The 124,802-nt window shown below is 44.2% G+C and overlaps 1 protein-coding gene across 4 annotated transcripts; it reads right to left on the bottom strand.

Moving 5' to 3' along the window:
* Positions 1–6,707: 6,707 nt before the first annotated feature.
* On the bottom strand, positions 6,708–88,748 carry ppp1r12a (protein phosphatase 1, regulatory subunit 12A). 4 transcript variants are annotated; one of them, XM_056276065.1, is made up of 26 exons: positions 88,369–88,748; positions 60,262–60,392; positions 53,696–53,814; positions 33,286–33,445; positions 32,445–32,589; positions 32,252–32,326; positions 31,880–31,971; positions 31,532–31,689; positions 31,183–31,304; positions 26,322–26,546; positions 25,861–25,952; positions 25,397–25,507; positions 24,661–24,813; positions 23,113–23,277; positions 22,852–23,016; positions 21,882–21,972; positions 21,079–21,264; positions 20,741–20,906; positions 19,471–19,592; positions 19,237–19,302; positions 14,860–14,876; positions 14,533–14,668; positions 13,616–13,720; positions 13,439–13,486; positions 11,738–11,788; positions 6,708–8,619 (listed from the first exon to the last, which is right to left on the bottom strand). In XM_056276065.1, the coding sequence occupies exons 1-26, from the start codon at positions 88,603–88,605 to the stop codon at positions 8,533–8,535; spliced, it is 3,225 nt and encodes a 1,074-aa protein (XP_056132040.1). In that variant the 5' UTR covers positions 88,606–88,748; the 3' UTR covers positions 6,708–8,532. The 4 variants fall into 4 exon arrangements, with proteins under 4 accessions (XP_056132040.1, XP_056132041.1, XP_056132042.1 ...); XM_056276066.1 differs by having other exon boundaries at positions 14,533–14,653; XM_056276064.1 differs by lacking the exon at positions 6,708–8,619 and adding an exon at positions 10,548–10,685 and having other exon boundaries at positions 14,533–14,653.
* Positions 88,749–124,802: the final 36,054 nt, after the last annotated feature.

Genomic DNA, 124,802 nt, shown 5'->3' with positions numbered 1-124,802 from the left:
AGGGAGGGGTTGAGGAGTTTGATGGTTAATTTGATCTCGGCGTCTCATTGCGCATGTTGCAGAAATGTATGGATGAATCACACAAGAACTGCCGGTGGGGCGTTTTATTTATTTATTTGCTTGTTTCATCCTTACCGTTTCCATTTTGCCGTGATTCTACTCAAGATCACTGTAAGTAAAAAATCAGTGGCACAAATGAGACGCAGTTTCCACCCTCCGAACCCCGGTCCGTTTTTCATGGCGTGTCCCTGTTTTAACGCCGTTCGAGAGTGGCCGGCGTTTATTTGCCCCTTCACGTGAGCGGAAGGAAGTGCGGCGCAGCGAATCACACAGCGCTCCGCCCCGCTCCGCACCTCACCGCTCTGTGCGCTGACGCAGAGCCCCACTGCAGTAGAGCCCCGCTGTAGTAGAGCCTCGCTGCAGTAGAGCCCCGCTGCAGTAGAGCCTCGCTGAGGCAGAGCCCCACTGCAGTAGAGCCTCGCTGCAGTAGAGCCTCACTGCAGTAGAGCCCCGCTGCAGTAGAGCCTCGCTGTAGTAACTCCGCTCGGCTCCGCATCTCACCGCTCTGTGCGCTCCCGCGAGAGAACATGGCCCTTCTTCCCCGCCTCTGAAGGCCCATCACGCCACCAGTGCCCAGCATGACTTCGGCCCAGCCCAGGGACTCGACCCGCTACAGGTGCTCACTGTCAGAACTCTAATCTCATGCCAGGACGAAGGCGCTTATAACGTAGATGTGCTGTAGGGTCCTGCTTTACATCCGGCTCTCTACTACCGGCTTTGCATGAGTCTCGTCCGCTTCCACGGTTGAGCTGACATTTAGGGATTTTCTCCCAATTTTAGTACCCCCCCTCCCCCCAAACATGACACTGGATTTACTTAAAGGAATACTGCTTATCCCCAGAACTGCTCACACCAGGCAGGACGAGGAGGGGGTATTTGTCATAAAGGCGTAAATATTTGACAAAGGATGTCATTTATTTGGGGGGGGGGTGTTCCCTAGGCAGGTGCTCTCGGCTTCAGGTCTCTATCTCTGCACGTGCAACCCCTGCCAGATATATCATGACAAAACCCGAGGGGGGGGGGGTCGAGGCTTCGGGAGTTAGGCCCCTCTTGCCAAATACAAATCCTGATCTGCAGACTCGGGTCGAACTCCCGCATATTTAGTATATTTCAGTCTGCTCTTGAGAAGAAGAAGGAGAAGAAGAAAGAGAGAGAGAGAGAGAGAGAGAGAGAGAGAGAGAGAGAGAGAGAGAGAGAGAGAGAGAGAGAGAGAGAGAGAGAGAGAGAGAGAGAGAGAGAGATGAGGGGGGCAACAGGGGTTGTCGCCGAGCGTTTCCTTCCATGCCAACAAAAACGCTGCTGCTCTCCGCTAAACCCCACTTAGCATTCCAGCGTTTGCAAAAGGGAGCCACGGGAGTGTGGGCGCTCGCGCTCGCGTTTTGAGTATTTCATTAAAATCCGAAGGCTTGTCGGGGGCATTTTCAAGCCCTGTTCTGGAAGCTTCGGGATAACTTGGGGGAAATGGCGGGATCATTATTTTGCAACGCGGAAGGTATTTGCGGCGGTGCAGCCGAGACTGTAGGATCATTTCCGGTAGCGTGAGCGCGTCCGCGTTGTGCAGGACACGGCCGACCGGAAACCTCTGAGGTCACGTTTCCATTTAATGCACAAGGCGGCTTCAGCCATGAGCTCCACGGCGGTGGATCCGGTGCTTATGAGCCGACCCAGAGCCCGATCCATGAAAACTGTTTATATGAAGTGTAAGCAAGTACTTAAGACATGGCAGCGGCTCTCCCCGGACATGCCAGATGTTTAGTCAGGAGACAGGCCGCTGTGATTTACCATACTCTGCCCCGCTAGTAATGATACCTGCAGTGGCTGATTACCAAGGCTTGAGCCAGGACGAGGTCTCGGCCTCGGCCTCGGTAGTCTTACATAGTAATACCAGATCCTGGCGATAAAGACACATCCTATTTTATGTCTTAACTTCTTTGGTGAGAGCACACAGAAACAACAGGCCTCAAACAGGGAACCAGGAACACTGTCGCCCCCCCCCCCCAGCCCACAGTGGTGCAACACGAAGATAAAACACATGTCCAAAAAATACAAGAGCACATGTATCCACACTACAGAAAAAATCACTGTCCAGGAGAACTAACGCCAGCCAGGATGACTGTCGGAACTGCCGGTCTGCATGGGCTAGCAGTTAGCTTAGCCTGCCCTGCTTCTGCGTCCTGTCAGACCGCCCTCGGTGTTTCCTCTTCGGGCGCAGCTCCGGGCAGGGCCGTGGTCCTTGGGGCCACCGGACACAGCAGACCAAGCTCTCCCAGCCGATCCAACACCAGCTCTCCCAGCCAGACACCTTCGACACACCTCCTCACACTCCACATGACGACACTAAAACACAGTCAACGCCAGGCGAGACCGCCACCAGACCGCCCTCAGGGTTATCGGAACTGCGGGTCTGCATGGGCTAGCAGTTAGTTTAGCCTGCCACGCTTCCACGTCCTGTCAGACCGCCCTCGGTGTTCCCTCTTTGTCTGCGGCTCCGGGCAGGGCTGTGGTCCCTGGGCCCACCGGACACAGCAGACCAAGCTGTCCCAGCCATCAAACAAACGAAGACAATGTGTGAGTTGTGTTAAAATGTGTGAGACTGAAAAAGTCTGCCAGATGTGACGTATAGACAGTGGTGAGAAGGGGAGGTAACCCCAAGGTCCCACTACTTCCTGCTCCACTCTCAGATGGTTAACATGTTCAGCTGTGTGGAGATGACCGGTACAACCTGTCTTCTGCGGTAGCCATTGAGCGCTCACTACACTACTCTAGTGCCTTGCTCAAAGGCCTCCTTGACAGGTTGTTGCTGTGAAAGTGGGAAGTTTTTTTTTCTTCTTCAAATTAACCCATGTAGGTTTTTTTTCTCAAATGGTTGTGGATTGAGACTGGTAGGCGTCTCGTGAAAAGCCCCGCCCTCCCCTCCATCTCTAACTCCCAGCAGGCCACAGAACGCGAGATAACAGACCTGTGGTCAGCAACAGGAAAGATGTTGGGGAGGAGGAATGACAATGGAGTTCAGGGTGACACATTTCCTCCAAAGTTCATGTTGAAGTAGGTCAGTAAGTGAATTCCAAACCAGTGACAATGCGTAACACAGACGGTAACCTTTAGAACCAGTAGGATCTGGTTTCACCCAGAGGAGACCCAGCAGGGTGTCCAGGGCTCCGCTTTGTTCCATGGGTCCATTTCTCTTTCCGACCGGTTTGTTGCGCCATTATGTGGCCTCCAACTGCCACCGACCTCCCCATCCCCACCCTCCACCCCCGCGCCCCGTGCCATTTGCAGGATGCCATCTGTTGACGATGGCGTGATGGCGGAGCGAGCGACGGAGTGGGTCAGCTCTACATTCGGCGCTCTCTCTCTCTCTCTCTCTCTGTGTATAGCTGAGTCAGCCGCTATAACCCTTTGTGTCTGCACAACGGCCACTGTGCTGCCTCTCCGTCACTGTACCACAAACATACACATCCAAATGTGAGGTCGGCCTGCAGGGACTGGAGCCCCGGCTCAGCCAAGATCTCAACTGTGAGGTCTGTATTCAGCAACGACCCCCACCCCACCCCCACCCCCTCTCCGTCAGCCTCTCATGCACCTGCCGCTTTAATCACGATGCTTTAATTGAGTGTGTTGTGTTTCTTTGTCCGAGCTGACAAGTCGGCCGGTGTGCAGGCAAGGCTGAGTTGTCAGACCGTCAGGATGCCTGTTTGTAATTGGAGTGGCCTGTGGGTGAAATGGAGGGACACTGTACAGACAGCAGACTGCTCACCTAGTGTGACTAATTCTTAGTGTGTGTGTGTGAGTGAGTGAGTGAGTGAATTGGGGGGGTTTGTAATTGGGGAAGGTTTGGTTGGGGCTGTGTGCTCTTCTGTCCCAGCACAGAACAGCTAAAACTGCTGGTAAGTACGGCGAGAGGAAGAGGAGATTAGGCCACGGGAGTGGAAAATGAGAGGAGAGGATCAGTGTGTGTGTGTGTGTGTGTGTGTGTGTGTGTGTGTGTGTGTGTGTGTGTGACAGGAGTAGCGGGGACCTAATTCCTTCAGTATGGATGATTTCCAACCTAGAAAAGAGCAGCACATCATCTCCATGGTGGAGCAGCTGTCAGGAATCAGAGAGACAAGCTAGCAATCATGGGCTTGACTTTTTTCTCTTTTTCTCCCCCCCTTCCCTTCCCTTCCCTCCCCTCCGCCCCGAGCTCCTGCTGAAACTTGTCAAGGGGAATATTTCCAGTTTCGGTGAAGCCATAAAGTTGAGGTTCGAGGCTTAAAATAGAATCAAAGGGAAGCCTGTAGATGGATTATGTGTTTACAACGTGTTCCCGTCGGCGAGCAGGACTAAGAGGGGGACCAAACACTTGCCGCCCGTTAAGTGACCTGTTCAGATGGGAGACCCGGAAACGCATCCATCAATGCATAAACACACGATTCGCACGCGGGTATGGTCATCCTGACACCCTTCGCCCCCATCCACCATCTTGTAGCGAATTGGGGGGGGGGCAACCACAGGAGCCGCCGCAACCGGGACGCGAACCCGTATCTCCCGCACCGGGGGAGACATCGCTAACCGCTGGACTTAAGGGTCCAACCCGTTACATTGTCCCGCTTACTTCGGGAATCGCCGCTGCCAGGACGCGAACCTGGGTCTCCCACACCGCAAACGACTACGTTAACCAGTGCACTGAAGGGTCCAACCCGTTAGCGAAGGGCCAACGTGTCTACTTATCCATGCACGTAACACTATTCTAACGACCACGGATGACTGGACTCGCTAGCCCTTGGCTGACGGGTCGGACCCTTTAGTGGACTGGTTAACGTAGTCGCCCGTGGTGCGGGAGACCCGGGTTCGTCCCGGCTGCGGCGGTTCCCGGCTGCCCCCCCTGAATTCGCTACACTGGTGTCAGAAGTGGGACGGTGAGACCGTGAGGCCACCGGAAGTGCGTGCGCCCAGAGGCGTGATGGGGCTGATGGGGCAGTGTAACGACCACTGATGACTAGACTCTCTAGCCCTTCGCTAACAGATCGGGCCCTTTAGTGGACTGGTTAACGTAGTCGCCCGTGGTGCGGGAGAATCGGGTTCGCGTCCCTGCTGCGGCGGCTCCCGACTGCCCCCCTGATTCCGCAGCATTATCGTCCAAGTTAAAAAAAAAAAACAGCCAGTAGATCCGCGGTTTGTACGGGTGCCGAGATGACATGGCCCGCTATGCCTTTGAGTTTGGTGAACGACACAAAGGCAGCAGCATTAATGAAAACCATGTGTTACCATGGTGCTCTGTGGTCCGTCTTTAAGACCATCAAGAACAAGACCACTTTGCGGTCCAAGCGGTCTTGTTCTTGTTATCGTCGGTCAAGCTCCTGATGAGGACGGCGTGCTCGTGCTTGGCCGAGGAGGCCCGTGCGTGTCAACACGAAGACGCTAACAAACCAGACGCGGGGCCGCTGATCGCGCGCTCGTGGAAAAGGCGAATGGCGACGCGTTAAGTCCGTTCCCATGACTACCATCAATTACGGCACGATACCGCCGCTCGCGTCCGACCCTCAAAAACTCTGCCACGGACCACAGGCAGCGTTACACGTGGTTCCGTGACCTGCCCACCGCCCCAGAGTAGCCCGACTTTCAACAGATCCCTGTGAAACCAAGCTAGAAGAAGTTAACCGGTCAGATTTCCATACGTGGAAAACTCAATTTTTTTTTGTTTTGGGGGGGGGCGGTTGTTCTCGGGGCAAATCTACACTGCGTTTGTGATATTTCTTACTTGTGTGCAAATATCCTCCTGTGTTGTGTCCCACAGCATTTACTCAATAGCCATTGCTCTCTGGAAAGGTGATTAAACCCTGAGGTGAATCACCGGCGGCAGAAAAGTGGAGATCATTCGTGGTGATTTCTGGTCTGGGGACTGGGGAGGAAAAGGTAATTGAGAAAAACTTCACTGCTTGGCTTCCAGTATGAAAAGTTTACATCTAAATTTTCGTTTCAAACAACTTTGAGACGGCAAATTGACAAAGAATGACGTAAAAACAACCAATGTAAAACGTAAAAACTACATCTAGTTTGTGTGTGAGCTTGTTGTAACAGCTATGTGATCCACACTAGGGCTAAATTTAGCATATTAATGTCAAGTGTGTAGTAAAGCTCTGTGTGAAACGTTAGTCACACAACAGTTACCACAGTTTAACATTGAGCGGCCACTGAAGACTACTAAAACTACTGTGCAACGATCTCCTGTCAAGTCGAGTGGCAGTAGGCACGGCCTTGCGCCATCTAGTGGCCGAATGCTGCATAGACACACAGAAATGGCTGTCATTCCAGTCTGTAATAGAATGGCAACATGCAAAAGATGGCAGCCTCCTAAAAAGGCAAATAAAAAGCTTTTCCTGGTCCACCACCGAGAACAATTCACACAAATACATTAAATCAGTTTCCTCTTAAAGTCAAACTTGCAAGAGAAAGTGTATATTTGAAGGTACAGCAGAACAGGTACTAAAATTATTAGGGACTAGAAAATTGTCATTAACACCTGATCTATTCTCAAAACAGATCTTAATGTGTCAAACACCCTTATAATTTGCATGTTAGTGCAAAGTGTAAACGCCAATATTCCTGCGTCTGATGAAAGACTCCAGCTTATTCCGACTTCACAAAGGAAACCAAGCGCAGGAACTTTACAATGTACAAGTTTATTTTTAATGAGCTCTTCAGTGGTTGGTAGTCACAGCACAGCTTGCATGTATGAAGCCACACACCTATTTTACAAGACAACGGAAAAAAGTAAAAAGAAAAAAAAAACATTAAAAAAAAACTGAATCAAAGAATAGATGGTCAACAGTCCATCTGCAGCGACTTTATTTTCTTCTTCTAAAATATATTTAAAAGGCCACTGAAATGCATAAAATGTGTTTTCAGATGCATGGACTATTTGATGGTGGCAAGTTGTTTTAACCTGACATCGAGATTCCTCACATGGCATTGACAGTGCATGTAGACATTGTTAAAAAAAATAAAATAATTTTTTTTTCAAAAAATGGACTCTTGTTAGCGATACCTAAGTTTTTTTTTTTTTTTAGTGACAACACCTTGGCTATAATACTACCGCTTAAAAGGAAAAAAAATGAACAGCACTCTTCCAAAGATACTGGATACAATGTGTGAAATGTAGTGAAGCAATTATATTATTTAATCTCACAATTATGTGAACACTTTTTTAAACTGGAAAAAAAAGAAGCACTGAACACTGCCAGCCAGCCCTTTAAGGGGGAGGCCCTACTTGTAATCCAATGTCTTTAGACTATTAAAGAAAATAATTAAAAACACAACTTTTGTCCTCTGGAATTTGTATAATTTTAATAGTAACAGACAGGAACCATAAACGCATGCCATGTGCTGGTCTCAAAACAATACATACAGGTATATACAGCATCACTCAGTACCTGCTAAAATGAAGTGAGAAATACAGAGTATAAACCGACTACACTACAAACTAAAAAGAAAAAAAAAACGGGAGGAGGAAGGTGAGCGATGGAAGCGGTGGGAAGAGTGAAAATCCTACTTGTGATGGACTCATTAAAGCATTTTTTTTTTAAAAATAAAAAGAAGAAATGCATATTGCACATACAGTGAAAGCTTAAATTCCACCAGGTCCACCTCGTTTCTGTAAAGCGAGAATTCCTTTTTTTCCCTCTTGGAGGAACACGCAGAGAGGAACATTAAGAAGAGGAGGCTCCGTGGGGGGTCGGTGGTTGTGGTGGATTGGGTGTGGGAGGGTAATATTGAATCAGTGGCAATCGTTTGGTCACCGGGGGGGGGGGGGGCAACAAAGACTTCTTTTGCTAAAAGGGGCAGAGCCTTCACATGGGGCAGAACTGGCACTTAAAAGGGGAGGGGGGCTTAAGGGGGGAAACTGCACAGCACACAACACTTACACCGGAAAAAGGAGCAAGAACAACAAAAAAAAAACAAAAAAATTGCGTCAGCTAAGAGATTGTGGCACAAATAAAATCTGGTGTTGGATAACTTCAGTGACAGCCAAGAGAGAGAGAGAGGGAGAGAGCGAGAGAGAGCATGAGAGAGAGGACGAGAGAGAGAGAGATTGATGCAAGTGTTTCTTTTGTTATGTACAACTAAGGCTTATTGGTTAAATAGTTTTCAGGTTTCCCCGCCCACAAAGCTTTTAACATGCTGTTCACAACCCGTTCACTCCATTCACTCTGTAAACTCAAGTGGTTCTGGTTCTATCTGGTCAGCAGCCACAGACCCGAGTGGATTATCATCTAAGAGGAGGCAGAAAGGAATGGATGGATGAGCGGACGCTGCAGTGGTGGAGGAGGAGCAAAGGGGATATTAAGAGTTGGGGTGGTGGGGGTCTCATCTCTGATGTCTGTTGCAATTAATATCTAAATGTGCAATTCCATTAGTCACTGCCATGGGGGAGTTGGGGTGGGGTGGTGCAGAAGACGGGCAGTGGGGGTGGGGGGGTGGTTGGGGCATGTTCTACTTGGAGAGCTTGCTAATGACTCGAATGAGGGCTCCATTCTCATCCTTTAGTCTCTGGTTGTCTGCTTTCAAGTCTGGTAGTGTCTGAAAGAGAGAACAAAAGAGAGCGGAGAGAGAGGGAGAGAGGGTTTAGAGGAGTCTCGACAGGTACACAGTGTTGCTCACCAGTCAGTCCAGCTCTACAAACTGTTAATTGCAGCTCGTGTCAGCAACCCCGGGCCAGTCAACAGCCTTTTTTTATGTTGTTGCCATTGTTCGAGGTGAGGAGAAATGAAGCGGTCACACCACAGGACAAAGTTCCTGGTGAACAGCCATGCAGAACCGGACTGGCTGCTCACTGGCAGCTGGCAAACAAACTGCCTGGATACACAGCAGAGCAAACGAACCACTCCTTTGTTTGTCCCGTACAGGTTAAGAGGTCGATCCCATCATAATATCCACAGTGATACTCCATCACATTGTTCAACACAATGAAGGCACTGCAAAAAAAAAAAAAAAAACGAAACAAAAAAAAACAACAAAAAAAGCGTTTTTTTATCTTTACGGATGAGTATCTCCACAAGCCTTTTGGATATTGTGGATCAGATGACCCAAAATAAATGAAATTGCATGTAATAATAATAATAATAATAATAATAGCAGTGGACTTGAAGTTCACCTGTTCACTACTTCAATTTCCTGTAATGGTTCTGTAAGTTAGCTGCGAAATAATTTTAAATAATTTTCAAAAGTTCAATCAGGCAGTAAAATCCTTCACGAAAATTATTATGGATATTTCTGTGTGAGGAATGTGAATCGTGTTTTACAAAGTACACTGGATCAGTCAGCATTTCCTTCTTTGCGCTGTGGTTTAAAGCCGGCACATGCAACCAAAAAAGTACACCAGCCAAATTGTTTTCAGGGGTCCACCACTTGAACGTGGCGCCAAGAAACAATTCCGGAAATTGAGCAAAGTCACGGTCAAATTAAACGGTCTCATACTGACTACAAGTCAGTCAGCCTGTTAATTTACCAAACTGTGGAACGGACGCGGCAAAGCGTGTGGCATGGAGTGCAGAGACTGTGCACGTTTTTCCTTCCAACTAATCCCTCCACGAGGTGATTTCACCGACTGATCGGCAACATCAACTGGTGTGATGAGTGGCTGGAAGGAAAACCTGGATACTCCCGGCACTCCCACTGACACGTGGCCGCGTTTGATTGGCCCCGGCCCAACAGAAGGTAGTATTTTTACTGTGTGGTGAACACAGCTCTTGTTACACCTGTATTCATGCTACGCATGTCACCACACGCAGTCGCCTCAGGACTCTGATTTCACAGATGACGTCAACAAACTTTGTCGATTAAGAACGCTTCATCTTCATACACGTGGGCCACAAGCTGACAAAGGAAAAAGAAAGCCACAACATGCAAATAAGCCAGAACAAGCCAAATTAAACCACTGCACTCCCTGATGGAGGCATCCAAACCAGGATCTATACAAAAAAAGGGGCACTTTCCTTCTCAGTGCTTGTGTATGTGAGTTTGTTCACGAAATCACACCCGCAGCCATTACACTTACGAGTCAACCGTATTGTTAATATTATATTTGGGAGGGACTTCACTGCAGTAATGCCCCAATATCTGCCAACCTAAAAGGATACTTACCAGATACCTTCTCCACAGAACATGTTCATACTACTCCTTGTGGGAGTGTAATCGTGTTGGGATATTTTGCTTCTAAAGCATTTGATATGCACTGTAAAAGGAAAGCGCCCTGCTCAGTAAAACAAAAAACAAGAACACCCTCCCCAATCTAAAAAACCAAGACGCCTGGGGAGGCAGAGGGGTTGGAGAAGGGAGAGTCAGACACCACGATGGGTGGGCGGCTGGGCACCTGCCTGTCTATGGGTGCGGGGCGGTGCGCAAATGGAGCATGAGAAGGGTGGGTTTAGGGGTGGGTGAGGAGGAAGTAGAGGAGTAGAAGGAGAAGATGGACGGACTGACGGACGGACGGGTGGGCAGACGTGGCTTTAGAGGTCAACAGCGGGCAGCTGGCTGCAGGCGGACTCGGAGAGCTTTGCCACCACGCGGGCCAGGGCCCGGTTCTCTGCCTGCAGCCGCTCCTTAACCTGCCGGAGAGCCTGAACCTGCTTTACCTGTGGGAGGTTCTGCAGGGGAGGAAAACAACCACAACGGGGGGGGGGGGGGGGAGTGGTGGAGAGGGAGAGATAGTGGCAGAATAGAAGAGGGGCAGAACAGGAAAGGGGGGGCAGGGGTTAAAGTATTCAAGACAGAGAAAGTTAGGAAAGAGGGGAGGAATTAGGGAAAGACAGAACAATGAAAATTAACAGAGAAAGGGACTGAGAGAAGAGGGAAAAAAGGAAAACAGAAAAGGAAAGACTGTTAGAAAATGGGGGACAGCGTTTGGAAACTGTAGGAATGATGAGCGCTTTCTGGTCGGGCTATGTGTGAGCCCAGCAGAGCAGAATAGAGCGGGACACAGATAAGATCAGCCGGCTGCCGCGACCTGGAAATAAATCCACTGCATTATTACGGTGCTGGGAACAAAGCTCGCTGACTAGACCTTCATGGACCCGGGTATCCCACCCCCTCTTCTTTCCTCAACCCATTTCCCAGAAAAGGAACCTTTAATTGGACATCTCTTTGGAAGAGCTTATGTATTATGTCAACAGTTGAGTGACTTGAAATGTGTCCAGCACAATTTAAGGGACACGTTCAAAAATAACCAAGTGGATTGGGGGGGGGGGGGGGGGTCACTGTCTAAAATAATGAGTGGCAATGAGGTCGACTGGATTTTTAAACTTGTAGCAGGACTAATGGATAAAAGGGAAGCTCTGAGCACTCAAACAAACTTATCACCATTTATGAACCCATATTTGAACTCAAAAGACAAGCTGTTTGCAAGCATTACGTGTGCGACTTAATCAGGCATGGCGTGCAATTATGACTCGTCTATGTTTGGGCGCCATTACAACAATGATGACTCAACATCCATTTTACATGGAACCGATTAACCAAACCAACCCATTGCATTTTGATGGGCACACTTTAAGTACTATAAGGTCGCAGACAGACAGGTGTCAGGATCGAGCTTTACTTTTCTTCCCTAAAGCCAAAAGTACCGACCAGATAGTAGCGGAACCCCGCTGTCTGAACAGACACTTATGTGTTATCAATCAAACATAAAGAGAGATACTACCTTGAGTTCCTCCTCCATCTCAGAGATCTTCCTTTCTAGAGCTCTTCTTTCCTGTGACAGGAAGGGGGGGGGGGACAATAATTAACTCTGAATTTACAGAAGACGTACAGGCAAGAGGAGCATCACACAAACACAGGCTCAAAACACAGGGCGTATTAGACAGGTGATGTGAGAGAGAGGGTGAAGGTGTAGCCATAACACACACGTGAGCACACGTGAGATGGTGAGGTGTCTGTAAGCCGCAACCTGACGAGTTTGCCTGTCAAAAGTGTGCCATACAAAACTACTATTAACCAGAGAGGTAGGCTTATATAGCCATCCATTATCCAAACCGCTTATCCTGCTGTCAGGGTCACAGGGATGCTGGAGCCTATCCACAGGGCCATCACACACACACACACACACACACACACACACACACACACACACACACACACACACACACACACACACACACACACACACACACACACACACACACAAACCTAGGGACAATTTAGTTCATCCAATTTACCTGACCTACATGTCTTTGGCTTGTGGGGGGAAACCAGAGCCCCCGGAGGAAACCCATGCAGACACGGGGAGAACATGCAAACTCCACACAGAGGATGACCCGGGACGACCCCCAAGGTTGGACTACCTCTGGGCTCGAACCCAGGACCTTCTTGCTGTGAGGCGACCGCGCTAACCACTGTGCCACCATGACGCCCTGGCCTATATATTCAGATTTAAATAATCAATGGTGTTTTCTTAAACAAAATCTAAAAGATGCTAAACGCCAGGCAAGATCTTAATGGTGGAAAAGATGATGGGTTCGATGAAAAGTTAATGAAATTACTCATAGACAGCGAGCTTGGGCTGGACAAAGAAACTTGTTTGGGGGGGGGGGACCATGCTGGAAACAGTATGAAAAAGGCCATGAGGACAAGTGGTAGATGGATTATGGTCAGAAATCTGGCTGTTAGCGCACCAATTTCAAGCAATAACCAAGGATCAAGCTTAAAGATCCATGGGTGGCTATGAAGTTAGTTACCACGAGTAAAAATGATAGGCACGGATTTTCCTCAACACCATCATGACTGTCGGAGTAACGGGTGATAGAAAGCACAGTGAAATGGTAACAAGAACACATGCAGAGGTATGTTAAACACCCGCTCACCATACCACTTCTAGTCTATTGACTCACACACAACCCGAAAATGAAAAAACGAAACAAAACAAAAACAGAATAGTCTTGAGAAGTTGTGACCACACGCTGCCTCAAAAAGGTTCAAAACCAGGTGAGAGAGAAGGTGCCAGTGTTCTGGTGATGGGCAGTGCCTCCGGACACCAGCAACATGGGCATGTGTGACATGGCAGCCAGCAGCAGAGAAGGCAGACTAGTAAAAAGACTCAGATTAGGATCATACCACTGCCCAGCTGATATTGGGGCCTGCTCGTTACCTTTAGACATAAACCCATTGGTAACATGTTACCACACCGTTTTAACAAAACTACTTCAATGTTACAAAAAATAAAAAATAAAAAAAAAATTTAGAGAAAAAAAAAAACAAACTTTTGAGCTTCTTAATATTTCAGTTTAAGACATCTATGCTTAGAAAATAGTACAACAACAAAAAATCCCTTCACCAGTGATCAGATACACAGAATAATGAAAGTGGGTGGAATAGAAGTGGTGTATTAAAGTCGCTCTGCCATTACCCTTTTCTCCATTTCAAGCTGTGATCGGTCAGCGTAACGTTCCTGCCTCTGTAAACAGTGGACACAAGGTCGAGGGTTAGTGGACATAAATGGGGGGAAACATCCTGCACATCCGCACCACGTCATCGTCTTCAAAAGCCGACTCAAGTCAATCGACCGACTGAGCTGGTCATGTACCTGTGTGGCCTTCTCTAGCTGTAGCTTCAAGTCCGCCAGCTCCAGGTCCGTGTCACGTAGCTGGGCCTTCAGCTTCTCGTTCTCAGCTAAGATCTGCTCGTAGAGCTGAGGGGACAGGAAAACATGACCAAAGGTCAGTGGCAGATGTACAACTGTGTATATAAGCACAGCTGCAGAACCGTCCAAGAGGGAAAACTTGCACAGAATAATCTGCTGAGCGAGAGCTGGTAGCTCACATTAGTTCTCATCAGGTGGTGTGTCACTTTGATTCTCATTACCACAGGCTCCAAATTGTTTTTTTGGAAGGGGTAGTACACCCGCAATCAAGCCTGCCCTCTTCATCTTGGTAAATGATTATTTTGTAGGGAAACTATGAAGCCTGCGTTAATATTAGCAAAGTGTCTTTACTCATTAAAAACATCCTTCACTAAATTAAAGTTGTGTTGCCAATTATAAGTTCATTTTCATGCCAGGTTATAGCAGGTTATACCCATTTTCTTCCCTTTGATATCGCAAACAGGTTTCTATACTTAAATGACCCCTCTTCCGAGCCTCCCGGTCGCTGCTCCACCCCCTCTGCCAATCCGGGGAGGGCTGCAGACTACCACATGCCTCCTCCAATACATGTGGAGTTGCCAGCCACTTCTTTTCACCTGACAGTGAGGAGTTTCACCAGGGGGACGTAGCACGTGGGAGGATCGCGCTATTCCCCCGTTCCCCCTCACCTCTGAACAGGTGCCCCGACTGACCAGAGGAGGCGCTAGTGCAGCGACCAGGGCTCATACCCACATCCGGCTTCCCACCTGCAGACACAGCCAATTGTGTCTGTAGGGACGCCAGACCAAGCCGGAGGCAACACAGGGATTCGAACCGGGATCCCAGTCAAAGCAGACTTTTCGTGAAGACAACAGACGTACCTTCTTATAGTCAGTGGTGTCATCTCTTTCCAGCCTGCTAGAATATGGCCTCCGACCTTCACCATAGCCACGGCTACCCAGGGTGTCATTGCGATCGGAGAATGAAGTGCTGCTCTCATTCCTAAAATATGAATGACTACGTTCGGTCAAGCACTGGTAAAGCACTGGCAACGGCAGAACACGTCCTTCATTAATGCAGCTGAAATCAGCCAGTTTACAGAGTGATAGTGTAGTTACAGCATGTTGACAGTAACGTTTCAATTGCCATTACAACAAATCTATAAAGCAACAGTGATGCTCAATGAGAGGTGAATAAGTAATACATACCTAGACAGTCTGTCGCTCTAGAAGAAAACAAAAACAATACAAGTAAACATCTTCAGATGTGGTCAAATCAAATACTTTACATTCAACGCAGCATACACAAGCTTTCCTAGTGTTTACGGGCACGGCACTAGACTCATGAGATATCGCTGACTGTTGTTAACTAAGAAACGTTTGACTGATGCCGTGATGTACTTCAGTTTAACGCTCCAGAGTAGAACAACAACACAAACACAGGAATGAAATGAATTGGGCAGTTCAGTTACAGCAGCTGTTTTGGCCTCAACAGGCTGTAATAATAATAATAATAATAATAATAATAATAACGATGATAATAATGATGCCATTTCAGGTTACCTGAGCCAGAGCTGTCTCTCGGCATCCCAGCACCTGACCTTCCTATGAGGCTGCTCTCCGGCCTAAACACACACATTCCTGAACAGCTGTCAAGCCTACCACCGGCCTCGGGGCCGAGCCTCACCCCACCCCTCTTGCCTTGACAGGGGCTTCTCAAGAGTGGGGCTGGACATCAGATAAGCTGGCATGGGGGAGGTGGGCTAGGAGGCGCTCAGGCCTCCAGCTATTTTAAAATTGCACTCAGCTTCCTGAAGCAGATGGAGAGCAATTATAGAAGACAGTCCTTATGACGTAGGTCAAGGTGTTATGCAGGCCCTTTGGCCACTTATTAGTGAAGTGCAACTCTGAATAACCGCTAAGGTTGAAAACATCTGATGAGCAACATAAAAAAACAACTGAAATGCGATTCATCTACACTGCTGTTCAAGAATTTTCCATTAAAAAAAAAATCTAAGTCTGTATCAAACGAGAGGATTACTAGACTAGTTTAACTAAGTGACTACTGTGCTGAGGACGGCTGCTTTTAATTAATAGTAGCAGGCGAGACGGAAAGGGACCGAATTCCTATCCAGGCAGAGATAACGGGCCATTTCCTATTTAGTGCTCCGCCCGTATCCGACTGTATCCCTCACAACTGAGAGCCCTGCACAGTGTCTGATGTGCAGCCAGGTGGGTGACCCCAACTACTGTCTGCTTTCCACGCAGCGCTGCACAGGACGCAGGCCGGACACTCCCACTCAAACAGGAAGTCACACAGCCAAAAAGAATTCCACAACGCTGGCCTCTCTGTGGCCTGGCTGCTGTCACTTCCACCCTCCCACAGGGACCTGGTGTACATTAAACTACATCTGACAGCTTATGTATGCCTTTCCTTTTCAGTTCCTGGACTGGAATGTTTTCAGTGTTAATCCGCATGACTAGTTTCATTAAGACATGCTGGCTGTTATGAAAAATGGGGACGGATTAGACAAAAATTTCTTTGAGCGTTTAACTGCACTTACCCAAGTTTAGCAAATTACCTCAAATACTCTTTTATTCATTTATTGTTTGTTTGTTGATTTCCTCCCCAATCATACCCGGCCAATTACCCCACTCTTCTGAGCTGTCCCGGTCGTTGCTCCACCCCCTCTGCTGATCCGGGGAGGGCTGCAGACTACCACATGCCTCCTCTGATAAATGTGGAGTCGCCAGCTGCTTCTTTTCACCTGACAGTGAGGAGTTGCGCCAGGGGGACGTAGCGCGTGGGAGGATCATGCCATTCCCCCCTGTTCCCCAACCCCCTGAACAGGCGCCCCGACTAACCAGAGGAGGCGCTAGTGCAGCGACCAGGACACTGCACCAGATCCGGTTTCCCACCAGCAGACATGGCCAATTGTGTCTGTAGGGACGCCTGACCAAGCCAGAGGCAACACGGGAATTTGAGCGGGATCCATGTGTTGGTAGACAACGGAATAGACCGCCATGCCACCCGGACGCCCCTACCTCAACTACTCTTGATTTCAGGTTGTACAAAGATAAGAATATTGAATGCTCTGCCCCCCCCCCCCCAAAAAAAGTGCCTGAGAGAGCATATTATCAGTTCATAGAAAGGTAATACCCCACAAGACTGCTAGATGGAAGCTTTACAGGGAGTAAAACAAAAAGTCTGAGCCATTCTGACCAACGGAAAAGCCTCCATCATACTGTCACAACATATACATCTTACTCAGGCCACAAATCCATCTTCACCAAGCACAGACATGTCCTCACACAGCTCAGCCCAATGGGGAAAATGATCTTGAACACACTGATTGACTAAATGAAGAACTTCAATTAAAATGTTTCTTAAAAATAAAGGGAATCAAGCAATGCCAATTCCCTGCAAATTTTTTTTTTTAATCCTGATATTTGAGGAACGTTGTCCAAGTGCTTCCGAGTCTGACTGAAACGGTAATTGTGGATGTTTCGATAGTGAACAAAGGATTGTATTCTTTCGAAGACGGTTTCTTTTGTAAGTATTGGTACTATACTGACCATTACAGCTACACAGCTCCCACAAGGTTGGGGAAAAAATGGTCACTATGCGCAGACAAGTTATTCCAGACCCACACTGTCCAGTTTAAAGGAATGGATCAGCACTACTGTCTTCCAAAGGAACAATTCATGTTAAATGATCTCAAACACAGGATAGAGCACGAGTGGCACAGAGGGTTCAGATGTGTTTTTCTGCCCTCCTCACTAATCACAAAACCGTCTTTAACTTGGAAGGGGATGAGCTTGTTTGGCCCTGACTCATGTACGCCTTGACACCAGTGATCCAGATTTCCTTTCTAACCTGACATGTTTTGAAATATATATATATATATATATATATATATATATATATATATATATATATATATATATATATATATATATATATATATATACACTACCGTTCAAAAGTTTGGGATCACCCAAACAATTTCGTGTTTTCCATGAAAAGTCACACTTATTCACCACCATATGTTGTGAAATGAATAGAAAATAGAGTCAAGACATTGACAAGGTTAGAAATAATGATTTGTATTTGAAATAAGATTTTTTTTACATCAAACTTTGCTTTCGTCAAAGAATCCTCCATTTGCAGCAATTACAGCATTGCAGACCTTTGGCATTCTAGCTGTTAATTTGTTGAGGTAATCTGGAGAAATTGCACCCCACGCTTCCAGAAGCAGCTCCCACAAGTTGGATTGGTTGGATGGGCACTTCTTTGAGCAGATTGAGTTTCTAGAGTACCACATTTGTGGGGTCAATTAAACGCTCAAAATGGCCAGAAAAAGAGAACTTTCATCTGAAACTCGACAGTCTATTCTTGTTCTTAGAAATGAAGGCTATTCCATGCGAGAAATTGCTAAGAAATTGAAGATTTCCTACACCGGTGTGTACTACTCCCTTCAGAGGACAGCACAAACAGGCTCTAACAGGTACTATTTAATGAAGATGCCAGTTGGGGACCTGTGAGGCGTCTGTTTCTCAAACTAGAGACTCTAATGTACTTATCTTCTTGCTCAGTTGTGCAACGCGGCCTCCCACTTCTTTTTCTACTCTGGTTAGAGCCTGTTTGTGCTGTCCTCTGAAGGGAGTAGTACACACCGGTGTAGGAAATCTTCAATTTCTTAGCAATTTCTCGCATGGAATAGCCTTCATTTCTAAGAACAAGAATAGACTGTCGAGTTTCAGATGAAAGTTCTCTTTTTCTGGCCATTTTGAGCGTTTAATTGACCCCACAAATGTGATGCTCCACAAACTCAATCTGCTCAAAGAAGTGCCCATCCAACCAATCCAACTTGTGGGAGCTGCTTCTGGAAGCGTGGGGTGCAATTTCTCCAGATTACCTCAACAAATTAACAGCTAGAATGCCAAAGGTCTGCAATGCTGTAATTGCTGCAAATGGAGGATTCTTTGACGAAAGCAAAGTTTGATGTAAAAAAAATCTTATTTCAAATACAAATCATTATTTCTAACCTTGTCAATGTCTTGACTCTATTTTCTATTCATTTCACAACATATGGTGGTGAATAAGTGTGACTTTTCATGGAAAACACAAAATTGTTTGGGTGATCCCAAACTTTTGAACGGTAGTGTATATATAAAAACTCGACTGATCTGCGGCAGAAACTGGTTTTGGTTTGCAAGGTCACCTCTGCAACGGGACAATCACAGGAAGATGGAAATTGGTGGGGGGCATTAAAATTCAAAAGGGCGCAGGGAGAGGAGGGGAGATAAGGGAAGGAAGGGGAGGAGGTCTGACTTGCACAGAGCACAACAGGCCAAATCAAAAGAGTAGTGGTACTTGGCGTGGCCTCGACTGCACTGGGTGGGAGAAATAAAGGACTATAACGTACAAAAGCTCACACAGGGTCAAAAACGAAAAGATAGTTGAGCCATACAAGACAAATGATAGCACTATCTGGATCTGGACAATGGAGAACAAAGTACCCGTTTAAAATGCAGTATTCACATCTACTCTATGATCTGTGTGTGTGTGTCCGCTGAGGTTACCTGAGGCTCCCCCTTAGTGCTGCCTTCCTCCGAGTCGGACTGCTGGTCAGGGTCATTTTCATCACTCTGAAATCAAAATCGCAGACAGAAGGTCACTCACCGCTTCTCCTTCATCCTAATCCAAATTATTAAAGCGGGACGCTCAGATTTCCCCTCAGTATATTAAAGCATTATACTCAACAGTGCCATGAATCATTATGGGGCTGAAGTCATTGAACATCTGAATGATCTTACGTCTTGGGTCCAGAAGGAAACCCCGGTGGAGCGCCTTTTCTCACGTGGCCGCCGGCGGTCCCGTATGGAGCGGGGCTGGGACCTGTCCTCGCCCTCTTTCTCCTCCTCTTTTTTGTCCATTTCTATCCATGATGAAGATTCACAAACAGCATATTAGTTGACAGTCTTGTCAAATCAGCCAAATGTTTACATCTATTTCATCCCCAGGGCAACGACAACAGTTCTAGCTGTAAAACAGTAATCACCGGGGTGGAAGAAATGCACCAATTACATGTGTAAAATGTTTCTTCAGACTGCTTTTTCCACCCAACACCCTTTTCTCTCTCACGAGTTAGCAGTTTTCTCTCATGAGTTAGCAGCTTCACAGCATGGTTGCAGTGTATGTGGCGACCCCTAATCATCTGTAGTGTGACTGTCCAATTAAATGCCATGCAAAAACACATTCAAACTGAATTAATTCAAAATAAAAAGAAAATATAAAACCACAAATTACAGCGACGCGAGAGGCCTGAAAAACTTGAGTATGGTAAGATTTGTAAAATCAAGTACCATGTCCTTTGCAACTAAAGGACATTCTCCGGTTGGGGTGACATTAGAATTCAATTCATGATCTGAAATTCTGGCCTTTTTTTCCCCCTATTTTGAAACAAAGAATGCCTACAGAGAATCCTACTAGGAATGCAAACTTTAATTACGGAAAAGTTCGAGTTAAGCCAAATATTTATTCAACTGCACTGGGCATATTCAGGACAACAATGGTGTTGGCTTCATTTCAAGGGAAACATTTGGTCTTTGAGTACAGAGTGGTTACTGCTTCCTTCAATGGGTCCGACTAAAGTTGCCTTCTACTTTCCCAGAGATCCTCCATGGCTTTATCCTTTCAGCAGAGCTACTTAATTTAAAAGGCAACCAAATCCCCTTTTCTTCTCCATGCCCTTAATTAGCAAGTGGCAGTGTGCCCATGGTAATCTGGAGCTGTCAGGACAAGTGCCAGGGCCAGGTAGAATTTCAGCAGGGACCTGTTTGTTTGCCTTTACACCAGAAAGGATATGGTGAAACCACTGACTTTTGGGTCGCAAATGAGGTTAAATTTCAGTAATTCAGCTCACCAAGAGACACGCCATCATCACTCCTGATGCAAACCAAATGATAGCTGCTCGCTATAAACTCTGCTTACTTATGGCCGAAGCCATGTGATTTTTTTTGGATAAATGTGGATAAATGTATAAGTGAAACAGCTCATCTCAAAACACTCATATATGTCTCTGACCTTTCTCCGTGTCCCTGGACAAACGGCTGTAGGAAGAGGTGATGCCCAACAGGCTGTTGGGCCTGTTGAGGGAGCTGGAGGACAGGGTGGTGCTGGAGGAGGATGGGGTGGAAGCAGTGCTGACCGAGGAAGTGGTGGAGGTTGTGGAAGAGGAAGGCCGGTAGCGCTGGTAAGTCAAGTGGGACAAAAAGAAAGAAAAAAAATAGTTGAAGAGAACATTGGTCCAAAACAGCAGCAACCACAGCCGCTCTCGATACAAGCAGGCTTGGTAGTTACTCTCCATGTATTTTGCACAGGTCATGGAGTTAACATTGACGAAGCCCACAGGTGTCACATACCTCTTCAAAGCTGCGGTACCTCGACCGGTAATCATCTTCCTTGGTCTCCGTCTCCTTCTTGTCTTCCTGCTTCTCCTTGTCCTGCTTCTCTTTGTCCTCCTTCTCCTTCTCCTCCTCCCGGCTACGCACCGTGCGGCTCCTGCCAATGGTCTTCTCTGCCTCTTGGAGGTCAGTCAGGGTCACACCCTGGAAGAGGAGAAAGACTTCCAAGTTGTTTACAAGTTGCCATTTCAAATTCTTGGGTGAAACTACAAAATACCAGCCTCCGCTTAATTATGTGAGGGAGGTTCACGCAGGTTTATAACCAAAACACTCAAGTTCACATTAGCTTAGCTGTTTAAAGACAACACTACAGTGTTTAACCAGAGTGTCATATTAATTTTGAAGCGCACTAGTAACAGCAAAGTCAAGCTGAGGAATTTGAAGAGAACAGGAAAAGGCATACATTCTGTCAGCTTGTAAGCACTTCATAAAACAGTAAGCAAAGGATGCCAGAGAACAGAAAAAGTTTTGCTTTAACAACTTTCATTTATATTTAACACCAAGAGCTAAAGCATTCACTGAGAAGGTTTTATTGCGTTACATGATGGAGCTTGGACTACCGTAGCCAAACCGAAACAAGGAATACAGAGTATTACAACATTCATCGCCGTTCTGTTTTGAAGAAGAGTTATGAGGTTTATTTATAGGTCACTATGAATTATATGACTTAAGTGGCTAAATAGAAAAGGTGGAGTAAGGAACTTGGATGAAACAGTACAGACTGCATCAGAGCAGCAAAGTATGTTGAACTCTGAGCTAACCTGGGTGGACCTCCTGGACTGCCGAGCCTGTCTGGATCGGGCTTTCCTCTGGGACTCAGACTCCTCATCTCGCACAGGCGTCAGGTAAGACCTTACACACATGCACACAAAAAGAGAGAAAACACAGATCTCTGGCATTACATTAACTTCGAAATAGGACTTTTCATCCCAATATTAAACCCTCAAGACCCTTATTTCTCATTTATCCTTTCCTTTAATCTCTATGGCTGCTTTAAAAAACCTTTTCAAACAAAATGACTGCTGGGATAGGCTCCAGCATCTCCGCGACCCTGAGAGCAGGATAAGCGGTTTGGATAATGGATCGATGGATGTGTGATTAAGATTCATTTTACCCTATCCTACGCTGTGGTAAGGTAATATCAATTTATTTTCCAACCTTTTGTTACAAGGTATCACATAAACTGGAGGAAATGATAAGTTCAACTTCAACAGTGAGGGATTCTAGTTCTTTCTCCCATTCTGGGATATGCCTCTGCAAGCCATGTAAAAGCATGAACTCATTCACTCATGAGCCAGGCCTCAGCCTTGAAAAACATGTTGCTTCTGCCCATCTTCCTTATAAGGACAACTCAGCAGAGCAACAAGGGCCTCTTGATGGCCCTGCCCCACACCCACGACAGGTGGCTTATTTCACCACTGTCACGGGAAGAAAAGCTCTCCAACCCAGTAAAACACACACACGTGCACGCCAGTCTGTACACATACTTCACCTCTCTCCAACTCCCTCTTCGTTTCTCTCTCTCACACACACACACACACACACACACACACACACACACTTTCCCTCTCCCCAGAAAGCGGTAGATCCCACATCTTTTTCACAAGCAGGAAACACATCCGGCTCCTATGAGCCCTGGTTAACTGACGGGTGAGCGTACTTGTCAATGTGTTTCCAAATGTATAGGGAACGGGGAATGCGTGCGAGCATTCGGTGGGGGTGAGATGTTACCTGCGTCTTTCCCTGCCGTCGGAACCAATGACAGTGCCAGTGGAGGTGGTGGTAGATGCGGTAGTGGTGGAGGACGTGTGTGTGGTGGAGCCAGTGTTTATGGTGGGGATGATTGCTGCTGACTCCTTCTCCTTTTCCCGCTCAGCGCTCTCCTCTGTCCAGTACCTGTTTCACATCAGGGTGCGTGGGTGTTTGACAAGCACTGCATTGGAACTGACGTGTTTGTGTGTGTACGCATGTGTTTACAAAGCCTGCATTTACCTGCTGGTGAGACTGGTGGAGCCGCTGCGGGTGGAGGAGGAGCCCAGGCTGGAGAGCAGGCCACGGTGGCCCGTGGGTGAGGTAACGGATGAGGTGGTGGTGGTCGTGGAGGAGGAGGAGGTGGTCGAGGAGCTCAGATCCTCGTGTCTCCTGCCAAACGAGCCACTGAGGATCACATACACACATAATATGAAGTATAGTCAGCCGAGGAGGGGAGAGTGGGAAGGAAGAAGAGCCATACCATTATGGCTATCATCATACCTTTGAGTATTTCGTGATTATGAAATCAAGATAACCAGTCATTTGTTCATATTTGACAGCTGGAATGCAGAGTTGGAAAGAGCCGTTTCTCTCTACAGGCTGGCAGTATACTGACATTAACCACAGGAGTTGGAATCATAACATTTCCAGCTAACGGTGGTTTAGATGCCTGGAGAAGTGAGCCTGCTTCGCATGGCGGCAGGCTCGGCTCAATGTGAATATGTTCACCAGAAGCCAGTCAAGTTAAAAGACACAGAAGGCTTAAAACATTATTAACACTAGAACGACCAAGGCCAAAGTTTAATAACTTTGTGAGAGCGAGAAAAAAAAAAAAAAGATAGACCTGCCGCTCCCTGAGTGCTCCTAAAATTGCATATATTTGCAATAAAATTAGTTTTAGATCAATTGCACAACAAAAAAAATGTATGATAAAATCTACCTAAAACAACCATGAGCCGTCAAATAGACGGCTCGTAATCTGTGCACGATTGTGCGCGTCATGTCACTAATTATGATGTGTGTTGGTCGCGTCATTTCCTTCGTGAAGTTCATTGCTCTGTCCTAGAAACACACTAGCGTTCTCCAGTACAGAGAAATAGTCTAAACTTGATTTCTGATTACTGCTAACATGTCTGGTTACAGACGCCGTTTCAGGCGCACCATGACTACCACCGAGGCGTTGCAGTATTTACAGGCATTGGACAGCGGCGATTTTAAGTTGTTAAAATGTTAATTTTGGTGTCAGTTAGTTTCCTAACAGACATACTAACATATGTAATGGATTAATATCTCAACTGGGTATTTATCTTGACAGAATATAGAGTTTAAAAACTGGCGGTCATTTTGACGGCCCATGGTCGTTTTAAGTAGGAGTGAGATCCCGGTCGTTCTAGCGTTAAAACAGTGGGGAAAAGAAAGCTATGATCTTGAGCTGCTTCAGTCTCACTGTGGAGGCTACACTGCAGACAAAACCTGGAGCTGCATCATGAAAAATGAAATGGACAATGTATTTTTAGATGTTTTCAAGAAAAACAAGGCTACTGCTTCCCAATAAGCTTCATCCAACAGCAGCACTAGAAATGTTTTAACAGAAACTGTATCTACATAAAGAATAAATCTGATGATCATCGTCAGCGATGGTGACCAAGGGGTCAAATTCTGCTTTAAGAGTTATTTACATGTGGGGATATCATATGAATTTGAAATCATTTCTCATTGTTGGTATTCCAAAGTAACACACAGAGACAGAGAGGGGGAGAGACAGAGAGCCAGGTGAGGCTGGTATACCTGCGATAAATGCTGTAAGACTGGTAGTGGGAGGTGGGTGGTTGCCAGGGTTTAGTGTTACAGGTGTTAGGGTCCAAGCTGGAGGTGGACGAAGACTTGGCTGGCACGTCCCGCGTGCTGCCGCTCCGCCCTAGCGCTAGCGTGTGGGACGTGCTGGCGTATTGGCAGGTAACGGGGGAAGTGGCCAGGTGGGCGAGAGAGGCAAGTTAGCAGAGGGCGCGCACACACAAATAAAACACCACAAACACACACACACGTATATAAGACCAAAAGCTCTCACAAAATATGTCCATGTCTAGGTTTTGTGCCGTTATCAAATATGGGAAATTGCGGCTCTCTACCCATCAAAGCAGCTGCTACAGCTAAAGTAATGAAACTACTGGCACAGCAACCTGACAGGACTGGTAAAGTCATGCAACGGACTCTGTGGTAGTGACAGAGGCGCATCTGGCTGATTTGCATGGCTTTCTCAGTAGCTGCTTTTTGCGCACAGAAGCATGTACAGGCATGTCTATTGACATATAAAGTAGCATGAACAGTAGGGAAACTAAAACAGCTGCCAATGCTATCTACATAGTGCTGTTAGTTAAGAGTTATCGTAACCCATGAAGCTAGAACATTATCCTCATGGTGGATACACTCATCAGATCTACAGGGATGGAGATGGAATGGTCAGATAATGAGGGGTTGGGGGACAGAGGCTTTGGAAGCACTTTGTATCACAGCTGGGGCTAACCTGCGCTGGTAGCTGGGGGTTCGGTTGGTGGAGGCACTGCCTTCGTTGTTCTTCAAGTCGTCATCCCAGCGTCGCCGGGAGCCACTATGTGCCAGACTAGCAGCCAAGTCCCTGGAGAACCAACCAAAAGCTACAATAGCACTCTGGGGCCTCCACAAACACAGATGCTGACACACTGACAGATGTGCATTTTGACTTCACTCGCCACACGTCACCATTAAGAAACTTCTTGGTTTTGGTCGTACATCTACCAACTCTATTGCTAGCCAGTATCTAACATTATTAACACTTAATACAAACCACTGTTTCGTTCAAAGACTCAGCAAAGCAGCTGCAAAAAGCCACACACCATGCAGAGCACTGAGCCCTTTAGCCTGCAACACACAGTGGTGAGCAGCAGGAGGCGCTCCTGCCATTGCATGTTTATACCGAACCCCTGCCACTCACTGGGCCTCAGGTGTTACCTGTTCTCCTTCTCGTCAATGTCTGATGTACTGGCCAGTCTCCTGGGGATGGTAGGGGCCACATAGGCAAGACGGGTTCCTTTGTCCTTTTCCTGTGTGTGGAGAAGGAAATGGAAGCAACTGTGCTGTTAGTGACAAGTGCTGTGAGCACGAGCTCTCAGATTTATACATACCCAAAGCCCTTCTATGACCGCCTCCACCTATCTTGTCAGCCTATAAGCAAATGATTGCTTCTTTTCAAATTGATGCATATGATACCCAGCTGTTAAGCAAACACTTGAAAGAGAAACAGAGCTCATGTGGCTGGCCAAGGATAGACAGAGGTCAAGTTTTAAAACTTGAGTCTAAAAGAATAACTTATGGGGGATACTGTGGGCCACCTGCTCCAATAGGGAGGAGTAAATTGATGTGGAGAAGGACCACGTAACAGAAAGCGGTTAACGGCATGTTACATTGCCAACCTTGTCTTTGTCTTTGTTGTCCAAAGAGGACGAGAGGCGGGGGCTGGAGGCTGAGCGCATCACTCCTGCCATGTCCTTATCCTTCTGAGCCTCCTTGGTGGCTGTGATTTCCGCCAGCGCTCCGTAGCTGCCCGTCTTTCTGAGACCTAGGCGCCATGACGCCGGAGACTCGTCCTTCCTCTCCTCCTCCACTTTGGCTGAGACCTTTGCGGTAGGCTGGGTGACCTGGGGAGGGGAAGAATGGGTGGAGGGTTAAGTTTGTCTGATTACGAATCTCTTACAAGTGATAAAAGCAATTACATGAGGTTTAAGACAGCAGGCTGTGGTTAGGTTGGCTAGGTGAGTAACATATTGGTTAATCAGGTTAAAAACAGCAAAGGGGGCTGGTGTTGACTCATCAGTAATGAGCCGGGATAACCTTGAACAAATTTTCTGATTTAAATGAGGAGCAGAGGAGGAAGCACTTTGAGGTGGGATAAAACAATGTTGGGAATGATGCAGCATACTTAACACAGCACTTGTCCAGCAGAAACATAAAATACACCTTAAAGCTGACTGAGTCCAGCACTGAGCTTTGATTTTTGGAACGTACTGTTCTCGGGTCACATTGGTGAAGGGGCCCCTGGTGAATTGTCAACACAGACGAGATACCCTTCTTAACGCATGGATGCTTCAGAGTCCGCTCATCCCTGTAGTATTTATATGCCTGAGTTCGGGCTCCAAACTAGTTTTTGGTGTTTCAGTTTGTGGAAACAACAGGACAGATGGATGAAACGTGACTAGAAAAAGCACAGAAGCCAACACATGGTGCAGTTGTTGATACATGCGACAAAAACAACATGTTGGGTCAGTGAGTGAGTGGGAGATTAAGGGACAGGGGGGTTTCAGTTAGCATCCTCTGGAATGGGCCAAGGTGGTAAAAGGTTTCAACTCTTTTGTCAGTGCACAGGTGCATGAGGTAGGACGAGAGAACAACTTTGGTGCACACCAATGCCTCACCATGAGTTTTTTGGGCACAAGAGAAATGCCAGTTTTGCGCAAGCCTTGACGCCACAATGCAGGACAGCCTGGCTCCGCCACAGGCATGAGGGGGGTAATAAAATCAGACTAAAGCCAACCATGTCAAGAGCCCAGGATGAGAAAAGGATAGAGAGAAGGGGGCAGGGAGAAGGATAGAGAGAAAAGGCTAGAATAAGACATAAGAAGCAGCAGCAACAGAAACACACTTCATGGCAAGGACATAAAGACAGAGAGCTTTTACAGGCCTGGTCACACCACACAATGTTTACTGCCACACCACTGAAACTATCCTTATTGTTCTCAGCTGGCATAAGTGACTGCTCTGTTATGTTTACAAGTGAGCCATTGAGAGGTCAATGGATACTTGCTAGAGTAAAACGGGACATTGTTAATGTTTTGCACACTCTTGTTAGACAGAGAACATTGTGCCGTGTGAGCGCTGGACTTAAGTGGACAATAAGAACAAGAAGATCATTGTAGGAAGAAAAGTTATAGACTTTTGGAAAATGAGCTTTCGAAAAATGTGGCCTTGAGTTGAAAAGTGCACTAAAAGCACAACAATTAAGAGTTCAGTACATATGTTCTTATCCAGAAGAGCCGTGTGTTTCGCTACCACCAGGCTGTGTCAAGTATCACCGATTTAATGAAATCATCAAGTTTTATTGCATTGCCAGATCACAGAAAGTTGAAGCAGTTCATCTGGACACAACGTTTATTGGGAGAAATGTTTCATCACTCATCTGAGTGACTTCATCAGTCTCAACTGACTGCAGGTATCCCCAGCCTGGGGACACCTCACCCAATAAACATTGGGTCCAGATGAACTGATTCAGCTTTCTGTGATTTCCTTACCTGAATTATTGAGCATGCATCAGTGCATCACCAGAAGTTTTCCCTTTGGAATTCAGGTTACCTTTTTATCCATTTCATTGGATATTCTAACCATTACTTATGCAAACACGCCAAAATGGCTAGCCAGAAGTTGATGATCTATGATCACTGTTTCAGACAGCAGAAAGATGCATACTCAGAAAATAGCCATGCAAATATAGCTTGACCTGTGTGCCATTATTTTTCCAGCAGAGGGCAGCAATCACAAAGTAAAAATTACACCAGTCTTCATTATGTTTGCTTAAAAACCAACATGAACTGCTTTTCTATATACACTGCAGCCTCCTGATGACCCAACTCAACCAAACAGCTTGATAGTAAGCTGTTAACATCATCTAGTATTTTGCTACTTACTTCCCCCGTGCAGCCTACTGCCATGTATGTTGAAAGCCAGAGAGAAGCAATCGCTCCCTTTTATGGCCGTTGGTGACTTTAATAAGCTTTCTGGATTCTATTAAAACCAACGCTGAGAGCCAATGCCCACTAATCTCTACTCTTTGCCTGATGACCTGGTGTATCAACCACACCTCATTTATCTGGATCTTCAGCCGGCGATGAAATTACGTTCATGTTCAAGGTGTGGGATACTCTCAACAGATGTTGAATTTTATTGATTTCTGTTAACATTACGGCATCCACAAATGTCACTGGTACAGAGCTCCATGCTCCTCATATGCAGGGTCCAAAATTAACACTTGCCAGTCACCCGATGTGGGTAAATAAGTCCATCCATCCATCCATTACCCGAAACCACTTATCCTGCTCTCAGGGTTGCTGGAGCCTATCCCAGCAGTCATTGGGCGGCAGGCGGAGAGACACCCTCGACAGGCAGCCGGGCCATCACCGGGACGACACACACACACATCTAGGGACAATTTAGTACAGCCGATTCACCTGACCTACATGTCTTTGGACTGTGGGAGGAAACCGGAGCACCCAGAGGAAACGCACACAGATACGGGGAGAACATGCAAACTCCACACTGAGGATGACCCGGGACGACCCCCAAGGTTGAAACTCCGGGGCTCGAACCAAGCACCTTCTTGCTGTGAGGCAACCGCACTAACCACTGCACCACCATGCCTAAACTTAAATTAAATCTTAAATTAGTCTTTGGGGAGTAAATTATAGAAACCATCCACCATTCTGGCCGGTAAAAATAAATGAATTTCCTATACGCGCTGGAGAAAGGAGGAAGTTGCTGGTTGGCTGTCACTCCCATGCTGCGTGTGTCGAGCATAGTATGTAATTGCGTCAGTCATCAAACTGCGTGATTTTTTTGTTATAGTATTTCAGGTACTTGTCATCTGGGCAGCTGAAACAAACCCAGTTATGTGGAGATTAGTGGGAGACATGTAGGAGAAAACTCGCTTTGAGAGCGAACTGTCTGAAGAAGACTAAACATGCTACTACAGAATAAACAAACATTAAAATGAACTATGACTCTGAACTTATTGGTTACTTTTACTTGTTATCGTTAATTCCTCTATAATTGTTATATTCACAAACTCTGCCAAATCTGGCAACAATCCATTTAGCCGTTACCGTATTCCAAAAATGAAGCGGTCTTTAGCCAATTATCTTAAAAAGCAAAATGAGAAGCAAGAGGAGGAGGGAGAGCCAACGAAAGGTTCCAACTCAGACACCGATGATGATGATCAAAGTGCAGGCAGGGAGAGACCGACTGAGCCAGTGAAGAAGAAAAAGTACTACTTTCAACCACAATGGCTAACGCAGTACAAGGGGAAAGCTGCTGCGTGTATATTGTAGGCACTGTGGTCTGTCCATTGCAGGCAACTCTAAACTTGTTACCGGGTCAACACAGTTTGAGCTTGAAACTTTGAAGTTGTACAATGACAGTAAGGAACACAAAACCTGTAGGGACCGATGCATGACCCGAAACACTGAGCCACTCCCGACTACTTTTCAGCAGTTAGATGAGCGTAATCGCTCAACAAGGAGAATGAAATGGTCATGAAGTTCAACTCTCCCAATAACATAGCCAAAGAGGAAATCCCATTCAAAGTATTCAAATCTTAATAATTCAAACTTAATATTCAGATTAAAATATTTTGCAAATATCAAGTCCCGAGTCACTGTCAATCTTTACATCGGTGCAAAACTAGGGTATGCAAATTAAGACAACCATTCATCAGCATGCAATGTCATCGATTGACAGGCGAGGTGGGGGAGGTCACCTGGTTGGTAGGGCTGGCTGGTGATGACCATGCTATGCATTAAAAAAAAAAAAAGGAAAAAAAAGTGCGACCAAATCATGTGCTGGTGCAACCAACTGAGAAAGTTGGTAGCACCAGTGTTACCAGTGGAAAAGTTAGTCTGGAGCCCTGATAAACAATCCTTCTTACACTTAAAGGTGAATACCACTGAATTTATCAATTCAAATGTGTTACACTTTTAGTGTTGATACAGTTAATTAATATTTATGCATACAGTTAGTGTTACTACTATTATTACTGCACACTACTATAATATTAATTGAGAATCACATATGAGACCAAGATGGCATGCTAAGTAGTAATAATAGCAAATTGCAATAGTAAAAAAATAATTTTTTTTGGCTGGTATATATATATATATATATATATATAAAAAAAAAATCTGTCTGGCAAGTGAATTTTTTCATTTACCAGCCACCTTGACAGGTAAGCCAAAAAGTTAATTTTGGACCCTGCTCATATGATGGTATGTGCAGTTTCTTCTTAGACTGGAGAGAGGGCAGCATAGTGACAGTTACGTCAGTTACTATGTTATACCATTTCATTCCACCCCCAGGTCCACAACAGCATCATCCCTGATACTGCTGGTGCCTTTGAGTGAAAATTTAAATAGCAGGTTTGTTACATACAGTGGATCATGTTCATAGAGGTCCTCTAGCAACATGGGTGGTTGTGAGAGGGATGTGAATCAGTGGAAGGCCTGAGGGCCCTACCTTCTTGACAGGCGAGGTGGGGGAGGTCACCTGGTTGGTAGGGCTGGCTGGTGATGACACCGTAATGCTGGCCGAGGTGGGCGTTGTGCTGTTGCTCACTGGAGCTGCAGGCTTGCTCTTGTCTGGAAGGAGAAAGAGCAGGTATAAAAGTCTGGTAAAGATCACAATTAGTGATCAGTAAAGTAAAAAAAATGCACAGGGCTACAGAGAGGTTTTAAATGAATGTCATCCCAATGAAATGATCTGAGCAGAATGCCCCCAGAGTTGGCTTATTAGAGACTCTCTGCAGCCAGTTTTGAAAAGAAAAACCTTTGTGGGTTTCAGACTAATGCGTACAAGCATACCATACCTGCTTCAGTTTCTGACTCGGAATCTTCTTCCTCCTCTTCCTCACTTGAGCAGCTTGACTCATCCTTCTTCCCCTCCTCTTCTTCATCCACCTTTTCTGGTTCCAAGGTCTCGATGCGTGGGGCAGTCTTCTCTGGCTCCAGGAGTAGTGTCTCTTTGCTGGAATACATAAAAATGAATGAAACCTAGCATTAGTTTATAGTACAGGACAGTTAAATACCATAAGTTACAAAAGGTGAAACATATATGTTTATCATGTCAACTCTATATGAATGTAAGAAACTCATTTGATTGACACTTCACCTCATTTGTAAGTGAATGAAATGTCTCATATCTGGACACAGTTTACCTCTTGAGTGGTTTCAATGATTGGTTGTTGTCCCCTGTGGTTGTCGTTTCTATCAAGGGAGACTTCTTAACATCCTTCTTCTCGCTCATTAACTGGATCAAGAAGAGCATCAGTAATGATTAACAGGACCAAAAGAAAAAAATTAAAGGGACTTCCATCTACCACAGTAGAATAAAATTGAAGAGAAAAATGATCACATCTTTTTTGTGCACTCTCAAATAAAGCCTTCCACAAAATTTCCACAATATTGAAACTGAAGATCTATTTGAATAAGGTTTAATTCGATCTTGCATTAAGATGGATTCACCAGCTCTCTTGTGCCGAAGTATAAGCCCCAACACAATCAGCAACTGGTATGTGAAAGAGACTTACCAGATTTTGTTTCTTTTGTAGCTCTTCTAAGTAGCCAAGAACATCTTCATCTGCTACATCAAAAGCTGTCTGACCCTGGAGGGTGAGGAGCATGGTATTCTTAGAAACACCAATATGAAAGTGGATTATACAGCACTGACTAAACAGAATGGGGGAAAAAAAGACCTGGTAGGTCCGCGGACCTGACACTCACCACTTTATTGATGAGGTCCATGTCGCATAGATTCTCCACTAGGATCCTGCAGGCTTCCTCTTTGCCCCAGTGTGCAGCTGCATGGAGCGGAGTCCAGCCATCATAGTCCTTAATATTTACATCATACCCTGCTTGGATCAAGAGCCTGCACAATACAGGGGAGAGGAGGGAACAAAAATAGAGTTCATTTGAACTCGCAAATCTAGCATTCTTGGATTTGGCTCTGTAAACTAATCTTATCGGTTGCTGCCAGGATCCAGGCTTTTTAGAAGTGCGTCAGCATTTGTAGACCTCGTTCAAAATGCGATGCTAGCCGAGCCCACCCCGAAACCACGAACACAAAATTTGAAAAGCTTAGTCATTCCTCAGCAAAAGCAGAATGAGGTCAAGGGCTTGGTATCTCACTGACAATAAATCCGGTGGTGTGACGGGAAAAACATTTGGATCCGTGTCTCCAAGTATTGTAGTTGTGGATGACATTAGAGATCTTAGTGCTAACTACGGCAGCGGAGAGCATTGGCTAGCTTCCCAGAGCAGATGGACAGGGTTCTGCAGTACCTCTATGGAAGCAGTGTGGCTACATTAACAGCCCAAAGGAACAATGTACATGACAGAACAAAGACCAAGAAGAGATTAGAGATTAGCAAAAAAAGAAAAAACAATGGTATGCCTCATCTTTATATGGCTATAAACAGTACCCATACACTTTAACATGTGGGAAAGGCCTGTTTTTATAGTAAACATGGTGATGGATTAGTGAACTCAATGAAATGAACATTGATGGCACTCACAGTTCACTTCCTATGAATAACAATAATAATTTTTAAAAAATCCCACTTACTTTAAAACCTCAACATATCCCTTTGCAGCAGCAACGTGGAGTGCCGTTCCTCCCGACTTGGCATGTCGAACATCCTGGATTTGGCCACTGTTGAGCCACTGTCGGGCATCCCGCAGCATGATGCGTTCCTCCTCCTTCCGGGCTGCCTCGATGTCCACTCCTGGTGAGGCAGGACAGAGAAGGAGAGCCCGTCAGTCTGGCCTATGTGAGGATTACCAGCCAGGGGGGAGGCTGTAGGCTTTAACACCTAAGTCTGGCTGCATTTGTGCAAGGCAAAGGTGTAACTACGCAATGACCTTACGTGTTTTACGTCAAGACTTGGGGAAATTAATGGGGCATTATAGTTTGTGAAATCAAGTAGTCGAGTAAATACAATAAGTGGCATGCATGCAGGAAAAAGTTTAATTTGTAGCTAGTGACAATGGATTCAATTCAAAAAGGGACAGTAAAGTTTTCTCAGCAAAATTAACTGGCATATTACACAACCAAGGTTCAAATCCATCCACGATTTTGGGAGGCATCAATCATGATATTGATTAGCAGTCAATAAATAAAGATCCACTAAGCCCTGCACTTTTACTAAGCCAGGGAATGAGTTTAGCCATTACGTTAAGGGCACTAAACAGAAAGGGGCAAAATAATGTTTTCTACATCAACACTAGGGGGTGTAGCTAAACGCCTTGCCTGCATTATTGTGTTTCTTTATGCCAATATTCTGACAATGTTACAATGAAGCTCTTGTGGGGAAACCACACAGGCCATACAGCTGGTTAAGTGGGTCAGTATGTCTAATCTATATGCTGCATGCGGGGCAGCTGTGAGAACAGGCCTGTATTGTCTTGTTGACACCTGGCTGGAATTCACACAGGCTGAAATGGTGAGCGTACTGTCGCACGAGTGTCTGACTAGTCAGCTGAGAGGTGATTGTGCAGAACTGGATAAACAACGATCCAAGTGCTCTGGGGTAGAGCCAACACTCAGGCTGATCCTATAGGTTTTCCCTTTATTCCCAAAAACACATCATCACTCATTCCCTGACACCTTTCAGAGCTTAAGTGTGCCTCAAGCTGTAAAAAAAAAAAAAAAAAAAAAAGGAAACTGAGCCGATGATGAGAGGGCCAATGACAGCCAAGCAGGCTGTCATTGGCCCTCTCATCATCGGCTCAGTTTGTAGCTGCAGTTTGTATCCAAGACCAAAATGATTAAAGGTCCCTTCAACAGAGTGATGGCTAACATGAACGTATGAACTCAATCAGTTACTGAGAGTCCTCTGTTGACCTCATATATGCTCCAGGTATAAAAAGGGGGGCTAAGTGGGGTGAACCATAACAACACTAGGTCAAAACCTAGCACATAGCTGGACTGTGTTGGCAATGTTTGAAACTGTGGCCAGTTTGTTACAGGGGGTAGTCACTGGTAGTGTCTATAATGTGAATTCCTGGATATTAAATGTTCACCGATAATTTTCTGTAGTGGTCCCAGTAATATTTGCTGTTAAAGTGTAATGAAGTAGCATATCACATGACGTGGTTAACCTGGTTTGAGTTCAAAAAAAAAAAGAAGAAAAAAAAAGAAGTTATAAATGCAGTTGCAAGAAAAATACTTTCCACTCATATCTTGGTATGTGTGATTTGAAAGAGAACTTCATTTCAGGAACCAGGAACATTTATTTGTCATTTCATTCCATGCACGTGAAACGAAATGAAATATCGTCTCCCCCAGCCCACAGCAGTGCAACACAAAGACAAAAACACATCCAAACTACAAGAACACATATATCCAAACTACAAAAAACAACTACGAAAACACATATATCCAATATAAAAAAGAAAAAAACAAATTTCACTGTCCAAGAGGGCGAACGCCAGGATGACTGTCGGACTGCATGGGCTAGCAGTTCGCTTAGCCTGCCCCGCTTCTGCGTCCTGTCAGACCACCCTCGGTCTGACAGGAAGAATTAATTTGATTGTAATTATAAACTACTCTAATTATCTATTAACTCCCCCTCCTCTCATCTTTTTCTATCTTCGGATGTCTTGTTTTTCTAAGACTGCCTCTGTATTGACAGAGGAATTCACAAAGAATTAATTGTGGCCGCTGATAGCGCCATGAAGTGTGCATCATTTGCAACCGCTATCTGCCCCATCGCAATATCTGATTCACAAAAGATATTGTGCTAAATGACATTACAGCGCCAACACACCCATAAATCCCTTACCAAAACCACCCACAACTTATGCCTTACTATTGATAACTCCCCCCTCTCCCCCTTCCCCACACATCCACAACCTTGGCATCATTTGACAGCGGCCTCTCCTTTGAACACCACGTCAATCAAATCAGCAGAACTGCCCTTTTCCACCTACAAAACATAGTTCATCTCAGCCCATCATCCTCCTTCTGTGCTGCTGAAACCTTGAGCCATGCCTTCATCACATCCAGGATTGATTACTGCAACAGCATTCTCTACAGCTCATCATCCGAAGTCCTAAACAAACTCTAGTACATCCAGAACTCTGCTGCTCACCAACTCCCACCCCCGTGACCATGTCACCTCTGTTCTCCAGAACTCTACTGGCTCCCTCTCCCACAACGGATCCAATTCAAAGTCCTTCTCCTCACCCACAAAGCCCTCCATAACCAGGCCCCCTCCTACCTTACTGACCTGCTCCACTATCATACTCCTTCCTGCAGCCTTCGCTCCTCTGATGTCAACTTCCTGTCTCCTCCACACAGAACCAAGCACTTGACCTGGGGCGACAGCCTTCTCCATTGCTGCCTCCTCCCTCTGGAACCCCCCCCCCCCCAACACATCAGAGAATGCATCGATCTGTCCACATTCAAATCACGAATCAAAACTTGGCTATTCAGAACTGCCTTTAATGTGTGATTAATGCTGTGGTTTTTTTTGTTTTTTTTTTGCTTTTGGTGTTTTTATGTTTAATTTTACATATGTAAAGCATGTGAGTACTTTGAAAAGCAGTGTATAAATAGAATTATTATTATTGTGGCGGACACTAGCACATTATCATTATTTAATACTAGTTTTGCAGCTGAGTGCAATTTGCCCTTGCTTAATGTCTGATGGCAATTATCCATGTAGGAAACTATAAATGGCAGCTTTGTGCCAAGAACACAGTTGGCAGGCTCAATGTCATCCTTGATGTCATCAAGTAAAGCAAGAACTGTTTGACTGGCAACCTGTAACCTGTGAACGATTTCGGTCTCAGTTAAATTTAAAAGTGATATAGCACTGGACAGGACCAAAATGAACTTTTTGGCTTACCTTCCAAGGTGGCTAGTGTGTGTATATATATACATATATATATATATATATATATATATATATATACATATATATATATACACACTACCGTTCAAAAGTTTGGGATCACCCAAACAATTTTGTGTTTTCCATGAAAAGTCACACTTATTCACCACCATATGTTGTGAAATGAATAGAAAATAGAGTCAAGACATTGACAAGGTTAGAAATAATGATTTGTATTTGAAATAAGATTTTTTTTACATCAAACTTTGCTTTCGTCAAAGAATCCTCCATTTGCAGCAATTACAGCATTGCAGACCTTTGGCATTCTAGCTGTTAATTTGTTGAGGTAATCTGGAGAAATTGCACCCCACGCTTCCAGAAGCAGCTCCCACAAGTTGGATTGGTTGGATGGGCACTTCTTGCGTACCATACGGTCAAGCTGCTCCCACAACAGCTCAATGGGGTTCAGATCTGGTGACTGCGCTGGCCACTCCATTACCGATAGAATACCAGCTGCCTGCTTCTGCTATAAATAGTTCTTGCACAATTTGGAGGTGTGTTTAGGGTCATTGTCCTGTTGTAGGATGAAATTGGCTCCAATCAAGCGCTGTCCACTGGGTATGGCATGGCGTTGCAAAATGGAGTGATAGCCTTCCTTATTCAGCATCCCTTTTACCCTGTACAAATCTCCCACCTTACCAGCACCAAAGCAACCCCAGACCATCACATTACCTCCACCATGCTTAACAGATGGCATCAGGCATTCTTCCAGCATCTTTTCATTTGTTCTGCGTCTCACAAACGTTCTTCTTTGTGATCCAAACACCTCAAACTTGGATTCATCCGTCCACAACACTTTTTTCCAGTCTTCCTCTGTCCAATGTCTGTGTTCTTTTGCCCATTTTAATCTTTTTCTTTTATTGGTCAGTCTCAGATATGGCTTTTTCTTTGCCACTCTGCCCTGAAGCCCAGAATCCCGCAGCCGCCTCTTCACTGTAGATGTTGACACTGGTGTTTTGCGGGTACTATTTAATGAAGATGCCAGTTGGGGACCTGTGAGGCGTCTGTTTCTCAAACTAGAGACTCTAATGTACTTATCTTCTTGCTCAGTTGTGCAACGCGGCCTCCCACTTCTTTTTCTACTCTGGTTAGAGCCTGTTTGTGCTGTCCTCTGAAGGGAGTAGTACACACCGGTGTAGGAAATCTTCAATTTCTTAGCAATTTCTCGCATGGAATAGCCTTCATTTCTAAGAACAAGAATAGACTGTCGAGTTTCAGATGAAAGTTCTCTTTTTCTGGCCATTTTGAGCGTTTAATTGACCCCACAAATGTGATGCTCCAGAAACTCAATCTGCTCAAAGGAAGGTCAGTTTTGTAGCTTCTGTAACGAGCTAAACTGTTTTCAGATGTGTGAACATGATTGCACAAGGGTTTTCTAATCATCAATTAGCCTTCTGAGCCAATGAGCAAACACATTGTACCATTAGAACACTGGAGTGATAGTTGCTTGAAATGGGCCTCTATACACCTATGTAGATATTGCACCAAAAACCAGACATTTGCAGCTAGAATAGTCATTTACCACATTAGCAATGTATAGAGTGTATTTCTTTAAAGTTAAGACTAGTTTAAAGTTATCTTCATTGAACAGTACAGTGCTTTTCCTTCAAAAATATGGACATTTCAATGTGATCCCAAACTTTTGAACGGTAGTGTATATATATAAAAATTACTGGCCCAACGGATTTTTTTTTACAAGCCACATAAATAAACAAACAAACAAATATTGCCTTTACTGTTGTAATTTGCTATTATTACTAGTAAGCATGTCATCTTTGTCTTATATGCATTTCTCAATCAATATTATAGTAGTGTGCATCAATAGTAGTAGTAACACCAACTGTATGCAGAAATATTAGTTCAACTGTTTCAACAGTAAAGTGTAACATTTGAATTAATAAATTCAGAGGTATTTGCCTTTAAATACAAGAAGGATCATTTATTAAGAAGACAGACAATATAACAGTTAGAGGCATAACAAAAATAAGCAACGGATATAAGTTCAGGGGCATAGTGAATATTAATATGTGAGACGAGGAGGAGGGAGTGCTTTCATTGGCCATGGCAGCAGTGGTCCCTTTGGCCTGAAGTTCGCCCTTTTCTTTTTCTTTGTTGGGGGCTCCACTCCTGCAATAAACCTCCACATAGCTGGGTTTGTTTCAACTGCTCGGATGACAACAAGTACCTCAAATACTGTAACATAAAATTGCGTGGTTTGATGACTGATGCAATTATGTACTACACACAACACATGCAGCACAGCAGATCTAGCACACTGAGGCGACAGCAAACAGCAAACCGGCAGCTTTCTCCAGCGCGTGTAGGAAATCAATTTTTTTCTACCAGCCAGGGTGGCGGGTGGTCTCCACAATTTACTCGCAAAAGACTAAATTTGCCTGCTTTTGACCACTGGTGAGTTTTAATTTTGGACCCTGATGCAGGAGTACTGAGACAACATTTGCTTGGCAGCGTAGTTACGGGTGCATTTCACCCTTTGCAAGTACTTTGAGAATTACAGTTTCCTTTTGTCTTATCAGTGGAGGCTTAGCGGCTGCACAATCCTTTTGTGAATTTGCCGGTTTGTCAGAGTGATTGTTATTTGCGGTGCTTTAACTGTGCACTCTCCCTCATGAATCTTGGTGCTTGGCCAACAAATTGGCACAATCGTGTCAGACTGATCACTCAGTCACTCCAACTATGATCAGTCAGTCAATCGGTCAGTCAATGACAAACCTTAAAGAGAAGAACAAGAGTAGAGTTTGGCTGGATGGGCAGAGAGGAAGGGGTTACCTTTAACCAGAGTCCTCACAACTACTTGCCAGAATATAGCACAAAAGGACAATGTAAACCTACATCTGCCAGGTAAAGGGAAGCTCAACTCAGCTTGAAATAGAGTTTGAAAACTGAGCTGGTAAGATGCATCTCTTTCATAAACCCACCCAAAAGATAATTTTTTCTTCCCAATAATAACTAAAAGCAGAGACCAAATTAACTCTAGCATACCCGCCAAGGTGGTTGGTGGATGGAAGAAAAAAAAAAACTTACTGGCCAACGAGTTTTTTTTTTAACCAGCCAAACAAATAAACTGCTCTTTACAATTGCAATTTACTATGATTACTATTTAGCATATCATCTTGGTCTCATATGCGATTCTCAATCAATATTAGTGTGAAGTGATAATAGTAGTAACACTAATTGTATGCAGAAATATTAACTCAAATGTTTCAACACTAAAGTGTAACACATTTAAATTAATAAATTCAATGGTATTTGCCTTTAAGTGCAAGAAGGATAATTTACACCAATCAGCCAAAACACTGAAACCACTGATAGGTAAGTGAATAACACTGATTATCTCATTACAATGACACCGGCTTAAGGGTGTGTAGCGCCGCATTATGTAATAACGCCGCATTATGTAATAATGTAATAAATTTTCACATCATTATGTAATAACGCCACATTTCGTAATAACTTGCCGCATTTTGTAATAAAATTCTTGAACGCAATATGTAATAAAGTTTGCCGCATTTTGTAATAAGTTGTTGCATATTGCACCGGTTATTACAAAATGCGGATGTTGCACTTTTTTATGAAGAAAATGTAATAATTTGGTGCATTATGTAATACACCACCAAAATTTATGTCTTGATTTGAAAAAAACATAACGTCAGAACAACATTGATTTTAAGCATTCTAGCATGACTCAACTAAGAATTAATTTTTCTAGTAAGATGTTTCATTAGTCAAAACTTATTCAAATATAACTGTTTATTATAATCATAGAGAATGTGTTTGAATGTTCAGAGACAAAAACTGCACTAAATGCGTGTTACAGACACAAACATTATCAGTGCACTGAAATGTCAGGAGACATACACACATCTGCATTATGTTAAACAAATATTATGTGATTAGAAAGCAGACAAAAGACAGAAACAAATATGGAATAGAAAAAACTTTATTCCAGTTCCATTTGTGTTAATGCAACATGGATGTCCTTTTCTATAGTGGTTAACAATAGTATAAACTGCTTGTGTTAATGCAACATAGATGTCCTTTTCTATAGTGGTTAACAATAGTATAAACTGACTAAAAACAGCCTAAACAATCTTTCAAATCAAAATGAGATATTTCTAATCATGTTATTAAAATAAAAAAGAAGGCTAGCCACACTTGCCGATTAACAAAAAGATTTGCAATATTTCCAATATACAAGAAATTTACTTACGACTTGAAAAAAAACCATCTTCTCTAGTAGCAACAGTAGAAATACCTTTTCCTCCAACATAAACTTCTCTTAAAAAGATTAAAGATAAACAGTCAGAAAATTATTGAACTAGGTACCACAGACACATACTGTTCAAGGTTAAATGTGATCTGTCACATTTGGAAGTTCCTCCTATCATTCTTTCCTTTATTCATTCACTATTTACATCACATCTCTCCTTCCTTCCTTCCTTCCTTCCCATACTATGTTTTCCAAAAAATGTCCTTGATTTTGAAATGTCCACAGCTTGTGTGCCTCAACAAGACCCAGGCCCTCATCCACTTGCTATTTTTTCCAAATAGCTCCTTTAATCTCGCTGAGAGACCACTCCCACGTCCAGCTGATTTATATAGCTTCATAATACTAATGACACTGTCATGTTCCAACTGAAGGCTTTCAGCTAAAGATTCCCTGATGTAGATTTGAGGAAGAAATCGTGATGCAAGGTCTTGAAAAAGTTTAGAAAACCTGTTGAATACACCGAGCATTGACATGTCAGCATGTAGTGTCAACTGAATAACATATGCCAGCAAATCTGTCAGCAGGTTGGGCATGTCACAATTTCCATCATCATATAGAAAGGCATCATCATGGGGTATATCCAGGGGATCATGATGGTGTTCATCCAGAGCACAGTCATCTGGTTCATCCGTGAAATGGTGATGGTTTTCAACAAACGTAGCATCATGGCATTCATTCAGGGCATCATCATGGAGAACATCTGGTTCATCATCTTCTTGGTTTGATCCATTCTCATATCTTTGACATGTCCTTTCCCTCTCAGCTTCCACAATATTCTCAATGAATGAAGACACTGACCCCTCCAGACTGAGATGATGTGCTCCATGCTCCTCTGCAATATGTCCAAGGACCAGCAATGGCAAGCTTTCTGAGTATGTGTTAGACTGAGATATAATAGAAGAGGCATCAGTTCCCAGTGTGGAGATAATGAGAAATTGGACATTGAAAATTTCAGCTGCCCTTTGTAGTGTGATGTGATCTCCGTAGGTCCCAAATTGTGACATGCTATCCAAGTATACATCCAAGTCATTTCCATCAACATAGTGAGACAAAGGTGTTCCATTTACGGTAAATGGATTAGACCTGAGATCTTGAACTATTTCATCCCTTAGGGTTGCTGCTGATCTGAATATTCCTAATGAAGCAAGCCGATCAGCTATGGCACTAAACTGGCAATTTCCATCGGGTGCTGGGTCAAACCGTACACTCACATCTAAGGAGTTATAGTCCCTCAGTCTGTCTTCATGTGTGTATGTCATCAAAAGTGGATGCAAAGTTAGAACTGACCGAAGATTTAGAGCGCTTTTTTTCTCGTTGCCGTGTTGTACTGGTCACATCAGAAACAAAGAACCATTTTTCTTGCACTTTAGCATCACCAGGAATCTTGAACTGAACTTTGTATTTTGAAAGCTTTATGTTACGTTTCATGATCCTACCAGGCAACACGCAATATCGTTTTGAAACTCGATGGGCACCATCTTTCACTCTCACCAAAACAGCTTCACTGACATGATAAAAAATTGGAGGATTTTTTTTAGATGCATGCCGGATCATCCGTTTACTGCAATGCTCAGTGGCTTTCTTTGCCATTTGTCTTTGTCTTCTTCGTTTTTCCTCAAATCTGAGCCGCTGTTTCAGGGAGGGTAAATTATTTTGTGGATCATTCGTGGATTTTTCACCAATGACACTGGATGGAGAACCTGCCAGGGGATGCATCACCGTGTTACTTTTTCTCCCATAGTATACTTGAAATGGAGACATCCAACTTAAAACTTCCTTTGGGTCTTCATTTAGCACTCGGGAATATGACGGCAATGTTTAACCCAGTTAACCCCTTTCCTCTGACAATTCACAAGGTCATACATGATCTTTTTCCTCAGCACTCTGTGGGTCCTCTCTACCTTTCCTTGGCTTTGGGGATGGTACAGTGAACTCTCAATTATTCTCACTTGCATTGATTCCATCAGCCTTTGCACAGCTCCTTTAAACTCTCTGCCTTGATCATGCTGCATAACTTGATTAGGGCCATGTTCAGCGTAGATATCATAAAGATGTTTTGCAATCTCTGAGCTGTCTTTACTTTTTAATGGTTTAAGCCATGTGTATCGACTAAAGACATCAATCACAGTGAGGATGTATCGATATGTGAAATGGCCATGCTTGATCTTCCACTTCCCCATATCAAGGAGGTCAATCTGATGCCGATCCTGTACTTCTTTGGCCCTGATGGGCCTCGGAATGGGTTTATTTCCAAATCTAGCCTTGTGGAGTTGGTAGCGTCTGGAGCAGTCCAGTGTTTTTTTAACCTTTCTTTCACTAATGCCAGAGTGTTGCTCATTTAGTCGCTTATTCAGCTTCCTCGCACCTGATCCCTTTGTGTCATCCAGACCTTTTTTTTACAATGCCACCAACTGCAGACTTCATAGCTACTGGCTTCCCGGCACATAGCAAGGTCTCTCCATCCTCGCTCAGAGAGTAGAGATTCCTATTTCTCCACAGCCTCACCAGAGCACTTTGTTGCGCTCTTGTACGTGCATTGACAGGAACATTGAACTCTCCCTTTATTTTCTTCACAATGACTTCATAGACATCTTTAGTCATTGATTGTTGTTGTCCATATCCCATGCAGACAACCCAAAGGGTACAGGCCACAATTATGCTGAACTGTAGAGCTGTCAAAAAATATTTTGTTTAATTGAATATATCATGTTGTTGTATTATGTTATAGTGGTAACTTACAGTAGTTTGCTGTTATTGGTCCCCGAAATTAATCTGTCATTTCAGAAACTTTCTAAAACCAATCTAGCATCTGCTAGTTTAGCTTATCATTGCTAATCAGATCATGGTTACTAACTTAAAAGTTTGGGCTTTAATCTGTTAGCATTTCATATTAGTTGCAAATCAATCAACATACATTTCTGACAGATTCTCTGAATCTGAAATCTGATATTTGTTCATACCTTTCATCGTGTTGCCTTTCAAATATTTTCCGTCTTAAGTGGTCAGAGGGCATGGCAAAACTGAAGCCAAAGTGTTTGGATCTCCCCCTGGTGGCTGGCTTTAGTACACGTACACATGCTATCACCACTATGTTGTGAACCAAACCAAAAAATAATGTATAATGCTAGTCCAGTTAGAGAATTTTAATTTTTCCTAATTGTTATACATATTATGAATGCAGATGAAGGACAATAATTTTGATGGTTTATTAAATTAATTAAACTGCATTATTTTTTCTGTTTCATATTTGTTTTTATCTTTTGTCTGCTTTCTAATCACATAATATTTGTTTAACATAATGCAGATGTGTGTATGTCTCCTGACATTTCAGTGCACTGATAATGTTTGTGTCTGTAACACGCACTTGGTGCAGTTTTTGTCTCTGAACATTCAAACACATTCTCTATGATTATAATAAACAATTATATTTGAATAAGTTTTGACTAATGAAACATCTTACTAGTTTGTAAAATTAATTCTTAGTTGAGTCATGCTAGAATGTTTAAAATCAATGTTGTTCTGACGTTATGTTTTTTTCAAATCAAGACATAAATTTTGGTGGTTTATTACATAATGCACCAAATTATTACATTTTCTTCATAAAAAAGTGTAACATCCGCATTTTGTAATAACCGGTGCAATAAGTAACAACTTATTACAAAATGCGGCAAACTTTATTACATATTGCGTTCAAGAATTTCATTACAAAATGCGGCAAGTTATTACGAAATGTGGCGTTATTACGTAATGATGTGAAAATGTATTACATTATTACATAATGCGGCGCTACAGGGTGGGATATATTAGGCAGCAAGTCAACAGTCAGTTCTTGAAGCTGATGTGTTGGAAGCAGGAAAAATGGGCAAGCCTAAGGATCAGTGGGACTTTGAAAAGGCCAAAATGTGATGGCTAGACAACTGTTCCCGATATGCAGTAGTCCAAGGAAGGACAACCGGTGAACTGGCAACAGGCTCATGGGCGCCCAAGGCTCACTGATGTGTGCGGTGAGCGAAGGCTAGCCTATCTGGTCCAATCCCACAGAAGCGCTACTGTAACTCAAACTGCTGAAAGAGTTAATGCTGGCTTTGATAGACAGGTGTCAGAACACAGAGTGCATAGCAGCTTGCTGCACACCAGTAGCTGCAGACATACCATGTAGCTGCAGACCAGTCAGAGTGCACATGATGACCCCCAGTCCACCATCTAAAGCATCTACAATGGGTACGTGAGCATCAGAACTGGGCCAGCAGTGGAGGAAAGTAGCCTGGTCTGATGAATCACATTTTCTTTTACATCATGTGGACAGCCAGGTGCGTGTGTGTCATTTACCTGGGGAAGAGATGGCACCAGGAGAAACTATGGGCAGAAGGCAAGCTGGCGGAGCCAGTGTGATGCTCTGGTTAACTTTCTGCTGCAAAACCTTGGGTCCTGGCATTCACATGGATGTTAATTTGACATGTGCCACCTACCTAGACATTGTTGTGGACCAGGTACACCCCTTCATGGTAACGGTATTCCCTGATGGCAGTGGCCTCTTTCAGCAGGATAATGTGCCGTTACACTGAAAATGTTTTTCAGGAATGGTTTGAGAAACATGACAAAGTTCAACGTGCCGCCTCGGCCTCCAAATTCCCAGATCTCAATCCAATCAAGCATCTGTGGGATGTGCAGGAAAAACAAGTCCGATCCATGGAGGCCCCATCTCGCAACTTACAGGACTTAAAGGATCTGCTGCTAACATCTTAGTGCCACAAACCAGAGGACACCTTCAGAGGTCTTGTGGAGTCCATGCCTTGATGGGTCAGAGCTGTTCTGGGTTTTGGCTGATCGGTGTATAAAGGAGTATGAGAAAATAACAATTATAGCGGAATTAACAAGTAAAAATAAATAAGAGTAATAAGTTCAGAGTCATAATTCGCCCTCAAAGCAATTTTCCTCCTTCTTGTCTGCCGCTAATCACCACATAGCTGGGTTTGTTCCAGCTGCCTGGATGACAATAAGTATCTCAAATACTGTAACAAAGCATCGTGCAGTTTAATGACTGATGCAATTATGTCCTACGCACGACACATGCAGCACGGCAGATCTAGCACACTGAAGTGACACCAAACCAGCAGCTTTCTCCAGCGCATATAGGAAATTAATTTTTTCCCCCCTACCGGTTAGTGGCAGGTGGTCACCATAATTTATTCGCCAAAGACCAAACTTAACCACAATTAGCAACCGGCGAATGTAAATTCTGGACACTGCAACTAAGTGCCAAAGAATTAGACAGGTAGGGGCAAGTCTGAAGAAGAAGCAACGATGTTGTGGCTTACAAGAAGATACGACAGAAGAACCAACATTTAACATCTAAAACCCAACCTTGGGATTTTGTTCAGTGATGGGAAAGGCTCAGAAAATAGGACTGGCAACTCTTTCATTTTAAAATGATCTCTGGGATTTAGACCGTCAATCAATGCATTCACCAATGACATCACAGGTGTCAGTAGGTTCAGTGTGTAGCTCTAACACTGCTGAGTTTTATGATGAGTATAGGCTTTGTGTGAACTTTGAGTAGAAGAGTAAGTAGAAATGTGGAAAACCATATTCACAAGTACAACACAGCTTTAATGCAGAATTCTTTGGCTAAATAATTCAAACTGCGGCCTTTTAAGTTCACGTTTAAAAGTAGCAATCCCACCCCCCCCTTTTTTTTCTCCCCAATTGTATCCAGCCAATTACTCCACTCTTCCGAGCCGTCCCAGTTGCTGCTCCACCCCCTCTGCTGATCCGGGGAGGGCTGCAGATTTAAAGGATCTGCTGCTAACATCTTAGTGCCACATACCAGGGGATACCTTCAGAGGTCCAGTGGAGTCTATGCCTTGATGGGTCAGAGCTGTTTTGGCAGCACAAAGGGCACCTACACAATATTAGGCAGGTGCTTTTAATGTTTTGGCTGATCGGTGTTTCAAGTAGTATGCGAAAATAACAACTATAGAGGAATTAACAAGTAAAAATAAGTAACAGTAATAAGTTCAGAGTCATAGTTCGCTCTCAAAGCAATTTTCCTCCTAGTCTGCCGCTAATCACCACATAGCTGGGTTTGTTTTAGCTGCTTGGATGATACATGTGGAGTCATCAGCCGCTTCTTTTCACCTGACAGTGAGGAGTAATGCCAGGGGGACGTAGCGTGTGGGAGGATCACGCTATTCCCCTCAGCCCCCCCCCCGAACAGGCGCCCCGGCCAACCAGAGGAAGCGCTAATGTAGCAACCAGGACACATACCCACATCCAGCTTCCAACCCACAGACACGGCCAATTGTGTCTGTAGGGACGCCCGACCAAGCTGGGGGTAACACAAGGTTTCAAACCGCCGATCCCTGTGTTGGTAGGCAACAGAATAGACCGCTATGCTACCCGGACGCCCCTCAAACTAGGAAATTGGGTGATTTTATCAGGCCAGATTTATTTATTATAACAGCTGACACATTAAATTTAACATCTGTTATTGTGTTGCATTCTCACATATGACATGTTCCAGTTTGGGTAGGGTGGCAGAGTGCACCACACATGTACACTGGAAATACACAGTTTATTTGCTGTAGTCAATGGGTACAAGCCAGGTAGAACAAAGTTGTCTGATCTCTCAGGGAGTAGCCTCCACTAGTTCTATAAAAGGCTGGGAGCCTAATGGCCCTTAAGTAGGACTACAGATCAGGAGCCCAGTGGAGGAGCTGGCAGTGATTCAAAGTTGATTTTTTTTTTTTTACAAAAGAACAGTGCGCCATCTAACAGGGCGCTGAGGTAACCAAGAGAAAATTCAGTGAACCAAAAAAACACAGATTAAGTCTCGACTCTCACCCCACCTCACAGACTACATATGGTCCGGTAAAGCCATAATAAAATGACTAAAAAGGAATCTGCCCTCAAGCAAATAAGGACACTCAAAAGAAAGCATATAGTTAATCCCTGGCTTCTTGTGAAAGTCAAGAGCAAAGGGACAAAATTAAATGGCTTTAATCTCAGCTGAAAAGGAAAACTGCTGACTAGCCCAATCCAAACGCCCCCCTGGCCTCTCAGCAGCCAGCCTAACAGTGTGTGACCCAGAGCATGGGTCAGAGCCACTGGCAGGGTTGTCCCTTTTCAGCCCATGACAGGGACAGGAAAGCAGCTTTTATGGGGTAGCAAGGGGGGTGGGAGAAAAGGGGGATGGTCTGAGCCATCTGGTCACCTGACCCACACAGAGTCGAGGATATGATTTGAAGGTCGACCCTGATGCAGGGCAACTGTGGCCAATACTTAACTTGTTTAACCCCATAACTGGGGTCTCTTTGAGCAAGGAGAAAGTCACATTACAAACATACAGGAGCATTACACAACAGGCCATTACATAACGCTGCCTGTTAGGTCTGACTCTGGAGAACCGAGCCGTGAATTCATCCAAAGTTGAACCATGAAATACTGATTTAACTATCCAAAAAAAACAAAAAAACAACAAAACGTCAGTTTGACAAAAAAAAAACAAAAAAACAAAAAAAAAAACTCTATTTCAATCATAAAGTGTATATACACTAAAATAGGTCTCAGGAGCCAGATTTATGCTGTTTAAATTAATAACATAGGCAAAAGCACATTTGGATCTGGATCCACCTTTTTTAAGCCCAAGCAAATGAGGCTGACAGCTGCAACTGGCTGAGATGCTCAGGGCTGTGCGGGTGTGACTCAAGCCACCTTTATATAACTTGCTTTTATGGTGCAAAACATGCTAACAAACAACAGTCTGTGGGCAATTATCACTGGCGAATGTGCTTCAGATTCTTGGGACTTCAGTTAACAAATTGAGAGGCCGCAGACGGGCCCTCCTCAAGATTTCTCCACTGCTGCCTTAATTGTCATGGTTCATGTTACTGATATCCAACTGCTCCCAGTCCTGGACCACACCTAAGTAGAGGGTCAGTCAAACCACAACGAGATGTAAATTATATAAAGGTTCTGTCCCTCTTCCTCCATCCGTGGACAAACAATTATACATACATACATACATACACACACACACACACACACATATATATATATATAAATCCCCCTCTCACCCTTTTTCGGGTGTTGTGTGTCTTCCTCAAGCTCGGGTCCTCTACCAGAGGCCTGGGAGTTTGAGGGTTCTGCGCAGAACCGTCGTGTGTACACAGGCACACACACACACACACGCACACACACACGCACGCACACTGGAATATATTTCCAGTATTAAAAATATTAATACTATTCGAATGCTAGAATTGCCATTCAAATGTGTAATTTTTTAAAATTTATTTTAAATATATATAAATGTGTTGGCTAATGTTAGCGAATCTCGTTCTTCTCGCCTGCCTACCCATGTGAAATGCTTTTGACGTGTCATGAACAATAAAGTTTGAGTCTGAATCACAATATCATTAAATGTGCGCAATACTGTTAACGTCACTATCACAGAAATGGCGGAAAGAGAGGACATAACAGAGATCACCACTCCTGACCATTTGAGAAGCAAGGTGTGGAAAATATTTGGATTTCAGTCAACAAACTGAAAAAATCACAAATCCAGATATAGTAATCTGCAGAATATGCAAGATCCAAAAGAAATACCACACTACAACCAGCAACCTGAGGGCACACCTGCTAACGCTACACCCTGGTACGCTAGCAACAGAGCTAACGGAGTCTGATGAACCGCAGCTAAGGCAGGCAAGAATGGCCTCCTTTTTGCCTCCCTCCTCATCGAGACGTTTACCAGCTACCCGCCCAACAGTGATAAGAGAAACTGACACGGTTTATCTGCAAAGATATGAGACCGATCAACATCTCGCAGTGGTCTGGATTTAAAGATTTCGTCCACAAGCTTGAGCCAAGGTACACGGTTCCTAGCCGTGCGACCATCGCCAACAGAGTTGTGAAACTGTACGATACCACTAAAGACAACACCAAAAAAATGCTAAGTGGAGAAAAGATCGCCCTGACCACTGATGGGCGCTTATATTCACCCCTAATTTGACCATAAATAGCCTAATCTACAAAATACATTGGAACATGTAGCCTACATGAAAAATGTGATTTGAAAGAATGTACCATTGACAATTGATAAAGACTGGCTAGTTCATTAGATTAGGATATCAATCACCATGTGTTCGCTATAGTAGAGGATTTTAACTAGCTTCATAGGGTTACATCACGGTATATTCTTTCAAATCACAGGCCTAATTATGCAAGGCTTGTTTTGTGCACCCACACGTGGATGCAGTGAGCTAAGCACCAACTGCACACTGACAGTTAAGGCTAAACTAACATAACCCTTAACTTGGCATAATTTCTTATATCATAATAAAACCTGCGTTGAACGCATAAGTTGTCTATCAACACGCAACTACGGTAGGCTACATCTTCATTCAAGTAGCCTATACCGACCCGTGCGTAAAGACGCACACAACTCATTCAACAACACCGTAGCTATCTCCTAAATAGGAATTGTATGTCGTGTGCACAAATTAACCAAAACATGCATGCACAAATTAACCAAAACGTGGGAACGAATTGTATTGCGCACAAATTAACCAAAACATAAGGTATTTCAATAGGTGATGGAAAATTTGTCTCCTCAGTCTCATTCTCCTGCTGGCAACTCCTATCCACTTAGGACACCTCTCGAGGTCTCCTAAATATCTGGGGGAGTAGGAGTGTTTCTTAGCCTTGAGAAAGTTGATAAATAGCTTTTATTCAAACCTGGACTTGACCTGGACTTTCTGAGAGTTCATTCGTCTTTCTAGACGTTTTGAGTGGTTGGAATGCCCTCTAGTGGACAGAATGTACTTAATAACCACATTCTGATACTGTAGACATTGACATAAGTCTGTAATAGGCTAAAGGACAAGCAGTGAACCGGCAACAAGGTCATGGGCGCCAAAAGCTCATTGATGTGTGTGAGGAGCGGAGGCTAGCCCGTCTGGTCCAATCCCACAAAAGAGCTACTATGGCTCAAATTACGGAATAAGTTAATGCTGGCTATGATAGACAGGTGTCAGAGCACAGTGCATTGCAGCTTGCTGCATAGCCACAGAATGCCCATGATGACCCCTGTCCACCGCCCAAAGTGCCTACAATGGGCACGTGACCATCAGAACTGGACCAGAGTGGAAGAAGAAGGAGGCCTGCTCTGATGAATCACGTTTTCTTTTACATCATTTGGATTGTTGGGTGCATGTACATCGCTTACCTGGAGAAAGATGGCACCAGGATGCACTATGGGAAGAAGGCAAGTCGGCAGATGCAGTGTGATGCCCTGGGCAATGTTTTGCTGGGAAACCTTGTCCTGGCATTCATGTAGATGTTACTTTGACACATACCACCTACCTAAACATCGCTGCAGACCAGGCACACCCTTTCATGGCAACAGCATTCCCTAATAGTAGTATCCTCTTTCAGCACCATAATGTGCCTTGCCACACAGCAAACATTGTTCAGGAAGGGTTTGAGCAACACAAAAAAGAGTTCAATGTGTTGCCCTGGCATCCAAATTCCCAAGATCTCAATCTGACTGACCAGCTTTGGGATGCATTGCAAAAACAAGTACACAAGGCCGATATGCAAAGATCCTCTGTGCCAGTCTGCCTGTTGGAATGTCATATTTTGTGGATCTGAGCCTATGACATGATGAATGCTGTACTCTTACTACTGAACTCAGTCTCCTATGCAGGCAGTTGGTGAGCTAAAAGCAACCAAATATCATGCTGTGAAACCACAATGCATTGCTCTCACATTGTACTTCCCTCATTTTGGTTCAGGTTTTACTAAAAAGTGTACTTAGGAGTGGATGACAACTAACCAAAACCATTACATCTTAACACTGTGGACTTTTTAAAGAGATGTGTCTGAAAACACCTTTAGTTTAGTGTTGCAACAAAAAGGATGCTGGTAGATGAGTTACTGTGCTACTAAAAATTCCAAGGCAGTTCATTATTACCCGTGCATATGAGCTGGGGAGTGATTCCCTGCCCTGGGGCCAGAAACACATGCCTGCACATGGCCTTTCAACAGGCGAGATGGTGTCTTTCATCATTTCAAGAATGCTCTGGCCAAAAATAGAAAGACCTGGCTTTCCAGTTGCACATCATCGTTTAATAGCTTGCAACGCAAATGGATCACATTGCTCCATTATGTAAGTTTCTTCAAACAAGTGAGCAATGAAAGTAAACAGCAATTAGACTTACCAAGAGCTCACCGACAGTCCAGGACAACGTACCTGTCCACCCATGACATTTCTAGATAATGTGCAGACACGGCATGAGAAACGGGTATGTTAGGAAAGGCATATGAATCAAGGTACAAGTGTGCATCCGGACTGTGTCTTGACACAGCCAGAATATGAGGTAGAGCCACATTGACCCAAACTCAATTTGGACTGGAAGTTGTTGAGAATAATAAAAAGCTTGAGATGCCAAAATGCGTTTCAAATAGGAATTATGCGTGCACATGCATTTGAAGTTTGAATTATTCTGATCTTATTTGCAGTTGACTGGATGTACTATTATCAACAGAAAAATCGCAGAAAGATATCTAATGAGAAACTATATTTCAATATCAACACATTCATTATCCAAAGTCTTACTCGGGGTCACAGGGATGCTGGAGCCTATCCCAGCGGTCACTGAGCAGCAGGCAGCGAGACACCCTGGACAAGCCACCAATCCAACAATATATCAATATCAACACATTTTGGACTATATTCGTACAATTGTTGGAGGATGGGTCAAAACTAAGGACTACAGATAAGAGGTTGTACTGTGCCATGCCCTCATCTTATCTGACAAGGCAACGCAATTACAGTACATAGCCAGAGGCCAACCTAATAATACATCCGTTTATGATCAAGTATAAAAATAATTCAAATACTAATCTCTTTCCTTTCTGCACAATATGCAAACATTACCAAGGCACACAAGGGATTATGCGCTGGATGATCATAAGCTACCAATTAACTCTAAAAAGCCACCAACATAGTGGGGTGAGGTTTAACCAATTTTATTTAAAATTCTGTGTGCTTTCAAAAACTGAAGAGCTGAATGCTGAGGCACCATGGGTCTAGTGTGGGACACTGGTTCAGAATCAGTGACAGAGTTCGCATACACACCAAAATTAGATTAGCCTGATTTAGATGATGTCTGAATGAGACTTTTTTTTCTTACCACAACCAAGGAAGAAAAAAAAAGGGGGGTGGGAAAGTCATAGCCACAGTAGGCCTATTTTGATTAAAACATGGAGAGTATTCAAAAGAGTTATTCAAAATACTGTTCTGACATGTAAACCTTAATCTTAAAAATGCCATTATCAATCGCAATTTTTGTGACACCTTCCAACAATAAAGATTTCTGACACCACCTGAAAAGTGACAATTGTAGGACAGACAGCTCCCATATGACATCGGCAAAATGACAGAAAAATGAGAAACAACATTAAACATGTTTTAATAAAGCGCAGGGGCCATCCTCATGCTATATAATCTGACCGTAATTGATATGGCTGCCACAGAAATGACACTGCCTTGCCATGGCTTTAAAAACAAAAGGGAAATTTAAATATAGGCACTTGGGAGGGCATGCCGCAGAGGGGCCGTTCAACAAAAACCATCATTATTGGGAACCATGGTGTGTTGCATGTAAACTGGAATATGAAAAGATATTAAACACAATTAATTTTAACGGCTCAATCTGGCTATTTTGTCCGATTCAGAATCCGGGCTTCAACTGGGTTACCGAACGAGTGTCAGAGTTTTGTACCTTGTCGGTTGATCTCGTTCTGCAAGAGCTCCTCCATTGCCTCCTCTTCAGCAATGTCCAAAGGCGTCTCGCCCTCGCTGTTCACAACTCCTACACTGGCCCCCTGACTGATCAGATATCTGCGTGAGTACAAACAAAACTTTGTCATTAGCGAGAATGAGACACTACAGGGAAACATCTGGCCTGAGAAAAATACTTCTGAAAAGCAAGTCCATTTCTTTATTCTACATGGGAAAGTTACAGGCCACCGACAGCGGAAAGAGAACACATTCGCAAATGTGTTCTCTTTCCCCTGGTCTTAAACTCCTGAGTTTAAGTGGTCTTAAACTCCTGAGTTTAAGACAACTGTACATTAGTCACTTTCTTTAACTGAAAAAGAAAAAGTTGTTATAATTGATAGGCCAGGTTCAATGTGTCTGTCAACTCATTACAAACACTGCTGAAACTTGCGTGTGTCGTTGTTCACCATATATTTCTCACAAGAATGGTACACAAGTTATTGCACAATCAAAAACACTTCACGAAGAAACACAATTTGGTCCTCAGATTATATCAAGCTTGTATGATTTCTAAAGCTGGAATTTGGATGAATCCAGAAGAATTCCGGTGGTGCAAGATGGACAACACAAATCTCCAATGGTGAATGACAGCAGCCAATGAGAGTTGAGCTTCAGCGGGAAAATAGAAATATAGCAGGAACTGACCGAGCTGCTGTCTGTCCATGTTTGGTCTTGTACTATCGTTTACAATCTCACATCATATGTGCGATTTCAGTGTTGCCGCACTCTTGACAGTGGAACCACATCTCAGACCACTCATTAACATTTGACGCTCACAGTCCTCAAGTTTGTGCTCCATATCCCTGGCTTACACTGCAGTGTGGCCAGAAGATAGAAACAACAGATCTGCTTAAGTTTGTTGAATGCTTCCAATTTGCACAATCTTTTAGCATTTTAGCAGTTACACATGCGGCTCGAATTTGCTGCTAAAAAAATGCCAATACCTGTGTGACAGTATTATTTCTCTCTGGTCAGGAGTTGGCAAAACAACTCTGGGCCTAAATGTAGTGTTATGATGTAATGTTTAATGCTTTTTAATCAGCTTTAAGGACCTGTCACTCTACTGAAACTACTCTGACCACAGTGGTGAACGATCTTCCACTAGTTACAGTGCCTTGCAAAAGTATTCAACCTCCTTGACAGCCATCACTAATTTCTGGATTATAAAAGATACACATCTGTTCCTGAACAATATTATTTTTGTGAACCCATAAGCTCTAACAGCATGTTCCCAAAACCAAAATAAGTTATGTTTCGCTTATTTTTTTACAAATGAATTAAAAACTAAAATATAGTGCCTAAGTATTCCACCCCTACTTATCAATACTTTGTAGAGTACCGTTTTGCTGCAATATCAGCCATGATTCTCGTTGGGTAAGTATGTACAAGCTTTGCACATTCTTCTAGAGTAATTTTTGCCCGTTCTTGGCAGAATTTGTACAGGTCTTGCAGGTTGGTGGGATGGTACCTCTGTGCCACAGATTTTCAATGGGGTTGCGGTCCGGACTTTGACTTGAACACTCCAAAATGTTCACCTTTTTGTTGCTGAGCCATGCCATTATTGCTTTAGCCTTGTGCTTAGGATCATTGTCCTGCTGGAGGGTGAACCTTCTTCTCCCAAGCTTCAGTTTTATGGCAGACTGCAACAGGTTTTCTTCCAATATTTCCCTGTATTTAGCGCCATCCATTCTTCCCTCAATTTGAACAAGGTTCCCAGTGCCTGCAGACGAAAAGCAACCCCATGGCATTATGCTGTCACCACCAAGCTTCACTGTAGGAAGGGTGTTTTTTAGGGCATGAGCAATGTTAGGTTTGCGCCACACACAACGCTTTGAGTTTTGGCCAACTTTCGTCTCATCTGCCAAACCTTTACCCACATCTTAAGTGGGTCTCTCTCATGCTTGGTAGAAAACTCCAAGCGCGCTTTTATATGCATAGTTTTGAGAAACGGCTTCTTTCTTGCCACCCTCCCATACAGGCCAGATGGAGAGCCCGTGATATGGTTGACTCATGCACATTTACTCCAGTTTCAGCCACTGACCTCTGGACCTCCTTCAAAGTGATTGCAGGATCATCTGTGGCTTTCCTCGCCAGCCCATGTCTTGTTCGGACACTTAGCTTTGAGGGACAGCCTGTCCTACAAAGCATCTGGGTGGTATGCTACAGCCTCCACTTTCTGACAATGGATCCAACAGTGTTCCATGGGACATCCAAACATTTGGATATTGTTTTGTATCCCTTTCCCGCCTTCTGCACTGTAATCACTTTGTCTCTTACTTCAGTATTATGCTCCTTTGTCTTCATTTTCTGATGGAGTTCACGCCCGGCTAATGAACTCTACACAGAGTGCTTTTTATATCCATAAACGAGACGGTTACTTTAATATCTTACAGTCCATCTGTCCATTATCCGAACCGCTTATCCTTCTCCCAGGGTCACGGGGGTGCTGGAGCCTTTCCCAGCAGTCATTTGGCGGCAGGTGGGGAGATACCCTGGACAGGCCACCAGGCCATCACAGGGCCCCCCCACATATCGATAATAAATACTAATATCTTACATACCTGTAAGATATTAGTATTTTGTATTGCTTCGGCAATACATATACTAATATCTTACAGGTGCAAACTAATTATGTCCAATTTTGTTTACCTGAGTTTGTTTTAGGAATAATCTGTCATTTGTGTAAACTTGGCACTTTCAGAGTACAAGGGGTTTAATACTTATGCAAGCACTATATTTTCGTTTTTAATTTATAGATAACAAGTCAGCGAAACAACTTATTTTGGCTTTGGGAACATGCCGTTAAGAGCCTATAGGTTCACAAAATAACATTGTTCAGGGACAGATATGTGAGAATCTTTTATAATCCCGAAATTATGACTATCAAGGGGGTTGAATATTGCAAGACACTGTACGGACTTTGATTCTACCTCTGTGCTTCTACTGCTGGACCTCAGTACAGCCTTTGCCACCACTGATCACTGTATAATATTAGACAGAATACATTTTAATTATTATTATTACTACTATTGCAAACTGTTCTCTTCTCTCTCTGAATTATGTCTTCTCCTTTCTCTTCTCCTGTGTATGTGAATAGTGTTATGCGAGTCTCCCCCGTGTGCACTTGTAGTCTTTTCCTCCTCCCAGCTCTCTATGGTGATGGTGGTCACCACCTGGACACTGCTTGGCATCCTCCTCATCATATTTTTTTTTATATATATATAGATATCTTATTTATCCATATCATGTTTCAATGTTACATCCTTCTTTCACTCTGATGTGACTAAAGTTTTTTATTGTTTCTTCTCCAGCATATGTGAATGATGTGATGTGAGTCTCCCCTGTGTGCATGTGTAGTCTGTCCACCTGTCAGGTCTACATGGTGATGGTAGTCATGTGGCTCAGGTCCTAGACTGTTCCGATGGCATCTGTACACTGTTGGCATCCTCCTCATCATATTCATAAATCTTATAGTTGCATGACAATTCTGTTATCCTCTTTCAATGTTGTATTGTGTAAATTGTGTTTTATTCTGTACACACAACATCTATTGCACGTCTGTCCGTCTTGGGAGAGAGATCCCTTCTCGGTTGCTCTCCCTGAGGTTTCTTCCCATTTTTTCTACCCATTAAAGGTTTTTTTTTTAGGGAGCTGTTCCTTACCTGATCCAAGAGTCTAAGGACAGGATGTCGTATTGCTGTAAAAGTCCACTGAGGCAAATTTGTGATAATCGGCTATACATATAAATTCACTTTACTTTCTGCTCTCAGTGACCAATTAGACTGAGCAACTCTATTTCTTTCTAATAAAGATGAATTTAATTAGGGCCAGCTGTTGAACACTGAACATAACAGGAATTGAAACATAATATCCAATGTGGAAGTCAGCAGTGCATGTTAACTATATGCAAAGTGAAAACTGAAAAATTGCACAACTGTTAAATTCTGTATCATGAATCAACAATTGACCTTTTGCAAAGTCCCGCCGGCCCTTAGTTACTGTTGCTATGCCTGTCAAGCATTTCAGAACTATCCAGGAAGTAGCCGGAAAACACCAAAACGTGAAGGAAGAAATCAGCGCATCGTGTGGGTAAAAGTAACAGGAATAATACGTTAGCTGTATTAGCTATCAATAATAGCTAGTAGCAAGCTTAGCTTGGAGCATACAGGTATTTTTGTTGATTTTGGATGGATTAAGCTGGCCATGGGGTCTGCTATACTGCGAAATCTATTGCCGACATTGCGCTTCTTGCGTTCTGGGTTTCGGGAGGGAAAGAAAATTACACCCCTTCCAAACTTGTCAGATATCTAGTATCTGATTTGCAGATCCCATAGGCACACCGTTTCAGCATTTTGCTGTGTTTGAAAGCTTGACGGACCGTTGCTAAGGTAGGATTGGACAAGCACCGTTCTGGGGCGGTATTTTGCGAAAGGTCAATTATATAACAAGTCTGTTTTAATGACCACCCCACACTTGCAATTTTTAGAAGTCTGCATGTCCCTATATTGACTCATCATTTGAGTTTAGAAACACTAGCGCTAAATCTATAAAATCCTCCAGAACCAAAGTCAGATAACCAAGACTAAGTATAATAATATAATCCTGTATTCATGGTGACTTAGCGTTTTAACCCCTTAAATCTGTGGGCTGTCTCTTTCTCTCTCTGGGATAACTTCTCTGCCTTTACTGATTCAGGAGACTTTTCAGGCACACAACATCTTGGCTTCTGCTGCTTCCAATTAAAGTTGCAGAGAGACTCAGGCCCTTCTCATTAGGCCATATACCACTTCAAACTGGCACACTGATTATGACTTCCCCCTGGATCAGCAATTGGCTGACCACAGTTACGTCTCCAGAGTTTTACATTGTCTTGATTGCGCTTTCTAGTCCAACTATTTTCGGCTGGTGTTACTAGGTTTGGTGGCTTCGTGGTTTAGAGACCCACAGTGGGAGTCCAACTAACCCTTCCACTGGATGGTTGTGGGTTTGACACCAAGGGCTTTGGAGGAAAACAGCATGTCTTCATGCGCTGCAGTTCTCATTATGCTGAATGGACTTGTCGTTGGTGGGTTTGAAACATGGCTAGTGACAGCTCACCACCCACATCAGGTCACCAAACTGCCCGTGATGACACGATGCTTCCATTAGTCATCCATATCAGTCCAGGCACTTGACCTTTACATGCATTGTATGGAAACAACAAACTTCTTGTCCTCTGTAATATTAGCTCACTGCAGTTTTTTTTTTTCCATCCTAGCAGGAGGCAAACTGGATACTCGATCTGGAGAAGCACTGCTTCTTGAAATGAGAACAAAATCAATTTTTTAATATCCACAAAAGCAGATGTTTAATTTCCACAGGAAATAATGTGATTCTTACCATTCTAATATGTAAAATGACAGCTGAATAACTAAACAGAATTTCTCCAGGCTAACAGCCAGTTAGTGAATGCGTGAGGAATTAGGCTCAATAGTAGAGGGAAAAGAACTTAGCCTACACCTTCTGTTACTTCTTGGGAAAACATTGATGGTGGGATAATACTAACAACGCTGGGGCTGGATTCTTGTAATGTAACACAGAAGCAAAACAGGTCACAGCACACTCATGACACACCAAACAATGAGTACAAGTGAGCCCCTTCATCCTGCCTGAAAATCCACTGATAATATCTCTTGCCTCGCTCTGTTCCCGATGACCGCCCTTCTTACCTCAAAAGGAAAAGAGAAAGAAAATACTACAATGTAATTCTAGAGCTTAAATGCAGATATAACTACTGACCCTGATCTGTCCATATACGGTACATCAGTCTTGAATTGGGACATCTGAGCAATCAGCTGCGCTGCAACTCTGGTCAGAGTGTAATGAGAGCTGTGGGTCACAGCAAATGGGGACTGCTGATAAATATACTAAATATGAAAATAGACCTTTTCTGGTCATCATTTTCTGGTAGATGACCTTACTGCACTGGCGAGAACTGATTTAGGACTCAAGTATTGTATCAGTGTAGTCATTTCTTTACAAATTCGGTATAATCCATTTCATTTCCTGATAGCAATAGGAGTTTTGCAATGGTTGAAGATATGCTGATATGTTTAAAAAAACAAAAAACAAAAAACAATCCAACAGCATACAAGCCCACAAACTAATTCCTTATTTACCCTTCATCCGTTGTCTACGCAGAAACTCATTTCCTTGAGGTGAAGCCAGGTCGATGCGTTTAGCTAGGTTGGGTGGGCGTCAATCTTCAAGCCAGCTTTCAAATGACAGGGTCACAAATGACAGCTCTAAGAAGGACAAGGCATTCAAGACCTAAGCCGGACCCTGGCCATGTCAGCCATGACAGTGCTTTGTTTTTGGCATCCCAAATTACTTCCTGATCCACTCTGCCTAAATTATGTCATTTTCTACTCAGCTTGAGAAGACTGAAAAAAAGGATAAGGATGGATAAAATCTGATGCAGACGTCACTTCATATACTGCCTTGTCTACAAGCACTTGCATTACTTACTCTGCTATGTCCATGTATCCACAGGAGGCTGCGGCATGGAGTGGGATCCAACCCTCGTTGTCAGGCTGGTTGATGCTGGCTCCATGCTCCACGAGGAAGGTCACCATGTCAACGTTGTCATCTATGCAAGCCTAAAAGAAAGCAAAGCAAAAAAGATGGATGGTAAGACTACTGAAAGAAGCAGGTACTGCTACCTGCCTTGTGTGGACGCGCACATGGGCTTATATCAGCACGATAGAGAACCAGTCATGGAAACCGCATTTCACTCCCTTTTGATGGATCGCCACATGCCTAAAGAATTGTTGCTAGGGCAGAGTTCCCAAAATGCCTGCACATTGCAAGGGTGCTTTGAATACCACATAGTACTGCAGATGGAGATAACCAAGCAGTGTGCCTCTACTAATTTTTTCCAGGAATACTGAATTGCTTGCATTAAAACATCTTGCAAAGACCTTTTATCTATACAATGAGGCAATTTTCAAATTATTAGATAAAACCCAGTGATAATCATAAAAGATCACATGCTCTACTTTTAAGGCTTAAAATTAACCCAACCAAACCACATACTGTGGTTCTGGATAGTCCAAGAAATTCTTCCTGAATACAAATCGTCATTCCCCAATCAAGTTGAAACTTGATTAGTTTAACATAACGTGTTTGCATTTTCTATACTACACCCTGTTGTGCATTATTAAGGCAAAATTTGACATGGCCAACACCCTCAGACCCTTCACCCAGCTGGGTTCATATGGTGTGCATGCACTCTGGGGATGTTTCCAGACTTGATAAGAAGGGCTACGCAGAAATCGGAGCCAATCAGAGTCTGCATGCTTCTCAAAAAAAAGAAAGAAGCAGTCTGGGGACAATTTGCAAGGAGGTCAAAATTTTCCCCTCTTTATTCACACCAGGGGAACACAGAGGAGCAGCAGAGATCCTTGAGCACACTGTTCAATCGGTCAAAAGAAAGGCCTGCAGAGGCCTAGGGGTTAAGTTGCCACCCAACATCAAAGACAAACAGATAACAAGGTAAGTAGCAACAAAGCAACAGGGAGAAGGGCCTCGGGGGGGGGGGGGGTATGGGCGTGATTAAAGCCCAGGCTGAATGAGACCAAAGACAGCTCTCACTTCTTATAGAAATTACTAAGAAAACGGATGGAAAACGTTTTAGACCATCAAAACTGTTGTTGTAAAAACTAGAAAATGTCACACTGAAACTCTTATTAAGCTCATGCAAAACATCCTCTGTATGTTGACTGCAGCAATCCAACATCTATAATAAGATGCTGAATGGTCTTAAAAAGAATATTTAGATTTTTGTCAGGGAAGTTCCTACATGCACGGTTAGGGTATCTGTGATAAGTGTTCATCGGGGACAAGTAACATAAAATCCTTGCAGAGCTTTCCTCCATCAGCAATTTGAAAACTCAGCTGTGCCCCCCTCTTTAATACCGTGCCTGTAAAGTCTCCGCTCTCCTGGGGTTGCTATGACAACCAAAGCATTGACGTGGAAACACACACACACACACACACACACACACACACAAGCCTCACGTTCAGGGCACACGACTATCTGGCTGGAATCCTTGTCCAAATTTGGACCGCTTGCAACGCCCTACATGGACAGGGCTAGAGAGTGCCTGTGTGGGCCTCACTGAGCTTATCTGGAGCTCTGTGTATGTGTGTGTGTGTGTGTGTGTTACGGGCTTGCTCGGGCCATTTGACAGGACTTCTCAGTCTTCAGGTCGGACTGAGGGGACTGGGTTCACCTGACTTTGCGGTGTAAGGTACACCCTTGCAGCACAGTGCCACAACAGAAAGTTCAGCTCTTCATTGATTTAACAAGGTTTGGTAACTGAATATCACTGGTAGGGTTTGGAATCAAATCACTGGCTCCAACTTGGTGCCAAAATACTAGTAAGCTCCTGGACAAACTGTGTCATTTTCTGTATTGTACTCTCTAATTCACTTAATAGCATTCAGGCATCACTGCATATACTACTCCCTAGCAAAACCAGGTCCCTTACAATGACGCTGCAGCTGATTATGCTTAATGTTATCCACTTCCATTTAGAGCAATATATCGATACAGTGATATTAAACAAGATTTTGTACAGGACATTGGTATGAAACAAGATTTTGTATGGGACTTTGGTTATCGTAAAAGTGTGATGTAGTCTCCAAAGCTACATTACAGTTAAATGAGAATTAGCTGAGTGAAATGATCAATGACCACTTTTACTTGCTTGGTCATCAAATCCACATCCAAATTACATTACATTTTTTTGTCCATTAAAGTCCCCCTCCAGTCATGTTTTACGACATAAAATGTTCTGCTGGATTGTCTGTGTTTTTCTGCAAAATAAGTTCAATTATCTTGCCAAATTCCTGAAAATCCCACCTATTCCTCCCTCATTAAAAGAATACAGGATCTATGAATATGCAAATTATCCCGCACCTGCAGCTCCCCAACCCTCCACTGCTTGTCTGCACTGCATATACCTGCTTCACCATCAACTCTGCTCTTCAACCACAGTAACCACTGCTTGTTTTCTGTTTTGCTTGCTACTATATGCTACACAATGGCAAATGGTAATATAGGAGTAATTCAGCCATACATGTTCCGAGCTGGAACAAGAAAAGAAGAAGAGCAAATTGGACAGGGTTGCTGTGGCTCATTAGCGCCGGCAGGGAGGAGGACACACCAGAGGCAAGTTGGCATAATTGTGGAGCCTTTATTCTCCCTGCTGGCTGCTGAGCCACCGGTTTGCTCTCTTGGGCCAGCATGGCAAGCGGAGCCTCACCGTCACACCAGGTGGAGGCAAATGTACCAGATGACCGACAGACAAGAGAGACGGCAGGCTGGAGCGGACAGAGAGAGAAACGGAGTGGACCCACACCGCGCAGTGGGCATGGGATTGAGGGAGATGCTGCCTGTGCCACGGACAGCACAGCGCGCCCGGTGGAGCCGCTGCTGGTTTGCTGTCACTGCAAGGAAACAGAGCCGGAGAAAGGGCGTGAGGTATGCCAGGGAAACAATGGGAAAGCTCACCGTGCCGGCCAGATCTGTGGCTGGCTCCATCTACTCTTCGTGTCTCCATGGATGTGTCATAATAAATATCTGTGACTGATGATGTTTGTCCCCGTCTCCCTGTCCAAACCCCTCGTGGCAAAAGACTTGCCACAGTCGCGTACAAGTGAACGTATCAAAATGGTAATGTATTTTGTTTGTAGGCATGTGAGCCCGATGTCTGTAAATAAATTCCAACCATTTCAGCAGTACAGTGGGATTTTTTTGGTAGCTAGTGGAAGAAGCTCTAGGGTCCGGTTTACATCCAAAAACTGCACACTCTATCATGTTTGCTGTCAAAACTTCCACTATGCTAATGCTCTGCACAGAAGAGTTCAGGTTTCTTTGCCCTCCCTGTATTTGCATATTAGACAACGATTGCCTTTCACATTTGTGAAGCACCAAATCTAGCTTGTCTGGGGTACATTTGAATCTCGGATTTTAGGTAAGTGCACAGACATCTCCCTCTACAGTAGAAGAATGTGAAAACACCGCTCTAGTAACAAACTCTGCACAGATACAAGTAGGGGTGGGGTGGGAAGGGGGGGGGTCGATTCACGTAAGAATCGCGATTCTTATCTTCTACGATTCTGAATAGATTCACAAATTCCAAAAATCCATTTTTAAAAACGTTTTTTCAGTCATATGTAGACTCCTCGCTGCTGGCAATGCTGACTTGCTGCGGCGGACCTGCTCCGGCTTCCGGAAAACACGACAGTGGCCAGCCAGTCACTGCTAACGTTAGCTCTTGGTAGCCTTTCTAAAAGTGAAGCAGCAACAAATTCAGCCAGTCCCATCGTCATTGAAGGCAAGCATTTGGGGGGAGCTTGACACGACTCATTCAATATGCAAGATTTGCAAAACGAAAGTTAAGTATTTCGAGAACACTACAGATGTTAGGTCTCACATCATACGCCATCACCCAGAGTTGAAAGAAGTGGAACAATGACCTCCTGCAACATTAACACATAACCAATGCACACTGCACCACTTTACCAAAGTCCTTGCCAATTCTGAATGGGCAAAAAAAAAAAACTAGATCCATCGTCTGTTTCATTTCACAAGACCTGCGCCTCTACAGCGTAGTCGACAATGAAGGCTTTAGATTGATGATCCAGACAACTGAGCAAAAGTACGACACACCATCACGTCAGTTTTTTTTTTTTTACTTAGAAAAGTCAGGTTTGCCTTTGTTGTGTTCACATTATTGCAATCAATTGATGTAACTTTTTCAAATATAAAAACTACATAATCTTATATACACTTTAGTCTGCTTTCATGCCATAATTTGCCACAACGCCTTTCTTAGTGCACAGCAGACTGGAGAAGATCCTGAAATTAGCACCCCTATGTACCAAATCTAGAATCGAATTTGAATCAGGAATCCTTTTGAACCGAAAATCGATTTTGAATCGAATAGCGAGATTCCCACCCCTAGATACAAGTCAGTATAGTCAAGGTCAGACATTTTAAGTGACACAAACACAAGAAAAACACATTTTTGAGTGGAGGGGTAACTTTAATATCTCATCAAAGCACCCCAAAATAGTCATCCCAAAATAATGTCACATTATCAATATTGATGTATTGATTCAAAAATATCATATTTGATTTTGTAAATATTTCCCAGCCCTACTTTCTTGATGCACCTCGACTAGTGGCAGACAGACTAACGTACTCCAAAGTGTGGGCCCATATCAATAAAACTAACGGGAACTCCGCAAAACACAATTTATGTTAAAAAAATAAAAAATCTATTGTTTGCAAAGGGGTTAAAAAGGCTGGATTAAGACCGAAATGCATGTGGTTAAATTGCAGTTCCAATATAATTTAATTTTAATTCGACTCCCCCACACCCCAAAAACTGCAGTAATGATAAGTATCGGTATTGAAAAGCATTATCGAAAGTATCTATATTGGATAAAATCCCAATCATACCCAACCCTCATCACTAGTATGTGCTTAGACTACCTAGTCCAACACTATCCTGCCATTGTTATACCTCCAACTGCTTGGGGGGGGGGGGGGCGATAAAGACAAACCATCATTTTATATTACTCGGGCATTCATCTGACAACTGTCTTCAACCCTCAGGTTTAAATTCTACTCCCCAGTCATTTCCATGCACTGAAAACGTGTCTTTTCTGCCAAACTTTTCCTTCCCTCAGAGCAAATCTCACATCTGTTAAGGTGAGCCGAGTTCAGGCTCCAGTGTCCCCCTGCTATGTGTCACCAGCCCCTCGGCAGGCCCCACCTAGCAGCTACAGGAGCCCAACAAAAGTAATCCTTTAATAGCTGTAATTGACTGTGCCAGAGTTATTGCTTGCATTGAGATATACATAGCACAATGGCCAGAAGGACAAGAAAGAAAAGGGGGGAAAGAGGAGGGGAAAATGAGGAGTTAGCAGGAGGATACAGGGGGATGCATGTGGAAGGTCTTTGCGCCATCTTCTTTTTCAAATTGGAGGTGGTGAAATGGAGTAGGGAACTGGGGCACCTGGGGGGCCTCTCTCGGGGGCCTGAGAGGCACCACTACATCTGTGTTGTGCAGGTTTTGTTTCATTTCATCGGTAGAAACCTTCGCTTGCAGAGAGAAAAATCTACAGAAGACCTTGGTGCTTGATGGTACAAAGAACGAGAAACAGACAGACAATGACGAGAAGGTGGAGATGGTCCATTAATGGCAGTTCTAATAGGTCAGGCACAGACTGATAGACAGGACCTGAGCTGGACTCAAGGAAACAAATACAGGCTTGTTGTGACTCAATCTAGCAGATATGTTGCCATTCAAACCTGTTTGGCAAGGTTGCCCTACAGGAGAGCAGAGGCCTTGTCAAACATGCAGGCAAAAGACTCAAAAGAACACCACATACGGGGGGGAAGAGGAAAAACAACCCAAACTAAGGTATTATAGTCAAGTTATCCCTATAACCAGACTACAGCCTAAATACTTACCTTCAATGTGCATCACAGTGTAGGAATTTCATAGATCATTTTAGAAGATAACCGATTAGCCACGACAAGCCAAGACACTGAATAATGCATAATAAATTACTAAAATGCTGGTTAAACAATGGCAAAATCATGTTCTTGATGAAAAATAATCATGTGGTCAGCGACCGGCTAGCCTCTGAAAACCAACCCTGCATCCCAAGATTCTTGGCAATGAACACACCAAAGCTAAGGGGCAGGGACAGAATTCCATCCTCCTCTGACCTCAGCTAACGGTAGTTCTGTTTTACAGCCCTTTTTTAATAAAAAAAAAAAAGTACATCTCTGCTTATTGTCATTTTTATTTAACCTATTGACACCACTTTCACTATTCCAAATCCATCTGAGATCCATCGGTCCATCTGAAATGAAGGAGAATGGCCAGTGCTTTGGTGTCAGCACCTTTACCCCAGAAAAAAAAAAGTTGAATCCAAAAGTCTATGAGCAATTCAAGCCATTTTCTTCAATATACCAACAATAAATATCAAAATGGGACATTCGTTTGCATATAAACCTCAGGATTACAGCTCTAAGTGGAATCCTAAAATATGAGTTATAGGGCTTTTGCTGTGGCTTCTCCCAGACTCTGGAACTGCCTGCGCTCCGTGTATCGGATTGTCCAAATCTATCGACGTTTCTAAAAACCCATTTTTGTACTCCTGCCTTTCACCGTGTTGGACTTGTCTATATTTTATTGCTTTTATAGTTTCACACTTTTCATTCTCAGCACTTTTTTTTCCCTCTTTATTACTACATTTCATAAAGCACTTTGTGACAAACTTTGTGTTTTAAAGCGCTATATGAATAAAGTTGACTTGATGTGTACAGTTTGTTTGCTGAGTATAAATATGGACTGTCTTCACCACCCTTTCTGGAAAAAGCTGTTCTCCGACAGGAATGGGAACTTCTCGGAAGCTGAAAGCACAGCAAGCATTTAGCACTAGCACAATCAATGGACACAGTGAACTCCACTTGGTGGATCAATAGAAGAATGCATACATGCATTTCAATTTCACAACAGTACAATGCACAGGCCTGTTATAATAATGTTCTTTTTTCAATTTCTCATTTGTGTGTTTCACTGTGATTTTTTTTTTTTTAGTGGGGGTGTGCAGCAGAGGGAGCACATCAAAAAGAAAACTTAACATATACTTCAGTGGAAATTCAGCCTGTATATGTCAGCAAGTGACTGACCTCGAGTGCCACTTCATATATGATTGACTAAGGTGGGGGGGGAAAGCTCGTCCTGTCTCTATCGTCGGCCAGAGTCAACTTGGAGAACCCCAGTGAAATCGACAAGAAACACAAGCCTGCCCTGCAAGTGGAAAGCACACTACAGGGCAATGCTAACATGTCATGAGGGCCAACACTGCTAGCTGTAGATGTCACAAGTCGAGTATGTAAATAGTTTCTCTTTTGTTAATCTTGAACGCTAGCCAAAACCTAACAATCCAAATTGGGCTCATGCAGAAAAAAACAATCATGCAATGACTTTTCTTGGCTGCCATCTCTAACCTTAAGCCCTTTTTTGACACCAAACCATCGCCTAAATAGTGTATAGTATCACTGTTATTTTACAACTTTCTCAGACACAAAGGTATGTGAAGTAGGATGTCGTCCATCCCCACCTCACACAATGCCTTCAATTTAGCACATGGGGCTGATTACAGGCGCTATCTATAGATTAACTCAATAAACCTTCACAGACCAACAGAGATAAATATGGAAAAGATTAAGGCAGAAACAATACAATGTCCATCATATGCATCGGACTAATCCTAAAATAATATGGAGGAATTTGAGCAACGCTTCCTGGCAGTTGTGTGGAGAAGATGGGCAAGGCAATTCTCAGAACAAGACCAAAAATGCACCCGTGACGGCACCTAAGAGAAAGTAAACCCAGCCCAAAAGTGGACATGGGTTCAGGCCTCATTAGGCTGTTGCATGAAACATAAATAAATAGAGGGGAGATTTCATTTTAAAGCACACTGGGGTCCTTGGGTAGCCCCTGAAGGCAACACACAAAGCGGACCGTTGAGAGGCAAGATCAAACGGCTAAGTTTGAAGAGCGCCTTGAGGTGCTGTGTCTTTTCTTTTAAACCACCAATGGACAACAGTTTCAGGATTCTCATGACCTGTTATGGCCAAGGAAGAAATAAGACATTTCACTGAGACATTTCAATGCTCTTCTTTAAAATGTCTTATATGGAATGGGGCATAGCCTTTATGTTACTTAGACACATACAATATACTAATGCTGCAAGTCTCACTGAAAGTCATAGTACACCACGGGGAGAGAAGGAAAAAAAAAGGTTTGCCAAGAACCTCTCTCTGAATGCATGTGTGCATTTTTACTCTGAAATGCAGACTTATCTGTAAATCTCATAACAGACTCTTGACTCTAGAGGCAAATAGGCCAAGGCTATAAAGTAGAACAGTGGTTCTCAACCTTTTTGGGGTCCTGGACCCCCTGCGTATTTTTGATCTACCCTGAGGACCCCTCCACCTGATCTTGGGGGAGGGGGGTTGCAATTTGATACAAACAGTAGAAACTGCATTTTAAATTGCATTATAGCATTTATTCACTCTTTGGGGCAAAAATAAGAGCTTTCAGTTGTAACTTAGATATAGTTAACAAAACAGAATTCTTATGCAGTAACTTTCAGATATATGTGACAAAACAGAATATGTATTCAGTAACTTTCAGATATATGTAACAACAGAATTTTTATGCAGTAGCTTTTAACAATGCAAACGGGAGCGAGATCTCTTATTAAAATACAATAAATTACACTTGTGAAACAGATGTAATTAGAGAAAAAAGTCCTGTTACCCTTTATAGTTTAGGTAGCTAAAGGTCTCAGTCACATTTGAGTAAAATAATCCTATTTCTATAAATGTCATAGGATCTTATTTTTAAAGATATTTTATTTTCACGGACCCCTTGCAATTACACCACGGACCACTAGGGGTCCGCGGACCCCCGGTTGAGAAACACTGAAGTAGAGGACTGCATTGGGATTGGGATCCTGCGACACCCAATGCAAATCCCGCAGGAGTGGGTGGTTTTAACTTTGCTGCGGGTGGGAGCGGGCAGTCAAAAAATAAACTGTGGGTACTGCGATTTAGCTAACACTAACAAGAAGGAGGGAGTCAACAAATGAAGTTGAAAAGAAGATCAAAACAGGCCATTATAATAAAAAAGCAAAGCAAGTCTTGACATTTGGAAAAATTTCTCAGTTGTTACTGACAAAGATGGAAACGAACTGGACTTTTTTCTTTGCGACAAACATGCGTAAGTATTGATCTATAACAGGCACAAATCTGGCACCTCTGGGTTGAGGCGACATACCTGCTCCATTCTCCCCAGTCAAAGCAAGCTCTCCTTCAAAGATGAGGCACTTCTTGCTGCACATATTAAACAAGATACTACCGAGAAATGTGTCGCACTTTGCTGTAGAGACTTTCAGCTATATGACTTCATCGCTGGGAAAGGGGTTGTTGAGAGTTCAACACATTGTTAATGTAGCCACTAAATATGGCAAAGTTGATGTAAAAGATGTTCTGCCTCACCCAACCACTGTATTACAAAATTAGAAGCGCTACTCCTGATCAGTGCGTTAAAATACAGGCAAACAAAACAAAATAAAACAACCTCAGTAAAACAACCACAGCCAACAATATGTTCTAATATAATAAGTAAAACAAATACAATGTAATTTTGCCCTAGAACAGGTGCACTTATTGCACTAGAATAACTAATTATTGCACTAGTATGAGTGTAATTATGCACTAGAACGTAATTTCGCTACGTTACTACCAACAGGTATTCATGTCTTTATTAATACAAGGTAAAATAACATGATTTCCCTACGAGACGGGAGAGTACACAAAATCGGTGGAACGCTATTGTACGGGCATGAATGGTCAGAATGTTTATGGATGCAGACGGCAGCGGCCGAACATTGCGGGAGTATAATACACACATTGCGGGAGCAGGTGGTAGTGATCAGAAATCCAGCAGGAGTGGGATTAAGAAAACAGTCCCACACAGGGCTCCACTATAAAGAGCGTTGAAACAAAATGTATGCTTATAGTCCTAACACATCAATATTTATCTTTAAATAAAATAGTAATTACTTTCCTGGTTGGTATCATTTGCAGAGAGTCAATTTTCCCAGTTGGAATATGATAAAGCAATCTATCAAATCATAGCTTAGGGCTAAAGCACACTGAGAGTGACTTTAAGATTAACTTCCGTCACACTCACACAGAGCCTGGGCATCATTTTACAAAGTTGTAACATAGTACCCTGTCACTCAAAAACACCACTTAGGCTACCCCAACACAACTGCTGTGGAAGCTCATCCATGGCATGACAATAAAGCATTATTTAACTTTGTGTTTTCCCTTTTTTCAGTCTAATTTAAGACCAAAATACTTTTGCCATGACTGGTAACTCACTGCCTCAAGCTCAGGCCCTCTACCAGAGGCCTGGGAGTTTGAGGGTTCTGCGCAGTATCTTAGCTGTTCCTAGGACTGCACTCTTCTGGACAGAGACCTCAGATGTTGTTCCTGGAATCTGCTGGAGCCACTCTCCCAGTTTGGGGGTCACAGCCTCTAGTGCTCCTATTACCACTGGGACTATTGTGGATTTCACTTTCCACATCTGATCTAGTTCTTCGTTCAATCATTGATATTTCTCTAGCTTGTCATGCTCTTTCCTCTTGATGTTGCCATCGCTCGGGATTGTACACCAATCACTACTGCTGTCTTCTGTTCCTTGTCGACCACCACAATGTCTGGTTGGATTGCCAGCACCTGCTTGTCAGTTTGGAACTTGAAATCCCACAGGATCTAGCTCTGCTATTCTCAACCACCTTTGGTGTTGTCTCCCGTCTGAACTTGGGGACTTCCTGTCTGTATTCAGTACAGATGTTCCTGTACACCATCCCAGCCACTTGGTTTATCCGTGTATGCTTTCCCAGCTATGCATTTTACACCCTGATACTAAGCGCTGGACTGTCTCAGAAGCGTCGTTGCAGAGCCTGTATCTTGGGTCTTGTCTGGTGTGGTAGACCCCTGCCTCAACTGAACTGGTGCTGAGTGCCTGTTCTTGTGCTGCTGGGATCAAAGCCTCTGTGCTGTCCTTCAGTCCAGCCTTTTCTAGTCACTGGTAGGATTTCTCAATATCAGCCACGTATTCTATCTGTCAATGGTGCATCCCATGGAGAGGCTTGGTCTTCTATGATACCTCCTCTTCTTCTTCCTCCCCACACTCTGTCTTCTGCTGCCTGAGGTACTCAGCAGTGCGTCTTGAGGGGCCCTCTTTCTGATGTACTTGTGGATGTTCCTTGTTTCATTCTTGATAGTGGCACTAAGCCTCGGCCCCCATCTTTTCACCTATTGTACAGTCTCTTTTTTTTTTATTTCTGATTTTTCCCTTTTTTCTCCCAATTTAGTGGCCAATTGATCCCTATTTTAATTCAAACACCCACCCTCGTATTGCATGCGTTCGTCAACTGCATCTCTCCGGCCGGCAGTCTCGAAGGAGACGCCTCCCCACTTTCGTGACAAGGTGAATCCAAGCCGAACCACTCTTTTTCCGACACACACAGAGACGCATTCACATGACGAACACAAGCCGACTCCGCCCCCCTCCCGAAGACAGCGTTGCCAATGATTGCTGCTTCATCGAGTCCGGCCATAGTCGGATCTGACGAGACCGGGGCGCGAACCCCAGTGGGCAACTGCATCGACACCAAGCCGATGCTTAGACCGCTACGCCACCGCGGACACCTATTGTACAGTCTCAAGCTGCTGGATTTCAGGTGGAACCCTCCATGCATTGTGAGGAGTTTATGTTTCCTGATAACTGTGACCTTTACCTCCTCCTTTGGCCAGCTTATTATTCCAGCAGGGTATCTGATGACTGGTAGCGCATATGTGTTGATGGCTTGGCTCTTATTCTTCCCATTGGGCTTGCACCTCAAGACCTGCCTCACTCTCTGGAGGAATTTGGCTGTAGCTGACCTCCTTGCTGCCTCCTCGTGGTTTCCATTTGCCTGTGGAATACCCAGGTACTTGTGACTGTCCTGTATTTCTGCTTTCCTGCCATCTGGTAATTCAACCCCTTCAGTTATCACCACCTCTTCTCTTTTTGCCACTATTTGACCGCACTTGTCCAGTCCAAATGACATCTCGATGTCGTCGCTGTCACTGTAGCTTGATGTCATCCATGTTTAGGAAGTGGCTGATGGTAACTCCACTTCTGAACATGTATTCATAGCCACTCGTGGTGATCTGACTGACGGGGTTCAGGCCTATGCAGAACAGCAGCGGGGACAGTACATCACCTTGATATATGCCACATTTAATGCTTACCTGGGTGATTGTCTTTGAGTTGGCCTCTGGTGTTGTTTTCCGCTGCTGCTCTGAGTCCTTGATGAAGGCTAGTGTCCTGTTGGCTTTGTATAGTGCCAAGCACTCCAGTAACCAGGTGTGGGGCATTGAATCGTAGGCTTTCTTGCAGTCAACCCAGGCTGTGCTCAGATTGGTCTGTCTGGTCTTAAGAGTCTTGGGTGACTGCTCTATCAACCAGTAGCTGATGCTTTGACCCTCCGGTGTTGTGCCAAATTCCTGAGTTTTGCTTATGTATTAACTCATGTGCCCATTCAGCTTTGCTGCTATGATGTCTGACAGGATCTTCCATGTCGTGGAGAGGCAGGTTATCAGCCGGTAGTTTGAAGGTGTTGTACCCTTGTGGGGATCCTTAATGATCAGTATTGTTCTCCCCTGTGTTACCCAGTCAGAATGAGACCCTGATGTTAGCTGGTTCATCTGTGTCGCCAGGCATTCATGGACTGCCGTTAGCTTCTTCAGCCAGTAGGTGTGAATCATGCCAGGGCCTGGTGTAGCACAATAGCTGTCCTGTGGTTTTGTGGAAGACAGCGAGAACCCAGGCCATTCCTACAGGGACAACGTACTGGCGGGCACAGAATCGAAAAGGGAACCTGAGTGTGTGCAAGTTGTTCTCCATAGTGCTGCTTTGTAAAGTTACTTAACCATGTAAGCACAATCAGCCCATTTGTTCTGTTGTCCTCCTCTAAAAAAAAAAAAAAAAAGCTGTCTTCAGAGTGTAACCAGCAAGGATTTTACTCTCAGACTGGTGAGCAAATTACAACCACATTAACCCAATAGGTCATGTGCCGCAACTGGAGAGTTGTTTGGTACCAGAGCAGCTGTTAAAACCCCAAAAACCGCAGAGGGCCTGAGTCACTCCTGCTGCGATTATGATCAGGACTTTGGCTGGGATCACAGTGCCTCAAAGCTCTTTGAAAATACTAGGCAGACATATCAGAGCTCCAGTGATGGCATGACAATTCTTTCAAGAAAAATCAACACAAAATAATATACAAGACTCCCTTCCCTCCCAGCACCCATCATCTGCTCATTTCTGATTAGCAGACAACTGACAATTCATGTTTTGTGGTGAGATGGATGAAGGCTGAAACATGTCAGTGGCCATCAGGAAAACTGACATCCGAGTCCTGCCTTTGAAAATAATCACTTGTACTACAACAACAACAACGGGGGGCTGCTGGTTTTCAGAGTTTTCAGGCCTCTAATTGTGAGAGATGCACTGTCCACGGTGGAGCTAACACATGCCAGCCTCATTTTCTTACTGGGAAAAACCAATTTACTCCCTTATAAAGCAACGATACAGAAGACAAAACAGCTTCCTTTGAATCAGGTCTGGCCTCTCTCTTTCTCCCTCCCTCCTCTCTTCTTTCTCACTCTCCATCTCTGCCCTGCCTTACTACCGGGTAATCCTAGTACAGCTTCTCTGCGAGCACCTTGTCAGGCTGCAGCAACGAGGCCCGGGACTTGCATAGCATACCGGTGGAGAAATTCCCAGATAAGTAACACTTGGAGCCTCTGGGGCTTCAAGCATCCACACTCTGGCCACTCCTCATGGAGCTACGTCATCAGCTCAGAGGCGCACAGTCACTTCCACAAAAGGAATTCCTTCTTACCGCCTGTGTGTATATGAGAGAGAGATAGAGAGACAAGAGACACACAGACACACAGTTTGTGTGTTTAAAGAAAGGTGAAAAGATCAGCAGTGGCAGAGAAAGTGAAAGAGATAGGTTGAAGGTTGGAGAGAAGAAAATCAAGATTAGAATAAGGAGAAATCAAATTAGGAGAGCCTAACTGTTTATTCTGTAAAGGTGGCGCGTGGTTGTGTGGTGTCTGGAGACAAAGAGCACACAGCTCCTGTGTTGCGGCAGGGTTCAGGAGGCCAGAGGGTAGGGGGAGGGTTAGAGTACTGCAGGGCGGCCAGCTGGGTTCCTCGGCTAGATGAGCCCTGTTGGGAGTTGTAACCAGACTGTGTGTGTGTGTGTGTGTGCACGTGCACACACACACACACACACACACACACACACACACACACAGTCTTCACTGCTGCTGCAGCTACTGAGGACAACCATATATGGCCCTGGGATTCCCATGGAAAAAGAAGGCCAAGACTGGGGGGGGGTGTAAATGTACATTTCACTTCACTTTACGCTCACCAGCCAAAACAATAGCCCCACTTGAGGGCCAAGCTAGTTTCTCCGTGAAAGGTTCAGAGGACAGAGTGGCAGAAAGGTCAGCCAGCCATCGACAGACAGAATACCATCTCTGTTGATATTCCTATACAATGGCACTCTTATGTCGAGGCTACTATACAGAGGACAGTAGATGGCCCAGTCAGCAATCACTGAAAGGAGAGGCTACCCAACACGCGTTGAGTATGTTGAAAGCCCCCCCCCCCCCGACACACACACACACACACACGCACACACGCGCGCTGACTTACCACTTGTGCCAGCAGCCGAACTCGAGGTTAAATGAATAGTGTGGATGCCAGGGTCAGCCCTCCAGGAACTCTACAAATCCATAGCCATTACCATTGCAAAAATGGATGGACACCATGCATCACAACACTGACATAATCAAAGCAGAATCTGTAATCTGCTGCTTTCATAGTCACGAAAAAGACAGAAAAGGACAAAGCATATTTAACACCATTGAGGAAAAGACTACTATAATGTACTTGTGAAAAATTATGAGGGCTAAGAAGACAGTTTTCTAATGGCCAGTGATTATTTATTGACTATTTTCTACACAATCCAATGCTTCAACAAAATAGCACGGGTAGAGCATGCTACACCTTAAACACGTTAATGTGGGGAAAAAATTTTTTTTCTTCAATATCAAACAGGTATTGCTAGCCAGAAATGTGTCATGGCACCATAAAGCCTTTGTTAGGAAGTCATCTGAAGCCAACAGTGCAATTTTGATGTTCTTTGGATCAGTTGAGCAGTGGCATAAACAAGGTGCAGGTCCCAAGCAGGATTTGCACAACAAAAGAGGGATTTTGCTCAAATACAGCATGGCAAGGATATCAGACACTGATTTAAAGCAGATTTCATTCATTTCATCCAAGAATAAAAGGTCTGCAATTTAGAGCACAAACTTTAATTTCAAAGCCAATCAAAAGTTTGAGCAAGCATGGTGTGCTTGGTCAGACAGTGGGGATTCACATGGAAATGCACTGAAGTATCTGTGTATGAATATCTGTTTATGCAGGAGTCCCCACATGTGCCCGCAGCAGGCTAACTATGGTGATAAAGGCAGAGGGGGCAGATGAAGGACTCACTAGTAGAGCCTCAAAGAGGAAAAGAGAAAAATAAACAGTCACTTCCTGTTCCTCTCTGGTTGAAATCCCACCCACCACATCAGCAAGGAGAGAAGTGCAGTGCCCCTTCCTCCTAAATGTCCAAGACCTGTAAAATGGACAATGGAGGGCATGCAAGCTTTCACTGGCCCCAAAACACAAATTCTGATTAAGACCGATGAGGTGCCAAGTCTCATATGGACCAGAATTCGGCTACTTATGTCACAAGATGAAATTGAGCCTCAGGGACTATGGAGTTGACTGCGGCTTAGTGGTTCAAAGTTTCTGTTTACCAAGTAGTAAGTCTGCACTGCAGCCTGTGTACTTTGGGCTCACTAATTATTCATTGAAGAAGCCATTAACATCTCAGCTCGACTAAACTCACTGACATGATGTTTACGCTCTATTAAATATGGAAATCATATCAGTGACGCTGCAATGAATGGATTCTGCATTTACCAACGGTGCTTCAACCTCCATGCTGTGCATTAGATTGCACGTTGAGCTACGTTAAGTTTTCTGATACCAATGTCAGTTCTGGTCATTCAATTTTTTTTGCTCCCCCCTGTCTTAATCAATGAATAGAGGCAAACTGTGCAGTGACATACACTCCGCGTTTCTGTTTTCCACATGACCAGTGAGTCCAACCTTGGTTGCTGGAAGTAAAGAACCATTTTACAGTGGAAATTTGTGATTTTTCAACAACAAATCTTCATTTCATCCATCTGGATCATGGAGTCAGATTACATAATACTGACTGGCAACTTATCCACTGTTGGAGACGCTCTCCAACAGAGTCCAAAATTAACACTCACCAGTCACCAAATGTGGGTATATTTAGTCTTTGGCAAGTAAATTATGGAGAGCACCCGCCACTCTGGCCGGTGGGGAAAAAAAAATTTCCTACACGTGCTGGAGAAAGCTGCTGGTTTGCTGTCACTTCAATCTGCTAGATCTGCCATGCTGTGTGTGTTGTGCATAGTACGTAATTGCATCAGTCATCAAACCGTGCAATTTTTTGTTACAGTATTTGAGGTGCTTGTCATGCAGCCAGTTGAAACAAATCCAGCTATCTGGAGATTTATTGCTGGAGTGGAGCCCCCAGGAAAGAAAAAGAAAACAGGTGAACGTCAGGCCGAAGAGACCGCTGCTGCTACGGCCAATGAAAGCGCTCCCTCCTCATCTCACTCACCAACACTGTCATTCAGCGGGAGACAAGGAGGAGGAAAATCGCTTTGAGAGAAAACTGTCTAATGAAGACTGAATATGCTACAACAGAATAAAAAATATTAATATGAACTGTGACTCAACTTATTACTGTTACTTATTTTTATTTGTTATTGTTAATTCCTCTATAATCGTTATATTCTCTAACTCCTTAATACATTATCCTTCTTGCACTTAAAGGCGAATACCACTGAATTCATTAATTCAAATGTGTTGAAAAAGTTGAATTACTATTTCTGCATACAGTTAGTGTTACTACTATTATTACTGCACACGACCATAATATTGATTGAGAATCGCATATGAGACCAAGATGACATGCTAAATAGTAATAATAACAAATTGCAAGAGTAAAAAGCAATTCAAAATAAAAAAAATCTGTCTTGCTAGTAAAATTTTTCATCTACCAGCCACCTTGGCAGGGAAGCCAAAAAGATAATTTTGGACCCTGCTCTCCAGTCTCCATATACCACCATTGAAAATTTTCAATCAGGTAGGACGGACACTGGTGCAGCAGCAAACACATATCTGACAGAGTAAGATTGAAACGCAACACTAATGTGGCCGAGCTTACAGACAACTACTATAGAACAGTGTTGCGATATAGTTTGAAATAAATTAGACTGCCTGTGTAAGTTTTGGTCGAAGGATGCCATTTTTACAAGGGTGGGAAATGTCTACTCCTGAGCTGATGGCACACAAGCGACAAACTGTAAAACCTTGTCTGTAGTCTGAGAAAATCAATTACAACAGGTCTATTTCTCTCTGCCTCCTACATCAAACTATATCTGAACACTGTTCTACTGTAATATTGATTCACTGCCCAACAGAACCGGCGCATCAATATCAAGTTTCAAGTGGAAGAAATAACTAAAATGGAGAGAAAATTAAGATTTCGGCTTTGAGTAGGCCTAAATTCTGAGAAAGACCATAAGTTTGAAAGTGAAAATACTAACGCTTCGGTAACAGCAATAAGTATGGTCTCCAAAAGGTATGTTTTGAAGACCTCTGTTTGTGTAATAGGAATACTAATGCAAATCATGAAGTACTGGTGTTATCACAATCATCATACCACTGTTATTGCCCAGGACATCAATCACCTTTCTGCCTACATCAGACCACATGCCGAGAACCTGGGTGTTACATTTGATGACAACCTAAGTATCATCAGGAAGGTAAATTCCGTAGTCAGGTCCAGCTTCCAAAATTAGGCATTTCCTATCACCCTCTGATCTAGAAAGTCATTCATGCACAAATATCATCCAGGCTGGACTACTATAACGCCCTCTTACCTAGGCATCTCTCAGGTTACCATATGCCGTTTACAACCAATTCAAAACGCTGCCGCCAGGTTATTATCAAGGTCCACGGAACGAGTCGAGACCACATCACCCCTATCCTTGCATCCTTACACTGGCTCCCCGTTCATTTCAGGATAAACTTCAAAATCCTTCTTCCATCCATCCATCCATTATCCAAGCCGCTTATCCCAATTGGGGTCGCGGGATGCCGGAGCCTATCCCAGCAGTCAACGGGCGGCAGGCGGGGAGACACCCTGGACAGGCCGCCAGGTCTACAAATCTCTACATGGTCTCGCCCCTACATATATGTCAGAACTTCTCATCCCTTACAGCACAGCAAGACCCCTCAGATTCTCCACCGCAGCATATTGGCTGTGCCCGTTCGTGGGGGGTAAAAAAATGGCCGGGGATACGGTTTTTTTATGTAGCGGCTCCTCGGCTCTGCAATAGCCTGCTGGAGGCCGTTACCCAGACTGAGTCTGTTGATGCTTTAAAATGCACCTTAAGACTCACTTTTATTCTCTGGCTTTTAATTGTGTTTAACCTGCTTTTATTTTTTATTCAATTATTTGGGTTTTAAATTATGTTTAACTCATTTTTATTTTACCCTTACTTTATTTTCACAACATCTGTTATGCACATAAATGCTTTTATGCGCACTTTGGTGCAAAACAAGTTTGCTTTTTAAAGTGCTACATAAATGAAATAAACAAACTAAATTGAAGTAATCAGCTTCATGATCAGACCAACATGTAGAATGACTGGGACAATATTTATCAAAAGGCGATTTTGATCAAATGGGTGTTCATGCTGGAATTCACAAGTCAGCGTTCATACTGTAGACAGTCAGTCCCATTTACCCACACTGCTTTCTTTGCAGACAAAAAAAAAAAAAAAAAATCTCTCACATGCATTTGCACGCACAAACACTAATGGGACAATGCCACATCAGTCTCACTAGCAAACCATCTCAAGGCTCCTGATACATCAGCATAAACCAAGATCAATATCGATCAACTGAAGGGAAAAGGTTTTGCACACAGCTTCAAATGGTTAGATGGGTAAAGTTGTATTTATCAAAGTTGGCCTGTTCCACGCCGATTAGCTTATTCCACCTGTCCAACTGTATGCCGCATGAAGACTTTGTTTGACGTCTCCCATCTTCACAAAGTCGACAAGAGGTTGAAATTTGTCCGCAACGGGCCAAACACTGATTTCACCTTTACTCCCTTTTTCATCAGCTGAAGATGCAGCCATTTTGAGATTAAGCGGAAAGAATGTAACCTCTCCCTCCCACAGACAACAAATGGACACACACTCTCAGCCTTAATTGTACTCGCCTTGCCGTAAGACAATGAGGAATTCACAGTCGCGGGTCCAGGTGTTTTCGGTTCAAAAACACCTCATAAAAAAAAAGGCTCAGCGTGAGGCATGTGACTGCCGCCAAGCTAACAACAATGGAATGGCTTCAAGAAGACCAGACTTAAGTAGAGGACAGAGACTATGTGCCACAGGGTGAGGGGGGAAGAGAAAAAAAAAAACAATAACTGAAGTCATCCCACAAACATTTCACTGTAGCTTCATACTTCACGATGCTTTAGTCCACTCGGAAACATGAGGTAGAGAGAAAAACCTAGTCAGTGTCGTCTGTCAAAGCTCGTGGGCAGGTTCCCACCCCAATTTATCCTACACAAATGTGTCAACAGGTAAGTATTAACTCGGGCCATTTCTCATCAACCCCTGGAGCACGCTACTACGGTGCAGCAAGAGCTTTGGCCTAACGCAGGGGCGAGAAATACCCCGGGTCTAAACAGACAGGAACATATGCTGACATCATCAAAAACGAGGAAAGAGACAAATATGAGACGGCAGTGCTCAGGTTTCAAATAACCCCCCCCCCCCCGAAATCAATTTAGAGTGGCGATGTCTTGTTATGGCCATGAAACAATAACGTCAACAGGACAACATCCCAAAAACACGCACGTGACGTAGAATGGGCCTCCTTTGTGTCAAAATTAACATTCGACGGACGGGATCACGTCATTCTCCGGTCGGCATGACACATATACGTGGCAATAGGGACGATCCTTCTGAGGAATTCTCCTTATGACCCCAGGTGAACCAGTTGCAACCTGCAGCGAGGCTCATCTCAAATATTTAACAACATCTTCACTATTCCAACCGCTCTTCGGGAAGCAAACCTGTAAAATTTTAGACTCGCTATCCTTTTCTTACTGCAACTGTGCAAAAAAGAAAAAAAAATGTACCATCGCTCGACAGGAAAGACCAAACAAAAAGAAAGAAAGAAGGGAAATCCAATTTCAAATCTCCTTGTTGATTTTTTTTTTGAGAAAAAGTATAGGTCTTTGATAACTAACCTACAGAGCAGATTTACCTATCAGTCAAGTCAAAATGAAAAACTTAACAATAAGACAGCCGCTCAAAAAAGGCTCCACTTCCAGTCATTTCCGACGACATTCTCCTCTTGCCATCTCTGAAATCCAGCTAACTGGATTTCAAAGCCATTTCTGACTACCAGCGTTAGTGTGCAAGGAAAAGCAGGCGTGTCACAATCAGCAGATGACCTGGCGTGTTGGGAGTGCATTGGCGCACAAACACCACATGGACTTCCTGCAGTTGATTATGGGGTTGGTGGAAAGGCTGAATGAAAATGTCAGCGTGGCCTGCTTGACAAAGCGAGACCTGCCAATTATAAACAGGTAAAATGTGCACATTCCAGGGCCCTCATTCTAAAACTAAAGTCCTCAGTCACCAATCAGGCTGAGGTTACAGTAGCGATACTGTGATTCACCTCATTGACGTGAGCGCAACACTGGATTAAAGCTGGGGTAGGTCGTTTTTTTTGTTTGTTTTTTTTTGTGTCATTGGACGTTTCAGCAGGTGGGTGCTATACACTGGTGGTGATTGAGGTGAGGCTCCCCCCTTCAATGTGAAGCGCGTTGGGTGTCTAGAAAAGTGCTAAAAATATAATTATTATATTGTAATGCAAGTGGTCTGAGACAAAACTAGACCTTTTGCACCTTCTCTTGGCTCTGTATCCATGCTTTAGAAAATCCAGCCTGTGAGAGGAGACTTCAGCCCCAATTACAGTTCATTTCAGAGAGAGGGCATTCCTATTGGCTGTTCTACAAATGCAGCTGTGTATGTACGCAATCAATTCGCGTCTGCCCTGCCCCGCCAGTCGCTTGTGGACTAGTTCTCCCTTCTCTACAAGCCCCCCACATGAGCGTTTTATTTTTTTTTAAAAAACCACAAGACCAACTCAAAATAGCTGCTTCACGCTAACAATTAGTGTAACTAAGCGATTCGCTGAAAAAAATAACTTTTACATGGATTATCAATTATGATACAAGTTTCATGAGTCTCGCTTTGACACTTCCTGATTGTAGACATTTGAATTATATGCCCGTGCTCATCTGGTGGGAGGGGCTTAGCGGAGTGATACGAGGCAGCAGAGATAGGGGCGTAAAAGGTTTTGCATTGGAATGTTCCTGTTGCCTATAGCAGCTTTAAGTGACCTATACTGCTGAGTGAGTGGTTATTTGAGGGTGTCACAATCAACTCATTTTAACATGTCTGTCTCAGTCCCGTCTCCATTCGGCTATGCCAATCCAAACACATAAGCCTGGCCCAAATTTAGACTTATTTGTACTAGTCAGCCCTGGTCAGCCAGCTGTCTGTCTAACTTTCTTGTAAAAATACAATTATAATGGCAGAGTATGCAAAACATATCATGAGTCCTATAAATAACTAAATAAACCACACTGTAGCCCATGCAGAGATAGGAGACAGCAGACGAAGATGTCTAGCTGGCAGATATACACCTCTGCCTCATATGGCAAGTAACAACTGAGTGTAGTATTATAATACCATACTTGGCATTAGCCATTAACCTTTCAGGAGGGTTGGCGGTTGACACGTTCGGCTAGACAAAGAACAATAAAATCTAGATTGTCTAGATTCCAGTCTATGAATTATTGAGCAGTGTCTTAATGTATTCTGCAATTTGTTACAAATGCATGAGTGGCTGGCTGCTGCCACAAGACAGCCTTAAATCATAACAAAGACTGCAAGTTTAGTGTACATATTTACAATAAAAGGAGAATCAGTTTTGGAAAATGTCCTCTTTTAAACGTCTCAACACAACACGAGAGGTCTTCTGCGGTCTGAAATCCTGAGACAGCATGAGGAAACAACATAAATGCAGAAGCACTTCACCACAAAGAGCCAAGAATATGATTGGGCCACATTTCATTCAGCAGACATCACGAATATTGTCGACCTTTCTAGGGTCCATTTAATGGTCTCCTGTTAGGACAGTTACTCTTCTTGAATGGTTATGTCACAGACACTGGCTCAGATCACTACTCTGTGTGAACTGAACAAAGAAAGAGGAGTGTTGGCTCTCGATAGTCTGTTCCCTCTACAACCCAAAGCACGTTTAGGCTATGTGCCATGCTACAGGATATGGTCCTGCTCATCAGAGCCTGTTGCCTAAATAGTCACAGCCAGAGAATGCATCTTTACACGTTCACTAGGTAACACCAACAACGGGCAGAATATCAAGTGAAATACTGTACTTCCAGGGTCAAGCTGTATGATGTCTCTACCTGCATATGGATGTCCAGCAGCGAGTTAAAAACACAGCAAACGGCCTCACTTATCACCCCAAAATGAAAAAAAAAAAATCATAAACCACCATGTACCGTAGCATATTCAGCTCCCTCATAAGACTACCATAAGTCACTGTAAATTTGACAGAATGCAAAATAAGTGACGTGTGCTACTCATTGCCTTGTGACATAGAGCAGTAAACAAGCAAAGCCTTACATTAAACATTCCCTAAGCCGTCATGCTCTGTCACAGTTGGACATGATTATAGCCCCCACACCCATATTATTACCAATACACTACTAAATTGTTTTAGAGAAAGCGCTGTGCATTAGTAGTACCACAACTGAGAGGTAATCCCATTCCACTGCAGCCCTGCACACTGCACCTCAAAACATCTCACAGGGTGTAGTCTCGTCTAGCAGTTGACAAGGCTGAAGATTACTATTACAGAGACACCAGACTAGCAGCAGGCATGAAACGCATCGGGGGACCGAGCTGACCTTCCATGTTGAAGTCACTACCCATGTCTCAGGCGTGCCAGCTACCAGTGCAGGTGAGAGGGGTATGGGAGAGCAGTGGCGCAATGTGATGCACAGATGTTTTGCCCATCCCACACAAGGGGCCTTTCCCCAGGAGATGGAGGGATTTTCTCCCTCGAGCAGACAGACAAAAAGGTTGGGGTGTGTAAAAGGATTGGCATGATGCTTTTATCAGGAGGAGAGGGACATCGGACACAGCTGAGAATCTCAGGGCTGGGCCTGGGGTTAAAGCCACAATAATTATGTAATGTGTTAATGTGGCTGGCGATAATCTACATGGGTGGAAATTGAACCTCTACCCACCCACCCCCACCAGCCAATGTGATTCATATTTTATTATAGTTGGAGATTCACACAGTACCGTCTCATTTTAAACTGCTAAGCACCACTGAAGACACTCTGTTCGGTGTGTTATGTAACTCCCTCTGTACATGCAAATCCACCAACACAACTGACTGGTAACCTGCTGTGAGCCGTTGCCATGGAGACAGCACAAGATAATGTTCCGATTTCAGGGCTGCAATGAGGGTGTGTAATGTCAACACAGCGAAGGCATTGTGAAGCACAACGCAAGCATTTTCAACCAAGCTGACTCTTGTCACTTCGGTGCCTGGACATCAGCGAAGGGCCATCGACGGTAAAGAAAAAGAGGTCAGGTATGGGTCAGTGTGGAGCTTTTGGTGTGCAAAGCCACAAGCCGTGCCTTCATACCCCCATCACATGCACACGTGTGCACACACACACACACACACACACACACACACACACACACACACACACACACACACACACACACATTAATGGCCTTGATGGAGCTCAGTGGGCAGCAGTCAGCAGGGCCTTGGCATCGCATGGAGAGAGGTGGGCAGGCACACAAGCCTGATAGAGAAAATGACTGGAGGGGAGGAGGTTAGGTGACAGCTGAGGAATGCCTGCTCTGCGCTTCTCTCCCTTTGCCATGGTTTCCACACAGTGTCATGTGAGGAATGTACGGGCGAGGACGACAGGGACTTGGAATGCGACCCTCAGACACTGGTGTAGCCTACAGAACCTGGGAACTCCACTTGCCAATGCAGCTACTCATCACACCAGGCAATATGGAAAATATTAGACATTTACATAAAATTAATCATGCATAATCACAGCTGCTTACAAATATACCAGACTTAAGAACCCAACCAAGGTTCATCACATAGAGGTGTTCGGTAAAGTGTGATATCAAACAAAAACTAGATTTCAAATACTGCTCTCAAATATTTCAAACCTCATTTTGTGAGAAATTTTAGGTAGACTTTCTTCATCCTTAATTTAGACAACAAATTCGATGATGATATAACAATATCTGAATATCATTCTGATGCAAAAACAGTTGAGACGATAAATGATGATACTGATAATTGTCTATAAGAATAGTTGTTTTGGAACAAGGTTGAGGCTAACCTGTTGTTTACATTATGAAGTGGCAATGGATTCTCAAAATACAAATAAGCTACACTACCACTATCAGTTTCCTTGAGTGTATCATATTATTCATGAAAATACCACCATCTGTCATTGTTTAATTCTTCTTACATCAGCCACAACCTACAAATGCGCAAGAGCTATACGTAGCTTTCACTGTGAACCCCCTAATAAAGATGATGATATGATGACATAACTCACAAAAGAGACTCAACCTCCAGCCTAAATGTAAGCTTATGCCAGGCCTGCACAACAAAGCAGAGCTACAGATACTGACTCATACCCAAACTTAGTATCATCTCCTGAAACCTAGTTAGAGGAACTTGTGGTGGTGGTATTTATAACCCCCCCATCACTCACCAGTGTTGCAAGAAATATCACTGCACCCAAGCAGCAGTGAAGTGACCAGTCCTCTAAAGACATGGAACACTTTAACCAGGCCAGAGGTTCCTAGCTCTATAACAAAAAAGGGATGTGCACTGTCAAAATTGCCTTTGTCATCAGTAATGGAAATGTTTAAAGCTAATGAGGAAAAAAATACAATTGTCTTGATGATGATCTAAATTTTTCAAAATACAAAACTAAGGCATCCTGCCATGTTGTGCTCTTGACACTTTCCAAAACTAAGATATATGTAAAAAAGAAAGTAGCGAAACACTTGCTGAGCACGTCAGATTACTCTGCCTGTTCATCTCCTCTTCACTTGATCGACGCAAACCCAACATCAGTTTGACCTTCATGCAATCCTAGGATTAGCACGCTAAACGCAAATCCCTATATCGCCTTCAACTCCTTTCCAAGACCCCAAAAGCCATGGATCACATGGTAGCCTAGAACATGCACGCATGCGCGCGCACGCGCACACACACACACACACACCTTCTCCTCTCCAGAGATGGTTAGTTCTGAAGAGCGGCAATACAAATTCTTTCTTCACTCTAGCTCATCCCTGAACATCAGTCCAAAAAAAGGCAACGTTTCCACCCAGTGAGTCTGCGTAGGGGGCATGCCAATTCCAGAATTTATTACAGCAGAGTTGAACACAGCAAACGGCTGACTTAACAATAAAATAACCGAAGAATATCGCAAGGCAAATAAACCCACCGGTCATTCAAAGATAAAGCTAGTAAAGACTTGCTTTTAAAATTTCGGCTTTCTTCAGGAAAGTCCTGGACTGCAGCAAACACTGAGCCATACCTAATATTGCCTATGCCAAGGTGTACAGTGGCAGAATTACTGCCACCGTACTGCCACTGAGTACTGCCACTTAGAATTACTAAGACTCAACATCATGTAAAAAAACACTTGGGATTTCCATGTGTATGAAGTGTGCTACACAAATAGTTTGATCAATGGTGATTTAAGCGCATTCCAAAGTTTCATATGAGGATTCCCCCATTAATCCCTCAATCAATTCAGGACTTTCTATGCAAACCAATGGTGGGTTGAACAACATCGCTCAACAAGGCACAAGCCCATTACAATGGCTGACAATAGTGAAATGGTTTGTCTACCACTTGCTACATCTCTCCAATCAAGAAACTCATTTGAACAGGTAGTTCACACAACTTACAATGACTGTTACTGACATAAACACATTCCAAGTAAAAAAAAAAAGAAAAAGGCTGCCAGTAGCTGAAGCCATAATCAAAATGTATGGGTAATACAGCATCCAAAAAAAAAATCTGTTCAACAACGAGATTTGCTGATTAATGTTATCATTTAAAAACACTGGACAAATAAACATGTCGTGTATATTATACATTAAATATAGTCCCAAGATACTGAGAGGAAAAAGAAAAACACACGAATCACAGTATACTCAAGGGAAAGTAATAGAACTTGAGCTTCCTGAGCACCACTTGGCTAATGTCAGCTTTTCCTTGGCCCGAATCCTGCTCAAGACAAGCAGCACCTACAATCACAATTTAAAACCCGCAAGTTAACGTTACATTAGCTGAAACATCGGGCTGTTTTGATGTTTTCCCCAAGGGTAAAATGGGACGTGTTTGGTTTAGGAGGGCAACAAGCATACAGCTGGACCCTTGAGATGGGTTTTGTGACATCAGCTGCCATTTCGTTATTTTGCTGTGCATTAGCTAGCTAGCGTAGCCACGGGCGTTATCGGGCAAACAGAATTAACATATTTAACAGATGTAAAAGGGCATTTCAACGCACACGGAACTGTTGACAAACATAAATTTTGAAGCCAACTTCAACTGTGACGGTTGCGTGTTTTGGCAACCAAAGAACGCTAACAGCCGGTTGGCAAGCTAGCAAATGAATGAATTAATAAATGTGAGCTAAACCTCCACGACAGCTAACGACGGCTAGCGGAGCTAGCTAGCATAGACTCGCGCTAGCCTTGCCCGACCCTAATAGCTCACGTTTAACATCACTTGCCACCTCGCGTCCAAACTACAGCAAACGTACTAAAATAAAAAGTTCGCATTTACCACCATACGTTTCGATACACTGCGCTGAGATTATAACCCGGTTATTAACCGAGTACAGCTAAGCTAGCTTCTGCTTATTTTCCAGAGGGTAGTTTGAACCGCGCTAAAGCTAACCATCAACACAACGTCCTTCCACAGCCATCCCGACCCCCGGGTCTGGAAATCAACCAATCTTTGGGCAGAGGGACCCAGTCAAGTCACAACATTTGTTGCCAACATGACGCAGCTCTAATAATTCAGCGTGTATTTCGACTGACAAGCGGTTGACAGATTTCCGATCGTACATCAAAATGAGGCGATCCATCGAAACGCCAGACCCGCCGCTACTCCCCGAATTACAGCAATTAGTCCGGACCCGCTGTCAGCTCGAGCACGGCAAGGAGCTGGTCTGGACGGCGCACGACTTTTAACATGTTCATTTTCACTTGCGCCGACTTGACAAAAGCATGCAAGGCCAGGCACGGGCTTGAGCGGAGAAGCCAGGACGGCCATCTCTCTGCGGTGCGGAGGAAAAACACGGGCGTGCTGGGATAGGTAAACAACAGAGGGGGGAAAAAAAAGGGAATGGTCTCCATTTGACAGGTGTTCCCGAGTGAGCAGTTTTGTCGGGCCCATACATCGATACTCGTATTTGATAGTTAAAGGTGGTGAGCGGTGGGGATAGAGTGAAAGTCACCGCGGGTTAGGAGGGAAAAAAAAGACGGACCTGGTGGAGGGCGGTGAGACCGTCTACATTGGCGTAGTTGATGTCGGCGCCGCGGTCCAGCATGCGGAGCACCTCCTCGGTGTCGCCGCTGGAGCAGGCAGCCAGGAACACGGCGCCGTCGTCGAACTTCACCTTCGTCTTCTTCTTTTTGAGGATCGGCGGTTCGAGGTCCGTCTCTGAGCCTAGCCACCGCTTTAGCTGTTCGTTCCTCTTCTGCTTGGCGTCCGCCATCTTCATCCCCCTCTCTCTCTCTCTCTCTCTCTCTCTCTCTCTCTCTCTTCTCTCTCTCTCTCTCCTCAGTCTTCCGCTTCTTATCTTTCCTCCGAGAGAGGATATACTTTATAGCGCCACTATCCCACGGCGCGCTGGGGCGTGGGAAGGGGAGGGGGGAGGTGGAGGAGGAGGAGGAGGAGGGGGGAGGGGGAGGTCTGAATTGTTTTCCGTAAACTCGCGAGATTTATAACGTCATCTCAGAAACTGCAGTGTAACGTCATCATCAAAGGGGGGGGTCACGGGGGGGGGGTCAACCAGTGGGACCAGAATAGCAGTTTTGATGGTTCCAAGTACATTTAACACCCTTTTGAAAAGGTTTTGGGGAAATATAACACAAATGGTCAAGAATAAGGACATAGCTTGAGCGACTCGATGGGAAAGAGATTGAATGTTCAGGCAAGGTTTTGTCTGCAAAAATGTCATTATTGTCTGATTTCGTTTTTCCTACTTTTTCTTAAAATTTCTTTTTTTTTCTAATTTTTACAGGGTGAATCCATAAGCACATTGTCTAGTAGGTTCATTTCACGTGTTGGTTTATACCACATGCATGCCATCAGGCAAGCTATAAAAAAAGGGGGGCCACATTAGCAGATTCGGGGCAGTTGAATGAATGAATGATTTATTTTGAACATGTAAACAAGCAGCATATAACACACAGACAATCCATTGCCAATAATCTGAAGTGATCAACACATCCACACATCAAACTCAGCAAACAAATCTCCACATACATCAGATTATTTGTTACATGTTCGCAAAGGAGTAGGAGGAAGTGTACACTTGTTTTTTTTCCTACCCTTTCTCACCTACTCTTAGGTTAATTCAGCTACTATACATTACAAAAAGGAAAAGAAAAAAATGTAACAAAAAAAAAATTACCCAAAAAAAACAACCCAGATATCCACTAGGAAAATGAAAAAAAAAAGTAATTAGGAATGTTTTGGAGATAAGTAAAACTTTTTAAAACAGTTGAGGGTTAAGATGAAGAGTTACGCTCTTTGAATGTGATGTTTTAGGTAATTCGCCAATTTAGCAACCATCACGCAAAAGAAAAAGAAAAAGAAAACATTATTGGCCAAAGTGCATGTGGATAACTTGAAAAACTGAAAGGGTAGTGATTTGTCTATGTGACATAAGCAAAAAAAAACAACAAAAAAAACAGCTAATCGAAAAATTTACTGCTGTAGAATTTTTAAGAACTTAGAGGTTTTCCTAATTTTAAACCTAAACACATCTATTCACTTAATTATCTACCCTCCTATCCTGACTTTTCCGTCTATATGTGTCCACCTGAGGGCCCTGTGCAAATCTCCCCTGTCCCCCTCCCGACCTCTGACCTTTGCCTCTCTCTCCTGTGCTTTGCCCAAGCTGGTCATGGGTCTATACATCACTTGTAAATTCCATTTAAACTCCACCAATTTGTGGATTAAACGGGCTTACATGCATACTACTCACTATTCATATTTTTTCTCCCCATTTGCAAAAATCTAATTATATGGCATGGACTTATTGTATTGCGTGTTTCTCATTACAGGTTTTGCCCACTTTTTCCACATTTGGATTAAAAAAGGCATAAACACAGACATTCCAGTTATATAACATGTAACATGTTCGGTTCCCGATTTAATAGAGACACATTACTCGCAGATGGAAAATAAAAGCATTTTATCACGAAGAGTACTTGTAATGGTTTGACTGTTTGCACTTGGAGGTGCTAGGAATGTCTAATAGACTTAAATGTGAGGGTGGTCCAGCTCAGCTCAGAGTGAACACAAAAAGCATTTTTTATTATTATCATTTCTCTTTTTTGGCTCCACGAGGCAATTGTTGTTGGCAGACACCCATGTGTACACAGTAGGAGGTGTGGTATTACCCCATAATCTGCAAGTCTTGGATTTGCAACATACCGCAACACTTTTCGCAGTCAGGTGTCGTTAAACAATGATTACTTGGTTTCAGAGCAATTAAAATACATCAGTTTATACTGTATTTATACTGTATTTAATTGTTTTGGAGAATGTAATGCGAATGTGAAGCAAATGCCTCCAGGACACTGACTGTGATTTTAGGCTGCACAAATAAACTTGACACATATACAGCCATCAGTGAAATTTTCTTGGAACAAAGGTCAACTTGAATCATACAGCCAGTGGTTCACACACTGCGTTAGTGTCACAAAGTTGCGAAAAAGAAGAGACTACAGTGTGCTGACATTATGAAAGTTAGGAGGAAAGTGATATGTAAGCGTGTAAGTTAGGGCGTGAGGGGGCAGACCCATCCATCCATCCATTATCCAAGCCGCTTATCCCAAGCGGGGTCGCGGGATGCTGGAGCCTATCCCAGCAGTCATTGGGGGGCAGGCGGGGAGACACCCTGGACAGGCTGCCAGACCGTCACAGGCCCCATGTGTTTGTAATAGCCAGTGTGACACATGCATTACATTCATCTCAGGACACACTGAGACTTGGGATACACAGCGTATACTATGTGCTCGCACTTTTTTGTGCATATATGACGGCCGTGCATGAGCAACGTGCATGTGTTTTCTGTGTGTTCCCTTACAAAAAACAGTATACTTGAAGTAAACTTAAGTAAACTTCAAGTAAAGTTCAAGTATATATACTAGTAGTATACTTGTAAGTATACTTAAGTATAATTTTGTTTAGTATATCTCTGATAAGTACTTAAAAAGTAAATTGAAATTTTACTCACTGATTTTTAGTTTAAAAAAAGTATACTAATAGTGCACTTGAATAAACTACTATTTTTGCACGGGTTTGCCTGTCTGTCTTGCTGTTTGTGTCTCTGATGCAGTACAGAGCGTCATGAGGTCGTGCTTGTTTGGATATTCTTGCTTTTAAAATCTCTAGGGGGTATGTGCAAGCCCAAGAATGTTCTTTCTCAATGTAGAAACTGCATTTTTATGCCGGGGATAAACACGTTTGGTCGCCGGTGTGCAGGGGCGCAACTACCCACTTGTTGGGGGGTTTGCAACATCAGCGTTGCCCCCCCCCATCATCAAATTTCAATATTGTCAGAACAGCACGGGGGGGGGGGGTTAGTCATACATTTACAACATGCAATCAAAACAACACGTGACAGCCGATGAGATTAGCCAGAATGATATAAACAGAAGGTCGTGATGAATAGTCGTTAAATATTCATCTTATGTCCTCATGTATTTGAAGATTTAATTGCATTTCTAACCAGCCTACATTTTGTAGTAATAATAAGCTAGGTTAACGGTCTGTACGTGAACATTAACTACTGTTGATTAACGTTACAAATACAGCTGGTAAATCTTCTTCTACCAAAGACCGAGGACTAATCACATAAGACTGACTCGCGTCCAAAATATTCGATCAGGTAAATATGCTCGTGAGAGGTCCATGTTGGGAGATGTCTCTCCACCATCAAGCCGGACAGAACAGAATGGGCCGGATTTGTTTAGGGAAGTGACGTCAAACGACAGCTATGCTCTGATTGGTTGTTGCACAAACCTTGTTGTGTCAAGTTGAAACCATTTGATGCAACTAATTACTCGCAACACAACTCTTCAGAAAGCTCGGTTGCATGCGACTAAGTTGTGTGGAAAAGTCTCATGTGTGACATCAGCTTTACAGGGTGCCACAAACCCTCATCATCCATACGGTCGTTGGACCGCAGCCACAACGGATGCGTAGCCAGTCTTGTCCGTGTGATCGAGCTAGACCTGGCCGTAACTTCAAGAATATGTCTTTAATACAGCGTGTACCTATTTTAAATGACAAAAGAAAGACAACTGACAACAAAGACACATTTTGATATCTTGTATATATTTTCCCCATCGATTTGGCACCCTCCCTCCCCCCTAAGGCAGAGCACCGGAGAAGGGGGTGTGTAGGTTATCTGTAGTGCACTCTTCTAGTTGAATAATAATAATAATAATAATTTTATTTATATAGCACTTTTCTAAAACAATGTTACAAAGTGCTTCACAAAAAAAGATAAAACCAGACAAGGTAAAAATAACAGTAAGATCAAATAAGAGTAACAAAAAATAGTATAAATAAAATCAAACATTTGACTATAGTTAGTCAAATGATAGTTTGACTTTTAATGAGTTCTAGCAGTGTCTGAGTTTCACACAATACAAAAAGTATAAAAGTCACAACTGACTTTGTCACCTTGGGCTTAGTAATGTGTAAAAGCAAACACAAGTTCAATGACTGTGAGTAAATGGTATGAACTGGACACCTTTGTTGTACATAGTCGGTGGGGGGGAAACCTGTTAAAGCACATTAAACATTTCCTCTTTTTTTCTTCTTTTTGTTTACTGACGCCAGGACAAGCTGCCAAGGACCTCGGAGACGTTCAGAGCGATTGTAATGGCCTTGGCTCAATGTCTCATCAGGAAAAGTACATTAGTGCTGCGAAGGTAAACCCGTTCACAGACAATCTTGCACCTCACCCAAACACACACGTCCACGGGGACTATATACAGTAGCTGTCACGTGGCCTGTCCCCTCGTATCCCACAAACCCATTTTACGCAGAGACAAACCTCTTGAATGTACAGTAAATGTTTATGAATCTCATCTTACCTCTTCCACAGCAGTATTTACCATAACGCAACCATCTTAAGATATGCCATGATAACAGTTCAGCAGGACTGACATAAGAATTGTGATTCTTACTCAGCCGGGAGCCATATGTTTGCTTGTTTTTCTTGATTAATCCATCAATAGAGTTATTAATTGTTATGCAATCTGAAAAATTGCTTTTTGTTGTATTGCTGCAATCATGCAAAATGCTTTTTATATCAATAAGTTGTTAAAGATCGATATACTTGGGTATTGCTGTAATGTCATGGAATGTGCTCATCGTTTTTAACCGATAATTCACTTATTCATTCGATTCATACAACAGGGATAAACACAATCATGTGCTGACTAGGACCCTGATGTCCGCACAATTATGAAGGGAGAATCTGCCAACAGACTCCTCGATGAACTCTTCTATCATCATCTCAACTGTGATGGCAGGTTCTTGTTTATTGTTCCAGTTCACAGTGAGAATCTAAATGCTACGCTACTCACTCACGCATATCACAACTACAATATCATAAGGGTGCACTTTCCTCATTGTTTTCGTTGACCGTGACCGAGAAGATCCAAACTCAACACAGATGTAGACGTTATCTGTCAGACGTGTTTTTCGGCACACTGACACTTCGCTGTGGGAAACTCAACACCTCTGACTGACCATGTCTATTGGAGTAATTGAGTGTTTCTGAAGCAACTGTTCCCTGGCTTGTTTTGTAAAACCTGATGAGGTGACCAAGTCAAGTGTTCTGGCAAGACAGCTGGCAAGGGGGACAGATACTGGTGTGTGTGTGTGTGTGTGTGTGTGTGTGTGTGTGTGTGTGTGTGTGTGTGTGTGTGTGTGTGTGTGTGTGTGTGTGTGTCTTCTCCTGGATCGCCACCTTGTCGTGGAGGAGAAGCTTGCATGTACCAATGATCCCCAGAGCTATGCTATCCAGAGCTTGGCTCCATGGCGGACAGGTCAAGGGGGAGGTTCCAGACAAAGCGCGATCCAACAAAGACCACAATGGCGGAACTGGTGGACGATGTCTCCAGGTCAGATCGGCAGTGAAGGTGGATGAAGGGTGCAACAGAGGGTGGTCCCCAGTCGTCGTGGTTCTCCATGCCATTGCACTCTGGCCACCCCCTGCCAAGGACCGTGTTGTAGCTGCAGGTGCATCAGCCTCTCCACGTAAAAAGCTGTCACGCACAGGCGTCCTCCCATTATGTGTCCCCAGGATCGGCCGCCACCCACCTGAAGACCCAGAGGGACCCAGAGGGAGGACGGTCATATTCAACCCCGAGTGACCGCCGTGTGTGTGTGTGTGTGTGTGTGTGTGTGTGTGTGTGTGTGTGTGTGTATGCATGTGCGTGTGTGTGTGTGTGAGAGAGAGAGAGAGTAAGGTAGACAGAGTGAAGACGATGCATCTTGAGAGCGTTGGCTGTTTGATATGGATTTGCAATAGCACATGTTACCGCTAATCCAAACTGAGAGTACCTCGCTCCGGTACAGTAACAATAAGCCAGTACGCAGACACTTCCACTGGCATGTCGGAGCAGGTAACTCATACGACTGGCTCCCAGAGAGTGGTAACTAGTCAAATGTGGGCAAGTGAGTACCGAGCGAAGCCAGGCGCCCCGCCTCCCTGTCGCCTCCCGGCTGTTGCCATGGCAACCTTGGCGCCTGTGACAGTTGCACACTCAGCTCCTCCCATATGGTAGGATCCAGACGGCAACGCTATCACACAGATAGAAATAGTCCCGCTTTGATGTTCAAAAGTGATGGCAAGAAATACCCCAATAGCACTGGCTCAACCCTTCATCCCCTTTTGATTAGTCACTGTTGGGCTGCAAAGCTTGTCCCGGCCCGTGGCATCAGGCAAGAGTTAACAGGCCTAGAGATGGTCCAGCGCTGCATCAGAATAGGCGTGACTCCACTGGTTTATTATAATATTCTCGGGAGGGCATAGCATAAGCTCTGTTCCTCCACAAAGCAGTGGGCCCAAGGTGACACGAAGGTCCGAGCTCGCCCCGCGTCAGTAACTGATGAATGGTCCCCTTATTTTATTGCGCATTAAGCATGCAATGCACAAAACTTTATCTCACTCTCCAGTGTCAAATGAGTTTCACCTCTTGCTGGAGCCACTGGAATTTCAGCTCTCATAGTATGTAGGGGAAGAGTCAAGTGACAATAAGCTCTATGTCTGTTGCCAAACCACAACAAACTGTTTCAGGCAGTCGCTTACTGTCAGGGTGGCAGAGAGAGAGAGCGAGAGAGAGAGAGGGAGAGAGAGAGAGAGAGAGAGAGGGAGAGAGAGAGATAAGTGGGTAGTGTGTGGGGGGTTTTCAGAGTCTCCTCATTACGAGGAGTAATAATAGCAACCTGATCTCTCCAGCGGTCACATGCTGTGTTCATCTTTGCAGCTGTTAATTCTGCTTTACGTGTTTGTGTGTGTCCAAGTCCTTCTTTGTGTATGCACGCAGCTTACCGAGTAATGCAAAACAATTCCTCCTGTCTATTACTGCACATCTTGCCTTGATACACACTGACTTTTGCTGTTGCAAGCCAGGATTCAAACACACACAAACACACACACACAAACTCAGACTCGGTCTGGACTGTCTTCTTCTCTTGCATCACAACAATGTTGTTATGTTTATTACTCATTCACCGTGATAGCTGCACAGCCGTGCGTGCGTCTTACCATTGACGGTGGGTGTACTGGCAGGAAGTGCTTGGGGGAGTTTCTTGAAAATGCCATCTGGGCAGAGTAACATGTGCCAACTGGCAGTCTAAGCAAACTGTTTTAATGTGTGTGTGGGGGGGCAATATCTCTGCAGCAGCACCCCTCTCTAAAATCAGGGCGCAGAGCAAAGCGGAGGCTGGTGGAGGTTCTAGTGGGAGGGAGGGAGGGAGCCGATCCGCCCCGAGATGACAGCTGAGCTCTCGCCCGGGACAGAAATAGGGTAGCCCCTTGACTTAGCAGCCTTCACAGCTGTAGTATTACTTGATTCTTCCCTTTTTATCCCAGTCCATCATGCCCGGCATTATAACAGCGGATTATTGATTATGCAAACTCAGTTCAGTAAACGGAGGACCTTAGCGTATTGTGTGGGTACGTTTAATGGCGGGACGCGTGTTTCTTTAAGGCCGAATGAATAGTGACAGCCTAATAAGACGAGGCTGTTTGAGTGACCCTGTTTCCTAGAGAAAAGTGGCTAATAATAGGCCAAATCTGGAGCTGTGCTGAAGCCTGTAATGGGCCCGTGCTAAAATCTACAATGAGTCATTCTAGCCAAGCAGCGGACAGGAAAAAGAGCATTAATTATTGCTATCAGAAATGAGTAACATATTCCAGCGACAGGAAAGCTGGATGGAGACGAACCTTCGCGTGACCAGGACGGGCAGGTTAGAATTACAACTTACAAAACGCGTACTTTTATATGTTACTGTTATTTATGGGGATTTCGCTGACGTCTGATGCGAGGGCCCCTTGGAAAAAAGACTCGAGGCGATTTTGTTGGGGGGAAATAAAGGAAAGTTGCAGTGATGAAATGAAAGGCGCCGTTCTCTCAGCCTGTAAAGACGCACTCACAGACGTGTGTTAAAATGAAATGGGGTTAGTGAAATAAATCTTTGCTCGCCTTTCTGGGCGCATTAATAGCCCACTCAGCTTTTCCTCAACAAATCTCACTGGATTATGGGGCGTCCGGTTAGCATAGCGCTCTATTCTGTTATCTACCAACACAGGGATCGCCAGTTTGAATCCCCATGTTACCTCCGGCTTGGTCGGGCGTCCCTACAGACACAATTGGCCGTATCTGCGGGTGGGAAGCCGGATGTGGGTGTGTGTCCTGGTCGCTGCACTAGCGCCTCCTCTGGTCGGGCAGGGTCGGGGCTCCTGTTTGGGGAGGAGGGGGAACTGGTGGGGAATAGCGTGATCCTCCCACACGCTATGTCCCCCCTGGTGAAACTCCTCACTGTCAGGTGAAAAGAATGGATCGGAGGAGGCATGTGGTAGTTTGCAGCCCTCCCCGGATCAGCAAAGGGGGTGGAGCAGCAACCGGGACGGCTTGGAAGAGTAGGGTAATTGGCCGGATACAATTGGGGGTAAAGGGGGGGGGTCTCATTGCATTATGTATTAATAATTTAAGCAAACAAATCTATAGCAGCAATACAGGTGTTCAGATTCCTTTGTAACCTGATATTCTTTCTACAACTATACCCCTCTCTCTCTCTCTCTCTCTCTCTCTCTCTCTCTGTCTATATATATATATATATATATACTTCAAAGACATTGGCTGCTTTTAGAGCTCTAGGTTTAGCCAGTTGAAACACATGTGTGCATTATTTCCATTCACCTTGATGAAAAGAAGCACGATAGGAAAAATTGAGCCATCATCAGCCTTAAAAGCCTTCGGCCTATCAGGATTACCGCTTGCAAAACACTCGACCCTGCTGATGATCACAAAGTACAAGCACAGTGGACACATTCGCCGAGTTCAAAGGTCACAGACCATCCCATCTATCATGGGCAGTACTTCAAGGCACTCCAGTCCACACGTGGACAGGTTCATGTTTCAATTAACAGGTGTCATATATCTTGTTTCCTAACCACATTCATCTCCCACGACCTTAGTAATCCTAAAATCTACAGCAAGTTACAGTGGGTATCTGTTGGCTCAAGCTTTTCCCATGCATAACATCAATCATATTCGCTTTGCTCCAGCACAAACGTACAGCCCCATCCATAATTCCTCTGTATATGTGCATGCACACGTGTTCAAAGTGTAAGGGGGGGGGGGTTTCCACATTTGTGACTTTAAATCCAACATACCCTGTCCTGTTCAGCTCAGAATTACACCCACTACACAATTTTGCCACTCTTCCTCAAAAGAAAAGAGACATTTATGCTAGGTACAGTTTGCGCTGAAGAAATTTCATACAGGAAGTCGTCAAGCAGCAACAGACAAGTAGAGAAGTCACGTGTGCTCACTGCTCCTCGTCTCTTGCTTCTCCTCCTGCAGCAGGGACCGGAAATCATCTTAACTACCCCTAATGCTGAATCTGCAACTGCAGCTGCTATCACTGTGCTCATCTACAGAAAGGTCCCGGGCTGATAGCTGCAGCATACTATAACGCAACACATATCTGCTCCTTCACATTGCACATATTGAAAAATCCTTCTCTGTTCTGTTCTGATATTGTCGAAACTCCGGTCAGCACAGGCTTGCTGGGTGCATTTTACAGGATATAAGTACGAGACAGATATTCCCCCCAGAAATCGGTCACCGCCGTTATCGTGGTGGCTGTCTTTCCTCAAGGTATTAGCCAGACTCTCGGAATATACGGGGTCTTAAAAGCAGTGACACCTCCGAGCTCGAACAGTTGTATTTTCACATGACACGCATCCTTAGTAGCAGGAAAATGTGAAGAGCAGGAAAAGACCTTAATAACACTATTACTCTCTTTTCCACATGTTATATATGTTGTCACTATACCTCATCTTGTTTTTATTATTGTACTTCATTGTACCCCTGGTCCAATCTGTTTAACTTAATGCTACTATATTTTTGCTATGGATCTAGATGGCACAGAATCATATTTGCAGACCATTGATATAGAGGCCTCTTTCAAGCTAGCGGCTTTAAATTTAATCTGCAGGGTTGAATTGGGTCAAGGCATTTGAGTAGCCAGAGTGTCTCCGTCTTGCTTGTCCAGTCTCAATGCCAAGATAAAAGTACATTTGCAACTGTTCAGGTCGTGTTTCTGTTCAACAGCAGGAAACAAAGTGCGGCATTGCCAAACTTAAATGGGAGGGTCGATTCCATTCACAATGCCTTCATGTTTGATTCATCGGTGTCGGTGTTATCTGTTATCTGTGGGCCGACTTAAAGCAAGGTGTGATGGTGTCAGAGCTGACATGCTTATCGGCAGATACAGCTCATCGCGTATAGCACCTGTCAGCTCTCTACCTGCCCCGGAGAGGAGCATGATAGAAGGTAGGAGGTGATACAAGACAGAGGACATATATATATATATATATATATATATATATATATATATACACACACACACACACACACACACATATATACACCTCGCTCCACAGCACACACACACACACACACACCCACACACACACACACACACACACACACACACACACGCATATATAAATTTAGCACAAAAAGTAAGGAAATGTGTGTTTGGTAGATTATTTCTTTGTTGTAACAATGCTTCTTGGCAATAAATCTTATAGCAGGCAGCTGATTGTCAGCACCTAGGGTACCAGAAGCTCAAAACAAGAGTAAATAGCAGCAGCAAAATAAGCTGTTTAGCATTGGCAGAGAAGATTTGGCAAATTTTTCATGGGGGCAACCCACATACTTCTGCTGCTCATCCCACAAATGCATGTTCCTTACATATGTGGCACCATTTAAAGGGGAAATAAACAGGCTTTCCAACTATATAAGATTTATTGCCAAGAAGCATTGTTACAACAAAGAAATAATCTACCGAACACAAATTTCCTTACTTTTTGTGCTAAGTATATATAGATATAGATATAGATATATAGATATAGATATAGATATAGATATGCTTGACCCCTACAGTGAGGGGGTCCAGGGTCTCTGTTATGCTGTGGGGGTAATTTCCTGGCATGGTCTGGGTCCACTTGTCCACGTAGAGCAGGGGTGGGCATCTTATCCAGAAAGGGCCAGTGTGGACGAAGGTTTTTGTTCCAACCAAGCAGTTACACACCTGATCCCACTAATCAACCAGTAGAGTCTTTGCTGAGGAACTTGATTAGGAGACACAGGTGTGTAATTGCTTGGTTGGAAGAAAAACCTTCACCCACACTGGCCCTTTCTGGATAAGATTGCCCATCCCCGCCTTTGAGGGAAGGGTAACTGCAAATCAATACAACGCTATTCTGAGTGATCACCTTTATCCTATGGTGAAACATCTCTATCCTGATGGGAGTGGTCTCTTTCAGGATGACACTGCCCCCATCCACAGGGCACAAGGGCTCACTGAATGGTTTGATGAGTATGAAAATATGCTATGGCCTTCCGCATATTTGATTTGGCAAAGATTTACACCAGATGCCCTTCCTGACACAACCCTCCCCATTTATCCGGGCTTGGGACTGGCACTGAGAATGCACTGGCTTAGGAACTTGCAATTGGGAAGAAAGAAAAAAAACGGGGGGGGTCCACAAATGTATATATATACACTACCGTTCAAAAGTTTGGGATCACCCAAACAATTTTGTGTTTTCCATGAAAAGTCACACTTATTCACCACCATATGTTGTGAAATGAATAGAAAATAGAGTCAAGACATTGACAAGGTTAGAAATAATGATTTGTATTTGAAATAAGATTTTTTTTACATCAAACTTTGCTTTCGTCAAAGAATCCTCCATTTGCAGCAATTACAGCATTGCAGACCTTTGGCATTCTAGCTGTTAATTTGTTGAGGTAATCTGGAGAAATTGCACCCCACGCTTCCAGAAGCAGCTCCCACAAGTTGGATTGGTTGGATGGGCACTTCTTTGAGCAGATTGAGTTTCTGGAGCATCACATTTGTGGGGTCAATTAAACGCTCAAAATGGCCAGAAAAAGAGAACTTTCATCTGAAACTCGACAGTCTATTCTTGTTCTTAGAAATGAAGGCTATTCCATGCGAGAAATTGCTAAGAAATTGAAGATTTCCTACACCGGTGTGTACTACTCCCTTCAGAGGACAGCACAAACAGGCTCTAACCAGAGTTGAAAAAGAAGTGGGAGGCCGCGTTGCACAACTGAGCAAGAAGATAAGTACATTAGAGTCTCTAGTTTGAGAAACAGACGCCTCACAGGTCCCCAACTGGCATCTTCATTAAATAGTACCTGTTAGAGCCTGCTACAGCTAGAATGCCAAAGGTCTGCAATGCTGTAATTGCTGCAAATGGAGGATTCTTTGACGAAAGCAAAGTTTGATGTAAAAAAAATCTTATTTCAAATACAAATCATTATTTCTAACCTTGTCAATGTCTTGACTCTATTTTCTATTCATTTCACAACATATGGTGGTGAATAAGTGTGACTTTTCATGGAAAACACAAAATTGTTTGGGTGATCCCAAACTTTTGAACGGTAGTGTATATATATGCATGTTAACACTTATCATAGCCATAATACAGAGCAATCGTTGGTGTTTCTCTACCAAAATTGTGCAGAAAAGTATCTGTGTCATTGTCGATACTGTCAGACAGTGCGTGTGAAAACCACAACTGATACTGCTGGTTACTAGGAGCCAAAATAGCGGTTTTGTAGGGGGTGGGGGGGTGTATTTCTGCACTCCGTCAGGGATCCCCCCCTTTTTTTCTCCCCAACTGAATTTTGGCCAATTATCCCACTCTTCCGAGCCGTCCCAGTCGCTGCTCCACCCCCTCTGCAGATTACCACATGCCTCCTCTGATACATGTGGAGTCGCCAGCCACTTCTTTTCACCTGACAGTGAGGAGTTTCGCCAAGGTGACATAGCACATGGGAGGATCACGCTATTCCCCCCAGTTACCCCTCTCCCCTGAACAGGTGCCCTGACAGACCTCAGGGAGCGCTAGTGCAGTGACCAGGACACATGCCCACATCCGGCTTCCCACCCGCAGACACGGCCAATTGTGTCTGTAGGGACGCCCGACCAAGCCGGAGGTAACACGGGGATTCGAAACGGTGATGCCTGTGTTGGTATGCAACGGAGTAGACCGCTACGCTACCTGGATGCCCTTAGGTTAGGGATTTTAAGAGGTAATGTAGTTAGACTGACTAACAGAAAAAGTTGTTCATATTCAAGAGAACCCTTTTTGATTCATATGACAATGAAAAAATCTGATGGGCTGGAAGAAAAATAAACAAGCAATGATCGACATGGCAGATCAGATGGCTGATGTTGAACTTGACAAGGAGAATAATGCTAATGGAGGAGGTTTAATGATGGTGGGTACGAGGCTTCGTCCTGCATTGATATTCTTGACGCTCATCTTCCTGAAACTCCTGACAAACTTCCACCTCCCAAACAGCAAAGAAAGAGCAATACAGAACTGGACATTCTCTCAGCAATTAATGCTTTGCCTGTGAAACAAGATGAAAATTTCAAGAAAGTGTCACCCATTGAAAAGATCAGCGACTACCTCCAGCGCTCTGGAAATACTTTCCTCTACAGCATAAATTTGCAAAACATTACAGTAAAATTAAAAAAAGCAAAAGTGATTCTTCTTCTCAATCTCCATCAATTGATGGAAGATGGATTTTGATAGTTGCTAAAATAGGTAACACTACTTTCATCATAGGCAATAAATATGGCCACAAGTTAAAGACCTTCAAACCAAATCAAGGATCGTACACCCTCTTAGTGGCGATTTCAATATCTGAGAGATCCCCAGATGACACAGTTGACCGCTACCCCGCAAGGCTTCCCCATGGACTGTCACATACCATCATTTCATCCTTTTGTACAGAACTCTCACTGTCAGACTCTTGGCACTTGTTTAACCCAAAAGAGAAAGACTTTACATGGTAGAACAAGACTCACACTTTGAAGTCTAGAACTGATTTGTTTCTAACATCTTCACCAATATTGCAATATGTCAAAAATGTCTGTCATCACTATGCGCCTTTGTCAGATCACAAGCTAATAGCTTTAGACGTGGAATGCTCCTGTCTAACTAATGGAACTAGGGGGTCTGGAAATTTAATAACAAGCTCTTGAATGATAATCAATTTAATGCTAGCACTAAGAATTTAGCCAAAGAGATGCTTGATGACCGTTACAATGTTAATAGATGTACTTGGGAATATTTTAAATTTAAGGTAAGCTGCTTAGCTCTTAAACACAGTATGGAGTTTAAGAGCACTAGAAACCAGCATGAAGCTGAAATAATGGCTAGACTAAATATATTAATGGAAAAAAATACATTATCAGTGGATGAAGAATTCAAAATTGGACAATATAAATTAGAGTTGGATCACATGTTAATGGCTCTTCCTAAGGGGAGCTTTGTCTGATCTAGGGCTAAATTGATCAAAGAAGGTGTAAGAAATATTAATTATTTGCACTCAAGAAAAAGAACGCTAAAAGAAACTCATTATCCTCTCTCACTATTAATGACACTGCAAGCACTAACCCAAAAGAAACAACTGATTTTGTGGAAACTTAAATAAATTAAACTCCAACACAGAGAAGTGTGTTATGGAGCGTATCCAGAGTTCTGTACCTACTATCAATGATTAATTCAAATCTAAATGGGATGCAGATCTCACAACTCAAGAAATAGATGAAGCACTGTATTCAATGAAAAAGGGTAAAGCACCCAGAAAAGATGGTTTATCCATAGAATTTTCCCTCCTCTTCTGGAATGTTTTACATGAACCCTTATTTTTCACGTTCAAAGATTGTAATGGAGAGATCTCTGTCACAATGAAGCAGGGTGTCATAACATAATTGCCAACACCAGAAAAAGATACCTTATGAGAGCCACTTTATTTTGTCATTGTAGGTTACAGTGTAACAGGCATGGGCACAGGGGACAGGCATGGGTGCAAGTCCACGAATACTGGCATGGCATCCAGTGCTTTACCTGTGCCCCCATCCATAGGGTTAGTGGTTGTGTCAGGAAGGGCATCCAACTTAAACTTTTGCCAAATCAGTATGCGAATTGACAAGACCATACCAGATTGGTCGAGGCTCTATACTGAATCAGTCAAAGCCCGTGTTAAAAACGGCTGCCATTGATGCTGTGTCCTCACAGGGTACAGATGGAAACTGTAAAATCCCCTGTCGGGACCCCTGAGAAACAGGGAATAAGATGAAAGAAGTAGAAGAGGTTACAGTGAAATTTGTTCTCTGCATTTAACCCATCCTATGGGAGCAGTGGGCAGCTGCAGCGCCCAGTGACCAACTTCAGTTCTTCTTTCCATTGCCTTGATCAGGGGCACAGACAAGAAAGAGTATTAACCCTAACATGCATTTCGTTTTGATGGTGGGAGAAAACTGGAGCACCCGGAGGAAACCCACGCAGACATGGGGAGAACATGCAAACTCCACACACAAAGGACCTGAGACGGCCTGGGATTCGAACCCAGGACCTTCTTGCTGTGAAGCAACAGTGCCAACCACTGGGCCGCTGTGCTGCTTACTCATGCTTGCTCATCTTATCTCATCATCAGCCGCTTCTCTGGGATCAGGTCACAGTGGCAGCAAGCTAAGTAGGGCACTCCAGACATCCCTCTATCCAGCAACGCCCTCCAGCTCCTCCTGGGGGATCCCAAGGTGTTCCCAAGCCAGACTGGATATGTAGTCCCTCCAGCAAGTTCTGGGTCTACCCCAGGATCTCCTCCCAGTTGGATGTGCCCAGAAAACCTCCAAAGGAAGGCACCCAGGAGGCATCCTAATCAAATGCCCAAACCACCTCAACTGGCTCCTTTTGATACAAAGGAGCAGCAGCTCTACTCCGAGCTCCCTCAAGATGTCCGAGTTCCTCACCCTATCTGTAAGGCTGAGCCCAGACACCCTCACAACCCAAAGCTCATGACCATTGGTGAGGGTGGTAATGAAGATTGACTGGTAAATTGAGAGCTTTGCCTTCCGACTCAGCTCCCTCTTCACCACAACAGTCAGGTACAATATCCGCATTATTAGCACTAATCCGCCCATCAATCTCTCGCTCTGTCCTACCCTCACTCGTGAACAAGACCCCGAGATACTTGAACTCCTTCACTTGAGGCAACAACTCATCCCCAACCCAAAGAGAGCAATCCACCATTTTCCGGTAGAGAACCATGGCCTCAGACTTGGAGGTGTTGACTCTCATCCCAGCCATTTCACACTCAGCTGCACACCGCCCCAGTGCACACTGGAGGTCACATTCTAATGAAGCCAACAAAACCACATCATCTGCGAAGAGCAGAGATGCAATTCTGAGGTTCCCAAAATGGACACACTCCTCACTTTGGCTGTGCTTTGAGATCCTGTCCATGAATATCACAAACAGAACTGGAGACGGGACAACCGTGTGTCCTATATCACTTTTATCAACTGAATATAAATTGTCGTCTTCCATCTATGCTTCGAGACTGAAGAAAGGTTTGGCTCAAATTATCAGTGAAACACAAACGGTTCATGAAAAACCATCACATAAGTTGTAACATCAGACTTGTGTTTGGCTCTTTGGGATTATGCAGACTCAATAGGGCGTGATAGTTTTATCCTTTTTATAGACTTCTTTAAAGCATTTGATACCATTGAGCATGCTTTTCTAACCTAATCACTTAAGAAATTTAAATTCGGAGACAATTTCATTTATGCCATCAGTATGTTATACAACAATATCAATAGCTATGGTACTGGGTCAGCAGATGTCCAAAAGAGTCATCATAAACAGAGGAGTCCGGCAGGGTTGTCCTGCCTCTCCATTTTTGTTCCTTGTAGTTGTTGAATTATTGTCTCTGAGCATTGTTAATTAAATTAATTTCAAAGGTATTACCATCTTCGATAGAGAAATTAAGATCTCTCAACTGGCAGACGATACCACATTTTTTTAAGAGATTAGAGACAAGTGATATATGCAGTTAATTCTATCAAACAATTTTCTGAAGCATCAGGTCTATGGTTGAATATACCCAAATGTGAACTACTCCCATTATTTAACTGTAATAAGACAATGATTGAAAACATACTAAAAGATACTCTAAAATACCTGGGTGTACACATCACCAAGAATCCAGTTACCAGACAGAACTTACATTTTCATCCAAGACTAAAGACCAACTTGAATAATTGGTTACAAAGAGATCTTTCAATATTTGGTGGTTTTACTCACAGGAACTGAAGGTCTTTCTCAATTTGTGTACCCATTGCTCTCACTATTTGTCAATAACATGACTCGTAATGAAGTGAATAAGATATTCCTTAACTTGTTTTTGGAAAAACAAGACCCAGACACTTAAAGTCTGTTCTTTCTAGTAAGAGGAATGAAGAGAGTCTTAAAATCTTAGACTTTAATGGTGTCATCAATACTTTCAAAGTGAATTGGCTGAAGAAATGTATGGGTTATCCTAACTCAACTCGGAATTTTATCCCCACCCACCTATTCAACAAACAGGGTGGTATTAATCTCCTATTAATGTGTAATTATTCTCCAACAAAACTACAGAAATGCTCAATGTTCCATCAACAAGCCTTATTATTTTGGAAGCTATGCTACAACCACAACTTCTCCCCTCACAAAGCGTATCTCTGGAATAATGTCAACATAACAATCAGAGGCAAATCACTTTTTCTCCCTATATGGCATCAAAGAGGTATTAACAATTTGTCTAATATGTATGATTGAACCCGGTAATTAACTTTTCTATGAACAGTTTTTGTACACTAATAATTTTCCTTAGAATTCTACTCTGGGGTGACCGGGTAGAGTAGCAGTCTATTCCGCTGCCTACCAACACAGGGATCGCTGGTTCAAATCCCCGTGTTACCTCCGGCTTGGTCGGGTGGCCCTACAGACACAATGGGCCGTGTCTGCGGGTGGGACGCCAGATGTGGGTATGTGTCCTGGTCGCTGCAGTAGCGCCTCCTCTGGTCGGTCAGGCGCCCGTTCAGGGGAGAGGGGGAACTGGGAGGGTATAGCATGATCCTCCCACGTGCTACGCCCCCCTCTTGAAACTCCTCACTGTCAGGTGAAAAGAAGCGGCTGGCGACTCCACATGTATCAGAGGAGGTCATGTGATAGTCTGTGGCCCTCCTTGGTTCGGCAGAAGGGGTGAAGCAATGACCAGGACAGCTTGAAAGAGTGGGATAATTGAACGAGTACAACTGGGGAGAAAAGGGAGGGGGGGGATAAAAAAAAAAGAATTCTACACTGTAACTAAAGCTATACCAACTAGTCTTTTGCAATTAATGAAAAACCAGCTGGTCTTAAATTAACAGATAAAAAAAAAATGCAACAACAAACACATATGTGAAAGGTCTTTATGCATGCTCAATAATCCAGGTAAGGAAATACCAGCAAGTGGAATCAGTTCATGTGGACACAACGTTTATTGAGAGAAACGTTTCATCACTCATCTAAGTATCGGGGGCAGCATGGCTCAGGAAGTAGAGCATGTCGTCTAGTAATCGGAAGGTCGGTGGTTCAATCCCCAGCTCCTCCAGAGAGCGTGTCAAAGTGTGTTTGAGCAAGACACTGAACCCCTAACTGCTCCTGATGAGCAGGTTGGTGCCTTGCATGGCAGCCTCCGCCATCAGTGTGTTTGTGAATGGGTGAATGTGAGGCATACATTGTAAAGCGCTTTGAGTGGTCGGTACACTAGAACAGTGTTTCTCAAACCAGTCCTCAAGTACCCCCTATCCTGCAGATTTTCGATGTAACCCTGCATAGGTAGCCCTGCTTGTACTTACTCAACCAATGACCTCATAGCACTTAATTATGCAACGTGTGCAAACTCTGACATTCATAGCTGATTGGTTGACTAACTACAAACAGGTACCTATTCAGGGTTGAAAAGAAAATCTGCAGGACAGGGGGTCCTTGAGGACTGGGTTGAGAAATACTGGACTACAAAAGCACTATATAAATGCAGTCCATTTACCATTTAAGTGACTTCTTCAGTCTCAACTGGCTGCAGATATCCCAACCCATATAAACAATACAGTAGCATAATGACCAAAAGCATCGATCGGTTTCATGTGCAAATTGCTGTGAGCATTAACTAGAGTTACAATGGCAATGTCTACTATTCACAGAGGATTGGGGAATAGTTGTAATCACAGCATTGTAAGATGGCAAAATACTGTGCCAGAAATTTTTCCACCCCAAGGATTGGGTACCCAGGCAAAAACAGATCAATATAGTGTATGCTGTTAAGTGCCGAGGGGATTGCCAATACTTGCACATTGGGGAAAACCAAACAGATGCTGGCCAAGAGGATGGCGTCACACAGAAGAGCTAACGCATCAGGCCAGGACTCCAGGGTCTACACCCATCTACAGGTCAGTGGGCACTCTTACAAGGATAAGGATATGCACATCCTTGATAAGGAGGAACGCTGGTTTGAACGGAGAATCAAAGAGGACATCTATCGGAAGAGGGAACGAACATCCCTGAACTGAGGGGGGTCCTAAGAGAACATCTGTCACCATGCTGTGATTGCAGCTATTCCTCAATCCTCTGTGAATAGTACACATTGTCATTGAAACTCTAGTAAATGGTCACGGATATTTGCATATGAAACCAATCGTTGTTTTGATCGTTATGCCACTATTGTTTATAAGGATGGGGACAGCTGTAGTCAGTTGAGACTGAAGAGGTCACTTATAGATGGGTGATGAAACGTTTCTCTCAATAAACGTTGTGTCCAGATGAACTGATTCAACTTTCTGTGAAATACGTGAAATATTCCACAACAGAAACAAAATTATTCCCAGAGGCAAATTTTATTGGTGGTCCATCATAGATCCCAAGGATCCAGTCCTCCGGAACAAACAGAGCAATATAGGGTCGGCAGGATTGCTGTGACTCCTCCAGAGCGTGTTGAAGTGTCCTTGAGCAAGACACTGAACCCCTAACTGCTCCTGATGAGCAGGTTGGTGCCTTGCATGGCAGCCTCCGCCATCAGTGTGTTTGTGAATGGGTGAATGTGAGGCATACATTGTAAAGCGCTTTGAGTGGTCGGTACACTAGAACAGTGTTTCTCAAACCAGTCCTCAAGTACCCCCTATCCTGCAGATTTTCGATGTAACCCTGCATAGGTAGCCCTGCTTGTACTTACTCAACCAATGACCTCATAGCACTTAATTATGCAACGTGTGCAAACTCTGACATTCATAGCTGATTGGTTGACTAACTACAAACAGGTACCTATTCAGGGTTGAAAAGAAAATCTGCAGGACAGGGGGTCCTTGAGGACTGGGTTGAGAAATACTGGACTACAAAAGCACTATATAAATGCAGTCCATTTACCATTTAAGTGACTTCTTCAGTCTCAACTGGCTGCAGATATCCCAACCCATATAAACAATACAGTAGCATAATGACCAAAAGCATCGATCGGTTTCATGTGCAAATTGCTGTGAGCATTAACTAGAGTTACAATGGCAATGTCTACTATTCACAGAGGATTGGGGAATAGTTGTAATCACAGCATTGTAAGATGGCAAAATACTGTGCCAGAAATTTTTCCACCCCAAGGATTGGGTACCCAGGCAAAAACAGATCAATATAGTGTATGCTGTTAAGTGCCGAGGGGATTGCCAATACTTGCACATTGGGGAAAACCAAACAGATGCTGGCCAAGAGGATGGCGTCACACAGAAGAGCTAACGCATCAGGCCAGGACTCCAGGGTCTACACCCATCTACAGGTCAGTGGGCACTCTTACAAGGATAAGGATATGCACATCCTTGATAAGGAGGAACGCTGGTTTGAACGGAGAATCAAAGAGGACATCTATCGGAAGAGGGAACGAACATCCCTGAACTGAGGGGGGTCCTAAGAGAACATCTGTCACCATGCTGTGATTGCAGCTATTCCTCAATCCTCTGTGAATAGTACACATTGTCATTGAAACTCTAGTAAATGGTCACGGATATTTGCATATGAAACCAATCGTTGTTTTGATCGTTATGCCACTATTGTTTATAAGGATGGGGACAGCTGTAGTCAGTTGAGACTGAAGAGGTCACTTATAGATGGGTGATGAAACGTTTCTCTCAATAAACGTTGTGTCCAGATGAACTGATTCAACTTTCTGTGAAATACGTGAAATATTCCACAACAGAAACAAAATTATTCCCAGAGGCAAATTTTATTGGTGGTCCATCATAGATCCCAAGGATCCAGTCCTCCGGAACAAACAGAGCAATATAGGGTCGGCAGGATTGCTGTGACTCCTCCAGAGCGTGTTGAAGTGTCCTTGAGCAAGACACTGAACCTCTAACTGCTGCTTATGAGCAGGTTGGTGCCTTGTATGGCAGTCTCCTCCATCGGTGTATGAATGTGTTTGAACGGGTGAGTATGAGGCATACAATGTAAAAAGCTTTGAATGGATTATAGCCGCGGTCGGGAACCTATGGCTCGTGAGCCATATATGGCTCTTCCGGTGACGGCATATGGCTCCCAGACAATTTTGAGTTGAAAAAATAAAAAAATAAATAAATAATCAGTTTGGAACTGATTTTAAAATACTTGTGATATTTCTTAATAATACTGTGTCATTTTAAAGTAAACAGAAATTAGTTTTGAGGATACATTTCACGGGTCACGGGTCACCCGTGGGTCGGGTCGGGAACCAATGGCTCGCGAGCATGTCCAGGTCATTGTAAAGGTGAAGAAATCAATTGTATCAGATAGCCAACTAGTTTATCCGCTTCAACCCTTGTAAGGGAAAAGATGGCGAAAAGAAAAAAAGACGATGATTACCGTGCATTCCAGGCTGCGTGGACAGAGGAATCTGCATTTGTGGAGAGAGAAGGCTCTGCGGTATGTCTAATATGCAATGATAAAATTACATCGATGAAACGGTCAAATATAAAGCGGCACTTCAGTACGCACCATGCTTCATTTGCATGGAAATCTCCAGCGGGGGCCAGCAGGAAAAGGGCATGCGAGGAGCTACAGCGGAGAGTGCAGACGAGTCAGCAGCAACTACGTGTGTGGACCAAGCAAGGTGACGGGAATTCCGCTAGCTTTGCGGCTGCTTTGGCAATAGTAAGGAATGGAAAGTCATTCACTGATGGCGAGTATGCCCAAACATTCATGCTTGATGTGGCCAATGAACTGTTTGATGACTTCCCAAATAAAGACAAGATAATCAAACGAATAAAAGACATGCCCCTGTCAGCAAGAACTGTGCACGATCGTAGCATCATGATGGCAAATCAAGTCGAGGAAACACAAATTAAAGACATAAACGCCGGGACATACTTTTCTCTCGCGTTAGATGAGTCAACAGACGTTAGCCATCTATCTCAGTGCAGTATAATTGCCAGGTATGCTGCAGGTGACACACTGCGTGAGGAAAGCTTGGCTGTTTTGCCAATGAAAGGGACAACAAGAGGAGAGGATTTATTCACGTCTTTCATGGAGTTTGCTAAAGAAAAAAAACTACCGATGGATAAACTTATTTCTGTCTGTACTGATGGTGCACCCTGTATGTTGGGGAAGAACAAAGGATTTGTAGCGCTTCTCCGTGAACATGAAAAGAGAGCCATCCTAAGTTTTCATTGCATCCTGCACCAGGAGGCGCTTTGCGCTCAGACGTGTGGCCAGGAGCTTGGTGAGATGATGTCGCTGGTCATCCGAGTGGTCAACTCTATTGTTGCCCGAGCTTTAAATGATCGCCAGTTTAAAGCTCTGTTAGAAGAAGTTGGGAATCATTATCCCGGTCTGCTTTTACACAGCAACGTGCATTGGTTGTCAAGGGGGAAGGTGCTCAGCCGTTTTGCAGCTTGCCTGAGTGAAATCCGGACTTTTCTTGAAATGAAAGGCGTCAGGCATCCTGAGCTAGACAACACTGACTGGCTCCTGCAGTTTCACTATCTCGTGGACATAACTGGCCATCTGAACCAGCTCAATGTGAAAATGCAAGGTATTGGAAATACAATCTCATCCCTTCAACAAGCAGTGTTTGCATTTGAAAGCAAGCTGGAAGTCTTTCTCAGGGACATTGAAACAGGTCGTCTTCTGCACTTTGAAAGACTGCTACAATTTAGAGATGCATGCTTAGCAAGTGACTCCACTCAACACCTGGATCTCCAGCAGCTAGCTGGCTTTACGTCCAATCTCCTGCAGTCATTCAAAGCACGTTTTGGGGAATTTTGTGCGCGCACTAGTCTTTTCAAGTTCATCACTCATCCACATGAGTGTGCAGTGGACAAAATCAACCTGACATGCATCCCCGGGGTCTCTATCGGAGACTTTGAGCTGGAAGTTGCTGACCTGAAGGCATCAGACATGTGGATGAGTAAGTTCAAGTCACTTAATGGAGAGTTGGAAAGTCTTGTGCGACAGCGAGCAGAGCTGGCGAGGGAACACAAGTGGACAGAAATGAAAAATCTTCAACCTGAAGACCAGCTGATTCTTAAAACTTGGAACGAGCTTCCTGTGACATACCACACAATGCAGCGTGTGAGTATTGCCGTATTGACCATGTTTGGCTCTACATATGCATGTGAGCAGTCATTCTCGCATACGAGGAATATTAAGACCAACCTACGCTCACGTTTAACTGATGGAAGCCTCAACGCCTGCATGAAGCTCAACCTCACCACGTATGAACCAGACTACAAGGCCATCAGCAAAACCATGCAGCACCAGAAGTCGCATTAAAAGTAAGACATATTTAATTTATTATACGTTAAAAATACTATATGGCTCTCAATGAAATATATTTAGAAATATTTGGCTTTTATGGCTCTCCCAGTCAAAAAGGTTCCTGACCCCTGGATTATAGACTAGAAAAGCGCTATATAGCAGTCCATTTACCTTTCAGATTCTGTGTAACAAACTAGTGTGACAAACTAGACAAATTAGTGAGGTTAATTTCAAAATTTTACATGGACTCTACCATGTAAAGTTGACTGTTTCCAAATTTATGAAAAAAAAAATTATATATATTTCCACTTTCGGTGTGGTAAGATGGCAGCGCAAACTCACGTTTGCAGCAGCCTCACTCAGTACCATTGTGGGAAGATGGCGGCGCGAACTTATGTTTGCGGCGGCCTCACCCAATACCCTCCATACAGTGTCTTTTTCCATGTCTGCGTTTAAGTTTGCGTCTTCATCTGATGGCTGGGACAGCTGGTGCTGGATCGGCTGGGAGAGCTTGGTCTGCTGCGTCCTGTGAGCCCAGGGACCACGGCCCTGCCCAGAGCTGCGTCCGAGGAGAAAACACCGAGGGCGATCTGACAGGACGCGGAAGCGGGGCAGGCTAAGTTAACTGCTAGCCCATGAAGACTGGCAGTTCCAATAACACCAAGGGCAGTCTGGCAGCGCACTCCCCTAGCATTGACTGTGTTTTTGGTGTCGTCATGCGGAGTGCGGGGAGATGGGTCAGGGGTGTCTGGCTGGGAGAGCTGGCGTTGGATCGACTGGGGGAGCTTGGTCTGTTGCGTCCGGTGGGCCCAGGGACCACGGCCCTGCCTGGAGCTGCACCCAAAGAGGAAACACTGAGGGCGGTCTCACAGGACGTGGAAGCGGGGCAGGCTAAGCTAACTGCTAGCCCATGCAGATCAGCAGTTCCAACAGTCATCTTGGCTGGCGTTCATTCTCTTGGACAGTGATTTTTTTTTTTGTCGCTTAGTTTGGATATATGTATTTAGTTTGGATATATGTGTTTTTAGTTTGGATATATGTGTTCTAGTTTAGATATATGTTCTTGTAGTTTTTGGATGTGTGTTTTTGTGTTTGTGTTGCACTGCGGGGGGCTGGGGGAAACGATAATTTGTTTCATTTCATGTCCACAAGTACATGAAGTGTAATGACAAATGAAGTGTTCCTGATTCCTGATATGTTCTTTCTGTAAACAACAAAACAAACTGTTACCCATGTTTTGGAAAGACATCGCATCCCATTTATTTAGTTATGTGAACATGAACTACACTTTTTCTCGCAAAGATGTAATAATATATAATCAAAATGATGGTGGGTGGCAAGAACATTGAATATGTCACTAATTTTGTAATACTAGTATTGAGAAAATTTCATATTTATAAACAGAAATTCACTAACTCCATTCTGAAAATTCACCTTTTTCTATATGAAATTGAGTCTTTTGAATTCTATCAATAGTATGGAAAAACAAACAAACAAAAAAAGTGAAGTTATACTTGATCATCTAAGTGAGCTAACTTATGAATGGAAACCCCTGGTTGTAAATTTCTCCCCCCCCTTTTTTTAACCCTTTATTGTATTTCTTTCTTTTGTATGTTTGTGAACTGAGCTGGACTTGTTGGATTGGACTGTTGGACTGCTGTATGCACATATTTCCTTGTATGTTGTATTTGTATAACAACACAACTTCGTCATCATCTTCTTCTTCATCTTCTACATCTTCAAACCTTTGTAATTTTCAATTAGAAAAAACAAAACAAAACAAAACAAAACCAGGGCGTCCAGGTGGCGTGGCGGTCTATTTCGTTGCCCACCAACACAGGGATCGACGGTTCAAATCCCCGTGTTACCTCTGGCTTGGTCGGGCGTCCCTACAGACACACAGGCCATATCTGCGGGTGAGAAGCTGGATGTGGGTATGTGTCCTGGTTGCTGCACTAGCGCCTCCTCTGATCGATCGGGGCACCTGTTTGGGGGGGGACTGGAAGTAATAGCATGATCCTCCCATGTGCTGTAAAGCCCCTTGAGGCAAATTTGTAATTTGTGATATTGGGCTATACAATAAAATTGACTTGACTACGTCCCCCTGGGGAAACACCTCAGTGTCAGGTGAAGAGAAGCGACTGGCGACTCCACATGTATCGGAGGGGGTATGTGGTAGTCTGCAGCCCTCCCCGGATTGGCGGAGGGGGTGGAGCAGCGACCGGGATGGCTCGGAAGGGTGGGGTAGTTGGCCAAGTACAATTATTGGGGGGGGGGGGGATAAAAACAAAACTACAACCCTAACTTCCTGGTTTGCTTCTGAGTCTGAAGTGCCACTGAATGCAGTATAAAGATGGTGATTCCAGGATTTTGTGTCAGTGACATCATTGGTGGACACTGCCACACAATTTAGGCAGCGCTTCAGAGACCCACAGACGCTTACAAATGGTGTCTTATCCCTAACAATATACTATATATACAAAGATAATATTAAAAATCGTTGTTGTTAGCCTTAAAAACGACAGAAATACTGTGATTCTGAAAGACGGCTGTTTTGTTTTTTTCTCTCAAAGCTTTCGGCGTTTGGATGAGAGACGGATCGTGTAAAGAAGAAGAAGAAGATTCGCTCCGAAGCGGGCGAAAAATATGCAGCTTTGATAGACGAGTAAACACAAACAACCATGACATGAAAAGTGGCCGGCAAGCACAACCCCAAGACAAACAATTTGATTTATTTTGAGAGCTTTGTGACATCATCATAACAACCTCCAGCAGCTAGCCAGCGCTAAAAATAGCAAAGACGTCAATGGGCAGTTACATATATGTCCACACAGGGTGGAGAGAACATTCCCCAGATTACATCGGATGGCTTGCAGGTTTGGGCCTGTTCGGAAAAAAAAAATCGGGGTGGTTGGGTGGGGGTGGGGCGGTTTCCCGGGGTGGGTGGGTGGGAGATCCTGGCCACCTCCACAGGTACCGCCACACACCTGTGAAAAGTCCTGACTCAGGCTACCAAACTGTCTTGGTAAAGCAAACAGAGGGTTAAGGGGGATATGGGGATCTCTTTTGGCTTTACATGCATTGTGTGCATGAAGCGGTTCTTGACCCCTGTCACCGAGGCCACGATGGAAAAAGTGAGTCGGGACCCCCTGAAGCAAAGAAAGCCAACAGCTGTGTGCGAGGACATCCGCTACCGAATGTGTTCTGGGCTTCCTAATTAGCCGCTAGGACAATGAGGGAGCTGCTCCTGCCCTGCTGGCAGCTGAAGCGTTCAAAACTAGTCTGAAGAAGAAGAAGAAGAAAAGGAAGAAATGTGTAGCCTCGCTGATAGCCAGGGACTACTTCCACATCTGCTGTCATTTTGTTTACCGTTTTTCCTCGTCATTTCTGCTTCTGCTTTATAGAAAATGGGAACTTGCTGCAGTTCCGCTAACAACTGGGGGACAAGTTTGTCAATCTGTGAAATCCAACGTAGGCCCACACCACACCACCATTTTCCCCCTCAAACAGCAAAGCTCCAGAACACAACAGGGACCACAACTCCCAATCGAGGAAGTCCTGCAAGTCTATGCAGCGCCTGATGGATGGGAGCCTTCTTTCAGCTTTAAGAAGTCATCAGTGTCGTGTGTTCAACTGATGCGCATGATGAGTTTGCCAAAGCCCGGCTCTGCTCTCTCCCGCCGCCGGGCTCCTCCAACGCCGCGGAGTGAAAAAACAAAAACGAAAAGAGAGGAGAGAGAGCGAGCGAGAGAGAGAGAGAGAGAGAGAGAGAGAGAGAGAGAGAGAGAGAGAGAGAGAGAGAGAGAGAGGTGGAAGGGGAGAGAGTCCACGACATCATCTCTCTTGGCCTTTTAAGGAGCTCTCCAGCGGAGGCCCGCGAGCGCTGGCCCACTTTCCCATCAGAGCCTCGCTGCTTCCCAGACCCGTCCCGTCTCCCCCCTTGAGAACAGAGTGACTGAACGCAGACACACCAGCGCGCACACAGCGTGGACCCAGAAGAGGAGACGGCGTGGATGGAAATGTGTGCGTGGTGACGAGCAGAGCGCACCGTGCAGACGAAAACAGACTGAACGACGGTGAAGATCTGCAGACTGATAAAGCCTGTCCCCGCGGCGGCTTATTTATTACCTGTTAGCTATTTGGGGAAATAAGCCACACGAGTCAAACTACCAGGCTTGCATGGTGTCGGGGTCACGGGCGACCGTCTTCAGGACTTTTTTGTGTGTGCAAGAGAGAGAGAGGGAGGAGGGAGGAAGATTCTAGTTTCTTGCAGCAGTCATATTTATCTTATTCTCTCTCGCTCTCTGCAGATGTTGTCAAGAAGCAAAGCGGGCAAACGCTCACGGCTCCCAAACCCCATCAAAACAGAACCACTTGAAAGCTAAGAAAAAGAAAACAAAAAAACAAAACAGAAATGCTAGAAATAAAAGAGCCAGCCTTCCAACAGCAACCCTTTCTCACCACGATGTCAACCAGACCCCACACGGACCTCACTCCCCCCCCGCATTGCTTAATATATGACCCCTAAGTAAGAGCTGAGCTCCCACACACAAATACACAAATAGGGAGAGATGAAGGAAGGGGGGGGGGTCAAAGAAAGACAAGGATCAAGAGGAAGGGTCAGGTAGCACTTTGTGTGGGCGAATAAACGTGGATGTGAGAGAGCGACAGAGAGAGAGCGAGAGAGAGTCAGAGAGTTCACTGTACAAGAGAGGGGAAGTACCAGTGTGTGTGTGTGTGTGTGTGTGTTGGTCTGTGTGTGACAATACAGAGGAACTGCAAATGAAAGACTACAACGCTAGCCAGCTTGGTTTATTTCGCATCAGGCACTGCACCGCTGCCAGATCGTGTCAATGTGCTCAGTGTTTGGAGCGCAACTTCAGCCAGCGGCTCTGAGATCGTCACCCACTGTGTAAACAAGGGTCCGCTCTGCAACACACAGCCGTTCCCGCCGAGCGCAGGCCGAAGAGGCTCGCAACAGACGGGCTACCATATCCCCACTCTTAGAAACCACGTCCCCGACGATGAAGAACGACCCCAACCGTAGCATCCTTCCATTTAAATCCGTACCCAGAACGGTTTCTCTCACGACGCCATGAAGGTCACAACACGCACAGAACCAGCGCCCGCACACAGAGCGGAAGCGTATGATCTCGCCGTTTTCGGGCCGTTTCCTGTCTTTGTCTCTTCCTTGAAGCCAACTACGATCCGAGGGGAGAGACAGGACATCTACCTACTTCACTGAGACCGGTCACCTCAGCATCTGCCCCGCGTCTGGTCTGCAAGGCCAGGTGGGGAGACGACAGGCTGCGGGGACAGCTGCAAAAGGCCTGCTGCAATGTGGCAAATGCGGGGCCGAAATAGCCGAATTAATGGAAGGGGCTCGCGTCCAAACCCGGGGGTTCAAACCCAGGCTAAATTCTAGCACGGTGAGCTGTCGGCCACTCGGCAGACATCAATATTTACTGCTGCCATGGCACGGCGACAGATGAAACGGGGCACTGGCCGCCATTTTGTTGCGCTCCCCCACCCCCCCCCCTCCACCCCCTTTCCATCTCCCCATCCTCCTCCTCCTCCTCCTCTCCCAGCTGGTAACATTATGCCAGTTTGAGGAAATCCCCCTTTCCCTGGCCCATTGTTGTGCAACCTGGGGATTGATTGTCTTTTCTGAGAAAGAGGCTTGAGGATGGCATAAATAGTGAGCAGATAATCTGTCGCTCGGTGATACAGTATCTACGGGAAGGACTATAAGTGCCGTATGCACAAGCATAAAAAAGAAAAAGAGTACGAATAAAAAAAACAACAGCCGCAGAATGTGAGGTATTGTTTTCCGGTTCTGCGGCGTGATTACACAGAGCGCCGTTCGATATCCGTTTCGTTCAGTTTCACCGCGTCCTTAAAGAACATTTAACACGGGCTTTTTAGACAGCATGATTAAAAAAGAGCGAGAGAGAGAGAGAGAGAGAGAGAGAGAGAGAGAGAGAGAGAGAGAGAGAGAGAGGGAAGCGCGTGTGTGTGGACGGAGGGAGCCGCGGGCCATGACAGGCCTTATTCATGGATTCTCAAACAAGGATAAAAAAGGTAAGAACTGCTATTTCCCTTGGCAAGCGTGCGAGTGATCGGTTCTCATGGGATCCTCTTACGTATGGGGTGTCACTTTTCGACTTCACAAGCCCACCAGAGTCCTTCCCTGTTGCCATGGCGCCCACATCACTGTGTACTACCTCACGACCCCCCCCCCATCCTCACCCCCGAAACTGCCCTCTGAGCTCGACAAATCTCTCTCTCTCTACTCGGGATGAAATTGAAATTACCAGCAACACTTTCTTTTTTCCTTTCTTTTTTTTTTTTTAACCATCGCGAAGAGCCTATTATGGTCAAATGAGACGCTGTGGCTGGCCAGAAACGGTGTCTCCTCCCCTGTAAATCTGCGAGCGTTGTCTCGTGCTCGGGCTGCTGTGACAAGACAGGGTCGAGAGGTCGTGCCTCCAGGTGATGTGTTTCCATACGGGCCGCGTGGAGGAAATGCACATATATGGTTCGGTCTTTATTTATTGCCTGCCTCTTTCGCTTTCACCGGTTCACTGCAGACTCTTCCTCTGCAAAAAAAGAAAAAATCTCAGCGTCCGACCTCTTTGAACGGATTAGAGCCGGGGGATCCGGCTCGCTCGCTAATCTAGCTGTCCACGCTAGATCCTCGCTCTGCTTGTGTTTGAGCGGGGCGAGCTGAGCCGCAATAGCGCCGAGAGTTCTTATTTTCTTAAGTCCACCACGAAAGTGGTTATTGAAAAGCCAATACCCAACACGGTAATCCGAAAATGTTGTACTTCCAACATGGATGGATAGGGGCCCGGACATTGTGAGATGAGGACTCGACTCTTAGGGGGACACAAATAAAGAGTTGTACGCTTTTAGCTCACCACAGCGAGAAGCACAGGAAATCAGAGACGACTTCGCCGGTGAAGAGTGGACCCTCCCGGGGGGGGGGGGGTGACCCTCAAACACAAACACAGGTCTATCGTCTGAATGCTTATCATCCAGCCCCTCGGTCCCTCCTGCACAGTCTTCTGGGCATGTGCAGCCCAAAGCCCCACAGCATCGCTCCTGGTTATCTGTTGGCTGATAAGCTCTTCAGATTTGTCATGCATAAACAATGGCCACTGTCCAGAAAGGGGAGGGCACATCATCGTTGGGGGGGGGGGGTCTAGCTTCTCTTGAACAATTCTTTTTTTCTTTCCAGATGCTATGCTAGGCTTTTCGTATTACGGCCCTACACTTGAGCAGGCCTCATCAGTAACCAGAAGAACATGCGGGGGGGGGGGGATGTTCCCGACACCTACTGTGTGTCCTCACCGACCTCATTGACTGTAACCATACCCGCCAACCTCTTGTCATTCCTCCACCCTCGCTTCGCTTCACTGGCTGACGAAGAGTAGCCGTGTGAATTTGGTGATGCGCTTTCCAGCACAGGAAGACAAAGCACTGCACTTCTAACCAAAACAACTCTGCCATAAAGGAAGGGGGGTGGGGGGGTATTTCTTTGGAAGTTGAACATGACAGCTGTTAATGCATTAATAACTACTACTTCAGGCCAAGACCGGTGAGTCTGGTTGTAGATGTGACTGAAAGTGTGTGTGTGTGTGTGTGTGTGTGTGTGTGTGTGTGTGTGTGTGTGTGTGTGTGTGTGTTTGTGTGGGAGGGGGGGGGGCTGTAGAGCAGCTTGTTGGAAGACAATCTTTTTATTGTCTCTGACAATAAAAGAAGCCAGGTGCCTGTTCGGCCGTGGCCGGCACTGTAAACACCGTGCTCCCTGCAGTAAATGTCAGGCATAGGTAGGCACTCCACACCGTGCACATGACTCATGCCACTGTATACAGATTCCCAAGATGCTATCAGTCTTCAGCCCCTCCTCTCTGCCCCAGCAATGGCCCTGCCGCTTCCCTCCTTTAAGGGTAACGCTTGGACCAAGACACTGACACTTACTATCGCTCTTCTCCAGTGTCTGAGCGTGGGATGTACATATATATACGCGTTGTCCCTGCATAAATGAAGTTCCATCAGCCGACCCAAACGGCAAACGAGAAATCTGTTTTTGCTCACAGCAAATGCCCTGGTGGATCGTGAGAAAGCAGGGTGAGAGGATTGCGCCACGAGAGTCTCCCCCACAAAACTGCTGGTTTGGTAAGATCAGAGATTGTCCGGCAGTATAGTCGGATCAAAGATGGGTCTCTTCCGTAGGATTCCGGCTTGGATTCCGCGTACCCACAAAGTTCCCCACTTCCTTTTTCCCATGTTTTGTCAGATGCTCGTATTGAGACCATAAGCTGCTATAGGCCAAAGTGATGCTGAACCACATGCTCTCTGTGGTTAAATTCACCACAAGTCTTAAAGCTGAATTTAATGAGATGGAAGTCCAGCTTTATGTGAACGCAACAATATGCCATGTTAGACAGACAACACACCAGCTCTAATGCCGGGACAGTAAGCAGCGTTTGCTGTGACCCGCAGATGCTTCTGCTGACCTCTAATTGTTGATTTAATGACTTCTGGTTTTTCATGCACTTAGCTGCTGAAACATAGCTTTGCTATGTGTGTGTGTGTGTGTGTGTGTGTGTGTGAGTGCAGACTGAAATGGGATAAAACTTAAAATTGTGCTACCCACACTTCAACACTAGAGGGGGCTATTGGCGACGGGAGTTATGAGGTAATTCTTTGTAATAAACAGTATAACACGGTTGTAGCCTAAATTATAGGGAACATTTGGAACGCCAGAGGAATCTGCATGTCTTTAACCCTGTCTTTTAGAGTATCTTTCTTCTTCTCTGACATCACTGTCATTATTTCCATATAGTGAATATTAATACTTCACTTCATAAGTCAACCTACTTGGCTAGTTACCAACTACTTAATCAAGGATGTGTGGAAAAGTGTGTGTATATAATGTGTGTGCTGGTAGGTTTGGGGTGTTTTCAGGTAAAACATTCAAAGATATTCTACCTGGATACTGGTGATGCAGTGCAAAGGTTTCACTCGACCAACATAGTGCTCATGTCATCATGTGAACCATGCGTACAGATTGTGTTTTGTATGAGTTTAAATACTTGGGGGTCAACTGTCCAAAGTAATGGGGAGTGCAGAAGAGAGGTGAAGAAGAGAGTGCAGGCAGGGTGGAGTGGGTGTAGAAGAATGTCAGGAGTGATTTGTGACAGAAGGGTACCAGCAAGAGTTAAAGGGAAGGTTTACAAGATGGTGGTGAGACCAGCTATGTTATATGGTTTGGAGACGGTGATACTGATGAAAAGACAGGAGGCAGAGCTGGAGGTAGCAGAGTTGAAGATGCTAACATTTTCATTGGGAGTGACGAAGAAGGGCAGGATTAGGAACGAGTATATCAGAGGGACAGCTCAGGTTGGACGGTTTGGAGACAAAGCAAGAGAGGCAAGATTGAGATGGTTTGGACATGTGTGGAGGAGAGATGCTGGGTATATTGGGGGAAGGATGCTGAATATGGAGCTGCCAGAGAAGAAGAAAAGAGGAAGACCAAAGAGGAGGTTTATGGATGTGGTGAGGGAGGACATGCAGGTGGCTGGTGTGACAGAGGAAGATGCAGAGGACAGGAAGATATGGAAACTGATGATCCACTGTGGCGCCCCCTAACGGGGGCAGCCAAAAGTAGTAGTAGTAGATATTGTGTTTTGTATAGACTGCTGTTAATAACTTGTCTTATTCTTTAGAATGAACACACCAAATACTGAACTAGACAAGTAATAAAGAAAGATATGCAGTACATTTACACGTCTCTCCCTTTCTCCATTTTATTTTGTCATTGTATTCTTACAATAAATTTGTCTTCTGCATTTAACTCATCCTATTGTATAGGAGCAGCAGGCAGCTGCAGCCCAGGGACCAACTCCAGTTCTTCTTTCCATTGCCTTGCTCAGGGCCACAGACAGGAGTATTAACCCTAACATGCATGTCTTTTTGATAGTGGGAGGAAGCTGGAGCACCCGGAGGAAACCCACGCCGACACAGGGAGAACATGCAAACTCCACACAGAAAGGACCTGGGACAGCCTGAGGTTCGAACCCAGGAACTTCTTGCTGTTGCGAGGCAACAGTGCCAACCACTGGGCCACCGTGCCCTGCACCCGTATCACACATATCCCAGATCACCAATAGATTAATGAATAACACTGTATAAGGTTTAGTCCATTTTAAGGTTTCCGCTGCCTCACATAGGTAGTATTAAGAGTAATATTAGAGTAATTGCATGTGCAATATAACAACAGTCACACCTAGGTCCTATTATAATGAAGTGTTGGACTGAGAAAAATATACCTGAGAGGACATACACTTTATTAGGCACACCTGTCCAACTGCTCGTTAACGCAAATTTCTAATCAGCCAATCACATGGCAGCAACTCAATGCATTTAGGCATGTAGACACGGTCAAGACGATCTGCTGCAGTTCAAACCGAGCATCAGAATGGGGGAGAAAGGTGATTTAAGTGACTTTGAACGTGGCATGGTTGTTGGTGCCAGATGGGCTGGTCTGAGTATTTCAGAAACTGCTGATCTACTGGGATTTTCATGCACAACCATCTCTAGAGTTTACAGAGAATGGTCCGAAAAAGAGAAAATATCCAGTGAGCGGCAGTTCTGTGGGCGAAAATGCCTTGTTGATGCCAGAGGTCAGAGGAGAATGGCCAGACTGGTTCGAGCTGATAGAAAGGCAACAGTAACTCAAATAACCACTCATTACAACCGAGGTATGCAGAAGAGCATCTCTGAACGCACAACACGTCGAACCTTGAGGCAGATGGGCTACAGCAGCAGAAAACCACACCGGGTGCCACTCCTGTCAGCTAAGAACAGGAAACTGAGGCTACAATTTGCACAGGCTCACCAAAATTGGACAATAGAAGATTGGAAAAACGTTGCCTGGTCTGATGAGTCTCGATTTCTGCAGCGACATTCGGATGGTAGGGTCAGAATTTGGCATCAACAACATGAAAGCATGGATCCATCCTGCCTTGTATCAACGGTTAAGGCTGGTGGTGGTGGTGTAATGGTGTGGGGGACATTTTCTTGGCACACTTTGGGCCCCTTAGTACCAATTGAGCATCGTGTCAACGCCACAGCCTACCTGAGTATTGTTGCTGACCATGTCCATCCCTTTATGACCAGTGTGTTCCCATCTTCTGATGGCTACTTCCAGCAGGATAACGCGCCATGTCATAAAGCTCGAATCATCTCAGACTGGTTTCTTGAACATGACAATGAGTTCACTGTACTCAAATGGCCTCCACAGTCACCAGATCTCAATCCAATAGAGCACCTTTGGGATGTGGTGGACCGGGAGATTCGCATCATGGATGTGCAGCCGACAAATCTGCAGCAACTGCGTGATGCTATCATGTCAATATGGACCAAACTCTCTGAGGAATGTTTCCAGTACCTTGTTGAATCTATGCCACGAAGGATTAAGGCAGTTCTGAAGGCAAAAGGGGGTCCAACCCGGTACTAGCAAGGTGTACCTAATAAAGTGGCCAGTGAGTGTATATGTCACTGCACAGCTGAAGATCCACTGGAATCAAAATATTCTTTGCTCCACAATGAAGGCAATCAGGGATCAATATAGTGTACAAGCATTTCCAGCCCAAAACGAATGGATGGGACGTATGGTGATAGCTTAAATCAATCAGCTGCAAAATGGTGATTTTAAATTGAATTAACTGACCCTTAACAAAATGCCATTGTCATCAGTGGGACAAAAAGAGAAACAGGACGATTTAGGTGGTCCCGCTGGCCTCTCATTGTGGCCGAATTTTGAGAATCCAATTCACGATGGTGTATGTGGATGCAGTACGGTTTGTATGGTACCAACAGCACCACTAGGAATTCAAGCAACTGGGCAATCCTGATGTTAACAGAATGCTGGGTGGTATATCTGGTCAGTGATTTGGATTAAATTTGAGGATATGTGTGGCAAAATGATGCCCTTTGATAGCGTTTCATATGCATCACTGTGTTCTCAGCCATGTTCATGTATGGGGAGTCGAGACGAGGCTGCGTTCAAAGCTGCACAGCTATCTACAGCAGTGCTCAACCAGCACGGGTGCACTATAGGCAGATTTATTACAGGAAATGTAGATATTATCATATATATATATATATATATATATATATATATATATATATATATATATATATATATATATATATATATATATATATATACA

Source organism: Lampris incognitus, chromosome 3, assembly GCF_029633865.1.
Source record: "Lampris incognitus isolate fLamInc1 chromosome 3, fLamInc1.hap2, whole genome shotgun sequence".
Lineage (NCBI taxonomy): Eukaryota > Metazoa > Chordata > Actinopteri > Lampriformes > Lampridae > Lampris > Lampris incognitus.
Note: the sequence above shows the minus strand (reverse complement) of the source record. Positions and strands in the feature narration are given on the sequence as shown.

Excerpts from the sequence above, each read along its gene's own strand:
- ppp1r12a (XM_056276064.1), bottom strand. The coding sequence starts at position 88,605 with ATGAAGATGGCGGACGCCAAGCAGAAGAGGAACGAACAGCTAAAGCGG. Across the intron at positions 31,690-31,879 it reads TCATTGAAACCACTCAAGAG|CAAAGAGACACTACTCCTGG; the intron begins GTAAACTGTGTC and ends TATGTATTCCAG. Across the intron at positions 13,487-13,615 it reads AGCTAGAGAAGGCCACACAG|AGGCAGGAACGTTACGCTGA; the intron begins GTACATGACCAG and ends CACTGTTTACAG.